The 143,715-nt window shown below is 37.7% G+C and overlaps 11 protein-coding genes and 1 long non-coding RNA gene across 23 annotated transcripts; 8 read left to right on the top strand and 4 right to left on the bottom strand.

Moving 5' to 3' along the window:
• The first annotated feature begins 1,262 nt into the window (after positions 1–1,262).
• ahdc1 (AT hook, DNA binding motif, containing 1) lies at positions 1,263–7,852 on the top strand. The gene is given in 6 exon segments (XM_077744026.1): positions 1,263–1,387; positions 2,259–2,405; positions 2,407–3,175; positions 3,280–4,907; positions 4,985–6,485; positions 7,093–7,852. Coding segments are annotated over 5 exon segments (4,164 nt in total). The 3' UTR covers positions 6,480–6,485; positions 7,093–7,852.
• A 1,922-nt stretch (positions 7,853–9,774) lies between these two features.
• On the top strand, positions 9,775–14,968 carry LOC144214990 (putative methyltransferase-like protein 24). Its single transcript, XM_077743747.1, has 5 exons — positions 9,775–10,108; positions 12,099–12,197; positions 12,897–13,033; positions 13,527–13,791; positions 14,631–14,968. The coding sequence occupies exons 1-5, from the start codon at positions 9,839–9,841 to the stop codon at positions 14,934–14,936; spliced, it is 1,077 nt and encodes a 358-aa protein (XP_077599873.1). The 5' UTR covers positions 9,775–9,838; the 3' UTR covers positions 14,937–14,968.
• A 435-nt stretch (positions 14,969–15,403) lies between these two features.
• On the top strand, positions 15,404–23,586 carry wasf2 (WASP family member 2). Its single transcript, XM_077743988.1, has 10 exons — positions 15,404–16,287; positions 16,942–17,129; positions 18,566–18,721; positions 18,793–18,927; positions 19,744–19,897; positions 20,579–20,696; positions 20,812–20,933; positions 21,395–21,532; positions 22,018–22,475; positions 22,987–23,586. Exons 3-10 carry the CDS (start codon positions 18,589–18,591, stop codon positions 23,142–23,144), a joined length of 1,416 nt encoding a protein of 471 aa, XP_077600114.1. The 5' UTR covers positions 15,404–16,287; positions 16,942–17,129; positions 18,566–18,588; the 3' UTR covers positions 23,145–23,586.
• An 865-nt stretch (positions 23,587–24,451) lies between these two features.
• On the bottom strand, positions 24,452–28,731 carry gpr3 (G protein-coupled receptor 3). Its single transcript, XM_077743917.1, has 2 exons — positions 28,489–28,731; positions 24,452–27,288 (listed from the first exon to the last, which is right to left on the bottom strand). The coding sequence occupies exon 2, from the start codon at positions 27,274–27,276 to the stop codon at positions 26,299–26,301; it is 978 nt and encodes a 325-aa protein (XP_077600043.1). The 5' UTR covers positions 27,277–27,288; positions 28,489–28,731; the 3' UTR covers positions 24,452–26,298.
• On the top strand, positions 26,222–35,006 carry cd164l2 (CD164 sialomucin-like 2). 4 transcript variants are annotated; one of them, XM_077743919.1, is made up of 10 exons: positions 26,222–27,332; positions 27,558–27,592; positions 29,696–29,838; positions 29,939–30,020; positions 31,168–31,437; positions 31,538–31,624; positions 31,940–32,032; positions 33,187–33,222; positions 33,310–33,463; positions 34,265–35,006. In XM_077743919.1, exons 5-10 carry the CDS (start codon positions 31,359–31,361, stop codon positions 34,278–34,280), a joined length of 465 nt encoding a protein of 154 aa, XP_077600045.1. In that variant the 5' UTR covers positions 26,222–27,332; positions 27,558–27,592; positions 29,696–29,838; positions 29,939–30,020; positions 31,168–31,358; the 3' UTR covers positions 34,281–35,006. The 4 variants fall into 4 exon arrangements, with proteins under 4 accessions (XP_077600045.1, XP_077600046.1, XP_077600044.1 ...); XM_077743920.1 differs by lacking the exons at positions 26,222–27,332; positions 27,558–27,592 and adding an exon at positions 28,995–29,004; XM_077743918.1 differs by lacking the exons at positions 26,222–27,332; positions 27,558–27,592 and having other exon boundaries at positions 29,560–29,838.
• A 535-nt stretch (positions 35,007–35,541) lies between these two features.
• Positions 35,542–42,593, top strand: sytl1 (synaptotagmin-like 1). Of its 2 annotated transcripts, none has more exons than XM_077742950.1 (13): positions 35,542–35,709; positions 36,409–36,548; positions 37,166–37,317; positions 37,829–37,949; positions 38,077–38,128; positions 38,908–39,015; positions 39,102–39,271; positions 39,987–40,089; positions 40,283–40,444; positions 40,996–41,074; positions 41,162–41,258; positions 42,014–42,219; positions 42,284–42,593. In XM_077742950.1, the coding sequence occupies exons 2-13, from the start codon at positions 36,412–36,414 to the stop codon at positions 42,427–42,429; spliced, it is 1,533 nt and encodes a 510-aa protein (XP_077599076.1). In that variant the 5' UTR covers positions 35,542–35,709; positions 36,409–36,411; the 3' UTR covers positions 42,430–42,593. The 2 variants fall into 2 exon arrangements, with proteins under 2 accessions (XP_077599076.1, XP_077599075.1); XM_077742949.1 differs by having other exon boundaries at positions 37,826–37,949.
• LOC144214514 (calaxin-like) lies at positions 42,328–45,007 on the top strand. Of its 2 annotated transcripts, XM_077742953.1 has the most exons (8): positions 42,328–42,432; positions 42,997–43,025; positions 43,807–43,926; positions 44,025–44,177; positions 44,239–44,343; positions 44,421–44,569; positions 44,632–44,736; positions 44,814–45,007. In XM_077742953.1, the coding sequence occupies exons 3-8, from the start codon at positions 43,869–43,871 to the stop codon at positions 44,865–44,867; spliced, it is 624 nt and encodes a 207-aa protein (XP_077599079.1). In that variant the 5' UTR covers positions 42,328–42,432; positions 42,997–43,025; positions 43,807–43,868; the 3' UTR covers positions 44,868–45,007. The 2 variants fall into 2 exon arrangements, with proteins under 2 accessions (XP_077599079.1, XP_077599078.1); XM_077742952.1 differs by lacking the exons at positions 42,328–42,432; positions 42,997–43,025 and adding an exon at positions 43,455–43,724.
• Positions 45,008–45,466: 459 nt separating this feature from the next.
• pex1 (peroxisomal biogenesis factor 1) lies at positions 45,467–57,753 on the top strand. The gene is made up of 26 exons (XM_077742954.1): positions 45,467–45,671; positions 47,117–47,266; positions 47,328–47,411; positions 47,486–47,600; positions 48,421–49,019; positions 49,100–49,219; positions 49,311–49,434; positions 49,513–49,619; positions 49,681–49,760; positions 49,843–49,978; positions 50,293–50,389; positions 50,463–50,633; positions 50,710–50,864; positions 51,482–51,671; positions 51,767–51,933; positions 52,341–52,475; positions 53,258–53,322; positions 53,527–53,669; positions 53,728–53,831; positions 53,956–54,117; positions 54,528–54,743; positions 55,569–55,721; positions 55,796–55,926; positions 56,000–56,089; positions 57,221–57,272; positions 57,485–57,753. Exons 1-24 carry the CDS (start codon positions 45,570–45,572, stop codon positions 56,070–56,072), a joined length of 3,579 nt encoding a protein of 1,192 aa, XP_077599080.1. The 5' UTR covers positions 45,467–45,569; the 3' UTR covers positions 56,073–56,089; positions 57,221–57,272; positions 57,485–57,753.
• Positions 56,824–116,604, bottom strand: elmo1 (engulfment and cell motility 1 (ced-12 homolog, C. elegans)). Of its 7 annotated transcripts, XM_077742942.1 has the most exons (24): positions 116,449–116,604; positions 113,810–113,894; positions 87,766–87,902; positions 86,019–86,059; positions 85,779–85,848; positions 85,637–85,687; positions 84,223–84,392; positions 82,391–82,426; positions 80,632–80,731; positions 80,404–80,555; positions 78,766–78,844; positions 78,376–78,417; positions 77,737–77,787; positions 77,505–77,627; positions 76,690–76,818; positions 76,520–76,624; positions 75,419–75,527; positions 71,663–71,799; positions 67,360–67,523; positions 59,803–59,915; positions 59,379–59,486; positions 59,222–59,304; positions 59,073–59,150; positions 56,824–57,601 (listed from the first exon to the last, which is right to left on the bottom strand). In XM_077742942.1, the coding sequence occupies exons 3-24, from the start codon at positions 87,841–87,843 to the stop codon at positions 57,401–57,403; spliced, it is 2,220 nt and encodes a 739-aa protein (XP_077599068.1). In that variant the 5' UTR covers positions 87,844–87,902; positions 113,810–113,894; positions 116,449–116,604; the 3' UTR covers positions 56,824–57,400. The 7 variants fall into 7 exon arrangements, with proteins under 7 accessions (XP_077599068.1, XP_077599072.1, XP_077599071.1 ...); XM_077742946.1 differs by lacking the exon at positions 78,376–78,417; XM_077742945.1 differs by lacking the exon at positions 82,391–82,426.
• Positions 69,693–70,512, top strand: LOC144214516 (uncharacterized). Its single transcript, XR_013330242.1, has 2 exons — positions 69,693–69,855; positions 69,974–70,512. It is a non-coding gene; the product is annotated as an uncharacterized LOC144214516 (long non-coding RNA).
• Positions 116,605–120,057: 3,453 nt separating the features above from the next.
• On the bottom strand, positions 120,058–125,330 carry rp9 (RP9 pre-mRNA splicing factor). The gene is made up of 6 exons (XM_077743565.1): positions 125,011–125,330; positions 124,193–124,223; positions 123,981–124,110; positions 121,734–121,825; positions 121,384–121,445; positions 120,058–120,601 (listed from the first exon to the last, which is right to left on the bottom strand). The coding sequence occupies exons 1-6, from the start codon at positions 125,157–125,159 to the stop codon at positions 120,430–120,432; spliced, it is 636 nt and encodes a 211-aa protein (XP_077599691.1). The 5' UTR covers positions 125,160–125,330; the 3' UTR covers positions 120,058–120,429.
• Positions 125,331–126,015: 685 nt separating this feature from the next.
• On the bottom strand, positions 126,016–137,127 carry rmp24 (ribonuclease MRP subunit p24). Its single transcript, XM_077744054.1, has 5 exons — positions 136,893–137,127; positions 134,423–134,445; positions 133,406–133,623; positions 127,297–127,484; positions 126,016–126,570 (listed from the first exon to the last, which is right to left on the bottom strand). Exons 1-5 carry the CDS (start codon positions 136,976–136,978, stop codon positions 126,408–126,410), a joined length of 678 nt encoding a protein of 225 aa, XP_077600180.1. The 5' UTR covers positions 136,979–137,127; the 3' UTR covers positions 126,016–126,407.
• Between the last annotated feature and the right edge of the window lie 6,588 nt (positions 137,128–143,715).

Here is a 143,715-nt window from a genome sequence, read left to right as displayed (position 1 = left end):
GGGAAGGATGGGAGAAAGCCTGGTGTGATTGGTGGAGTTAAGCTGGAAGCCAGTAGCGACTTACAAAGTCTGTTTGTTTAACGTACCTTCTCTCATTCGCTTTCTTCCATCTGTCACTTCACCCACATTTCGCCTCTCGCTTTCTTAAACGCACTCACACAGGCAACTCACTCCACCCCGTCTCCCCCCGTCCCCCCCTCTCACGCTGCTTCCTCGCTAATCGCAACCATATGTTGGCGAGGGGAGACGCAGAGGTGTTGTGGGCGCCAAAGCGGCCATTGTTGTTTCAAGGTGTGCACATTTGAAAACACACACATGGATAGTTTTTGATTTTGTTTTATTGTTTTTTTTTTGCTGTCACCTTGATGTCTTCACCCCTTTTGCTCCTCAAGCATCATTACCCCTTTGCTTCCCCCTGGCGGTTGCTATTCAATGCGCATGACAATGAAAAGTTTTTTTGGGGGGGGGGTTGTACAAGGGAATTCTTGTTTTTTAAATGACTAAGGGTTTGAGCTAGAAAGGAAATAATATATTAGTGGTACAAACTTAAAATCAATGCTCTTGAAGGTCCAAAAATACTGTTTAAAAAAGAACGTGAAAATAGTAAGTGTATTTTAATTTTTATTCATTTTAATTTCACTAAATGAGTTTTTATTAACATTATATCACTTTATAAATATATTTCCATTAACAAAAAAAATCAAAAAATGTATCTACAATAAAAAGTGTAATGTAAATGTAAAAAGTATCTACAATATACAATAATAATTGCTTATATATATTTTTTTTAATGACCACAAATACTGACTTTCTCTATAATATATTAAAATGCCAACTATTGCATACCTGTCCACTGTAGTACCACTAAAACCTAAAATAAAATATTTCCAATAAAAAAATAAATACATTTCCATTGCAGTTTCTAAATGTACGTATTCCTAAAAAACTTTAAAAATATTGTACTCAAAAATCATTTCCTTCCTTATTGAAGCCCGCGTCAACAGAAAACTTAAATAAACGGAACATTCCAACCACTTTATGATGGCCTAATATCAAATTTGAAATCATTTCCAAGGAAAATGTCCACTTTTCATTTCTACACGGGCACAGCAGGTCACACTCTATAATAATCGACATTTCACGGTGTGCTCATCACTTATTCCTCTTTTTTTCTACACTGCCCTTCTTCACCTTCACCCCCCGTGTCCCCCCGACACAGCACCCTCACCCCCCCATTTTTTTTCCACTGGCTCTCAGCTACCATGCTCAACGCAAAGAGCAGACGGGATGCGGCCGGATTGAGGCAAAGTGCGCGAGTTGCTGCTGCCCGCTGCAGTATTGATGACCCAATGATCCCCTGCAGAAATCCGCCGGCCCGGCTGACAGAGTGAGGTGAGCCTCGGAATCCGAATCAGCCGGCGAGCCGACAGTGTTGACTGGACAAGTGGGACGTGAATGGTAAGTGCAGAACTAATTGCTGAACTGCTGTGTGGGTGGGACACTTCATAATAAAAAAAATATATATATCTTATGTGGAACAAAATGTGTACAATGCCGCGCTAAGAATGAAGTGTACCAGTAAATAACAAAAGCTGTATTACATAAACATACAATGTCAACCTATACGTTTTTCCTATACAGTGGTACCTTGAGATACGAGCTTAATGCTTAATGACTGAGCTTGTATGTCCATTTACTCGTATCTCAAATGAACCTTTCTCATAGAAATCAACTAAAAACAAATTCATTTGTTCCAACCATCTGGAAAAACATCCAAAACTGGATATTGGATTGGAAAAACATTTGTAGTTCTTCTAATTCGCCATCTATTAACCTAGTAACAAATAACTACTGGTTTAATAGTACTAAAATGTGTTTAATAGTAGTAAAATTAGACGGATGTTGAGGTATTACTGTATAAATGTAGCGTGTCAGACTTTTACGTGCGCCCTGTGTGAGTATTTTTTTAAATTGCTTAAAAAGGGGAATTGCCATCATTATTAAGGGAAGCAATTGGCTTGACTTGAGGTTATCAACATAGATGAGCAAAGCATTATGGACAGACCAAATGCTAAACAAAGCACATCTAGTTGTTGACATGCATTGGTTAGCTATCTTAAATTGGGTTATTGGTTAATAATATCTATTTTTTTCCTCATTTTCAGAATTTTGATCTTCTTGACAAACTATTGGGGCTATCAAAACAGAGGCGCACTCCAGCATGTCCACTGAATGAGTGGTGTGCCAAGACTTTAGTAAACTGCTCTTCTGTTGAGTGGCGTTTGGGAAGGGCCCAAGCTCTGGACCGCCGAGCTTCTGGCTCAAGATGACCTCCCGCCGGTGACCGACGACCTTTCCTCCGTAGTCCCCACGCTGGCCAACGGCGTCTCCCCCCAGCGCAGGGGTAAGAAAGCGGGAGTCAACTGGCTCAGAGCTGCCTGGAAGCATGCAAACGCACATAGACGCTCAGTCGCTTTCTCCCCCCAATTTGGATTCTTGTGGCATTGTGGGGGCCCAACCGTCGCCAAATCCACTCACCACGTCACCTCGGCCCTTGTCTTTAGTACTTGGCAATCATCCGACCCTCGGTGCAGACATGGAGATCCCCGCCAATGCGGGTCCCTCGCCTCTAATCGTTGAAGCCGAGAGGAAGTATGCGTTGCGAAGTTCCGGGCGTTCCCGCTTTCCTTGTCACGTGCGCAAATCGTCTCGCCTCCGCCGCACCCCGGACGAAGATGATAGGAGAGGAGAGAAGGATAGACCAAATGAGGAGGTGGTGGAAGCCTTTGAGGAGAAGATCTTAAGGGTAAAAGAGGAGCAGGTGGAAGAAGATGTCCAGGAAAAGGAGCAACCGTCCTTGGCGTCTATAATGCCTTCGGTAGCCCGCCCCGCAGATGTCCCTCTGGCGTTAACCGTACCCAAGCTGGTCCCCAAAGCCACACCGAAACCTGGGCCTAGACTCGGACCCAAGCCTGGACCTAAATCTCGATCGAGGCCCGCTCCCAAGTCGGTCCAGAGACCCGGTCCAAAGAGTGTCATGAGGCAACGTCTGGCGGCACAAGCGGCCTTGCAAGCTGGCGCGGCTCATTTTCCACCGCCCGTCATAGCGCCGCTTTTGAAAAAGGAGTTGCAAATTTTCTCTCCCAATGGCCGGAGGTGTGGACGCTTTGTGGGAGTGAGTTATGTTACATTATGGTGCTAAATTGAAGCATTTTGCATGTCCGAAACTAGTAGCAAGACATTTTTTTCAAAATACTTTTTTTTTTCTTTACTCTACAGGTACGGAGGATCGTAGTCAAGGTGGCCCGCATTCCCGTCAGCCTCGGCCGGCGACAGAAAAGCTACAAGATCTCCAATTTGGAGACCTTTGCCACGCCCGAGAAGGGCGGGACTCTAGAAGGCCCAGAAGTGGCGAAGGAGCCAACGCCACTCCTCCGCATGAAGAACAACGGCAAGAGCGTCATGGTCATGTTCCCTCCCGGAGAATTGCCTCTGATTGTTAAACGAAGGCGAGGACGACCACCCAAACAGCCAATCCCATTGGTATCGGGGGAAGTCCCGCCTCCTTGTGCCGACGGGGACCATCTTAAAAAACCCCGGAGAAGGCGACGGACTAAGCTCCCTTGTCCCTATCCGTCCTATGTCGGGGACACTAATGATATCAAAACCGAGTATGGGGACGTTCTATCGAAACTGGCTTTTTTGAATCGGCAGCCCCCCACCACTGGCCGATGCTCCCCACCTCGCTGCTGGACACCCAGCGAGCCGGAGAGCTTCCACACCCCCTCGGAAAACCCGGGATTGTCCACTCTACTGCACCGGCTCACCGGGTTTAGGCGACCCCGGGGCAGTAGAGGAGGGGGTGCTGGAAGGGGTGGGGGTCCCGCAGGGAGTGCTAGGACCAGTGAGCTGAATAAAAGCACCTTCTGTGACTTTTTCGAGTCCATTGGGAAGAAGCGGAAACTCAATGCTGTTTCCGAGCACGGATTGCCCAGGAAGAGAGGGAAGGGGGTGGGCGGAGTCGGTAGAGGAGGGGGTCTGGTTGGAACTGAGCCTGGGGGGGAGAAAACAGTCAGGAAGAGACGTGTGAGGAAAAATGGCACGTTAAAAGGGGAGGTGGATTGCAAGGGACAGGACTGGCCCAATGGTGCAGGGGTCTGGGGGGCCGATGACACTGAAAAACGCTACCAGCTCTGCAGATCTACCAGAGGGGGCTTTTCCTCTTGCGAAGTCGGCAGGCGAGGGGCCTACAGCCGTGGGGGTAGGGGGGTCCGCCAAGCCGGCGAGGACTCGCAAAGTCTTTTTGCGGGGTATTTCCGATCCCTGCTGGACTCGGACGATTCGTCCGAACTTCTGGACATCTCGCAATCGAACGCACGCAAGGCTTCATCTGGTCACAGTTACGAAGCATCCAGCCCAGCTGCTGGTCACCAGTGGTCCCCGGCCCTCCCAAAATGGGGGGCCAACGGGGCGAGTTGTGCATCCGATGTTCCGGTACAAGCTCACGGCTCCTCTGCTGGGCCTCCTTATAGATATCCCAACCAGAATCAAACGTCCCCTACTCCTTCTGCGTACCTTAAAGCCATACCTCCGTCACTCTCGCATTCTCCCAGCTCCCCGCACCCTGCTAGTTTCTATTCTCCCGCCTATGCCGCATCTTCTTGTGCGGGTCCCCAGAGATCCTCAGACTGCAGTTATTCCTATAACAGCAATGGCAAGACTGTAGTCCACGACCGTGGTCAGATGGGCTACTCGGGCTACCAATCGGCGGCCAGAAAAGGCTACGGTGGAAGTCCCGCCATATCACCAAGTGGAGGGTACATGTCTGTGACCAAAGGTGGGCCCTTTAATTCCTCACCCTTGCCCGAGTGTTACAAACAGTACAACAGCAACCAGTGGAGTCTAAGGTACATCTCTATCTGAGAAACCACACATTTATAAAATGCACTTTCTCTAATTTCTTGCCTTGTGTTCTATTTTGTAGGCAATCTTATGGTGGCTGGTCAGCAGATAATTTTGGACCTCACGCTTACGCTGAATATGGCTCCAATGAATCAAAGGACATCTTAGACATCTCCAACTACACCCCTCAAAAGTCCAAGAGACCGCCTTTCCCAGAGAGTCTATCAGAGTCCTCCTCCGACTCCTCGCATCCTGGCTCGGGGGCTCCTGGGAGTAGAACTCCCTCTGTAGGGGGAGTCTTCAAGCAAAGTGAAGCAGTCAGTGGGGAAGGGGCTCCGTCCAGTCTTTCTAGCTTGGAAAAGTTGATGATCGACTGGCACGAGAGCGCCTCAGCGCCGTCCTACAACTGGAGCCAGAACGTCCTCTTCCAGGGCGGCGGGACCAACAAACCTGGCCGAGGGCGTAGGAAACGGATCGAGCAGACGGAAAAAGATGGCGGCTCGGTTTTACACTCCGATTCCCCATCCAGTCCCTCTCCAACGCTCACTCCCAAGCGGGGAGGGGCCCGAGGACGAGGGTCCAGAGGAGGCAGGGGAGGAATGTCCGGGTGTCCGAGGGAGCGACTTCCAGGATCCAAAGGCAGGGGGAAGGGAACCTCTGCCTCTTCGGGCCTGGAAACATCTGGCTTATTCCAGGAGGGCCTGGATTATTACAGCGGAGACAGTAGCAGCCTCTCTCCCTTGGCTACATCCAATTCAGCCCCTCCTTCCACCTACCTCCAAGACCCCTGTGAGTACCCCTCCCCTTATTCCGCCCACCCTTCCACGCCATCTTCTGAGGAGCGATATCCAGCGTTGTACCCTGGAGAGTCCTCTTCCTCCTTATCGCCCGGTGTGTCGTCGCCCCCTTACCCAGCAAAACCACAGTCTTATCACCTTGCCCCCTCCAGAACCTTCTCCCCGTCCTGCTCCCCCCTACCGCGGGTTAACCCTCATTGCAGCTCTGCAATGAGCCCCTCATACCGACCCCCTCCTAAAGAAGCGGCGTTCTCTCAATACGACTCCCCCAGTTACTGCGGTTCGCCCTACTGGTACGGACAAACGTCGCACAGCAGCACCCCCAGCCCCAGTACCCACCCGCATACCAGCCCTCACGCCAACACTCACGGGAACCTTCTGGCCAGCCCCAACGCTCACATGAACCCACCATCTCACGATCACCTGAGCTCCCACGCCAAATCTTACCCGGCGGCAAACTCCCTAACTCACATGCATAGCAACAATCAGCCCCACCTTGCCGCACAGGCCGCCGCCCACTCGGCTCCCTCGCTCTACGACGAGTGCGCTAGCGCCCCCTCCCAGAAGCAGGAGCTGATGCCACGGCAAAGCCTCCTGACATCACCCCCGTACACAAAAAGCAATGTAGAGGAGGACTCCGGCACTTATTCGCTATCCCATGTTTCCTGCCAAGCCATGGGGCATCGTTACCCTTCACAAGCATCACAGCAGGGAAGCGGGGTGCTTTGCCAGCTTTTGGACCAGGCCCACGAGGATGGCTTTAGCGTGACCAGCCTGTAACAGCAGGTGAGTAAATTATTCATTTGATTGACTACATGTCAGGGCAAAAATATTGAGAATGCTATCCAAGGTCTTAAAGTCCAAGTTGGTTTTTGGCAAATGTGTCTTGAGTGAAGCTGTTTACATTTTGGTCATAGTATCTTTTTGGTAGACATCATGTATACATTTTGGTGTATATGGGCTTGTTTATGTTATGTTGTTTATGTAGAAAATGTGGCTGGGTTGGATGATTCTTAAGGGGAGACAGAAACATAAATAAGTGATTTAATATGCTACCTAGTTATAAGTAGCATTGCATTTATTTCTGAAAACTCATTCAGCACTAAAATGCACATTGATTTGTTCATTTTCTAACATGCTTATTCCCGCAAAGCCCATCCCAGCCAACTACTGTCACAATATATAAAAGGATATATGGCACACTAGGCTCCAGCACCCTCACAACACAAGGATAAGCAGCATGGAAAATGAATGAATGAAAGAATTGATTGGCTTTGGCACATTCACTGCTGCCTTTTGCCAATAAAAATGAACGATCTCGACCTCTGAACTTTACTCGCCACTAATAATGTCCTTCTTTATTTCTCTCTTTTTTTTGTCTTTCTGCTTCCAGGTGTGTTAAATCTGCGCTTTTTGAAGCATTTGTTTTTTTTCTTCTCCCCTGGCTTTTGTATGCTTGAACTTCTTTGTGGAAGGCTGAAAGGGTGAGAATTTTGAGCTGCCATCTTTTTTGGGAACAGTAAAGCTTTAATTCTCAGGCATTGACAATCAAGATCAACCTGCGAACGCGCGCACACACAAAAAAAAAACAAAAAAAACATGCAAGTCGGACTCCAAACAACCGCTTTTTTCCCCCCCAACCCAACCCGAACCTCGCTTTCTTTCCTTCTCGTCCTCCCTCGACGTTACCGCCTCTTGCCGCTGTGCACGCTTTTGAAACGCCCGCCGTTCCCTCCTTACGTGGAACCCCCCCCCCCCACTCCTGCTCTTCTGAGACACCAGCATCTGTACATATTCTCCCACATGCTCTCCTTTGCCTGTCTTTTACTGTCTTAACTCCCCCCCAAAAGGACCCCAAAGAGCCATAAGCGTACGCTAGCGTGACTGCAGTCATGCATGTGCGTCCATGTGCCCTGTGGGGTCCTAATGAATGGGCTTTCTTTCACTTTCCCCTTCTTCTTTCTGTTCCGTGGTCTCGTTGTTGTCGTTTGGTGGGTTCTTTGTGACGCGAAATCCCCTCCCTCAACCCCCCAAAAAAAGACAAGTTGTATATCTGTCCGTTACATATGTATGTATGTACGTACGTATGTATGTATGTATGTACCCGAGGTGCAAAAATATTTAAATACACATTCTGTTCTTGCCATTGGTAATGCTGTGTTTGGTAGTGAATTTAATGCCGGCTGTCTGCGAGCCAGAGTTCAGGCGAGGACACAATTTGGGACGCGTGAGAGGAATGGAGGACTGTTTAGGAGACGGAGGGGAGAGGAAATCAGAGATGTTTAGGATTCAGCGCTTCGGTGGGTCGACAGACGGGGAGTTGATTGGCTGCATGTTGTGTATACACTTTATAAACAGGATGATTAAGTAGAGCTGGTGGAAATACCGATGCATAGCGGTAGTCGAGGGGTTAAAAAGAGAGAAACTTTATTTTTTGGAAGGGGGAGAAAAATACAGAGTGACCTAAAGTAACCTTTACTCTTGTGTAGATTTAAAGGAACTGATAGAAGCCATGTTTGGCAGTGAGAGGATCTATTTCTTAGCGAGAGGACCATGTGACTTTAGCCCACCAATCAAATCAAATGTAAACACATTGATCATTTTATTTTTTATTTATTTATTATTATTTATAATTTTCACTAAAAATTGCGGGAAGAAACAAGCTAAATTTTAGTATGGTAGAAAATGGTTTCAATTATAATCATTCTACATATTTTTAAAACAGTTATCATGTTTTTTATGAATACATATAAAAAAAGGTTAAAAAGTGAATTAGGAAAATTAGAATGAGTTTTTTTTCTTTTTATAATGAGTATTTTTTCTTTTATTTCACAGTATTCACAATTATTATACCTATTTTTAAAATAGTTATGTTTTTATGAATACATAGTATATAAAATGTTAAAAACTAAATTAGGAAAATTCATAATGAGTAATTTTTTTTTCTTTTATTTCACAGTATTTATCTCACTGGTTGCCATTGACGACACAACACAGATGATTGGTCATATTTCAACGCCATTGACTAGGCGTCCAATCCATTTGGACTCACTTTACGCTTCTCCCAATCAAAATGGATTGGACGCCAATGGTTGCCAGTGAGTTAAATAAATGCCCTTGTAAAGGATTAATGTTTAAAAAGAAATTGCGCTGTTGCTTAGGTGATTGCATCTACATTCTGCACGGTATTAATTTTTAATCTTAACTCGTGGCGGCTTTTTCTAATATTTACCACATAGAAAGAAAGTGTAACTAAAACAAATATTAATGCAGAAGCAGGCCTGGCTTCATTTAAAAAAATATTTATGTCTGTCTGCGATTTCTGAGTTGCTAAGAAACTATACAACTTAGAAATATTCTCTATTTAGCATTGCATTATTAATGTATCAGATTTGACACGACCTATTCAAAATATTTCAAAACACCTCAAAATTCGTCTGTTTTGGGGGTGTACAATTCAATGAAATAGCATAGAAATAATTTTACGTCAAAATAAGAAATAATTTAATGTTCAAATTTTAGAAATAATTTAATGTCCAAATATTAGAAATACTTTTATGTCCAAATATTAGAAATACTTTTATGTCCAAATATTAGAAATACTTTTATGTCAAAATATTAGAAATAATTTTATGTCAAAATAATAGAATCATTTTTTGTCAAAATAATAGAATCATTTTTGTCAAAATAATACAAATAATTTGATGTCTAAATATTAGAAATAATTTTATGTCAGAATAACAGAAATAATTTAATGTCAAAATAATGGAAGTACTTTTAAGTCAAAATAATAGAAGTAATTTTACGTCAAAATAATAGAAATAATTTGATGTCTAAATAATAGAAACAATTTTATGTCAAAATAAGATAAATAATTTTGCGTGAAAATAATAGAAATCATTTTATGTCAAACTAATGGAAATCATTTTACGTCAAAATAATGGGGTTAGTGGATCATAGGAATATGATGTCACTGAAAATCGGTGCCTTAGGAATGTGCCTCGTCATCACAGTTTTTTCTCCTCGGGGGGGCTGGGGGAGGGGAAGACCTGAGAGTGTGGGGGAGGTCCCAGATGGGTCTCCCCTCTAGCCACCCTTTGCTTCAAAGCACGAGCGGCGGGGATGCCAGCACGAGAGTCATGTGGCGGCGGTGCCAGGAAGTAACGCTCCTTCTCCTCCCGCCGTTGATTCTGCTGGTGGCGTTTGCGCGGAGGCCGCTTGATCCCACAAGAACCAGCGAGCGGGAGCCCGAGGCCGCCGTGGCCATGTCCGTCATGAGTATTGAACCGGAGAGGAGATCCGTCAGGGAGCGCCTCGGAGGAGACGCAAGCTTGACGCCGGTTCCGCCGCTTCAGGAGGTGGAAGGAAACGGCGTATATGAAGACGAGAATGAGCTCAACTGGTCTGAGGTATGTAACGTCGTTTGAGAAAATGTGTTCATCTGATATTTACTGGGATTACACACAAATATTTATGAAAGAAAACGACGGGAAAAGTTACTTCTCTAACAGAAATGTGACCCTTTGATTGCAAACATACAAAAATGGGTGTTTTTATGACTTTTCCCCCCAAGTGAATAATTAGCCATAGTTTCAGCAAAGTTCTAGAAACTAAAGATAACAAATGATTGACATATCTTTGCTCTCTGCGTCTGATTGGTTCTTTTTCCTCAGGTCAGTTGAGATGGAAAATTCTGAAGAAAGACAATTTTTTTTTCCCTTTAAAAGATAAACTTTGGAACAGCAGCTAGCATTTTTTTCTATTACAGAAAATATACACAAAATTGATACTTTGACTTAATTTTTTACTCATAACAAACCTTTACATTTCTGTACTACGGACCCCCTGGAATCTGATATTTACTTTTGAGATGCTGAAATTCTGTTCCCAAAATACTTGTCAATTAATCAATCTGATTTACCCTGCTAAGGTCATACTGACATTTTTTGACTCTTGTTGACAGTGAGTAAATTCACAACAGAAAAATGAAAAGAGCCACACGATTGGTCATCTGTCATTGTCACTAAAACAGAGTTTACAAATATTTTCACAGGGTCGAGACATGTCACTGCTTTTGATCTATGTTCACAATCCAGACATGACAGAACAGGTGAATTAGATGAGCCAAAGGGCAGCTGTTCTTCTTGTGTGTCTCTTCACCAATTGGCCTTCACAACCCCAGTCAAGGCATCCAATCAAATTCCTCAATAGTCCTAACCTCCTTTTTTTCCACTTTTTCTGCTCAAGGCTAAACTCTGACTCATTCCAGTAATTCATCACCCCCCCCCCCTCCGCAATTCATCACTGTTGCCATGGTAACTGAAGCCATCATTTTCTGTTTGTTTGTTTTTTTTCTGTTTTTTTATGCTTATGTATATTAATGTTTCGGCTCAAAGCTATGGCGTCCTGTCTCTTTAATTGGCAGGTGTCAAAAAAATCTTTTTTTTTGTTGCGGGACGCATCATAATTGCGCTTTTATGTCGTTATGTTGTCCAAATAAGATGCAAAAATGAATCAATCAAAGAATATTATTATTATTGGACATTCAAATGTATATAAATCGTATGAGGCTCTTAATAACAATTATTCTCTTCTAATGCAATTGTTTTAATTAGAAATTATTTATGTTTTAACCTCTTGTTTGTTTATTTAAGAAGGTAAAAGAGTCATTGTTGCATTTTTTTTACATTTTTACTATTGAGTATGCTCAAAACTAAACTGGAAAACCTAAAATATTTATATTTATATTTTTTAAAAATGCCTTTTGAACTAAAACTGCACAAACAGACAAAAAATACAATTTCGGATGTAAAAAATTGCAATTATTAATTTAAAATGGGGAAAAACATGAAATATTCCCAGTTCATCATCCATTTTCATTTAAATTTGATCATAAATCAACTTTCTAGGGCCGCACAAAATGATGTTCCGGGCCAGATTTGACCCCCGCGCTGCCACTTTGACACCTGTGTTTTAATACAACAGGTCACTTACTGGTAAATACACATGATCATGAACATTCTTTTTAACAAGCAGGTGCTATCTGAGGGTAATCTTTTACTTTCAACAACTTTAAAGGCTTGTTTTTCTATTTATTCATTTTTTAATGGCTTGCATGGGCTTCTTTTTGACGGCTTTATTGCTTCGTTTGCGAGCCTGTCTCGGCTTATTACACTGAACGGGTGACTGGCAATAAACCTTAAGTAGGACTGATGATATTGCCTCTTAACTACGGCTTTTTCTGTCTTGTTATATTGCCGCAAGAAGCCCACCAAAGATATTTTTACTCAAGTTGACTATCTTCTAAACAGACCTTTTGCCTGAGATAGATTCTTCAAATCTTTAAAATATAACTTTCTGGAATGTACATAGATAGTCAATGTGTTTCTGTCTCACCAGGTTGGACCGAGACCTTTGGAGCTGCAGCCTTGGGCCAAAGACCAGCCATCTTTTTCTGCAGAACTCGACCGTATTGTCCTGTATGTCAACACGCCTCAGGTAAGTTGTAAAAAACTTTTAATATATCTTTAGTATGTCGGAAAAAATGGGAAAAAAGCAAGTCAAAATATTTCACTGGTCACTAGGGAAGAGTGTCTACCATAAAAGTCTGAATAATATTACATTACTATCCCTACATCATGATAATTAACCTACTGTGGCAGGTCTGGGGACCTAGAAATCACGATAAATGAGATATTACTGTATTGTCGTAAACAGTACTACTTTATTGAGAAGGGAACAAATGCTAAAGTTTGGTGTTTTCTCACACTTTGAATGTGAATTTAGTACTTTGTACAACCAATAGCGGGACATTGAAAAAAAAGTGCCAATGGCAAACAAGATGACATTTTTTAAAATAAATTTTTTAGCTAGGTCTACATTGTCTTGTGTGTCTGTATTGCTACTGCAACCAAAGAAATTTCCCCAATACGGGATGAAATAACGTTCTAATCTAATATAACAGCCTTCAAAACTGCCATTTGAATATACAAATTTACGTTGTCATACACTACTGGTGATCGGCCATTTCGGTTGGATGTGGTTGTTTGTCTTTCGTTAAGATTCGGGGTATTCCTTTCTGTCAAAAATGTGTTATATTATACAAGAAATCACATATACCGACCGCCTAAACAATATGTTTTCCAATGGTAAGCAATTAACAGTGTGTACCATGCTTTTTTTTTTCTCCTCACCAAGATAAACTGCTCAAGGGTTGTGTGTTCGGGTGAAGTTGAAGCGAGTCGGCGCCCTGTGAACTCTCCAAGTTGGTTGCTGTGTGCAGAAGAGTGGCTGCTTCCACTCACAAACACAATTTGTGTTGCCTACTCCTTCAGGTGGGTATCAGTGTGTATGAAGTGTGTCAAAATAGTGTGTGTTTGTTTGTGTAGAGAAAGCAAATGAGCATTTAAGATTCTGGAGCAGACTGAGTAGTGTGAATAAGTGAGAGAGTAAAGTGTTTACTTTCAGTGCATGTGTTGAGTGTTTTTGTGGTTGTGTGTTAGTCCAAAAATGTAGTTTTTTTTGTTTGAAACTGAATACAAAAGTACTGTATTTGGTCTTTTTTGGGGTGACTGTGGTAGAATGAGTTTGTTTGTGTGAATGATGGATTAAAACATGCGACAATAATCCCTCGAATATCGAATGATACCAAATCTGGCAACCCACATCATTTTGTGTGGCCCGGGAAAGTACATCATGAGTGCCGACTTATTAGGATCAAATTAAAATGAAGAGTATTGATGTATATTACATTTCCTGATTTCCCCCCTTTTAAATCAATAATTGTATTTTTTTAATCCATTTACACTGTCCTCCTCTTCTATCCAGTATGGACAGCAGAGATGCAGACTTCCTCAGGACCACGTCATCTTTTGGCTGCGACGTCCACCGTTTTGATCCCACTGGCGGCGGTGCGTCCAGCGGTCGCCGTGGCAACACTAAGGCCGGTCGTCTCCTGGACGACACAGGTGCCGTCAGCCAGCACAGGACGTGGCTGGAGTTGCAGGCGCCGGCCAGGAAGACGCGGAACAGGCGCCGGGCCAGCGGGCCGAGGACGCTGGCTGACATCATGGCCGAGCTGGGACACGCCACGGTAATGCACGCACATTTTTGATTTCTGCAAAAAAAGGGGGTGCCAAGCAACTATCCCTTGGAGCCCATCATAAACACAAAGATCTTTTACTTAGGTTCCTATAGCAACAGAGCTCTGCGCCATCCATGGCTGCCATGGCAACTATTCCTCCAGGCGTAATTCTACCTTCTAGCCACAAGAGGGTACTATAATGCATATTCTATGATAAGGATGTGGCAAGTTTTACTGAATGGACTTGTCCATATTATCATTACTGTTTAGAAGATGTTTTGCTTCTTTTTTTGTTGTTGTTTATATTAAAAGTAATCTTAAAAGTACGATTTTAAGTATTCATTGCTAATGACAGTGATTGATGCCCAATCCATTTTAAATGACAACGACTGGTCAGCGAATGAAATCTAATGAAGTAAATAAATCACCCTCATAAAAATCCTTATTTTTATTTGTGAAACTTTTTTAGTAGTAACAGATATTTTTTTACAACCATAAATAGTGGAAGGAAATAAGGCCAATATAAGGAACTACATAGGAAAAAATTGTTACATAATTATGACACATTATTGGTAATACTGTATTTTTTATTTGAATTAAATTAATTATGAGGGTGTGGATTTTCTCTGGGTACTCCCACATGCCTGGTACCCTGGTAGAACATTCTGAGTTGTGAAGGTAAATGGTTGTCTGTCTTCTTGTGCCCTGCAATTGTTGGCTGGGATAGGCTCCAGCACCCCCGACGGCCCAAAAAAAAGGAATGAATGATTAGCTATATATTTATCCTATGATACTTAACTATTAAAGTTGAGTTCAGTGTGTCATTTCCTTTGTATTTCTCTTTGCAGGTTCACTTTCTGTACGCCGATCTGCTCAGCGCCGAGTGGCGTGTCTTTCAAAACTGGATCGAGGCGGGTACGCTGCAGCACGTGCATCACATGGTGGCCCGGGTGCACCTGGAGTGGGCCGGCTTCCAGGTTGGTGGGGCCGAGGAGCAGGTGCTGCGATATTGGTTCACCGTGCTGCGAGGTTTGGGGGACGCCGGGCTCAAGCTGGTACACAGCAGCGGCGGTGATGGACAACGTGTCTTAAAACATTACGTGGGGAATGCGCGAAGCTCTTACACGCTCAGCTGGGTCAATACTAGACGATGACAACACGCCATACACTCGCCGGACTTGTATATGTATATGTAGATGTAGATGTATATGTATATGAATATGTATATGTATATGTATATGTATATGTATATGTATATGTATATGTATATGTATATGTATATGTATATGTATATGTATATGTATATGTATATGTATATGTATATGTATATGTATATGTATATGTATATGTATATGTATATGTATATGTATATGTATATGTATATATATCTATATATATGTTATATTGTAGATATATAATAATATCTAAGTAGCAATAACATGTAAAGATGTTTACGTTTATTAACCTCCATGAGTTTGGAACAAGTATGTTTTAAAATGTATAATTTTATTTTTTTAAATGAAAGAAAATCACTTATTTTACCAAACTTTTAAATTAAATCATAAACATTTCTTTTTTTATCATACAAAAAATGTAGCAAGGATCCATGTTTAATTCTTAATATTTTTAAGCATTCTGGACAAATACAGTACATAGAAAAATAATTTAAGAAATAATTAAAACATTTTGTATTTATTGAATAGTGTTATGTATATGTAACATAAATATGGCAAAAATATTGTTACTCTTGGTGGTCAAATAAATATTTTAATGATATATTAATATTTAAAATGGGAAAACTTCTACAATTTTAGGCGTCAAAATAAACAACCCGTCGTTATAAAAAAAAATATTTATCCACAACGATGTGTTATTTTAGGAAGCAGTATTTGTCCAGTATGGTGTGTGCGTTTCGCCCTCTAGTGGACAAATTTAGATGTCATTGGGTTTGTAAAGGGGTGCAGTTATCTTGCAGGAGAGGAGCAATAAATTATAACCCAATAAAACAAATTGATACCGCATCATATACAAAGTTTAAGGCATTGTGAACGATATCATAATATAGTGTCCCCATTAGAACCAATATTATAATAGTTTTTCTATCTTTTCTATTTTGTTTTTATATCTTTTATCATTTTACAGACTTTTCTCATCTTTGTTCATCCATGTTCCAAAGTTTTTAGTCACATTAAATTTAATCGCTACACACACGCTGACAAAAAGACAGCTCAGAACATTTTGTTTTGTGTGTCTTTCCGTGTCAAGCTGACATGGACTGCACTCATAGTGTCTTTATATGGCTATTTTTTTTTTACGGTACATGCACATGGGAAGCCTCCAAAGAATGGAACAGTGTCACATTGTGGGAGTTATGGCAGATTGTTTTTTTCTTCCAGCAATGGGGGTACATTGACTTCTTTAATTTACTGTCCCAGCAGATGGGCTGACAGTTTGTTTCGCCAAATAGAAAACATTTAAACTGTGACTCTTGGCCAAGATTGTAAGGTAAGCCATTAAATATGACTCAAGATTTAAAATATTTGAATGTAACCACTGGAATTTAGATTTTTCCATTCCAGAGTTCTGTTTAACAAAATGTGAATTTTCAGGGGAAAACATTATATATATTTTTTAATTTATAGTTAAAACGTAATATTATTACACTTATATAAGGCATTCATTTATTGATTGATTTATTCATTTTTTTGTATATTAGGCAGCACTTTTTTTGGTATTCTGTGGTCACTTTTTGCACATTTTGGTTCATTTCCAGTTGTTTTTAAGGCATTTCTGGTTCACTTTCTGCAAATTAATAGGATATTCAGGTCACTTTCTGTTGTTGTCATATTTCTCCCATTGGAAAAGAAAGGCAGCAATGAAAATAAATGGGGATGTTTTGACAAACTTTGCGTTTCATTAATATAACTGCAAGTTCACTAAAAGATGATGATGGAACTTTTCCCCACAACTCCAATTTGAGTAAATTATTGAGACTAATGCCTGTCATTTTTCCAACGCGTTTCAACGCGCCGGAGCGCGCATTGGAATGCGCGCCCCTGCCCTTCATTATTTACGTAAATACCATCAAGAGTTGCCACTAATTCGCTGCGTAGTTACACCATCGTACGCTTTTTACGTAACTTTTTCCCATCATGACAGTTACCCCAGCCAATTAGGATCAACAGAGCTCGCCATCTGAGCCAATCAGAGACTGACAAACTCGGAACCTTACCCTCGACGGCTGGTCCCGTTTGCGTTGGCTTGAGTGTGTACGCTCGCCACATTTTCGAGTAAAAAACTTCACGTCGGATAAAAGGGACAACTAAAGAGAGAACTTCGTTGTGACGGTAAGTGAATAATAAGACAATTTCTTGGTGTTTTTGCTTGAAAGTAAACGACTGGTGGCCGGTGTTGTTCGAAACAATAGTTCGTGTTCATGTACAAGTTACTTCCTGATCTTGGCAAGGCCAAAAAGCCAAGTTCCATTTGCTCTAGTTTGAACCTAGCTTCGTGTTACTTTGTACTCGACGTGAGATTTAAGTCCTAAACTTATATTTTAAGCCGTTTTCTGAAATGGTAGACGTTTTACTAAAGCAAAATGCAATTAACTTGTCATTTCCACCGCGGAGAGCAAGTGGGGCGCGGCCAGACCCTTGACTGCCCCTTGGGAAACAACACAGTCAATTTCCATTTCTGTCAAGCTAAGTTAATATTGTTCCTACATTTCTACTTGATTTCCCATATTTTGCTTTAAAGGCAATTTCCTACAGATATATAGTGGAATAAACATAGTGGAAAGAATGTTTTAAATGATGACTTCACCGTCCACTGTGGGGCCCCTTCGTGAAAAGCTTGTAATTAGGCAACCAAAATAAAGAAAAGGAAGTTATACTTTAAAGTCACTCGACCGATTTTTCGGTCATTTTTTTTGCAATTTTGCGGAAGAAATAGTGTGTATGTTAGTGGTAACGTTTTGGTGTATAACTATAATTTCCAGGACTGGACAAAATGGCCTCAAAGGGGACCCATCTGTATCGGATTATCCAGCTAATTAATATCAGTGGGCGGTTTAGTTGGTCAGTTTGGTCTCATCGACAAACAACAGAATTATCTTTAATAAAGAATTAAAAGTACACATGAACTTTTATCTTGGTATGACATGTTTACAATTTAACAACTGTTTTTCATAGCTTGTTGACTGACTGACTGACTGTCAGAGGACCAAAAAATGTATACATAGTATTCATTACAAAGTAAATCTTCACTGGACAAGACGAGGCTAAAACTGACCACATTAACTTATTTTTCAGTCCTCACTAGTTGGGTTTGTAAATTTGTGCCACATTATAATTCAGTCACAGAAACTGGTGACAAGTGACTTTTGCTTCCGCTTTAGCCTGTCTGGCAGCAGGTTTATTTATACATCCCCAAATCACCCTCAAATTTCATTAAACTGCCACTTCAACGCACACACACACAAACACACAGTAGGAATACAATTGTACAAATCCTGAGATAACTAATTTAGCCAGAGCTAAACTAGACCTTTCCCCCCATTCTGATATTATATTACCTATACTACAAATCAAAACAGAGCGGATAGTGGCTTTCATGGAATTCCCTTTCTGGACATCTCCAGCAAATGTGATTCCTATCTTCATTCTTCAGTTATCTTGAACACAAGCATTGAAACAATATACTTGCAGAACCAAATACCTAACATGTTTTCACCTGCTGATTTTTGTAAAAATCACTAACTTGTTGACCTCATTCTTCATTTTAGGGCTTAGGCGCCCCCTCGCCGCCATGCCTCTGGTCATAAGAAACATCGAGCCACGCTACGTGTGCCGGCAGCCCATTCCGAGCAGCATCCACAACGAGTTAGAATGTGTTTCTAACAACAGCTTGGCCTCCGTCATCCGCCATCTCGGGTGTCTCAGTAAGTGTTCACGCTAGCGCGCCCACGATATACGACCACGTCTTTATGAATTTGTTTATTCATCCATTTAGGCAAGCAAGCCGGAAATGTGTTCCAGGGGCTTTTCAAGGAGGCTGAACTTTTCTCCAGACGAATTGAGTCGCTTGGGGACCGAGTCGACAGCCTGCAGTTGAAAGTTACCCAGTTGGACCCTAAAGAAGAAGAAGGTAAGGGAAAATAAATCTACAAACATTTCCAAATTGTGCAGTTTTGGCGATATTTGTTATACTTGCAAATGCAGCTACAAATGAATGGACTTGGTATTCAGAAATACAGTTACCTTATTTTTTGGAGTATAAATTTCATCAATCACAGGATACAAAGGGGAAAACAATATTTCACACTGGTGTATGTTGCATTTTTGGGGGAACAATTTTCTATTTTTATCAAAAGTTAAAAACAAGAATATGTTCAGGTAACAATAGTAAAATGGAGACCGGAAGCCCAAAATATATTTTTAGTTGCGCCTTATAGTGCGGAAAATACAGTAGTTTAGAACTTAGTAGTATACTTCATAAAATGAGTTGGGCTGACTCAAAATATAAAGTAACAAGTTAAAAACTGGGCTTTTGCACTAAAGTCACTTTACCTTTTTTAAATGAATATAGTTTTTGCAATGAGTTAAAATCAGTGTTAGTTTTTGTGTCGGCTGTTCAAATATACTGAAAGTTTGCACAATCCTCTATGCATAGGAGACCTGTATTGATCTTTTACCCACCATTTATGTGAACCTGTTAAACATAACTCATTGGTGACAATAGACCCCCCATTCCATTTGAACAAGGAGGGCCAGCATATGGAATAAATGTCTACTCTGGAACAAAGTAATTTCACATGGGACAAACATGAAAAGTCATTTTATTAAATGTCCATCATCAATTGCACTGAAAGTTGAGTTATTAAACAATTTAAAAAAAAAACAGTAAAGAAGCTTTAATTAAACCAAGTGTAACTAACAACTGCAATTTTTGCATTTGCTACAGTGTCCTTACAGTCCATCAACACTCGCAAGGCATTCCGCAGCAGCTTGACACAGGACCAGCAGATGTTCACTAGGCCGTCCCTGCCCATGCCCGTGCAGGAAACGTACATCACGTGCGACCCACCGCCTCCACTTGACTATCTCACCCCTTACCGGTACGTTGTCGGATAAAAAGCATACTAAGCACTTGTTCTCGCTATAATAAATTATTCATATACATATCTTTTTATATATATATATATTCCAAGGGCTTTCATGTAGCTCAAAATTAAAATTGGAATGCATTGAGCATATCTTATCATAGGAGTTATTTAAAAAAATAAAACATTCATTCAGAGTATTACATTTTTTTCCCCACCCTAAAAGATGTTACAAAAAATACTATTTCATAGAGGAATGTTGTAATCCTTTCATAGAGCGAATAACTATTTTGGGTCATTTAAAAAGACTTAAATTTATTACCATTATAATATTTTTCATTTATCGATTTTTTCAAAAATCATGTATTTTAGAGTTTAGTTACAATTATTGTATTTAATTTATATTAAATATCATTGATAAATACTTCAACCAAATTCCTGTGTGCCACAAAAAAAGTGTTAAATAAATAATGAAACTTATATTTAAGAAATATAATAATTATGTTACAATATTTTAAAGGTGGAAATGAATCATAGTAATGAGCACATTTCAAGTAATCCAGTTCCCTCCAATACACTTTATTCCCCTCTACAAGTTTGACATTTCCTGGGGAAAACTGCACATGTTCTAATGTCAAGTATTGTCTTCCAAGCTCTATTATATATATTTTTGCTTTGGTTTTCATTGGTGCACAGAGATGATGGAAGAGAGGCCCTCAAGTTTTACACGGATCCTTCCTACTTCTTTGACCTGTGGAGGGAGAAGATGCTGCAGGACACCAAGGACATCATGAAGGAGAAACGAAAGCACAGAGTGAGTCGCTCATTAAATACCATGGTGTCCAAAAACAGCCATAATGTCCTCACAGTGTCCAATACTGTTGAGCACTTATCTACTGTTCCGAGCCTAACGCGTTTCTCTGGAGTAGAAGGAGAAGAAAGACCACCTGAACCAACGGACCCTCAACCCACGTAAGATCAAGACTAGAAAAGAGGAATGGGAACGTCGCAAAATGGGCGAAGAGTTTGTGGTGCCCAAGAATGGCTTGATGTAAGTGGATGTGACATTCATCTCTAGATTGGTCCTATCAGACTATCTATATACAAACATAGATACAGCGGAATTGCAGATATGCCCCTTTTAATTGTTCATTTCCTTACTCGTGAGCGCCACAGTCACAAGAAACAATTAGAGGCGACTTCACGTGTACAGTTTTCTAGGTCATTTTCTTGTTGGGGTAGCCATTTTAAACAGGCATATCATTTCATTTAATTGGAAGGCCTTTATCCAATTATGCTCAACTATGATTTGTGCCATAAAAAGACTAAAACAACTTGTTCTTTGGAGCTGTTGGAGGATGGAGCAGCAGAAAAAGAATGGTTTCTAATTATTTTTCATTATTTTTAATATGTATTAGCCATAATGGGCGAAAAAATATGTATTTTACTTTTTTTGGTACATCCTTCATAGCTACACCACTACATTTTCTTACTTCCTGTGTTGACTTTAAGGAGCTCCCTGGAGGGTTTGAACGGAAGCCTGGGATCAGGCGATGAGGGCCTAGACATGAGCACGGGCTCCTACGTGTATGACCCGATGCCACCACCCGGGGCTGACGACTTCTTGCCTCCGCCACCCCCCGACATGTCGTAAGTAGCGCACACAGATTTTCTATTGCTCATTTACATACTGTACAATTAAAGTTCATGCATACAAAATTAAGAAAACATGCAATTGACCCCTGGTTTACGTTTTATGTTCATGTTACAAAATGGATTTCTCAACTATTTCATATTCTACACAAGGCTATCTTGCAAATTAAAAACCCAGATATCTCGATGAACCATAAAATGAGGTGGAGTCCTAAAAGCAAGAGCTTCCATTTATTGTTAGACCACCCAGCCCATTTTGTCCAATGATTGATGACGTTTGCACATGCGTAGGTTTGTTGTCAAATCCTGGGTCGCTTGCAAAAATTGCAATGTGAGAAGGAACCGCAGCAAAAAAAAAAAGTCAAGACCAAAAGTATTTTGATCCCACCTATGTACTTTCCCTTAAATTATGTTCTTTTGTTTGTATCACAAAAATCTGGCATGTGGTTTGTAAACTTTTCCTCTGTGGTTGTCATCTTCAGGTACGGCGACGGCAATTACAACGGTGCCAACCACAAGCGCATCAGCATTTTAAGCCCTAGCCACCCACCCCCAGCTCCTCCCATTGCCTCTCCTCTGCCCAACTCCCGCCCCCACCTCTCCCCACCCCCTGCCCCGCCTCCCCCACCTCCGCTCTCTGGTTTCGGGGTACCCCCGCCTCCCTCCGCCTTCGACAACCCCCCTCCCCCTCCACCGCTTTCCCCACCTGGTACCTTCCCCACACCCCCCGCCCCACCTTTGCCACCGGCTATGTCCGGCATGGGCCCTCCCCCTCCGCCGCCCATGCCCGCAGGCGGCGGTCCACCTCCGCCCCCGCCCCCACCGTCCTTTGGAAACCCCGCTCCCCCTCCTCCTGCCATGCCCGCGGCGGCGACGCCCAAACAGCAACCCGCCCCCGAGGACGACGCCCGTAGCGGCCTGCTACAAGCCATCCGACAAGGTAAGGTCTTAGCTTACTCACTCTTATTAGTCAAATACAGGTGTATAGCAAACTAGATTTTTATTATTATTATTTATTTATTTATTTTTAATCTGAACGAAATTTGTTTTTCCAGCTGAAATTATTTGTTTTATCATAGGAAAATTATTTGGTTTTATTACAATAATACGTTTTTGTAAATATATATTGGATATATATTTACATATACTGGTGGTCCAAGACTGAAGGACTCACCTATTGGTTTTTATTGCCCAATATTTATTAAAAAATAAAAATAAATAATCTATCATCTTTTTTGGTTTTGGAAACCAAACCACAGAAAATGCTATTTGGGTTTTTTTCAGAATTTTACCAATTTTTACATAAGGATAAAAACAAATATTGTGGAACTCAGTTAGTGGTATATTTTCACTATTGACATTAATCTCTTGATGGCGTCATATGCAGGGAACGAAGACTTGAAACTTCATTTTAGCAAGGCAAATGTTGACCCCTAATATGAATTTGGCAGGTTTCAACCTCCGCAAGGTGGAGGCGCAACGAGAACAGGAGAAACAGAACCACTTTGGCAATGACGTGGCTGCCATTCTGTCACGTCGCATTGCCGTCGAATGCAGCGATAGCGAGGACGATTCGTCCGAGTTCGATGACGACGAGTGGTCCGAATGAGGTCTGCACTGCTCTTCTTGTCCTCAAATTCAGGTTAGCACAAAGGAAAAGTCTCACGTAGTCACAATCACATTCCTTCACTTTTTTTGTGTATTCGTAGCACGCCCTTTGTTTTTCAACATGTTATCTTTAAGGAGTACATTATTCTTTTTCTCTGTCAGCATGGGAACAATTTATAACCTTTTTTTAATATTACACTGTTATATTCAGTGTCAACCAAAGGGGAAGTAAAAAAGCAGAAGCAAAACTTTTTGAATTGCAAGTCAAGTGACAAAATAGCAGGAACCACCTTATTCTAAGTGCCTTTTAAGAATATATAATTGCATTGCATTCACATGCAAAGTGATGTTAATTATTCTTTTTTTTTTCATGATCCCCAAAACTGTCTAAATGATTATATTTTATCAGGGTAAACAAGTATTAATAAATTTTGCAGAATTCATTTCCCTGTCTTTTTGTTTTTGTCGTTATATCTTGCATGTCGAATAGATTTCTTTTTTTTTTTTCTATGTGAATTATGGGAATTATATATTAAAAGGTACCAAATGAACAATGTAGTCAGATGTTAGTAGTCACAAGGTTGGAATCCTGTAAAAATAGACAATCTTTCTAATCAATTTTTTTTTTTTTTAGAATGCCCGGAGGATGTTCACAAGTTTTTGCTCACTATATTCTTGTTTTTCTTCTTCTCGGTAAATAATCACTCTAAAATTGCTTCTCCATTTTTATTTAGGAAAGGATCAGATTCTGCAAATGTGTAGGGATGGTCCATGAGCTTGATTTAAAAAATATAAATATATATATATTTATTGATTGATTTTTGCTCCCAGGTCAGATTATTTACTTTATAAATTCCGGATTTATTGTTGTTTTAAGGTTTTGAGCTAGCCAATACAGGGTGTACCTGCACTTCTATTGTGCTTAAAAGAAAGTCTTGAACCTGATGAGATATTTAGGGATATTTAAAAAAAATATTTTGTAAATTCTCAAATGAAATACCTTAAAAGTAACATTTAAATGTATGCTACATTTATTTAAAAATGAAATGAAGACACTTTTTTAGATATGCGGTACTGTTATCTTTATAGAAACATACTGTATGATTCAATTCAGACTTGACTGTTTGCATTCCATTTCTCTCAAACAAACATACTGTGTTTCATGTGGGATATGTTATTAAACACATTAGCAAATATCAACCTTTCCACAAAATAAAAACCCAATCTTGGATAATCAGCAATCTTTACGTCGTAAATGTAAACTCCAATGAGAATCTGAAGGCTGCTAAAAGCCTTGACTAGCCCCGAAGAAAGAATGCTGACATCATTCAGTATGAAAAAAAGAACATTTTTTATTATTCATCAGTATAAAATATTCATCCATTTACAAAAAAAGATTGTGCAACATAGTCCCAATGACTGAAAAGTGCCTTGAAAGAGTGCAAAATAGATTCTTAGCTCTCCATTGGAACATCGTGTAGTAATCACACAATTCAAGTACATCACGTTGATATTATTAAGCCTTTGGACCCAATTAACTCGACAACACGACAGATTTTTTTTTCCTCTTCATAACAAGACAAATGTCATTAAAATCCGCCGTTATTTACGAGCAGTGGGCGGCTGACTTTTTTTTTTCACTCAGCAGAGTCCCGTGCAGCTACAAGTGGGCTGATTGTTGGCAGGGAGGCACAAACATGTCTGGTAATAGTGGGAGTTCCTCCAAAATGGCCGCTGGCCAGGACAGTTCAGAACGTTCTGATGGGGGACGGACGATAAGGGAGGACCTAACGTCCTGGTAAAATAAAAGTGCTGCTTTCAATGTGGGAGTGTGAAAGATTTCACGCTCCAAGCGCTACTTTGTGTTTAGCACACGTTCTGGCATAGATTGTTTTATGGCAACGGTAATGTTTTCTTAAAAGATCATGCCTCCCTTTTGTGGAGAAAATACATTTCATTCTGACTTAGATGTGACTTTGGATGTGTTGTTTTAGAAGATATGACTCACACTTTGATTAAGGAACATTGAAAAAATATATTTCATCTATCAAATAACTGTTTTACACAGTTTTCACAACAAATTGGCTTTGTCAGATAGAATTTGCATGTTCATCTTTCACTGACTTTGACAGGGATAGACGTCCAATTCATTTTGATTGACAGAATGGAATGGACATCTATGCTCCTCAATAGCAGGAATTAAGTCAATTTATAAAAAAAATATATTAAAGCTGTTGGAACATTAGCAAGATTGTTGATGTTTCTTTAGTTTGAGTTAGGACTGGGCGATATGGAAAACAAGCACATGAAATGCAAGAGTTTGTTTTAAATACAATGTATTTTTCTCCCCATTTGTGCTGTCAGCCCCCCCATGTTAAAATAATAACTATATACAAGTAAACATTTATTAAATAATCAATTAAATAACTAGTTGGTAGCGAAAAAAAGAACCCACATTATATCAAATTTGATTTATCGCCCAGGCCTAATTAGGGTCTTGTAATTGGTCTAAAAGGGGGGCATTCACCTTTTTTACAGTAGAATCACACGAATGATACCAAACATGGCAAAAGTCAAATAACAAACAATTCTTATTTAGGGGGTCCCCAACCCCTGCATAGGTTTGATTTTGGTCTCAACCTTTTAAAACTCAGTGTCCATAAACATTTTGGATCACATTTGGTGGCCAATGTGAACATCACATTTAGGCCAGGTTTTGTGGATGCCATTTTTTTTGGGCTGGTTCTAAACCTGTTTTTTTTTTTTTTTTTGACAAATGATGGCTTTTCACTAACAAATTTTCTGTTTCGTAGGAAGAAGTCAATCAAAGTTGCAAAGTTGCAACCATACTGCTAACCAACTCAACAATCCAGATTTATTGCCGCATTAGAAAAAAAACGAAATTCCAGACATGAGTAACTCCCCGTATTGCACAAAAAGAACAGGCAACTGTGGCATGAAAGTTCATGTTTTTTTCCCCGAAACAACATGGCAGGTACGTGTCAGGTTTGGGATTTTTTTCTCCATTCCCAAATGTAGATTTTTTTCAAGATCCAGTCGTCCACCTGTCAAGTTATGTTTTTTTTTCCTAGATCCTGAATATCCTGTCTCCAGACTTATAAGTTTCTGTACAAAAAAAAAAAGGTCATGAATGCCTACACATCCACTGGGCAGTGCAGTTGGGCGGCATGCCTGCGGGGGCAGCAGGCGTGCAGCAAAACTTTACGTATGTCTTTGTTTCTCAAGCTGTAGAGCAATGGGTTTAGCAACGAGCTAAAGGCAGCTGGCGCCAGGGTGGCATATGTGAACAATGGCGGACTGGACGCGTCGCCCATCAGCCCCCACAGCGAGAAAGGCATCCAGCAACCCACGAAGACTCCCAAAACGAGCACCAATCGTGAGAACCCTCGGCCTCCGCCGTTCTTGCCGGGGTACGACTGGCTGGATGGCAAGAAGTGCCTCTGAATAGCGATGGCGTGGGCGTGGCGCCTCGCCACCCGACAGATGCCCACGTACAATTGCAAAGTGACGAGCACTACCACCAGGTAGCCGCTGCAAAGTAGCGATAGGTATGTCCGAGTAAGGGGCGGAGCCACTGAGCAAGAAGTGGCGTTGCCCAAGCAGTTCCAACCCATGGCGGGGGAAGCGCCCATGATGCAGGCACCCGCCCACACCAAGAGGAGTAAAAGTGTGGCGCGCCGACGAGATTGCCCTGAGCCGTATGTGAGGGCGTGGCTTAGAGAGAGGTAGCGGTCCAAGGCGACGCCCATTAAGCTGCACAGAGAGGCGGTTAACGAAGTCACCAGGAGACCCGATGTCACCAACTCGGACCAGTCGCTGGGCGTCAGGCAGAACAGGAATAGGAAGCGGGTCACTAGGGCCACGCCCGCCAAAAAGTCGGCCAGGCCGAGGCTCGCCAGTAGTAGGAAGACGGGGGCGCGCAGAGATGGGGACGCCAAGATGGTGGTGACTACCACCGCGTTCTCGGCGGCAATGACTGAGCCGGATATGCAGAGGGCCACGCCCCAAACCGTCAGTTGAAAAGGTGGGTTGTCCCCGTGGAGGTCCGATGTTGGTATGGCGTCCACGCCTGAAGACTCCTCCCAAAACAGCTCGGTCACATTTGGGGTCATGGCTGCGACACCCTGAGGAAAAAATGGAAAAAAAGCAAACACATATTTACTTAAAGGTACAGACATTTATTTATTTAATTTATAACTACATTTGTAATTCATTCCATTCTTTTTTTTCTATAGCAATACGCCAATAAGAATTCCCAAGTTTAGAAGACAATCTTGTTTTGCAATGTTAATTTTCAATATTTTTTCATATACAATAGCCTTCATTGAAAGCCTCATATAATCTGTTATGCATCTGATAACAAGATAATCATTTTTAAATTCTCTTTGGACAGGACACTAACAAAACTGCTGCACCCCCATTATTCTGGTAAGTATATGCATCAATTCTTGGAAGCCTTTTTCTGTTAGAATAGATCTTTATGTTCTGACTTATTGTTGCCTGTTGGTTGTAGGTTAACCAATAGAGGGCGTGTGTTTAATAAGGAGCCAAGCAGTTGGACTTAATAATCAAATGACTTGTTAACTTCAGTTAGTTTGTTCTTTTTGGTACCAGTAGTAGCTTGTACTGCATAAAAAAAGCTAACCATACATATTTGCAATCTCTTTTTATATTGTAATTGTATTGAATGGTTATATTGTCATTATACAAGTATAACGAGTTTTTAAGTATCGCCACAATGTGCAAAAAAATAACAAACAGACAAATACGTAAGTTGTAAAAATAACATAAGTAGTTGTAAAAAATCAAATAATGCCAAACATTGTTTTGCATCTGATCTGATCACATGATACATTATTGGTGACTATATATAGGGATAAATCTGAAAAGTGAAGACTTATTTTTGGCCAAATGTCCTCCAAAATATTCAGGACGAGTCATTTTTATCCTGCTGTAATGCTTCTCATAGTAGCACAGCATGGATAGATGTTAGAATGTTCTATTTGGAAACTGCTCGTTTGATTAACTGTTAGGGAGTGTTGTCCTCCTAGAAATGTCCAGACACGATGTTCGTCCCACGGACACTTGGACATACCAGCGAGTCTCTCTAGTGCCAATTAGGTCTCTCTTGCAACGTCCCAGCGTGTACATTAGTCATTGATATCAAAGAGAATCAAAGAGGGTAATGCACGGGGGTTAGAGTGCGCCCCTAGTTGTGTAACCATTGCGCCATTGAGAATTCGTGAGTATCCCTCCCCACCCCCTTTTTAAAATAAATACATACATTTAAAAAAAAAACGGACACCCTAAAAATAGGATTTTACCTTGTGTAGAAAAGAACTCCTTTTCTTGCCTTCCTCCAAAATGTTGCAATCGGGTGGGCAGGTCTCTGTTTCTCTCGCCGTCCTTCATGCACCTTAATCGGGGAGATGTGCTCGGTGGTCCCTCTCCGGATCACCGGAGCAGCAGCAGCAACAACCAAAAAAAAATTAATCTCCTCCCGGTCGTTCCAAAGCAAAGACTGGATGCTCGAGCCTCAGCGAGTCGTTGACTTGAGACATCTCGTGACGTCACGATCCAGTGGCCTCGGCCAATCAGGAGCCGGGGAGGAAAAAGATGGGAGGGGGTGGATTTGGAGTAATTTCATTCAGAAAAATGCGGCATAGAGACGGAGACACGCCCACTGCGGTGCATCGCCATTGTTGCCTGAGGTTTTTTTTTAGGACACGTCCTTTCTAATCGCCTTTTTTTTTGTTTTGGGTTTTTTTTAACCACTGTGCTGTCCGTGGTGCTGAAACGCAGCATTGACTCATGGGGACAGTCGAAGGTCATTTCATTAAGTACGTCTTCCAGTGATATTAGCTCGTATTGGGAACAGCTCTCAGTGTGATGCAGCAAGTATAGCTCAGATTTAGATGTTATTTTTTGCCTTTAACAATGATAGACGCCACGCTTAGTTGGAATTATTGCTTTGAATGAAGGGGTTGGTATAGGATATACATTTTAAAATACTAAGTGTGTTAATCTTTAGGGAGAGGAGGCTTGATTTAAATATATATTTATTTAGATTTCATTTTTAGATTTTTTTCAAATTGAGGGTCCTATTTTCCAATATTATATTGTATATATTTCTTTTTTGCTTGCTTTTACTAATTCATTAATCTGATAGTTTTATTTGTATTTTTTGGTGGTACCATGATTGAAACTTTATTTTTCAATTGTGACACTTATTTTATTTTTCTTTCAATTATATTTTTATTCTAAAGCATCAGCTGAATGTCCTCAAAATCTAGTATTCCTAATAAAGTAGTGTATATTATCAGTCGACAGCACCCACACATTTTTTGGCTGGTTACAACTGCATTCGATCATTCTATTTTAGGAGTTATGCAACACTTCCCCTACTATCTTAGAACATTTACTTTTTGCTGCACCCTTGTGGACTAACACGTCACAAGCAAATTACCCCAAAACGTCAAGTGTATTCATCATGATAATCCTTGTTTAATCTATCATTTTATTACCTTGCAGAAAAAAAGAAGGCCAGTGAGGCTTCCCCGGTTTGATGGCGAGCGTGGGTGCAGCATCACAAGTAGGCGGCATACAGCTTGCAGGGGTGCCACGACCAAATAAGGACATTTCCTCCCTCGGAGGTGACGTCTCGTCGGGGAATCGTGAGACACTTGTTTTTATTCCTAAATCACCTTCACTCACTCAATTAGATGTGTTATGAAATCATCGTAATCATACTGTAATGTTGGTTCATCATTCTAGGATTTACAGTGAATCGGGTAGCGGGGGCAGACTAGGAAATGTGTCGTGACGCTGGAAATGAACAACTGCTTTTGATTTCTCGGTGAGTCAGAATAGTGGCACGGTTTTATCATCTGCACACCCGCTGTATGGTGACACCAAACTAACCTGCTGTGCTTCATGTTAAAAAAAAGTACACGCCCATCTTCAAATCCAATGTGTAGAGAATATAGTTGAAAAATAGTAGAGGGTTTTAAAAGTCCAAATAATATTAAATGGACACCATAAAAACACTATTGTGGCAGGTCGTGGAACCTATTAACCGCAATATACGAGGTATTACTGTATAACTATGTTTAAAATATGACAAAATTACTGTAGCAGGAGAGCAAATCCGTACTAATGCTATCCTATTTGCAAGAGTACAATGCAATGTTTTAGCCAGCTTTTGTTCTTGATTAAGAAGGCAAACTTATTAAAAGTACAAGATGCCATTTTTGGAGTAATTGGATGGGGATGCATTCCCATAGGTCTATTCTCATTAATTTTGTGGGCATTTTAGCTGATTTTGAAACTGCTGCTTTCCCCTTCAAATTCAATGCTTTGAATCCCTATTGCATCAGTGGGATGGAATGAGTTAAATACTATCAAATCATACCAAAATCAATTTTAAGGATTTATTTGGGGCTATATATATTATAGATCTAAATATATTTGAATTCCATATAATTCTTTTAACATTGCATTAATATATAGGTACATGTTTTATATTCTGAAAATATGATATAGAAATGATTTTCAAAATCAATATAATCATGGTTATTCATTTGAAATAATTGTATATATATTTGCTAATATTTACATTTTTGTAATGACCAACACTAGGCCTAAAAAAGTATACATACAGGTGTTAAGTGTCAACATGTTTACAAAAACAGTGTCATTGAAGCTCATTATCACCCAAGGGATCCTCATTGATTCTCCAAACCTGAAGTGTTGTTGTCATTGATTTTACCGTCACCATCATCTTTTTCATATTGACCACAGCTGTTTTCATTCACAGTCAATGTCTTCACATCCGTTTATGTTGAGTCCATTTTCAGCACCATCCAAATTCAACTCGACTGATTTAATTTTAACCTTGAGAATCCGACCAAAAGTCTGTGTTTTGAAAAGAGTCCACATGTACTTACAATATAATATTTCACAAACTCTTACATAGTATATACATGTGTTTTGATGTGTTTCAGGTGATCTGAGGTGGGTCTTAATGGTTGCCTGGTGACCAAGTTTGGATCACATTACACACACACACACACCATCTCTCATCTTGCATTCATTGTCTCACCTCTCTTCACCATTCAGCCTCCTGGAGTATTTTTTGACATCTTATCATTATAACATTTTATCTATTATTCTTATCAACAAAATTTCATCGGGGATGCAGACTGTCTCAGTGAAGATCTTCGTCTGCACGGCGCTACTGCTGGCGTCAGCGTCCTATGTACATTCGCAAGCAGGTAACAGTTGCTATTGGGATACTATATGCTTTATTATATTTAAGGTCTGTCAATCAAACAGTATTACTTACTTAATGTACGTTTATGCTTTTTTTCCCAGATTGCACTCAAGCTCAGTCATGTGACTTGTGCGTTGGCGAATCCATGCTCAACTTGACCGGCTGTGTCTGGAGGCTGTGTCCTGATGGTAAAGTCGCCAAAACAATATTACAAATACACGCAAACAAAAATAATACAGTCAGATACACACATTTTCACACTAACGTAATGCAGAAAGAGTGGCATTAAAACAATTGTCATACATCACACATCTTTGTAATGTGGGAGTTTTCCAAAAGGTGCGAAAAAGGCTACGAAAACACACATTTGCAGTAATTCTAGCAATGCGAGATGCTGAAATATGAGCTACTGTTTGTCATGTGTGAATTATTCAACATTCCACAACACACACAAACAAACAAGCGCACACACACATGCATAGAAGTCATTGTTTGGTTCTCAGGTAACGACACGGGCATGTGCGTGACGGACGAGGGCAATGTTGCCGACAGTTCCCGGAACTGCAGCTGGACCCGAGTGTCGGAGCTATGCACAGGTATGGCGCCACCGATAGGTGGAGCTCCTTTTTATGCCTAATGTTTTTTATTATAATGGTGAAAAGATTATATATAAAACAACCCATATCTAGTGGATGTATAACACAAGACTCCCTTTACTACTATTAAAGATACTTCTAGTGTATGTATTATTACTACTAAAGCTGCATTTAGTGCATATATAACACTACTACTGCTTCTACATCTTCTACTTCTTCTACTTCTACATCTACTACTACTACTACTCCTATTTCTACTCCTCCTACTACTACTACTCCTACGTCTACTTCTACTCCTACTACTACTCCTACTACTACTACTACTACTACTCCTATTTCTACTCCTCCTACTACTACTACTCCTACGTCTACTTCTACTCCTACTACTACTCCTACTACTACTACTACTACTACTCCTACTACTACTACTACTACTACTACTACTACTACTACTACTACTACTACTACTACTACTACTACTATTACTACTACTACTAGTCGATGTATAACAATCCCTTGCTATTACCACCATCACCACCACTACTAACTAGTGCGTCTTATAATCCAGTGCACTTTATATATGAAATATGGTACTTAAAAACTGATTGCTGTCTGTAGTAAAGAAGAGAATTAGCATGATAGTGGTTACAGAATATCAGACATTAACCTTAGCTTTTTCTTTTATTGTCTAATCACCACTGCTAACTCATTGGCCGCCATTGACAATGACAGACATCTAATCCGATTTCACTTGGGGTCTGGCAGCCATCAAATGATGGTAGCAGCAGAATTAGCTGCAAAATAGCGGACTACTAATGAGTCATTCTTCTTGAGGTTTTTCTTTCTGTTGTCTTATTATACCACTGTTGGTAACCCATTAACCGCCACTGACGTCCAATCTATAAAAGTCCGGGAAACCTTATCGTTCCAGTTCAAATAGATTCATCTATCACTTTCATCGTCAATGGCGGTGAAAGATTTAACACAGCTATTGTACTCATTCAAATAGAGAATTTAACCACGTCTGCATTGTGCTTAGCACACACACACACACACACACACACACACACACACACACACACACACACACACACACACACACACACATGCATACAGTCTCGCTAACCCTTTGTGTGTCTTGTGTGTGCGCACAGTGGTGGAGACTGTTGCCGAAGGAGGCAGTGACTCAGGTAAATGAAGCCGGCAAGCGTCATTCCCTCCGCTTGCGTCAAGACCCCTCTCATTTGCATAACTGCTGACCGTCTACTGTATCACAGGTGAGGGCGGCAAAGCACGACCACAGCTGGCTCCGGCCAGGTTCAACTTATCCAGCTTCATCGGTGGCGTGCTGCTGGTGGTTTGCCTCCAAGCGGTCGGAGTCCTGGCCATGCGCTTCCTCAAGTCCAATGAGCAGAGCACCTACGATCCCATGTAAGATATCACACATCCACAACATGCATAGCTTCAAATGAGTGAGAAGATTAATCAATCAGTCCTTCGAGTGACTATGCGTTGGGTATATGTAAACGTACGTAGGTATATTGGTCTGTGTTAGATAACTCAAGAACGAGTAAAGGGATTATTGTCAATTTTGTAGGGTATTCAATTTCTGGGTTAGATGTGTCAGAAAGGGAATTTGGTCCTAATTTAATAACAGACAAAAGTTCCTGGATAGGCTAGGATAAGAAGTCAAAGGTCATAGAGGTCAAAAATGGTTGATGCTTTGAATGGAATTGAAAGTACTCTATTGTTGAGACTGTATTGTTTGAAGTTAGTAACTTTGTCTAATATGACGGTTAAGTTAAATTTAAATATAAAATATAAATGACTGTCAGAAATGAATTGACAAAAATTAGACATTTTTTTATTTACAGTTTTTATTCATTTTACAATCATGTATTAATTACAAATGTAAATTGTCATAAATTTGTAGAATATTTAAAAATATGACTCCAGTATGCAAATGAGCCTTCAGAATAATGGACAGCTTATATTTTTCTTCACATTTCTATGAAAAGTAATTTTTTTAGGGGACCTAAATGCGGCATTAAAATATTCCGCAACACTAACCATAGAGCAGGAAATATTCGATTAGCACCTGCCAACTTTTTTCAAAAAACTTGGTCATTTATTTTGCCAGACAAAATAATTATGTGGGTGTCCACACATTGAATCTTGCCCCAGAAATGATGCCTTCCGTGTGTGTGTGTGTGTGTGTGTGTGTGTGTGCAGAGAGCAGCCTCAGTGACGTGAACGGCAAAGGACAAGGAAAGGAGGAATGACTCATGTGTGACGACAAGACGTTGCGCTTTTACGATTGGTCGCTGTGATCCCCTGTCCCTCATTCTAGTAACACCAAAACAAAACACTTGTGTGTATTTGTGTGTTGAATTTGTGTTCAGAGTGTATTTTCATATCCATTGACTCAGCATAGTCTTCTACATGTGCTAACATGCTAATGCTATATAGTGGATTATTTCTTGTTTATTTTGGCAATGTAGGAACATACATGTATTTTTCATCACAAGACAGTTTATCTATAATATGACATCATTGAGGCCTATGCTTTACAAAGCAGTTTTCTTTGGAGAAGACATCTTATTCGTCGACATTATTTTTATTTAGCCTAGGAATTTCCCAAATTCTGTTTCGCAATAGCCTTGAATTTGATAGCATAATTTTCATCAACCTAAATAAATGCTAATTACAAATGTAAAAATGTACACAGTTAGACAAACAACATGTAAGAGGTACATACAAAAAAATTGCATATCTTTATAAAGCATGACACTGATGTGACGGGATAGTTTTTATATATACATATATATTATAAAAACTGTCTATACAATGTTTTAAAAAAAATATTAATCTTATCTTTATTTTTCCAGATGGAGTAACTTGTACCTTTTGTGGTGGAAAGGAAGTTTTATTCTGATACAAAATAAACCTTCCTGTTTCTTTTTAAAATAAAGTGCTGTCAACAAACAGCAAAGTCTTACTTGTTTAATGGCAAAACAAATTTTGCAATTATCCATCATTTATTCACAAGTGCTGTACATACCACATGCATGTATCTGTGAAAGTTTCAATTTCTCCCCCAATTCAGTGTCCCCTGCCTCCTTCCTGAAGTCAGCTGGGATACACTCAGGCACCCCCCGCAACCCTTGTGAGGATAAGCAGTTGCAAAAAGGAACAAATTAATGATTGCCACATACATCCATACCCCAAAAGACACAGGTAAATTGAACTAAGATGTTATTCGTGATGCATAATTCACCATTCTTACAGGTTAAATTTCAGTTTACTGTTTTATTTCTGAATTTCTTTCGCAGGTCTGAAAAAAAAACCCTAATGAGGCCTCTACTGCCTCGCTGCCTGGACCAATCCCAAAAAGGGTTGAATGGGCCTACACAGAACCACAGTGATGCTGGATCCTGTCCAAATTTGTTGACAAAGGAAGAGCAACAATGTTGTTGTTGTTCGTATGGACACTTTTATTCATGGGTTTGAGTTCACACGCACACACACAGAGGAACGCCCCGCCTACAGAGTATAGGGCGTGGTCACCAAGACCACAACGTGCACACACATAATACAGAAAGAGTCCACGACAAGCTGAGCACAAGTTTGCTACCAACTTTTCACACATGGACTACACTGAGACTGTCCGTTAAAAGGTAAAGTAACGCCATTTTTTCGCGTTTTGTTATTCTACTTTGCCAACGCGTTTTCTTTCACAGCAACAGGTGTTTTGTCTCCCGCGTGGGCTGATTATCAAGATGGTAAACACGACAACAATTTTGTGCATGTAAAGACGAACAACGAAATTAACATGTTGATAAAAGAGACGTAAACAAGGTGAAAAATGCCCAAGAAAGGCCGTTTTTTAAAATGTTTTATTGTGCGTCGCCTCAGGTCGATTTAAGTTCCGGTTAGACCAACTGCGCCGCCTTCACTGCGCATGCGCTAATTACATCCTCAGCAGCCTGCAGGCAACTCACACACTAATGCCATACGTGCAGTTTTAAAAGAGTAGCAGGAAGTACACAACAACTACTTTTAAAAGCATGTGGATGAAGCAATGAGGAAATAATGGGAATATTTGCTTTGTCACAGTTGTCAATGAATAATGAATGAACTCATGGTTGTGGTCATTTAAGTCTTAGGGCATCACCACCATGTTACTTTTATGCTTGGAAATTACTAGCAGAGTAAACCAAGGAGGAAAACTTAGTTGATTTATTAACATGGATTTGCACTTTATGGAATTCACTTCTGACTCACAAAAGCAGAGTATTGAGCCTTCAGGGCCATCCATTCTACTTTATGCCCAAAATAGAATTTCTGCAATTTATGATATTTTTTTCTTGATACAGGCAATGGCGGTAGATGTGGACGCCAAGGGTGCCGCGGGGTCGCTTGACCTCAGCTACCTGACGGAAGAGGAGCAGGAGAACATCTTGCAGGTGCTGCTGCGAGACATGGAACTGCGACGACATGACGAAGGACGCGTAAGGTCAGAGGTGGTCCACAACATTGTTACATACACACAAGCATATTCATTTCCTGATGATATTGACCCTAATAATGTACTTTTGATTCATGCAGTATCTCAGAAATAGCATGCGCAATATTTTTTCTTAAGATTTTCTCTTCAAAATAACACATTTGTAGTCCCTATTCATAAATTACATCTGCATATTGATGGTTTAAATAAGGGCCGGCCCCTTATAGGTGAGAAATTGTAAAATTCAATAATTTTAAGGGTATGGCTTATACATGGATGTGGCTTATATGCGAGTAAATCTGGTAGATGAATGAGACCTTTCACAAGCTTTAAGGTCTAGCATTTTGCTTATTTAATTTCAAGAAGTTATTTTCCTCTCTGAGATATTCTGGAAATTGTAAAAGACCTTTTTCCACTACCTCTAAACACAATATTAAATTCTCATCCTGAAATCGTTCTACATTTGAGTCTTGTTAAAGCCAGGTAAACGATGAAAAAACAGGACACACCTAAATGCTTTGGCTTTTTAATGACGTGCACAATGTCATTTAAATAATTGCCTGATTACCTTCAAGGATAACCAAACAAGAAGTTTGCCGTCATGTGTGTGTTTGCTGTGTCAACAGGATGCTGGCAGAGTCCAGAGTCGACCCGGCACAGCTGCACTCACAGTCTGGGGCGTGGTTCTGCGAGGCGTCCAGCAGGCGGCACCGAAACAGAATATCCGGCACCGAGCTGGTGCGCGCCACTATACGCAGGCGCCCACAGAAGTCCAACGGTCAGTTTATGCTATGCCCATACAGTGGTACCTCTACTTACAAAATGAATTGTCTCCAAAACTTCTTTTGTAAATTGGATTTTTCGTAAGTGGTGCAGCATTTTACATCGAATTAACATAGTACATGCCATCATTTTAAATACTAGCCAGTATTAACCATTGAAAAATACTAAAAGTAGTATATGCAAAATGTATTTTTTCATGCAAAAACAGACATAGGCCTAACATTAGGCCATTAAAATGACGGTACAATACCGAACTAAGCAGTAGCACACAAAAAAAAGTGGCTCGATTCAAATGTGATATTACTAAAGGGGTTCTTCTAGCTCAAATCTCTCTCTTACTCACTCACTCACTTGTCACTCCCGTTGGTGGTGAAGTTGGCTAAGAGGGTGTTGCTGGCACCACTAGCTTTTGAGCATGTTGGCTACCGAAAGTAATGTATTCTGTTTTTAACAAAAACTGAGGATATTTAACAATTGTGATGCTTTTTTTTGCGTCTCCATAGTAGCAGTGGCATCAGTGGTCAAGATGCACAACGGCGAAAGCGCGGAGGAGGAAACATCAAGCAGCTCTTCTTTGCAAGTGGCGGAGGAGATGCCATTGATTGAGTCACCAGAGGACAGCCCAGAGTTAGTACCAAAGCAATTAAGAAAGTTATAATTAGCGTTTTTATGATACGACTCTTACCAGGAAGAAAAGTTGAGTTCCATGTTAAAGTTTCATGAGATTTTTGTAAACTTTTTGGATGATTTTCAGTCATCCATCCAGTTCTGGTTCCACATCCAGTAGGAGAAGAAGTGCAACATTGGTATGTAATGGAAACCTGGCTTTGAAATTTATCATAATTTTTGTACTATAAGCCGTTACTTTTTCTTCCCTGCACATATGTACATGTATGTATGTGCACATATGTACATGTGTGTATGTGCACATATGTACACGTGTGTATGTGCACATATGTACACGTGTGTATGTGCACATATGTACACGTTTGTATGTGCACATATGTACATGTGTGTATGTGCACATATGTACATGTGTGTATGTGCACATATGTACATGTGTGTATGTGCACATATGTACATGTGTGTATGTGCACATATGTACATGTGTGTATGTGCACATATGTACATGTGTGTATGTGCACATATGTACATGTGTGTATGTGCACATATGTACATGTGTGTATGTGCACATATGTACATGTGTGTATGTGCACATATGTACATGTGTGTATGTGCACATATGTACATGGGTGTATGTGCACATATGTACATGGGTGTATGTGCACATATGTACATGGGTGTATGTGCACATATGTATAAGTATGTATATACATAAGCAACATGTTTATTTATTAATTTATTTATTACCTATTTGCTTATGTCTAAAATGTCTTTTCCTCTGTCTGTATTCTGACCCTCTTTCTACTGTGACAATGAAATTTCACATATACGGGATGAATACAGTTATCTAATCTAAAAAAAATGGTAGCATTATTTCCATTTTTAAAATGATGACATCTTGAAATAATTTCCTTTGCGAGCCACAAAATTATGACTCAATCTTTGTTTTTATGTCATTTAGGAAGCCCAGCCACATCACAAGAGGGATTCTGTATCTCTTGGCAGTATTCTAGCAGAGCAGGAATCCTCGTCTTTGAAAAAAAACTCCAATTCCTACTCCAGCTATTCGGTATACTATACGCACACTCTTAATCAATTTATCAATGAGTCAGCACAGAGTGACGCAACTTTCTCCATCGTGTGTGCTGTGCGTAGCTAAGCGGCGGCATGATGAGTCTGTTCAACTCGGGAGTTTTTGGCGTGGTGGAGGTGCGTGGCCGCGTGCAGTTTTCCCTGACCTATGACAGCCACAAGGGAGAGCTATGCGTCAAAGTGCACCGCTGTGAGGATATCTCGGCGGCGACTGACGAGAACCGTTCTGACCCGTGAGTGTCGGCCTGCAGGCCAAGCTTTGTTTTTATTCATTTGCTTCTCGTCCAATCAGAATCCAAACTCTGTCTATATGTCAGGTGTGTCAAAAACAGTTTAATTCGCATGCCTACTACTAAATTTTATGTATTTTTTTGGCCATAAAAAGGTAACTGAGTGGCCGCCATTGATGGCGCTAGACGTCTTTGAATGAACGTTTGTACTACATTCGTCTCTGGTAGTCAAAATTGATTGGACACCTAGTGCCGTCAATGTCACCAAAAGATGACCATCTACAGCCAGTTTAAGTTTTAAGTTAAGTTAATTGGACCTTGATCGTTGGCAATGACAGGCATTGAATACATTTGGCAATTTTTGTACTTTCTGTACATTTTAAATTGTTTCCTTTTGATTTGGGTGGAATTTTTGGACTGCTTACTTTGTATTAGTTTCTTTTTATGGAGTTTTGGCCATCTAGAGGGGATTTTCCTTAAAGGTTCTCTGTTAACTCATTGGCTGCCATTGACTGCAGGGGTCAGAAGAACAAATTCACCAAAGCGCAATAGCGTTTTTTTTGTTGTTGTGTTTTTCTGTGTTTTTTTTTTTAAAGTTGATTAATTAAGATGGTTTTTGCTGGGAAGTTCAAGACAAAGTTGTTGCCTTCCACTGAGGCCATGTTGTTATCTCCAAATCGTTCACTATCAAGCTAAGGCTCACGTTACTGTTTTTCAGATACGTGAAATGTTACCTGCTCCCCGATATGACCAGTCGTAGTAAAAGGAAAACGGCAGTGAAGAAGCGGACGCAGAACCCTGTTTACGACCAAACACTGAAAGTAAGATATTAGCATTTGGTACATTTACAAGCTAAAATATATAGTTGCGCACAATAATTCCAAAAGCTTGATTGCATTCATAAAAAAAAAAAAAAAGTTTTGATTGTGAATGAAGCGTACCTAATATTATGGCCGTTATGTGTCCGTGCAGTACTATTTGCTAATAGTATCAATGTTTTCTGTCACTGGCCAGTACAAGGTGCGGAAAAACGAGTTAAAAAGTCGGACCCTGAACCTGTCTGTGTGGCACGCCGAGCCCCTGGCCAGGAACGTGTTTTTGGGCGAGGTGGAGGTCCCGCTGGGCCTCTGGGACTGGAATTGCATAGAGCCGTGCTGGCAAGACCTCCAGCCACGGGTGGGTGACACACAAACACACACTGGATGATGCTTGATTAGAACTGTTAATACTTATTGGACTCTTTTATTGGAGAATCTTCAAATTTTACTCCCTTAACAAGCACCGGTAAAATTTCCAATATGTTCCCCAAAAGTTTGCAACATTGCTGATACTATTAGCATCTTGACGTCCACTTTCTGGTTCAGATAGTTGCTGAAATTATTTAATCATGCAAATTATATCAGGCCACTGAAGGAAAATAAAAAAAAGTGGTCAGAATTCTGACTATAAATCTATCAAAAAGAATAGATAGGCTTTGTGAAGGAAAAAAAGTGGTCACTATTCTTTGTTTTTAATCCTTTTCTGTAACTATTGCTTCAAAAGTGCCTGAAAATATTACAAACCAATCTGATTTTATGTAATTATCTGCATGGAGTCCTAATAAAGTGTCCTATTACATCATTTTTTTCTGCCTCACTAGAGAAGACATATCTCCGCCCTCCGTTTGAAATGATGGAGACACACTTTGAATTTAAACTAAGCTTCTTTATGTAATCTTTCCGCGGCAGTTCTTCTTGAAAGCAGACAGCGCCAGCACTCGGGGGACTCTCTCATTCTCCATCAAATTCATCCCAGAAGGATTTGAGGGTCAGCAAAGCCAGTATAAGTTTTTTTTATATCTGAATACAAACCCATAATGATGAATAATATTCCATTTTATATGTGCTTCTCAAGGTGGTCTACCACTCACGGGGGAGCTTCACATTTGGCTTCAGGAGGCTCAGGGCCTGATGTCGAAAAAAGGGGGTGCCATTGACTCGTTTGTCAAAAGGTTTGTCTTCATTTCCATTGGGTCATTTTTTTCCTGTTTGTCATAAGAAATGGTCAATTGGTTTTAGAATTGGAGGGAATTTTATATGTAACCGTCCAATATTACACTTAGTATATTTTTACATTTATTTCAGAAAATCTAAGAAGTATGCTTGAACTTTTTATATCATGTTAGATGAAAGTAGCGAATCACTTAAGCTTGAATTGACATCCTTTTTGCAAAAGAATGGGTCATACAGACTAAACTTATTCATCTGAAGGGTTTATGCTATATTTCATTTTTTTTAAGTTAGACTTTATGCGTCATGCAACCGTCTTTTGCATATGATCAAAATAAGACATATTTATACATTTGATCCAAAATTATTGCGGAAAAGATTATGAAATCAAAGTTACCCAAATCTAATATTCAGGTTTTAGTCCAATCCAGTCCACACGTTGGAAACAATTTTATACCGTTTCAAATTGTACAAAAATTCACACATGAATTTGAATGTTTTTAGTTTTTATTTCATTTTTTTAAATGAATACAAATGGGTTACGTATGCACTCCTATCATTTTTGTCCCATAGACATAAGTTACACATAAAAAAATATACATTGACAGTTTATCTTTTGCGCATTAATGTTGACTATGCAGCATCAAACCTGATCGCCAAAATTTCCCAGAATTTTGAACCCAGAATGTCCTCCAATTCCGAAAAGAGCCTTACCTGTGATCAAAATTCACTCTCTTTTCATCCCTTCTACCAAAAGTTACATCCTACCAGATGCCGGCTGCCAAAGCGGGCAGAAGACGCAGGTGGTAAAGCGCTCCGTCAGCCCGTCGTACAACCACACCATGGTCTACGATGGTTTCCAGAGCAGCGACCTGGCGGAGGCCTGCGCCGAGATGAGCGTGTGGCATCGCGAAGGCCTCAAGACGCATATGATCGGTGGAATTCGCCTCAGCTGCGGGACGGGTAAGACAAACTATCCGGAAAGTAGGCCAAAACCTAAAAATATAACTGTCCCGTCCCCGAGTAGGTCACAGTTATGGTGAAGCCGTCAGGTGGATGGATTCCACGGATGAAGAAATTTCCGTGTGGACTTCTATGATAAGTAACCCGAACCATTGGATAGAAGCCAGCTTGCCCATCAGGACAAACCTGACTCATCGCTCCTCCAATTGACGTGTATGTGGACTGAAAATACTTTTTATCTTTTTAATAATTCCATCCAGAGTAGGTATTGTATATGAATGAGGCGGTTTAGACTTTGCCTGCATTTACGTGTCGTTTTTATTTAGTAGCTGTGACCATGTGATCTTCTTATGTGATTAAATGTTGAACCTGTTTTTCCTGCTTGCTTATTAAAGGTTGCTCTTTAAAATGCAAATCATAAGCAAGTCAGATTTAAAATGCAACATTTTTTCAGGTACTGACAAATTTGAGAAATAGTGAACAATTCTATTATGATTTACTTTGGCTAATTGCTAATTGAAATGTGTCAACATGGATGTAAAATAGAGGATGAGACCTGGTTTAAAATGGCCTAGCTTTGCCAAAAGGTCCATTCAACTCAATGCAGGCAAACAATGCAAAATGCAATAAGAAGGTTGACAGATACTGAGATCACAAGACTAATTTTGGGCATATTCTTTATCTTCTGTGAAGAAAAGATAAACTTATTTTGTGACTGTGTTTTATTGCCCTCAAGTGGCAATACAAAACATTCTACTGACATATTCTTTTTTTTAGACTGACAAGATAGCTGCTAAAAAAAACAAGTGAGTGAAATTGTTTAATACTTTACAAGGCACTTTAAAAAATCTACTTTTTTTTAAGGCCATAGGCAAATGTTTTTTTTTTAAACATTTTAGTTGTTTTTATTCTTTAAAAACGACGTGGATGTCTACTGTTGTTAATTGTTTTCAATATGAATATTTTACTTAAAACATACTTTGACCTGTGACAAGCGAGGCTGATCTATTTATGACAAAATATTAAATCAAAATATAATTCACATTTTAAAATTACCTTTACAGCTTTATATATATATATAATTCCAAAACAATCAAGAATTGTGAACATATAAACTTAATTTAAAAAAAAGTTTTAAATCTCGCAAAATTAGCAGCAACGCATCACACGTGTGTTCTGACGTCATCAAAGCCCTGGACTAGAGGACGAGGGCGGAACGCCACGACTTTTCAGTAAAACTTTACATTGTAATTCACGGAGGGCCCCCCTCAAATTGCCGTTGTTAAATAAAACACACATTTTAAACAAACTATTCATTTCATACTCTCCCCAACCACTGAAAAGAGAGAAAAGAGTTGAAGCGTGTGCTCGTTGGGGAGCATCCCCCAACTCTCCCCTCCCTCCCCGGCCTCCCCCCCTCATTACCCCGGCAACGAAGCCTCTGGTTGCCCATTGGATAGTTAGATATGCCACCACGGTAGTAAGATATGACGTTGTCCAGCCAGGTGAACTAAGAAATTCCATCCAAGAACTATAATAAAATTTGTTTGTATGGCCATGTTTATTTCCATTGTATCTCCCCGCTAGGTACTTTCTAAAGTGACTCCAAGTCAACTTCCGATTCCAAGTCGTCCTTTTTGAGGTCCAACATGTCCAAGAGGCTTATCCAAAACCTCGCCAAAATCATCACAAAACAAGTGGACCACTGTGAGTAGAAGCTGTGCTAAAATGCTAATGTGGCCAACCTTGCTCGGGAGGAACAAAAGTGCACATATTGTAGAAATTTCCCTCTTTTGTCTTTCCAGTCAGTCAAACAGAGATTGAATGCCTTCTTCGTGAATTTTACTCTATAATCGGACAGACGACGAATACTGGGAAGAACACTTTGGATGAGCGGAAGTTCCGAGGCATATTGACAAACGAGTTTGGACTCACCAACAACACCATAATGGAAAGAGGTAAATCACCTTTGACAGATGGAGGCCACCCTCAAAGTGTGACGCATGATCTCATTTGCAGTCTTCAAGACGTTCGACAAGGACAACGATGGCTTCGTCAACCCTAAAGAGTGGGTGGAGGGCCTCTGCGTGTTTCTCCGCGGGACTTTGGATGAAAGAATCAAATGTAAAAAAACAAAAAAATGATAAAAACGTAATGGGATGTTCCACTTTTCTTGCTAAACCGTCTTCTCCACCTCCTAGATTGCTTTCGTGTATACGACCTTGGCGGGGATGACTACATCTCGAGGGAGGAGATGCTACTCATGGTGAGGAACTGCCTAAGGCTTCACGGTGAGGAGGATCCTTACGATGGCATCAAAGACCTGGTGGAGATCACGCTCAAGAGGATGGTAAGATGTTTGGCACACAGTCTCTTTATTAATCCTGTAAACAACACTGTTCCTGTTTACAGGACCACGACAATGATGACAAACTGTCTTTTGATGACTATGCAAAGTCAGTGAAAGAGCTCGACATAGTCCTTGAGGCTTTTGGGACATGTCTACCTAATGCCACAGTAAGAAGCAAACAATTAAATGTATGGACAACATACTAGGTGAAATGGTTATTGATTTTAGACCTGTTTTTTTGCAGAAGATTGAGATGTTCGAGCAGCGTGTGTTCAATGAAAAAAAGGAGCGGAGATGAAGTCTACAAGTAACAACTTAAAGAAAAGCCAAAAGAAACATTCAAATTAATGTTTTTTTTTGTAAGTGAGAGGCCATTAATATTTTATTTATTTTCAGAAATATTTTTTTTTTTACATTTTTAATAAATGCCCAAGCTTGCTTTTGGCTGCAGTGAATTAAACTTCATTGAGTTTCTCTATTGGGAAAACGACATGAGGATTCTTTTCTTAATTTTAAAATATTTTTTAAAAAACATTTCAACACTTCAAAATAAAAGCTCGCCAATGTTTGTAGCACTAGTGTTTGTTATTCTTGCGCGAGTTAACCTAATGTCTTATTCTGTAAATACTATTGGATGAGGAAATTAAATAATGTAAATATCAAAATTGGCCTTAAAACTATTTTTCTATTTAAGAAATAAATGACTTTAATCACAAAGGTTTTACTTTTGAAAACGCCTTGACGAATGTTTTGATGACTTCTTCCTGCTATTTTGGCGGAAATAACCTTTCCTTTCACTACACTTCAAAATAATGTAGCTCTTGCTCAGTTTCTGAAGCGGCTTTGAAGTGGGCGTCTAAACGAATGAGGTTTGTTTTGAAAACTCCAACTGAGCTTCCTCCTTCTAAGCCAATCGCAGCCAGAGCGCACGAATGGAGTGGTTTTACTCATCAGCCAAAGTAACTTCGCCTGTGTAACATTTATCCATGCGGAAGACAAAATGTTTAGCGGAATTCAACCCGTAACGGTTGTATTTAACAACGCTAAAAACTGTTTCCTCCATGTTCCTGCAAAGTTAATATCTCATCTGTCTCTGATCGAGGTAAGCTAACTACAGATCGCCTAGGATTTCCGCATTAGTTTACTATTTGAGACGCGCCTGACATTAGTAATCTGAATGCGTTGACCTCCGATACAGTCCAAAAGTGAGTGGCTGAAAGTCATCCAGTCTCAATGTAAAAAAATTGGACGTCTATTGTTGTCAATTGTAGGAGTTACCCGACTGGCATTTCGATTTTAATCATTTAAACGTTAATATGTAATTCTATTAACATTCCATGATTACATTCATTATTCATGATAATAATTCGCCAAAACTGTCATCACATAGACGTGGATCTAAGGTTATGGATGTTTCTTATTATTTAATGAAAAGCGATTGCTCAATAAAGTTTTAAATGACACCACATTAACAGGGACAGTTCCATATTTCCATCAATCCCGTTCAAAACAATCCCAAAAATTCTTGCACGTCACATGTTAATCTTTACTGCAATGGATCATTCATCAGCAATTTCATTGTTTTAACACCCACTTGTTAAAAAAATCACTTGTCTTCCATCTTCACTGCAATTGGATAACCCTTTTGCTCATGATCTACCAGGAGGTTTAAATGAATCAAGGCAAAAGTACTACAAGATGAAATAGTCCCTTTTGTGAGCATGGAGGGGAAATTTGCAACCATTGTCATTATAGTGTAGTTTATTTTAAAGTGTGTAAGTTATGATTACCACAATAATTGTTATAAAAATTGAACTCATCACTTTTATGTATGTACAATACAACAGTGTTCCCTTGTCATTTTGCAGTTCAATGTTTGCGTCCTAACCCTACAATAATTGTGTGGGAAGATTATTTTTAAAAATCGAAATGTTATGTATGCTCTATACCAGTGGTGTCAAACATACGGCCCGCGGGCCAGATCCGGACCGTCTGGTGGTTTGGTACGGCCCGAGGAAGAAAGCTGCATTGTATGAAAAAAATATGAATTTTCTTTAAAATGTGTAGTTCTTGTATTCTCCACTTGGGGCGCAGTGTTTTGGTACGTGCAGACAACATGATTTGACATTTATTTATGTTGTTATGTTATTCTCTTGGTCATAATATATTGTTCATAATGTAAAAGGAAAATTCTGTTCATAAACATTTTGATAATTTACTCATTATTTGCACTAATTATTAGTATTAGTGACGGATACCAAGGAAAAAAGTGGACTTATTGTTAGTTCTATGTAATTTTGCAATGAGTTTATTGGTCCGGCCCGCTTGATCTCAAATTAAGCTGTATTCGGCCCGCAGACCAAAAGGAGTTTGACAACCCTGCTCTATACTATAGTGTGTATATGTATAAATTTCCTATTTCATGGAAACTGACTTGATACGCATGGTTATGGTACGGATTAACCGTGAAAATTGAGGGAATACTGTATTTATGTTATTCCTGTTTCATTTAGACTTGTGTAGTAACTTCAGCGTTTTGTTTCATAGAACCAGGCTTTGGAGTTGTCCTGGAGTCATGATGGACCTCCTGTTTTCCTCAGCTGGACTCTTAACCGCAACTCCTCCAACTTTGACAGCCACCAGGTGGAGCTATGCAGGCATCTCGCAGAGAAGTTGGGCCTGCTGGAAGGAGAAGAGGTAAATAAATCAGCTTTTTTTTATGCAACCACACAAGGTTGATGGCGGTGTTGTTTCTCAGGGTTTTGTGAGGGTGTGTCCGCAAGTATCATCGGTGCATCAAGTGTTTGTGGAACCACTTTCGGCTGATGACTGGGAGATTTTGGTATGTTCTACGGTGGCTTTTTGAAGCAAAAATTTTGCGTCATGATTGATATTTGTGTGTACTGACTTTTTCAGGAGCTCCATAGTGGTGTGCTTGAGGAGCATTTTCTGGATCAGATTAGAGTGGTATACCCGGATGCTGTCTTGCCTGTGTGGGTGGACAGCTATACAGTTATATACATCCAGATAGGTAACAAAAACAAACAAACAAAAACATACAATAAACAGACTTCCCTCAATTATTGCGACTTCACTTATCGCCAATTCACTTCATTGCGATTTTTATTCTGCTATTATTATTATTTTTTTTTCTAAGTTCATAAAAAATGTAAAAATCCAGGCTGAAACTCACAAGCGAAAGCCACTGCCTTCAGCTTGCTACAAGGACTCGGCACTTAAGAAAAATAAATTAAAAACATTTTTAGAAAAATAGGTAGTTATAATAGGGGTGGCCCTAATTTGCGATTTTTGGATTATCGCGGCCATGTCTGGTCTAGATTGACCGCAATATTTGAGGGATTACCGTTTGGACTTTTTGTTTAACAACAAAGAAAAGAAAGTCTTAACTTTACAACAATTAAGTAATTATTTTTTACCGTAAAGTGCAACTCGATTATCCAGAATTAGATTCTGATTTTATTAAGTGGGGAAAATAATTTTCAGTGATTTTCTCTTGTAATATACTGGTACTTAATAGTCAGACCATTTTTTTGTAAGAATGAAGTATTGTGTCAATGTGCTCAATATTCAAGGAATAGTAGTTTTTCATGAATAAAAAAACCAACAATGTTAAGAAAACCTAATAACATTATCAATATATGATAAATCTTCAAGTTCTACAAGTTCATTGAACTGATTTTAGTTCAGTTGCTAAATCAGAAAAGCCAAACCTACATGATATCAAAATATATAACATATATATATATATTTTATCAATGATTGCAACATACTACTGCCAAAAACTCCTTCAATCCCCAACTAAACCACAATCTTGTCCTCCTTTCCCGCAGCTTCCTTGTTACCTTCAGTGCCTTATGGTCGCCTGGAGACCTTCACAGAGCTCATTGTGACCCCTAAGAAACATACCAGCCGCCCCGAGGCGCCTCATTACAGCAATTTGGATGCCCCTTCTACAGCTAAACCCCCTTTGCAAACCTTACCACCTCCAACTCAGGAGTGGGGTGGCATTAAAAGTCTGTTTACCTACTTGACGAAAGGCTCGAGCCACCCAGTTAGGGAAGTCCCGTCCGTACCGGAGGTCCCTATTCTGCTGCCGGACGCTCTCTACAGAGTATGCGGTTCATCTCCTCCTTGCCTAACCACCGCCAGTCACGTGGCGCCTGGCGTTCTTCATATCTTCCCGCGGAGTTCCACGTCGGATTTAGACGTGGCTGCAAGTAAGCCGGAACTGACGTACGGCCTTCTATCCAAAATACCCTCGCCGAAAGAGAAAGCCAAGGAAGAGAAAAAGAAAACAGCGGCAGATAGAGTAGAGGAGGTCAAAGATCAAGAGCTGAAACAGGAGGCCACAACGCTAGTACGCTTAGTTTGCCATGAGATTGACGAGCTAAGAAACACGGAAGCAACAATCCACTGCGGGTCAGTCTGGGTGAGACTGACAAATCCTACCGATACACTCTTATCGCTGCTTATTCTTTTGTTATATTTGGGCTTTTGATTGTACTACAGATTCCTCCCGTATTGGCTGCAAGACTCCAAATCCTCCCACATTCCATCGTAAGAATAAAGCCAGTGACGTCAATGGTTAAAATAGCGTCCGCTATTCAACTACAGCCTCAAAAAACACTAGTAGGTTTAAAGGATTTTTGCTCATGCTGTTTTTTAGATATATTTACAGAATTGGCGCTGCTAATGAATACCTTTTTTTTCCCGATTTTAGACTGAGGCGGAGGAAGACGACGATATACAGACAGCGTTCTTGAGCTGGCTCCACACTCAGACCCACCAACCTTTGGCGTGCTTGACACCACGAGTTGGCACCGTCCTCCTACACGCGACTGATGGTGATTTATATCTTCACGTTTAGATCAACATTATGTTATGATTATTGCAATGACATAACACCTTTTTTCCCCCCCTAGACAAGTTGGAGTTCACTGCCACAGTGCTCAAACCAGAACCTGAGAGTGAACCACTTGACCAGCTATTCTTCCTTTCACCTTCATATTTACAGAAGAAACATATACAGGTTGTCTGGATATGTTCTATTAATAAATAGCCATCATCATCTCATAAGTATTCGTGTTCAGGTAGTACGAGAACCAACTTCTGCATCACCAGTTGAAATTGAGCCACCAAAACAAGAGCTTTTGCCACTTTCTTCTCTCGGGTCAGTCTGGAATTCCAATTTATCATAGCGTGTTTTGGGTTATTGTTATTCATTCATATTTTTTTCCCCTATATTCTGTCAGGGGTGTGGACGAGCTGATCCGGAGCAGCTTTGAGTTCATCTCGTACAGTCTGCTGGCTTCTCCTTTGTCCAGAGACTTGCTTGGAGTCATTGGACGAGGACTCAAAGGGGGCGCGCTGCTTATAACTGGTGCTCAGGTTGGAATAAATTAGATTTACTTTCAGTTGCATTGAGATTGAACTACACAAACTGAAACTAATATGATCACATACAAAGTGGGTACATTGCTTGCTGACGCGCTATATCTATATAGTGAAAAGGCGGACATGTGAAAGGGGATCCGGATTAGAGTCAAAATGGGTAAAACAAGATTGTTTTTTAGAAAAACGTACTTAAAAAAGTTGTTATACGGTATACACAATTTGAAATGATCAAGAAACGAATAAAATACAGGTATGGTTTGAATTGGGTATCAAGTATGTCCCTAATAAAGTTCACATGTTTTCTTTAGGGTAGCGGCAAAAGCGCCTTGTCTCGCGCCCTCTGCAGGAAAGCAGCAGAAGACGTGGATGCACATGTGGAGGTTTTGGACTGTAAAATGCTACAAGGTGCTCTACTACTTTTACCACCCTTTCGTTAGACCTTTTTTTAATTTTCCTTCATACCATTTGGTTTCTCCAGGCAAAAGAGCAGAGACAATTCGCCGGACATTACGGGACATTTTCAACGAGGCGGAATGGAGACAGCCCTCTGTGGTTCTGTTAGATGATTTGGACCACGTGGCCAGAGCGCCCACCTCACCCGAGAATGAAGAAGGACCTGAGGAGCTGCTTCACCAACATGTTGCACAGAGTATGTAAAACCATACATTTTAAGTTACTGCTGTTTTCCTCATCTTTTGTGGGTAATCAAGCATTTTTCTTTGTAGGTTTAATGGACATAGTGGATGAGATGGTCGAATATGACGCCCAGATTTGTTTGATAGTGACCAGCGAGAATGAACGCTCCTTACACAGCACACTTACTCAAGTGCAAGGAAGGCATTTCTTTCAGGGTTTTACTCACATAAAGCCACCTGACCAGGTAGATCCTAGTTTCTGTCTGTCTGTGTGTTTTTGTTTTGTATTTTCTGTCTATCTGCAGTATTTGTCCATCTTGTGTAAACTTTTTAATTTGTGTCTACAGTATCTTTTCGGTGTCAATCTGTCAATTCAGGCATGTTTGTTTCTTTCTCGCTGTCCCACTTTTGAGTTGTTGGTTATCCATTGAAGAAACTTTTTCAATTTATTTCTGTTTTTCACTAGCGTCTCTGTTTTTTATGACTGGCATCTGTCTTACCCTGTTTTTGTCACTTTAGAAAAAAAAAATATATATACACACTCATACTGCTTAGTCCCAGTCCCTTAGGCTCAAAAGAATAATACACAATTCTTACACACCCGAAAAACTGTGTGAATTGTATAATATGACTGGCGTGCACATCTAAAAACTACAGATTTGTGACTCACTTATATCCTTCAAAATGATTGATCATGAGTATTAATTTGAGGTGATTTCGTAATTTTGTAATAGCCTAATCAAAAGTGTGACTGCATTTAATATTTTCCCAAATAAAATGTTGGTGAATTATGACGCTGAGATATAATGCGACTCACAAGTTAAACAATCTAATTTTTTTTCTGTCTGTTATGTTTGTGTAGGCCCAGAGAAGTGACATACTTTGTCGTGCCATTGAAACGAGATGTGGCTCGCGTCATTCCAATTCTGTCAACTTGGATCTGTCAAATGTTGCAAAGGAGACAGACGGATACTTGCCTCAAGATTTGCTGCTACTCTTGGAACGAGCCTTGCATTCTAATGCTGCTCGCCAACTACAAAATTACAATGCTGGTAAAGTACTGATATACTCTAATAAGTCCCTCATACAAGTTTGTTCATTTTCATTTTTTAAATCTCCACTTTTGGCACTCTTGTCTATTTTGCAGTTTCGTCTTTGTTGCAGCAGGACTTTAAAGAGGCTCTCAGGGATTTCACACCGCCGTCCCGATGGGGGGCGGACCTCCACAGTCCAAGCGGAGAGGGGCTGGAGTCTGTAGGGGGGCTTGCCGAGGTGCGGCAGCAGTTGATGGACACCATCTTGCTCCCTGCCAAGGTTAGCCGAAAGATGTTAAAACAAATCGAGTGGTACTTCTAATTACAAAATTAATTGGTTCCACAAGTTTATTTTGTTACCTGGATTTTTCGTAAGTAGATCAGTACTTTATATGTAAATTCCCTAATAGTCCTTTAAAAAAAATACCAACTAAATCCTTTAAAAATGATCAGTTTCCCAAAATTGTACAAGAAATGTGAGAAAACCTTCTGTTTTTTTTGATGAATAACAAGCCCTGCCTATTCATTTCATTGGCAACAATAATTTACGTTTTGGTGGATTTCGGAACTTTGATATTGGAACAGTCATTCGGATATCAAAATGTTTCATCGCTTGAAAATTTTGTAAGTAGAGGTAGCACTGTAGTTCACTTGCAAATGTGCTAACAATGAGCCTGGTGTTTTCAGTATCCTGTCCTGTTCTCCAAGCTCCCCATCCGACATCGGTCGGGAGTTCTGCTTTACGGAGCGCCGGGCACTGGGAAGACGTTACTGGCACGAGCCGTGGCCAAAGACAGTGGCATGAACTTCATTAGTATTAAGGTATGCATTTGTGCTAGTATCACCTAAAAAATACACTTTTAGATGAGATAAATCAACAGGGCAAAATTTATTGTAAAAAAATGTACTCTTCATAAAACTCAAATCAAACTTTTCAGTGACAGGATTAAATCATTTGAAGGCTTTTAATTTAGACAGACAACACACAAAGTTTTGAGAATTACAATGTGATATCTTGGATATAGTACCGCATTTTTCTCACTATAAGAAAACATTTCTTCGTTTTTTAACTTTGTAATTGTTTTATTTATGGGTTTGACGGATGTACTTTTTTAATGGCAAGTTATAAAGTTCCAAAAAATAGCCGCAAAGTCATGAATCAAAAACACATGAAACTTCTGGAATTTATACTTAAATTAAAAAAATCTGTTAAATATGGTCGATTAAATGTTATGATATGGGAATGACTGTATTACTCTACGTGTGTTTTAGTTTCTGAACTAGTGGATGCGTGTTTGACAGTTTATTCATGCATGTTATCAGGTGCTGCTATTAGGTTTGGTTAGAACTTTATTTCATCCCATATTCGGGAAATGTCTTGGTTGCAGTAGCAAGACAGACACAATACAAGACATTGTAGACCTAGTTAAAAAAACTTGAGCCACACACTTCTTTTTTTTTTAACTTTGTTTCTCTTAATGTGTTTTTGTGTTTGTGTATGTCCGCAACTGTTGGTGTTTGTTTGTTAGTGGCTTTCAAGCAATTGTTGTTTTGTTTGTTTTGTTAAATGATTTTCCTTATTTTCATGTGTTTGTGTGTTTCAGGGTCCAGAACTCCTCAGTAAATACATTGGTGCAAGCGAAAAAGCGGTTCGAGATGTCTTCCACAGGTGAGGAAGATAATTGCAGCACACTACTCCACCATTTCTCATAAGAGGACTTCATAGGCATCTCTGCCAAATGTAACCTTGATTAATAAAGTTACAAATCAATGAACAGCTCCACTAGATGGCACCAACACATAATCGTCCATCCATTTAATTTAGTATTGGCGTTTAGATGCATATTCAAATCAACTTTATCTTGATTAACAGGGCTCAGGCCGCCCAGCCTTGTGTGGTCTTCTTTGATGAGTTCGATTCCTTGGCGCCCAGGAGGGGTCACGACAGCACCGGTGTCACCGACCGTGTCGTCAACCAATTGCTAACTCAGTTGGACGGCGCAGAGGGACTCCAAGGTGCGTTTGCGTTCAAAAAAAAAATCAGGGGGCGTGCTACTAATGTCTTTCCCCTCAGGTGTTTACGTATTGGCCGCCACCAGTCGCCCGGATCTAATCGATCCAGCTCTGCTGCGTCCAGGACGTCTCGACAAGTCGATCTACTGCCCCCCACCTGGAAAGGTTTGATAATATGGCAGCAAGTTACTCCCTTTCCTTTGTAACTCTTTGGATACTATTGACTCTTACTGTTAAGTGGATTTTACCATATAAATACTCTGGATTTAACGTCCTCGTGCACATGTAGGAGGACCGCTTAGCCATCCTCAAGATTTTGAGCACCGGCATCTCTTTGGCACCTGACGTGGACCTGGGAAATGTGGCGGAGGAGACTGATGGATTCACTGGCGCCGATTTGAAAGCGCTCCTCTATAACGCCCAGCTGGAGACATTAAATAGCTGTCTAGATGTAAGTGACGATTTAAAAAAATTAACTTTTAACATTGTATGGATTTGTAATGATCCCCCTGCTTGTGATACACAAAATATCATTTCATTTTTAGAAGAAGCTAATATTTGAGGTTTGTTTCATGGCAAAAATAGTCACTCAACACACAAAGTGTTAATTATTGCTAATTTTTGGGTAACTGTCCACTGTAGAGACCATGAAGCTCCAAAATTAGAAAAAAAAATCCATCAAAAACTTCAGTTCCATTTACAAATGTTAAATAATATATAGAATACTTGATCAAGTAACCAAAGGAGGTCATTTAAAACTCATAAATATTCAAATAGTCACAGTTGGATTGCTTGCGGTTTAATATTTTGACTTTTTTAAAACTGTCCTGCTTCCATTTAACCACGTCCTCATGGTTTCAGGAGACGACATGTGACATGAGTCTGTCCTCCATGATGTTCCCAAACAACAGTAGCGGTTCCGAAGACCTCATGGATGAGGAGGACGAAGAAGGGGACGATGGCAAATGTCCCGAATCTGCCAACGTACTGCATTTGAATGGACAGCAAAAACAAGAAAATGCTGCTGACGCCTGGAGGATATACTTTGGAACCTCCTTGGAGTTGGAATCTGGTGAAGTGAGTGTTTATTAGATTTTTAGTCGTTACTAAAAAATTCAAAACCCCTAAAGTAATACTTAATCCTCAATAGAGTACTCGTTTAACGTATTAACTGTCATTGATGGCACTAAAAGTCCAATCCACTTTGACAAGGAAATATAGGCATTGATTGTATTAAAAGAAAAACTGAGAAAACTGGGATTATTCTCTTTAATTCATTTTAAAGTTTCATCTTAAAAAAAAAAAAATAGAAATATTTGCTTTGAAGATATACTTAAATAGATAAGTTAAATGAATTCAACATTATCAAGGGTGGGCATACATTTAATTGTGAAGTGTTTTTTGTTTTGTTTGTTTTTTTAATTTTTTGAAGGATTAACAAGATTTAATCTATAAAAAAACATAAAACTGGGATTATTATTTAGAATATTTATTCTATTTAAAACTGAAAATATTTGCTATGAAGATATAGTTGTATAGATAAGTTAAATGAAGGAAAATGGGTTTATTTACCTTAACCTTTTTAAGAAGCACTTAGAATTCCAAAATGGCAAAAAAGCATTGTTTAAAAAAAATTAAAAACATTTTTGTATCCAATTATTATTTTTTAATGACTCTTTGGCTGCCAGCTCTTCCCTGTCAAAATGTATCGGGTAACTATTGCTGTTAATGGGAGTTCATATATAATTTCTACATCTATTACTATCAATACGAATACAATAAATCCACATGGCACCAAAAGTGAATGAGATCATAATATTCATACATTTTCTGATCCGCTTCTCCTCACAATGGTGTCGTAAATATGACATTGACAACAAACACTCCCCTCTTTCCATACAGGACAGAGAAGTAGCCACCCCTGAATCCAGTTGGTCACATCCCCCCCTCGCCATGCCCTCTCTCAAGACTGGTTTCCAGTCTCTCAGTCATGAACAGCAACAACGCCTTCAGCATGAAGTGGCGTGCATCGAGCTAAACCACCGCAGAGCCAACGTATGCAAACTACCTTTTTTACATTTTCTCCACTGTGTTGCATTCGTGTACACACTGTGAATGTGTCCGCTCAGGGGGAACGAGTGCGTGTCCAGTCCAAAGCCAAACAGCCGGGTATCCTGCTGCGGCGTTGCCACGTGCTGGCCGCGTTGGACGCCACCGGGCCGTCGCTCGGAAAGGACGATTGGAACAGATACCAAATTCTGTGCGTGGCACAAAAACTGCTCATCTTGGAAATGCTAACCAAGTTAATGTGTGTATCATGTGTTTTTTTTCAGGTATGACGCTTTTTCGGGAGGCAGAACAAGCACACAAGTGTACCAACCAGGACAACGTGTGACGTTAGCGTGATTATCTCACCAAAAAAGGTCAGTTATTTATCCTTAATTGCTTTACATTATATATAGAGCCATTGCTAAGCACTGTTGGTAACGCATAATTCACTTTGGGGTTTTTTTACATTAGTTATATACAGTTAAATAATTGTTTACTGCAAATTAGTTGAATTAAAAAGTAATTAAAAGGCCTTAGTTTTCTATAACTGGGGAAATAATCACTTTTTAATGATAGCACAATTAGAACTTATTGTATTGATGCAATATCATTGTTTAAATTCATCACAAAATTCACTTTTAAAAGGATTTATTGGATCTAAAAGAGGTTTGTTTTTAAAACAGTTATATACTTGTTAAATAATTCCTTACTGCAAATTAGTTGAATTGAAATTAATTAAAAGGCCTTACTTTTCTCTTTTTAATGATTACAATTAGAACGTTTTGTTTTGATGCAATATAATTGTTTAAAGTCATCATATAATTGCTAAGTACCTTAAGCAGGCCTTTTATAGTGGCATATGACTTAACTGCTAATGATAATTCAACCCTATCAAAGCTTTATTTTTACCGTTTCTGCACACTATGTTTAATATGTCACTAAAAACAGAGAAATTCACTTCTTTCAACCTTTAATGTAAACAGCAGTTTTGTGGGACTTTGAAAAATCCTAAAGACAAAATGTGACTGGTTTTAAATAGGAAGGGAATAGGAACAATGTGTAGGTAGATGTAAATACTGTATAGTGTGTATATATATATATATATATATATATATATATATTTATATAAAAAAAATCATACTAGAAATCACAACCATGATCTTTTTAAATAAAATCAATACATTAACTTTCAATTTTTTTTTTAAGACATAAGCTTCCCTTTCCTCCCAAATATCTTCTTCATTGACAGCTTTTACAATTAGAAACACAAAATGATAAAGTAAATATTGCTCAGGAATGTGGCGTACAGCAGTCGTTTAAGGGAATTTTGTGACAACAAAAGTTGTAACAGTCTTGTTTGGACGAGAAGTGAGATTTTTGTGGGCTTCAGGGGGGAAGAAGAAGAAAAAAAAAACATTTAGCTGCCACGATTACGGTGGAACTCGTTTGTCATGTGAAAAGAAATGAATGGACTACATCTAACATGGCCGCTCTTCCCTGCACAGAAGCCCTGAGGACGAATCAGAAGGAAAAACAGCGGAATTTCTCAATTTTAAGGTAAGACTTCTTGGTTTCTTCTCATCCCCATGGCCAAAGATTAAAAAAAAAAAACTCACAGTTTGTGGAATCGTCCAGTTTTAAGGGGGTAAGGGGGTCCAGTGAGTACAGCAGGGCGAAAGCAAAAGCTAGTTACAATCGTAAACAAAGTCATAATTGCTGGGCTCTTTGGGAATAGGGGGTGGAGCTTCAGGAATCTGAATGTTTTCCAGGTCAAGTAAGCGTAGCTTCATCTCCATGGAGAGCAGCGTGTCCATGTCGGATTTGGTGTAGTCGCTGGTCATCTCTTTGCCCAGGAGTGCGTTCAAACCGTCAGTCCATACGCAGTACTGTAGGCAAAAGTACCAGTAAGATACGTCTTTTTTTTCTTTTCACTGTAATATGAATGCAAATAGAGTGATGTCCTGATGGAATCAATAAAACGATTTTTTGAGATGCTAATTTAAGTCATTAGTACCGTCATGTTTTTTGAGTAATACTAGGATTTCAAAGTTTCACAGTGTATGTAAAAACGTTGCAAGTTTTTGTGTATAATGTTTTGTATTTCTGTCTTTTTAGGTTTGGAAATGCAGTTCTAAGAAAAGGCATTTTGGGTGTTGAGTATGCTTGGACTCAGTCACAGAAGATAGTGCAACGTGCCTTCAAAAATGTGGACTTGGCAGCAAAAAAAGGTAAGAAAAGAACTGGAATGTGGGTTTGTTTTCACACTTGCTCTTCTGGGGACTATGCAGAAAGGTTTCAAGAACCAGCTCCACTGTTTCAAAATGATTGGCCTACCAAATGGGGTCAAACATTTTGGAACAAGCTGTATTTGGGGGCCAAACTCAATGAAGATTCTGCACTAAACAGGTAAAAGTTTGCTTTTTCTAAGATTTTATGTTCTACTGAAAATATCTAACCTCATGTTCTAGTTGGGCTCATAGCATACTACACTGAAACGTTGGTCTTAGAAGGTAAGTGGGGTCGAGCCTGGTTAGTACTTGGATAGGAATACCAGGTTCTGTAACCCCTTATGTTACCAAGAGGAATTAGTTCACTTGTTATTGAGTCAGCCTCACAGCTTTGGTGTCCTGGGTTCAAATCCCGGCCTGGGAATACCAGGTGCTGTAAACTCTTATGTTACAAAGGGGAAGTAGCTCAAGTGTCAAAGTGCTCGCTTAGCATGTGATAAGCAGAATGCTAAGCGAGCACTTTACCACTCGAGCTAATTTCGCTTCGTAACAGAAGAGTTTACAACAACTAGTATCCCCAGGCCGGGATTTGAACCCACGGCATCAAAGCTGCGAGGCACGAACAACTGAGCTAATTTCCCTTGGGAACATAAGAGGTTACAGCACCTGATATTGCCATCCAAGTACTAACCAGGCTCGACCCTGCTTACTTCCCGAGATCAAACGTTTTTAGGGTAGTATACCTAAGCCCAACTACAACATGAGGTCAGATATTTTGAGTAGAACCTAAAATCTTAGACAAAGCAAACTTTTACCTGTTAAGTGCAGATTTTCCATTGAGTTTGGCCCACAAATACAGAGTATTCCAAACTGTTTGATCCCATTTCATAGGCCAATCATTTTAAAACCGTGGAGCTGATTTGGAAAACCTTCCTGTGTAGTCCTCCCAAGGAAACAAACCCACATTCAGTCCTTTTTCTTGACATTTTTATGTACCAAGTCGTAATTTTTGGAGGCCCGCTGCATTGTTTTCGGCGACTGAGTCCTAGCATACTCTAACACACAAAATGCCTTTTCTTTGAATGGCATTTCTCAGTCTGTAAAGACACTATTGCAAATCACATCTCACCTCGTGCTTGTCCGGAGCGATAAAGTTTAAATACTCGTCTGACTCGTAAAGAATTGAGAAGGCCAACTCCAACACCTCCTGCAGTTAAAAAGAGTTATGATGATAGGTTAATCGATCTTCTCGGTCGTTGCTGATCTTTGTCAGCCTACCTTGTTCTGCTTGAGGGCACCCTTCTCTTTCATGTGAGGACAGTCTTTTCCCGTGATGACGGCTTTAATGTCTGCCACGGGCACTGGGGAGAAATGCCAATTGTGGTTAAACTCTACTGTCTCAATGTGTCACTTTAGGCAAAATGCTGGCGCTCACGTTTGTCCTGCAGAGAGTCGTGAGGTACCTCCCCCTGGGGACTTTCCTCCAGGTCCCCATAGTGGAGGACCTTGTGGTTGGGGGACAATCGGCAGTACCAGAATTTGTCTGAAAGTGGGACAGAGACCAGAAAAAAATAATCTTATGACTTTAAAAGAGGTAATCTATATGTCATTATTGATATTTTCAAGTGTTATGCTACACTAGCTTTCCGCTCTATCACTCTAATCTGCCAAAAAAGTAAAGTCAGGTGCACTGTTAAATTAACTGTTTGTGTAGGGATAAGCTAATGTGTCAGGACGAGTTTTCTTCCAGGTAACGCACACCTGCAAAGACGCCTTTGCTGGCGCTTATCCACAGGAGCAGACGGATTCGTGGGTGGTGTGGAGGACGCTGGTAAGTGAGTCTGAAGATGTGAGCTCACCTTGTCTCCTGCGACTGCTAATCTTCCTGAAGCACGTTCCTTCACACAGTCGATTAAGCCTCTGTTGTTTGATCAGCTCCATTATCTCTGGCTGGATCTTCTCCCTCAGCTCCCTGCGCCAAGTGCACAAATGTGCCAGAATAAAAAAGAAGTTGGTTGGTTGCCACAATTCCAGAGAAATCATCAACGATCAGTCATAGGCAGTGACACCCATTTCCATTGTGGTTGGGTGTTTTTGCCAAATTATCTAAATAAAGAGCATTTGATCTTGATACTTTTCATTTCCATTGAATCGCATTAAGTTCCACATTGTTGGCTCAACAAAACAGTACAATTTTAGGCAATTGTATGCATGCACATGTGTGTAGGAATGTACGTACGTACGCATACATGCATGTATGTATACACATACATGTATGCATCTCTGTATGTACATACATACATACATGTATGCATGTATGTATGTACATACATACATGTATGTATGTACATACATACATGTATGTATGTACAAACATACATGTATGTATGTACAAACATACATGTATGTATGTACAAACATACATGTATGTATGTACATACATACATGTATGTATGTACAAACATACATGTATGTATGTACAAACATATATGTATGTATTTACAAACATACATGTGTGTATGTACATACATACATGTGTGTATGTACAAACATACATGTATGTACAAACATACATGTATGTATGTACATACATGCATACATACATGTACGTATGTACATACATGCATACATACATGTATGTATGTACATACATGCATACATACATGTATGTATGTACATACATGCATACATACATGTATGTATGTACATACATGCATACATACATGTATGTATGTACATACATGCATACATGTATGTATGTTCATACATGCATACATGTATGTATGTACATACATGCATACATGTATGTATGTACATACATGCATACATGTATGTATGTATGTTCATACATGCATACATGTATGTATGTATGTTCATACATGCATACATGTATGTATGTACATACATGCATACATGTATGTATGTACATACATGCATACATGTATGTATGTATGTTCATACATGCATACATGTATGTATGTATGTATGTACATACATGCATACATGTATGTATGTATGTATGTACATACATGCATACATGTATGTATGTATGTATGTACATACATGCATACATGTATGTATGTATGTACATACATGCATACATGTATGTATGTATGTATGTTCATACATGCATACATGTATGTATGTTCATACATGCATACATGTATGTATGTTCATACATGCATACATGTATGTATGTTCATACATGCATACATGTATGTATGTTCATACATGCATACATGTATGTATGTTCATACATGCATACATGTATGTATGTTCATACATGCATACATGTATGTATGTTCATACATGCATACATGTATGTATGTTCATACATGCATACATGTATGTATGTTCATACATGCATACATGTATGTATGTTCATACATGCATACATGTATGTATGTTCATACATGCATACATGTATGTATGTTCATACATGCATACATGTATGTATGTTCATACATGCATGTATGTATGTACATACATACATGTATGTATGTACATACATGCATACATGTATGTATGTACATACATGCATACATACATGTATGTATGTACATACATGCATACATACATGTATGTATGTACATACATGCATACATACATGTATGTATGTATGTACATACATGCATACATACATGTATGTATGTATGTACATACATGCATACATGTATGTATGTATGTACATACATGCATACATGTATGTATGTACATACATGCATACATACATGTATGTGTGTATATACATGCATACTTGTATGTATGTGTGTATATACATGCATACTTGTATGTACGTGTGTACATACATGCATACTTGTATGTACGTGTGTACATACATGCATACATGTATGTACATGTGTACACACATGCATACATGTATGTACGTGTGTACATACATGCATACATGTATGTACGTATGTACGTACATGCATACATAAGTATGTACATACATTCATAAGTATGTACATGCATACATAAGTATGTACATGCATACATAAGTATGTACATGCATACATAAGTATGTACATACATACATATGTACATACATACATAAGTATGTACATACATACATAAGTATGTACATACATACATAAGTATGTACATACATACATAAGTATGTACATACATACATAAGTATGTACATACATAAGTATACATACATACATAAGTATGTACATACATACATAAGTATGTACATACATACATAAGTATGTACATACATACATAAGTATGTACATACATACATAAGTATGTACATACATACATATGTACATACATACATAAGTATGTACATACATACATAAGTATGTACATACATACATAAGTATGTACATACATACATAAGTGCGTACATACATATATACATACATATATAAGTATGTACATACATACATAAGTATGTACATACATACATAAGTATGTAAATACATTCATAAGTATGTACATACATACATAAGTATGTACATACATACATAAGTATGTACATACATACATAAGTATGTACATACATACATAAGTATGTACATACATACATAAGTATGTACATACATACATAAGTATGTACATACAAAAGTATGTACATACATATGTATGTGCATACATACATATGTATATATGTACGTATATATATGTATGTACATACATACATAAGTATGTACATACATACATAAGTATGTACATACATACATAAGTATGTACATACATACATAAGTATGTTCATACATATATAAGTATGTACATACATAAGTATGTACATACATACATAAGTATGTACATACATACATATGTACATACATACAGATGTATGTACATACATACAGATGTAAGTACATACATACATATGTACATACATACATATGTACATACATACATACATATGTACATACATACATATGTACATACATACATATGTACATACATACATATGTATGTACCTACATATATATGTATGTACATACATATCTATGTACATACATAGTATAGTAAGGCATTTTTCTTAAAAAAAACGACATAGTATAGTAAGGCATTTTTCTTCAAAAACGACATAGTATAGTAAGGCATTTTTCTTCAAAAACGACATAGTATAGTAAGGCTTTTTTCTTAAAAAACGACATAGTATAGTAAGGCATTTTTCTTCAAAAACGACATAGTATAGTAAGGCTTTTTTCTTAAAAAACGACATAGTATAGTAAGGCATTTTTCTTCAAAAACGACATAGTATAGTAAGGCTTTTTTCTTAAAAAACGACATAGTATAGTAAGGCTTTTTTCTTCAAAAAACAACAGTATAGTAAGGCATTTTTCTTCAAAAAAACGACATAGTATAGTAAGGCTTTTTTCTTCAAAAAACGACATAGTATAGTAAGGCTTTTTTCTTTAAAAAAAACGACATAGCATAATAAGACTTTTTTCTTTAAAAAACGACATAGTATAGTAAGGCTTTTTTCTTCAAAAAACGACATAGTATAGTAAGGCTTTTTTCTTAAAAAAACGACATAGTATAGTAAGGCTTTTTTTCTTCAAAAAACGACATAGTATAGTAAGGCTTTTTTCTTCAAAAAACGACAGTATAGTAAGGCTTTTTTTCTTCAAAAAACGACATAGTATAGTAAGGCTTTTTTCTTCAAAAAACGACATAGTATAGTAAGGCTTTTTTCTTCAAAAAAAACGACATAGTATAGTAAGGCTTTTTTCTTCAAAAAAAACGACATAGTATAGTAAGGCTTTTTTCTTCAAAAAACGACATAGTATAGTAAGGCTTATTTCTTCAAAAAACGACATAGTATAGTAAGGCTTTTTTCTTAAAAAAACGACATAGTATAGTAAGGCATTTTTCTGAAAAAAAAACGACATAGTATAGTAAGGCTTTTTTCTTAAAAAAACGACATAGTATAGTAAGGCTTTTTTTCTTCAAAAAACGACATAGTATAGTAAGGCTTTTTTCTTCAAAAAACGACATAGTATAGTAAGGCTTTTTTCTTTAAAAAAAACGACATAGTATAGTAAGGCTTTTTTCTTAAAAAAAAACGACATAGTATAGTAAGGCTTTTTTCTTCAAAAAACGACATAGTATAGTAAGGCTTATTTCTTCAAAAAACGACATAGTATAGTAAGGCTTTTTTCTTAAAAAAACGACATAGTATAGTAAGGCTTTTTTCTTAAAAAAAACGACATAGTATTGTAAGGCTTTTTTCTTCAAAAAAACGACATAGTATATATAGTAAGGTTTTTTTCTTCAAAAAAACGACATAGTATAGTAAGGCTTTTTTCTTCAAAAAAACGACATAGTATAGTAAGGCTTATTTCTTCAAAAAACGACATAGTATAGTAAGGCTTTTTTCTTTAAAAAAAACAACATAGTATAATAAGGCTTTTTTCTTTAAAAAACGACATAGTATAGTAAGGCTTTTTTCTTAAAAAAAAACGACATAGTATAGTAAGGCTTTTTTCTTCAAAAAAAACGACATAGTATAGGAAGGCTTTTTTCTTAAAAAAACGACATAGTATAGTAAGGCTTTTTTCTTAAAAAAAACGACATAGTATTGTAAGGCTTTTTTCTTCAAAAAAACGACATAGTATATATAGTAAGGTTTTTTTCTTCAAAAAAACGACATAGTATAGTAAGGCTTTTTTCTTCAAAAAACGACATAGTATAGTAAGGCTTTTTTCTTCAAAAAAAACGACATAGTATAGTAAGGCTTTTTTCTTAAAAAAACGACATAGTATAGTAAGGCTTTTTTCTTCAAAAAAACGACATAGTATAGTAAGGCTTATTTCTTCAAAAAACGACATAGTATAGTAAGGCTTTTTTCTTAAAAAAACGACATAGTATAGTAAGGCTTTTTTCTTCAAAAAACGACATAGTATAGGAAGGCATTTTTCTTAAAAAAACGACATAGTATAGTAAGGCTTTTTTCTTCAAAAAAACGACATAGTATAGTAAGGCTTTTTTCTTCAAAAAAACGACATAGTATAGTAAGGCTTTTTTCTTCAAAAAAACGACATAGTATAGTAAGGCTTTTTTCTTAAAAAAACGACATAGTATAGTAAGGCTTTTTTCTTAAAAAAACGACATAGTATAGTAAGGCTTTTTTCTTCAAAAAAACGACATAGTATAGTAAGGCTTTTTTCTTAAAAAAACGACATAGTATAGTAAGGCTTTTTTCTTAAAAAAATGACATAGTATAGTAAGGCTTTTTTCTTAAAAAAACGACATAGTATAGTAAGGCTTTTTTTCTTCAAAAAACGACATAGTATAGTAAGGCTTTTTTCTTCAAAAAACGACATAGTATAGTAAGGCTTTTTTCTTCAAAAAAAACGACATAGTATAGTAAGGCTTTTTTCTTCAAAAAAACGACATAGTATAGTAAGGCTTTTTTCTTCAAAAAAACGACATAGTATAGTAAGGCTTATTTCTTCAAAAAAAACGACATAGTATAGTAAGGCTTTTTTCTTCAAAAAAACGACATAGTATAGTAAGGCTTATTTCTTCAAAAAACGACATAGTATAGTAAGGCTTTTTTCTTAAAAAAACGACATAGTATAGTAAGGCTTTTTTCTTAAAAAAAAACGACATAGTATAGTAAGGCTTTTTTTCTTCAAAAAACGACATAGTATAGTAAGGCTTTTTTCTTAAAAAAAAACGACATAGTATAGTAAGGCTTTTTTCTTCAAAAAAAACGACATAGTATAGGAAGGCTTTTTTCTTAAAAAAACGACATAGTATAGTAAGGCTTTTTTCTTAAAAAAAACGACATAGTATTGTAAGGCTTTTTTCTTCAAAAAAACGACATAGTATATATAGTAAGGTTTTTTTCTTCAAAAAAACGACATAGTATAGTAAGGCTTTTTTCTTCAAAAAAACGACATAGTATAGTAAGGCTTTTTCTCTTCAAAAAACGACATAGTATAGTAAGGCTTTTTTCTTAAAAAAAAACAACAGTATATATAGTAAGGCTTTTTTCTTCAAAAAAAACGACATAGTATAGTAAGGCTTTTTTCTTCAAAAAAAACGACATAGTATAGTAAGGCTTTTTTCTTCAAAAAAACGACATAGTATAGTAAGGCTTATTTCTTCAAAAAACGACATAGTATAGTAAGGCTTTTTTCTTTAAAAAAAACAACATAGTATAATAAGGCTTTTTTCTTTAAAAAACGACATAGTATAGTAAGGCTTTTTTCTTCAAAAAACGACATAGTATAGTAAGGCATTTTTCTTAAAAAAAAACGACATAGTATAGTAAGGCTTTTTTCTTCAAAAAAACGACCTAGTAGAGTAAGGCTTTTTTCTTCAAAAAACGACATAGTATAGTAAGGCTTTTTTCTTCAAAAAAACGACATAGTATAGTAAGGCTTTTTCTCTTCAAAAAACGACATAGTATAGTAAGGCTTTTTTCTTAAAAAAAACAACAGTATATATAGTAAGGCTTTTTTCTTCAAAAAAAACAACATAGTATAGTAAGGCTTTTTTCTTTAAAAAAACGACATACATTCATATGTACGTACATATATACATAAGTATGTACATACATACATAAGTATGTACATACATACATAAGTATGTACATACATACATACATAAGTATGTACATACATACATATGTACATACATACATACATAAGTATGTACATACATACATAAGTATGTACATACGTACACAAGTATGTACATACGTACATATGTGTGTACATACATACATATGTATGTGTGTACATACATACATATGTATGTGTGTACATACATACATATGTATGTGTGTACATACATACATATGTATGTGTGTACATACATATGTATGTGTGTACATTCATACATATGTATGTGTGTACATACATACATATGTATGTGTGTACATACATATGTATGTGTGTACATACATACATATGTATGTGTGTACATACATACATATGTATGTGTGTGCATACATACATACATACATACATACATACATACATACATACATACATACATACAAACATACATACATACATATGTATGTACATACATACATATGCACAATCATACATACATATGTACAAACATATACGTACATACATATACATACATACATATATACACACACACACAAACACACATACATACATGTATGCCTGTATGCACATGCGTACATGTATGCATGTATGTACATCAATACATGTATGCATGCATGTACATCAATACATGTATGCATGTATGTACATACATGCACATGCATGTACATAGACATGTACATACATGCACATGCATGTATGTACATAGACATGTGCATACACGCATGTATATGTATGAATGTGTTTCAATCCCGCTCTTACACGACACTGCCTTCCTGTGGTTGAGTTGTAGCAAGTGTGACAACCAACCCCATTCTACTACATACAAATTGCACTTTTTTGTCGTGTGTTCGGCATACTCACAGGATGGGGCGGGACTGGAAGTCCTCCTGATTCATCCTCTCCGACTGTCGTATTTTGAGTATCTCGGCGTAACTCAGGTTCTGTAGGCGACTCTTGAACTGGTCCAGTGAGTTAGGCTTCAGTGTCAGCGCTCGCATGATCTGCTCCCGCACCACCTGCATGACCTACAACCACAGGAAGAAGCGGGATGAGTGACAGGAAGTCAAACTGCAGAGTCGAGCATCGTAACGGTGTCGGAGAGCCTCCCTCCACAGACTACCCTCCCTGAAACTAATCGCAAATAAGTGGGAGAATGCACAAGGGTGGCGTGAATAATCCTTTCAAATCGTTTGCTAAATTTTCACCTTTAAAATGTCATTGGCTCAGCTGTGAACAGATTACAAAAAACATGTAAGTAAACATACAGCTCTCTTTCAATTTCCATTCCTTTAAATTACTTGTAAATAGCCACATGTACTGTATATGCATAAATACCCATAAATTTTACATTAAAAATCGAGGCTCAAAATGTGTTCTCATGTCATTATTAGAATTTTCTGCTACACATTTCCTGTTGTCACATGGTATTAAAACACCAATCAAAACAGCTCATGTTATGTCCCACCCAAGCTACCACGAGTGTGTCACATTGGATCTCCACTACACAACTGAAGGAGCATCATTAAAATGAATGATGAGACTAAGCTATATTCCAGCATGCAAAGAAACATACAATAAAGAGCATTGATGCATGCAAACAGAATAAAGAGGAAAATGCTGATGATGATCTCGGGCTAGTCTGGCGTGTTAAAATATTAGTATACGCCAGGGGTGTCAAACATACGGCCCCCGGGCCGGATCCGGCCCGTCTGGTGGTTTGGTACGGCCCGGGGAAGAAAGCTGCATTGTATTAAAAAATATGAATTTTCTTTAAAATTTGTAGCTCTTGTGGTATTCGCTAGGGGGACCAGTGTTTTAGTAGGTGCAGACAACATGAATTGACATTTATTTATGTTCTTATGTTATTCTCTTGTTCATAATATATTGTTCATAATGTAGAAGGAAAATTCTGTTAATAAACATTTTGATAATTTACTCATTTTTTGCACCAAATATTAGTATTAGTGACTAATACAAAGGAAAAAAGTGGGCTTATTGTTAGTTGCACATAGTGAACGCACTAGGGTTTCAAATCATTAAAAAATTTGTTAAAAAAGAACCCAAGGCGCAGAAGTTGAATGAAAAGACCGAAAAAAAAACGAGCAGCAAGAGAGAAGCTCACAGAGGGAGTGGGAGGTGAAGCAGGGTGATAAAAATAGCCCGTCTGAATGCAACAAAGGAGGGAGAGGTGGGCTGGGCAGGCAGGAAGGAAGGAAGAGTTAGAAGAAGCAAAAGATGCTGCAAAACCATCACAGTGCAGAAAAAGAGAAAAGGGGATCACAGTGGTGGGAGTTTTGCTACTACACTGTGGAAAAGGGGGAAAAATGAAAGTTTTTTTTTGTTAACGGGCTCTGTTGAGGAATAATACGTAAAAAAATTGAGAAAAGCAAAGTATTTAGGGTGTATGGAGCAACAAATAGTACCAGATTGAATTTTTTTGAAGGTTAATCAGCTCAAAAGTATCATATTGAACTATGTGTGTAGTCAGATATATTTGAGAATATTTATGTGGTACTTGGTCGTTGTTTATGAATAAAAAGACTTATTATACATGGTCGCAATTTAAAAAAAAATAGCCTTACTATATTACTTACCTTCTATTGTTTTACAGCTTTTCTATATCTATTTTTTTAATATTTCTTAATACTTTCCTTTGTATTTTCCTTTGTACTTGAATGGATTTCCAACTTTCTTTGTTCTATTAGCTAAGTTTCTTTCTGCTAATTCTTTTTTTAAACCATTAACCCCAAATCAAGCAAAAATGGACTCATGAACACCAAATTCCCCGAATGAATAAAGTTATCTCATCTAATCTAATCAAACCAGCATGAAAATAGAAAGTAGAGAGTCGGCGCAGTGGGCTCACTCACTCACGCTAATCCCTTGTTGACCCCTTCCCTCTCTCTCTCCCTCTGGATAAAAACATCCATGAATAGATAAAACGTGGACCAACACCACCACAAAATTCCTGAGGTAACAAACGCGCCCCCGTGCGTGTGTGTGGGTTTTTAGTAATCCCAATCATGACAAAATCCCCCCCCCCCCCCTCCCCACACAGCGCGCTAATCCATCAGATTATATTACAATTTGGGTCGATAGCGATAACCATCCTCCATCTTCCTCCAGGTAAGACAACCCCCCCCCCCCCCCACCCTATCAGGCGCGGTCGATTTGCCCCCCCCCCCCCCCCCCTCCCCCGCTTCCTTCACCTCATGCATGCTTTTTTTTTTTACTCACATGTCGGCTCCATGGTTGCGAGCGTGCGACCAAATCCGGACTATTCCGGCGGCTCTGTGGACGAAGGGGATGGCGAGGAGGCAGATGGCCGTCTAGCGGATGGCGGCGGAGGCGGTTCGGGTATTGTTTTTATATTTTTTGCCTCTTGATTGTATTCCCTCGGAAGTCGGAAAATGTCCAATGCTCTACCTGCCTTGTTTCCTTTCCCTCTCTCTCTCTTTCTCTCTCTCTTTCTCAGCGAAAGCATCAGCCTTATGTTGATCTCTGGGCTTAAGATCCCTGATTGGACGCACGCCACCGCCACACACGCCAATTGTGATGCAGCCAGAGGATCACATGATCTACATGTGTGAGGGTGGGGGGCAGGGGGGGGGTTTGCTCTACCTCTTAGAGGAGATGGAGAGAGGGAAGGATGGAGATGCTCGCGCAAACATGGTAACAATACAATACAGCGTGCGGCCCGGATGGCGTCTAACATCGCCGTCGTAATTGGAGGAGGGTCGCTATGGCGACGGAGCAGCTGCCTGCCAGTCGGTGCTATTAGCGTCGGCCGTTAAAAGCAAGCACCGCAGTCGACGCGCCGACAATGAGATGGATTATATTGCACTTTTGCATTATGAATGAAACACATGTCTATTTGCTAATACAGTAAGACAAGGTGGCTATTAGAAGCTTTTAAATGGCCGCTTTGAACCAAAATGGCTTCTAGTGGCTTTTTGGGGCATTTCTTTTGAGTTTTGTGGGCGTAATTTATGATTAAAAAGAACTGAAAATCTCTTCATGACTGTTTTTGTTAGGTTTTCTTATAATTGATACGCCTTTCAGCTAAATTCAACTGGATTTTCAGGACTGATGAGCTGTATGTCTCTAATAGGCTTGTCAAAACTATGGAAAATATCAGTATCCATAAGTATTCATACTGAACTTCAACTGTATATGTAAACGTGTATGTGTATGTATATGTATATGTGTACGTGTATATGTATGTATATATGTATGTGTTTATGTATCTATATGTATATGTATGTATATATGTATGTGTTTATGTATGTATATGTATGTATATGTATGTATATGTATGTATAAGTATGTATATGTATGTATATGTATGTATATGTATATGTATGTGTATCTATATGTATGTATATGTATGTATATGTATGTATATGTATGTATATGTATGTATATGTATGTATATGTATGTATATGTATATGTATGTATATGTATGTATATGTATACATGTATATGTGTATATGTATGTGTATATATGTATATATGTGTATATGTATGTGTATATATGTATATATGTGTATATGTATGTGTATATATGTATATATGTGTATATGTATGTATATGTGTAAATGTGTATATGTATGTGTATATGTATGTATATAAGTATGTGTTTATGTATGTGTATGTATATGTATGTATATGTATGTATATGTATATGTATGTATATGTATCTATATGTATATGTATGTATATATGTGTATGTGTATATATATGTACATATGTGTATAGGTGTATATGTATGTATATAAGTATATGTGAATATGTATATGTATATGTGTAACTGTATATGTGTGTATATGTATATGTGTATATGTATATGTGTATATGTGTATATGTATATGTGTATATGTGTATATGTATATGTGTATGTTAATCTAATATTCAATTGGAAAAATATAGTCACTCGACGACTGAACGACTCTTTATGATTGGATGTCCATCATTGTCAATGACAGTTAAAGACTAAAACAAACTATTAAAAAACTTCTTTTTTTTAAGGTACGCAACATCGATATGGTATTTGGTATTTCTTTGATATTTTTTCGATGTAAACCGAGCTTCCCTTAGAAGACCTTTTACATTTTGTAATCGAAATCACTGCCTCTATTAGCTTGGTGCGTGAGTGACACACACCTTATTGAAGTCCTCACTGGTGGCCCTCATCTCCTTCCAAGTCTTATTGAGCAGCTGGATGCAGATGCAGAAGAACTCTTCGAAGGAGCGGTCGTGTGTAAAGAACATCGGATGGAAGTCGTGGCAGTTCTCGCCCGCTGCATTAAAAAAAGGATAGAAAATCATATTCACTTGACAACTCATGACAACACATTTAATGCGAAGGTTAGACGGACAAAAAGTCCATCAAAAATATGTTCTCCATTCCATCGATGGAGTGTGAAAGGTAGCAACACCAACTAACATTTACTATTCTGTGGCGAGGATAAAGAATATACATACGCTTGAGTACTATTACAATGTAGATGTGTTAGCACGCCCTGTTTGTGTTCAAATAATTGCTGTACACAGAGTACTGTATTTGGGAGTTATGCTAGTAAATGGTTAGTATTTTGATTCATCGTTTGGGTGGCAATACATTTTGATCAAATTATTAATGATCTAGCAATGGCCACCATAGAATGTGCATTTTTAAAAATTATTTTGGGAAAAACTCTTTACTCGTTAATTGACATTGAGGGTCTTGCAGCAAATTCTTTGTTATTTGAATATAAATTTGCTGTGAGGTTGCTCACTTCAAATGGATAAAAAATGTATAACTGATAACTAGTTTAAAATTGACATCTTTTTGGCATAAATAGGAAAAAGCATAATTAAAAAAATACAATTATACAAACTTATACAAACAAAATAATACAAACTAATAAAAATATAGCAGTGCTAAAATCCGCAGACATGAAGTGTTCTTCATGGGACGTGCATGCCTTGCCTTATGCCAGCGGACCCCCGCTGTCTTTCGAGTGGTGTTCTATTTTTGTGCCTCAATCCTTGCCTGTGACAGTCTGCATGTGTGTGTATGGCCAACCATATGTATACATGTGCATCTATGTGGATGCATATATGTATATTTATATATATATATATATATATACGTATGTGTATGTATGTATATGTATATTTATATATTTGTATGTGTATGTATGTGGATATATATATGTATATTTATATATATGTATGTGGATGTATATATGTATATGTATATTTATATATTTGTATGTGTATGTATGTGGATGTATATATGTATATTTATATATTTGTATGTGTATGTATGCGGATGTATATATGTATATTTATATATTTGTATGTGTATGTATGTGGATGTATATATGTATATTTATATATTTGTATGTGTATGTATGCGGATGTATATATGTATATTTATATATTTGTATGTGTATGTATGTGGATGTATATATGTATATTTATATATTTGTATGTGTATGTATGCGGATGTATATATGTATATTTATATATTTGTATGTGTATGTATGTGGATGTATATATGTATATTTATATATTTGTATGTGTATGTATATATGTATATTTATATATTTGTATGTGTATGTATATATGTATATTTATATATATGTATGTGTATGTATGTGTATATTTATATATTTGTATGTGTATGTATGTGGATATAAACACTTATTCATGTATTTTTTTTATGTGTTTGTTAACTTATTTATTACCTATTTATTTACATCTAAAATGTATTTTCCTGTGTCTCTATTCTCACCCTCTTACTACTGTGACAGTAAAAATGTACCGAATACGGGACGAATAAAGTCATCTAATCTAATCTAATATGGTGCATAAACCCGTGTCGTCATCTCGTTAACGGGCTGGCCAACATGCAAATGAGGCCTGAAGGGCCAAGGGGAGGAAGGGGGGGTCGACTTTAACGGGCACGGCGCCACCCCTGACATCTGCCAACGTCTACTGTGTGTGTGTGTAAAGAGAGTCACCTTGTAGCCAAGCCACATGATGAATGCGCAGTGAAAGATGTCATCCTTGCTCTAATTGCCATGCTCATGCCCCACTGTGACAAGGAGAAAGTGTGTTTGTGTGTGTGTGTGTGTGTGTGTGTGTGTGTGTGTGTGTGTGTGTGTGTGTGTGTGTGTGTGTCCAGCACACAACGTCAGCACTATTTTACAGTCCAGTCGGCATGTATGTGTGGTAACCAGGCTACAGCAAACACCGCAGAGGCATCACTGGGAAAAAGTGTCATTTTGTGGTGAATCTCAGCTAAGTGGCTTGAGGACAAATACAGTAGAGCAAGGAAAGAAAATAAATGAATTCCTAGAAGGGAAAATAATGACAAATTAAAGTGAAAATGTGCTCAATTATTTCAGTTGAGCATTAATGCTTTATAAATCATTGACAGCACTTGATTTTTTTAAGAGACCAGTCGCCATGATGCTTTGTTTAGTCTTATTTTGCTTAATTGTAATTTGTCAAGTTTTTTTTATGTTAAGTTATAATTCTATTCATATAAATTTTATAAATCATGTATCAACTTTTTAATGTAAATAGACATCATAAAGACACTTTTTACTCATTTTCTAATCACTAATTTACTGTTCTGCTTACACTCACGAGGGTGCTGGAGTCAATCCCAGCTAAAAATAGGCAGTAGCCATAGTACTTTCTAAATTATTTACCAGCCAATCACATGTTAGAAAAGAAATGAATAAACTCATACCCAGTAAAATTTAAACCAGGTGTTTTTTCCAAGAGTTGAAACTAATTAATTAGTCTTTAGTTCATTTCTATGGGAAACGTTCGTTTGAATTACGAGAAAATCGACATATGAGCTCCGTCCCAGAACGCAATAAGCTCTTATCTCGAGGTATCACTGTATGTGCGACTTTACTATATATTCCCATTGAATATACTACTTGCTCTTTTCTGAATAAATCAACTTGGAAGCAAAATCAAAAACGTACACGTGCGCTCATGTTGCCGAGCAGCGTTTAAGCACTGTGGGAACATCTGCCCTAATCGTCTTTAACGAGCTTACGGGCTAATTGCGTACCATCCTTGCCCAATCAGGGTTCTTCATTATTTCTTGCTGGGAGAGTTTGACACTTCTCCATCAGATCAAGTGAAGAACATAGGCGATTATTATACTATACAAATACTATTCTATCTGTTAAACTTTATGAATTCTGGACAGTTTGGCCATTAAAACATGACTAAAATCCAAACAATGACTACAAATGAAGAGCGCTTGAGATTGTTAAATGTTACAGCAGATGGTGAGCCGGAAGCGGCCCGGCAGATGGAGAAAGGATGGAGAAATAAATAATGATATCAATAAATAATAAAGGCACGTCAGAGGAATAGACACACTATCCTGCCAGGAAAAATAAAAGTATACAAAAAAAAAACATCTGCTGTGAAGAGAATCCAAAGTGAGCTTATTAACAATAATGAAACATTTTAAATGCCCAATTGAACAAAAAAAAGGTAAATAAAGACAAAATACTATTTAGAACTAAAAATAAATACAAGAAAATAAAATCCGAATTTTATAATGTTTTAAAATAATTATCCAAAATGCAATTCAAATGTAAATATCAAAAAGTCAAACTAAATCAGAAATAAGTTTAGTGCAAGGTTAGATAAAACTTATTTTTGAGTCTATCTGCATTGTAATCTAAGTTCATTTTAATTAGTTTATGTTATGTTACGAGCGCGTTGCCGTGCAAAAAGTATATAATATAGTATGACATCATAGATACTTTAAATACAGAGTTATTGTAAAGCATTATTTTTAAAATAGTAAAGAGTAATAAGCCACCCCCGATTTTACATGCATGTATTTGGAGGTTTTTTTTGTGTGTGTGTGTACTGTGTTTGCACACTACTTACGCAGTTCTCCCACTTTAAGGATCTCGCAAAGCATCTTTGTAAGTTCAATACTGCTGCGACCAAACGGACACTCGTGCTTGTCTTCCCGGCTGCTGTTCTCCAGAACAATCTACAACAAAACAAGGAAAGGGGCATTGAACAATAGGAATGGCATAAGAGAAGCAATAGACAATTTCATAGTTGTGTTTGAGAACACTAAATAATGTAACTATTCATTTAAAAATGTTAGAAATGAGAATTAACAAGTAAACTATCGTCATTAGTTAAGGACACTTTTGAAATATTGGATGTTTTTGGAAAAAAAAAATATATATATATACTTTTTCCTACAATCATATAGAAGAGGTATCTCAAGCAGTCGCAATTCCCTTGTGTAATGTCTCTACGAGCACTGGGCGGAGCATTGTATTTTTTCAGTGTTTTTTTCCCTGTTAGTCAGTGCGAATGGCGGAGGAGCTTGCTCGATAATTTGAGTAGTATACTACTTCTTCTCGTTGGCAAGTGGTCGTGAGTTTTTCTATTGTGAGGACATTTTTTAGCATAATTTTGGGAGTATTTTGAAGGGAAGACAAAAGTAAACAACCCTCAACAGGTTACATCTGAAAGTCAGGGTGGAGGCGGGGTAAAAAGAGCCAAGAAAGGTATCAAAATTTAAAACAATATTAGAATTAAGTTTAGTGTAAGGTTAGATTACATTTATTTTTAAGTAGGTCGTCTGCGTTGCAATCCAGCTTCGTTTAAATTTGTTTGTTATGTTACCAGCGCGTTGCCATGCAAGTTCTCTCTCTTGCCCCCCTCCGCGAAATGCGTCTAATTTTAAAATACTATTAAACACATTTTTACTACTATAAAACCACTAGTTATTTATTACTTTGTTAATAGATGGCAAATTACAACAAATAAAAAATGTTTTTCCAATCCAATATCCTGTTTTTTGTGTTTTTTCAGAGGCTTGGAACTAATTCATTTATTTTTAGTTCATTTCTATGGGAAACATTTGTTTGAGTTACGAGTAAATCAACATACGAGCTCAGTCCCGGAACACTTTAAGCTCGTATCTCGAGGTACCACTGTATGTACTTGTTTAATGTATGCACTGACCCTGATGTAGGCGTCCTGGTGGTGCCTGGCAAAGTAGAGCATGTTATCCAGCGCCAGCATCCCAGGAGGAATCTGGGTGAAATCCACTGCTGGGTTTACGTGGTTCTGAGAAAGCAAACGCCCGTAAGAAGAGGGAGGTTCAGCACCAGAGGAAATTTGTGAAGCCTTACCATGAAGCCCAGCTTCTTGTAGTCTCGTGTGTACATGGATTTGCGCTTCTCCATGCTGCCGCCGTTGTTGGCTTCGGACTCCATATCGAAGGCGATCCGGCGCAGTTCGAAAATGACGTCACGCTGAGCCTGAAAAACACCATCAGAAAATGAATATTTGTGGATAAAGAACTCTTCTTTTCATTTATAATGTTGAAAAACATAATGTAACGAAATTCCATCTGATGCATATTTGCGTCTTATAAAATTCTGATTAAACAATTGTTATTTTAATCAAACCCCCAAAAAACTAGGTGTTGTTTTTTTAGGTGAGTTTTATTCCAATTGCTTATCTGGTCCAATTAAATGTTCAAATATGGACAGTTTCACTCAATTTAAACACATTTTTTTGAGCACAAAAATGTCTTCCTCATGAGTTCTTTATACTCAGTCTTGATAATAAAATTTCGTCCTCGGAAAACTATGATTTAAAAAAATGTAATCACATATTTCTACCAAAAATATTCTATTTTTTTACAAAAATAATAATAATCATAAGGCTGATTTATTTCTCATTATGAAGATTTTCCCCTTAAATTTCAATTCATTTTGTTTCCCCCAAATCTGAATTTTATTCCAGTTGCACACCTGGCCCAATTAAATTTTGAAATTTGGACTAAAAATCTAATCACATATTTCTACCAAAAAATGTCTTTTACCCCAAAATTCATTTTTAAATCCTAAGACTGATTTATTTCTCATTATATGGATGTTTTCTCCTTAAATTTGGATTAATTTTGTTTTTTTCCAATCACAATTTTATTCCAGTTTCTCACCTGGTCCTGGGGGTCCATCTTGGTCATCATACGGTCCTCCAGCAGATTGAATGTCAGAACCTGCAGAACATACAACTGATGCGCCATCTCGTCATTGATGGGCGTCGGTCCGCGGATGACGCTCTGCAAACAGGGACGAGAAAAATAAGATGTCATCATCTTCTTGGTGGCAGCAAAAAAACTACAAAAAACAACAAAAAAATCAATGGACTGAGTGTTTTTGTGGGCCTACGCTGAGGATGATGGAGCGCAGTTGCTTCTGGGCCAAAATGTGAGCCATCTCCTGCAAAGAAAGAGACAAAAATCAATCAAGAAAAAAAAAGAAAATCTCTTCAAAAAGTACAATTTTCAAATGAGAAAATAACAATAAATGGGATTAAAGACACTGATAAAATGGAGGGTTTAGAGTCAAAACTGAAATATAAGGGCCATACCGAAAAGAATAAATATATTTCAATTAGTTGATTATTTTTTTTTGCCATTGACAATGATGCCCTAAAAAAGTTTACTAATTAAATTGTTCTATTGTCTTGAATGTTTTATGGTTATAAAAAAACTAGAATAAAGTTTAGCTTAAAAATAAAATTACCACATTGAGGCAAACCAACTAAATTGACAAAGCATTTTCTATTTATTATTTTATTTTAATTTATTTTCCCAGTTAACCTTTCAATTGTAAATAAAACTAAATAAATAAACATAAACACAATTTTCCTTTACAGTTTGGCCCTGTTGTGATTAAAATTAAAAAAAAAAAGTCAAACTTAAACTTAAAAAGTCCACCATGTGTCTTTAGGTGTGTGCTTTGGGTGGGGGGACGACTTTTTTGGGGGGTACCATAACAACTATTGTAATGGATTGGTGCACTTACTGTCAAGGGACAATTTAGGATGTCCACAATGTGCTCATCAAACTAGCGTGTTGTCGTGCGCCGTGAGGAAACAAAGTCAGAAAAAAAACACACCACAAGGTGAGCAAAAGTGACGACGGCGGTCAGGAAAAGAAGGGGAAGTTTTGGGAAGAGGGAAAGTAGTCAGAAAAGGAGGGATTTTTTTTATTTTTAGAGTGCGATTTCATTCCATTGCGGCATTCCGGCAAAGCGGAGGAAGGAAGGGAGTTCATTCATTATTAAAGAGCACAGCTGGATGGACAGTGCTGTGATACGAGAAGGAGGGGGAGGACTGACGCTGTTTTTGGGATCTGCGGGGCGGATGGGGGAAGGAAGGAAGAATAAAATAAAAAGTGAGAGCAGTCAACTTACTTGTCTTCTTTCCTCAGGAGCTTTGAGGAAGAGAGCGTTGATGACGGCGATGGTGTATGTCTGGATGTCCTGGTCGGTCCTGTAACAGAATGAGACATACCAACCCTTCAGCGTTTCTTCCTCATAGCTCCTGATTAGAGTTTACTTTCAATGCTTTTAAAAGCCAGCTCTTGACCAATTTCTATTAGGTTCGAACTTTATTTTGCACGGCAACGCGCTCGTAACATAACATAAACACATTGAAATGAACTTGGATTATGACGCAGATAGACATAAAATAAGTTGAATTAACCTAACATTAAACTTAATTCTAATATTTTGACATTTTGATACCTTTCTTCTCCTGGGTTGGCTCTATTTGCCCCGCCTCCACCCTGACTTTCAGATTCAACCTATCAAGGGTTGTTTACTTTGGTCTTCCCTTCAAAATATTCCGAAAATGATGCACAAAAAAGTCCTCACAATAGGATAACGGACAACAACTTGACAACGAGAAGTAGTATATACTCCTCTCGTATTATCGAGCAAGTGCCGCCATTCTGCACTGACTAAAGGGGGAAAATAAACACTGGAAAAATGCAACGCTCCGCCCAGTGCTCTTAGAGACATTACACAAGGGAGTTGCGACAAGAAAGACAGTGGCCACGATGATCTTATGAGGAGCCTCTCGCATCCACTGTCTGCTCGTATATCAAAATCTGTCTTATATCTCAAGATAAATATTAGCTCTAAATTTTACACTTATCTCAAATTGCTTGTATGTCGGGGTACTCGTATGTCGAGGTATTACTGTAGTAGTAGTAGTAGTAGTAGTAGTAGTAGTAGTAGTAGTAGTAGTAGTAATAGCAGTAGTAGTGGTAGTAGTACTAGGAGTAGTAGTAGTGGTAGTACTAGCAGTAGTAGTAGTACTGGCAGTAGTAGTAGTAGTACTGGCAGTAGTAGTAGTAGTACTAGCAGTAGTAGTAGTACTGGCAGTAGTAGTAGTAGTACTGGCAGTAGTAGTAGTAGTACTAGCAGTAGTAGTAGTAGTAATGGGGATGTTATACATCACTAGATGGGGCTGTAGTTGTAATAGTATTAGTAGTATTGGGGATGTTATACATCACTAGATGGGCCTGTAGTTGTAATAGTAGTAGTAGTAGTAGTAGTAATGGGGATGTTATACAACACTAGATGGGCCTGTAGTTGTAATAGTAGTAGTAGTAATGGGGATGTTATACATCACTAGATGTGGCTGTAGTTGTAATAGTAGTAGTAGTAATGGGGATGTTATACACCACTAGATGGGCCTGTAGTTGTAATAGTAGCAGTAGGGGTTGTGTTATCTATCAACTCGATGGACTGTCTGAGCTAGAGGGAATATGGTAATGTGGCTCATCATGTGATTGTTATTTTAAAAAAATTGGACCTGGAGAAAAATGCCAGTGTAAATATTTTATTATAATAGATTTTTTTGTTTTAATATGCTTTCTGTAAGGCATGCTACATTTGCAGCTGAATACCCAGTTGGGAAAAAGTGAGGAAAGAGTGTAATTGCATGACTTTTTATAGGAATTATAGGAGCACATTGACAAATTTAAGAAGAGGATTACATCGCCAAAAATTTAACTACTGCTGGAATCTCAGAAATTGACTCACCCCTGCAGGTGTGGTATGAGCTGCCCGATGGTGATCTCCTGGGCTACTTTGTGGTAGAGTTCCTGGCTGTTGAGTACCATGGACTCCAGGATGGCCAGCGAACGCTGCAGTACGGCCGTGTCCATGGCCGACTTGTTGACGTAACTGGCGATCTGGAATGTGAATGCCATGGCGTTTAAACTCGGCGCTCATGGCGATGTTCAGCCCCATTTTTGGCCTGGGACTGACCTTCTTGATGAAGGCCACGGAAAAAGTATCCCAGGAGACGATGCCGTGGTCCATCAGCTCCACGAAGGCGGTGAGCGTGAATGACAGCAGATCGCCAAAACTATAATAAACAAGTGGAAATTGAGAAAGTTCACGTTTAAGAGGCGGCAAGTTTAGCCGCTTTTTGGAAAATGAGGAAAAGAAGCGAGCAAGAGCAGATAGAAGAAAAAAAAGCTCCGAGCTTGTCCGGACATGGAAAGCAGCAGCGGGGAAAATAATTTTTCAAAAGTTTCAAATGTGATCTCATGCAGAAGGAGGAAACAAACAATACTGGGCAAATCATACAAATATTAGCAAAAGGAATGTATTTCCTTTGTTTTGTCAGGTTTGGTTTGAATTGTATTCAGGCAATTTGCGAGACGCCTCCAAAAAAAGCAAAGCCTTCTTTAACTGAACTTCTATCTACTGAAGTTGTAATATTTGGGTTTACTTTTGGAGGAGAAAATTATCAATGCAAGAACGACCTCTAGAGTTGAAATGAAAATCTGCAGAGAATTTAATTTGAAATTTACTATGGAATGAAGTCTTTGTGACAACCCTAATGAAGTCAAGAGTAATTATTGTCACTATTGAATACAAACAAGTGTATAAGTGTATGTATATATGTATATATGTGTATATGTGTATATATGTATACATGTATAGATAGATGTACACATATATACATATATACATGTACACATGTATATATGTATACATGTATATATGTATACATGTATACATGTATACATGAATACATGTATACATGTATACATGTATACATGTATACATGTATACATGTATACAGGTATACATGTATATATGTATATATGTACACATGTACACATGTACATATGTGTACATGTGTACGTGTACATGTGTGTACATATGTGTACATGTGTACGTGTACATGTGTACATATGTGTACATGTGTACGTGTACATGTGTATACGTGTACATGTGTACATGTACATGCGTATATGTGTACATGTGTGTATATGTAATATACATTTTTGAATCATCATTGAGGGGACACTCAAATTATATATTTTGTAATTACTGGTGTATTCTAAGGTACTTCATTTGTTTTCACGTAGATTTTACAAAATGTATTTAATCGAATGAGATGTATTCATTTTAAAATCCCATTGGACGATAATAAGCATTTAATGGGCTTGAGGATGTTTTTAGGAAGAAAAAATAAATGAAAAAATGTAAAACGATGATACATGCACTTGACATATTTTCAAAGGGTTTTGTCGTTAACAACTTGTTAACTCGTTAAAAAATTAGCATGGTTAGTTTAAAATAGCTTATTTTAAAAACATAATTGTCAACAAATAGTTAGTGAAAGATGTTTCCTCGGTAACAGAAATAAGCAAAATATGATGGAATCACCAAGAAAGCGCCCACTCCAAATAGCCAATGACAGGACCACCAAGATTTAACTCATTAACCAATCAATTCATTAGAAAATGTAAGGACTAAGAATAGAAAAAAGAAAATCTTGGTCGTCCGTCGGATAAAGAGTTAAAGAATGACCTGAAAAAAAAAAGAACATGCAACATAAAAAACAAAAGAAAACGCCTTGAATGTTTTTTTCCCAGAAGGCATTGTGGCGGCCGGTCTTAATCATGCAGATTCGGTCAGCCGGCGCATTAGGCAGAAAAAGCGCAAAGATTCACGTTGAGCACGTAAGGAGAGGATGCGGACCCCGCCTGGGGTCTTCTGGGAGTCTTACCAAGGTTTCATAATCTTCTGGAGTTTCTGATAGCGCCTGCAAACATTTGAAAAACTTGGCCGTCAAAAAAGCGTCCTTACTAAAGAAAAACTCGCAAACAAAATGTCATGTTTCAAATAAATGAAAAATTGTGTATGAATGCTTTGGTAAAATAAGTTAAAGAAATATAGTAAATGAAATTGACTTAAGAAAAAAAATCACTGAGATGAAATAAGCAATTTAATGAACACAAAAGTTTAGAAATAAAGTAAATTAAATATATGTCAATTAAAATAAAGAATAACCCTAATTTATTCATCTTCCGAACCACTTAGCCCACAGGTGTCTAAATGGCGGCCCGGGGGCCAAATCTGGCCCACCGCATCTTTTTGTGCGGCCCGAGAAAGTAAATCATGAGTGCTGACTTTCTGTTTTAGGATCAAATTCAAATGATAGATATATATGTATATTATATTTCCTTATTTTGCCCCTTCAATTTCAGTTTATTATAAATAAAAGCTAAAACTAAACAAAAAATGTAATAGCATATTAAAAAAACGATGTAAAATAGTTTCCACCGCTTTAAATGTCGATTTTAAACAAAACAAAAAATGAGTTATGCCTACTTAATGTTCTTATAATTTTCTAAATACATTGAAATCTCAAATAAAACATGTTTGCCCTCATTTTGTACACATAAAGTACAAAATACCTTTCCCTGAAAGTGAAACATATTCACAGAATTTTTGGCATCTATAAGTCCAGCATGACATTTTCCCACACATTTAAGTCCCACTTCAAATGCTACTACCACATACTTGTACCAGTAGAGGGTACTATCTACCTTTAACTACAATACCATAAAAAACACAAACTCTCATTAGCATAAGAGTCGACTTAATGAAGTGTCAACATAAGAGCATCTGTGCTGGCTACACACAGATTGGTTTATTTGAGCAAGCTTTTTAAAACACAGCAAAATCCCATTGCCAGTATAGCTATATGTGTGTTTGTGTATTATTATTATTAATTATTATCATCTGCAATTACATAAACCGAGTAAAAGAATGTAAAGAGTCTACAAGGGGAAAAACAATGTGTGAATATTGCGAAAATTTGTGACCTTATAAATTGCGAATTGTCGGTCTTTAGGGTACATTGAAATTAAGATGCACTAACTGTTTTATTTGTTTGCAGTGTAATTATGTTTTTATTGCGCGTTTATTAAAGTAATGTACGGGAGAATCCAATTTTCTTGTTAAAAACAATATAAAAATTTGGTTGGAATGGAATATAACACAATGGCTTATGGTCACACTGATTTATCTATTAATGGAATTTAAGAAAATGGAATAATTAAAAATATGTTGTTTATTTTGTTCATATTTGAGTTTTTTTAAATGCTTATTGACCATGTTTGTTAAAGAATCGGAGTGATTTTTTGGTCAAATATTTTCACATTTTTTAAGATTTTTTTTTTTTTTTAAATAAAGATAATGTTCGTTTATATTTATTAATATTTGTCTCTATTTAAAGCAAGTGCTGTTCACAACCAATTTTGGAGTTAAAATATTTTTGGTCAATTATTTACTAATTAGAAATGGCATTTTAATTGATTTCATTACAACAATCGTAGTAAAAATCTTTAGTTTGTACTTTTATCTTGAAAACACTGCCAATTTAATTTGTATTTAATTTTGGTTGGAATATTTTTAGGGTTGATTATTGACAAATTTCCATATTATTTGATTATAATATAATGATTCCCAAGTGTAGGATTTTGCTCTCGTCTCCATACTTTTAAACTTCCCGCAGTCCCATAAAGAGCATTTTCGGACTCCACGAGTACTTACTCGGTGCCGCTCTCGACCATCTGCGTCAGCAATGAGATGCCATCCATGCTGATGAACTCCAAGGCAAAGGTGATGTCCCGAGACGCGCTCGCCAGATCCTTCAGCGCCTCCAGCTTGGCGTCCATACTGGACGACTGAATGCGCTCGTGGAGCTGCGTCGCCGTCTGGTGCTGCGGACCGCCACACACATTTAACACTGCCATTTTTCTCCAGGTCCATATTTGCAAAATAACAATCACATGATGAGCCACATTACCTACCATATTCCCTCTAGCACAGGTCCATCAAGTTGATAGATAACACAACCCCTACTACTCCTACTACAGCCCCATCTAGAGTATGTATAACACCCCCATTACTATTACTATTACAGTAATACCTCGACATACGATCAATTTGAGATACGAGTGCAATTTCCAGCTAATATTTATCTTGAGATACGAGACAAATTTTGATGTACGAGAATAAAGTGGACACGAGAGGCTCCTCATAAGAAAATAAAGGGCACTGTCTCTCTCCCTGTAACTCTTATGTTATGTCTCTACGAGCACTGGGCGGAGCTTTGCATTTTTTGTGTTTTTTCCCCCTTTAGTCAGTGCGAATAGCCGATCTTGCTCGGTAATACGACAGGCGTACTACTTCCTGGGCAAGTTGGCAAGTGGTCGTGTGTTATCCTATTGTGAGGACATTTTTGTGCATCATTTTAAGAATATTTTGAAGGGAATACAAAAGCAAACAACCCTTGATAGGTTGCATGTAAAAGTCAGGGTGGAGGCGGGGCAAATAGACCTACCCGGGAGAAGAAAGGTATACAAATGTAAAACAAAATTAGGATTAAGTTTAGTGTAAGGTTAGATTTAACTTCATTTTGAATGTCTGCATCATAAGCCAAGTTCATTTAAATTTGTTTATGTTACAAGCACGTTGCCATGCAAAAAAAAGTATTTTCCCCCTTTCTCCCCTCCACGAAATTCGTCTAATTTTAGTACTGTCAAACACATTGTAGTACTATTAAACCCCTGGTTATTTGTTACTCTGTTAATAGATGGCAAATTAGAACAACAAAAATGTTTTTACAATCCAATATCCTGTTTTTGGTGTTTTTTTCAGAGGGTCGGAACTAATTAATTTGTTTTAGTTCATTTCAATGAGAAACATTCATTTGAGTTACGAGTAAATTGACATACGAGCTCAGTCCCGGAACGCATTGAGCTCGTATCTCGGACTACCACTGTATTAGAGCTCAATCTAGTGAATGAACGATACCCCAATTACTACTATTACTACAGCTCCAGCTAGTGGATGTATAACACAACCCCGAACTCCTACTATTAGCACCAATTAGCAGTCAAAATGGATTGTAATACCTCGCAACGTCAATGGTCGTGAATACGTATTAGTTGGGTTTACTTACAGGTGATGTGGTCAAGCGCAGGATGGAGCCATTTTTGATCTCATTGCGATTCTGAGATGAACAACAAAGGTTAATCATAAACATGACTTTTTCAAGACATCACATGTCGTGTTTTGGAAGACTTCAATTCAACAAAACCAACCTTTTCTGTGATGTAGAAATTGGTGTCTGCAATTTGGAGTGCAAAATTTTCATGGTTGCCCAGAGACCAACTGCAACAAAAACATTGATGAGCTTGTACAGTTTCCACCAAGCAGGTAATTGTCAAAGTGTAACACGCCCAGCTATGCTTTAAATGGTAGGTACAATTTTTTAACAAGTAAATAATAACTAAGGCAAGACCACATTGTTTGCCACCACCCAAACTGAGAAACTGACTTACCCCTCGCACACTTCTTTGATAATGGCAGAGAGAGGCTTTTTCTGCAAAAACAATAACAAATATAATTTTTAAATCTTAGGGTGGTACCCCAAAATGAAGAGTCATAATTTCAGCATATAATAATACTGTTGTTGTATAATGGCCAGTTTAAAAGCACCAGAAATACTTCAGAAAATACCTCCTAGTATTTTGGTTTATTGTGTCAAATTCAATTCAAATAACAGTGTAATTAGGCTGTTTTATTGTTTAGTGAATATATTGCATAAGGCATAAAGTGTACATTTATTATGCTCATGTTTAAGTGGCATTGGCGGTGCTGAATGTCCAAATGCATTGGACGTCTACCAAAATCAGCCAATGAGTGAAAAGATAGTGTCCTGAAAGTGCCCCAACATTGATAGAAAGTGCCTGAAAATCAATATCTCCATAAATGTAATCTTTTAGCCTTATTTATCCAATAATTATTAGTTCTTCTCATTTTTTTTGGTTCAGTTAAGATGAATATTGAACAAAAGCACCAAAAATCGAAAAAAAGTACAAAGCAGTTACAAGTATAACTGACCCAACTACAGGCTATACCAGCCAATGGGGTAGTCAGTAAATTTGTAGTTAATACTTCGCGAAAGCGTTCACTACCCTCACTTTTCAACCCATAAGTAAAGGCAGATGCTTCTATACTTAGCTCACTGAAATACACTAATACATCGACATAATGCAATTTGAAATACGAGTAAAATTTTGAGCAAATATTTATCTTGAGAAATTTTGCTATACAGCGGCGAGAGGCTGCTCATAGAATTAAATTTAGTGCAAGGTTAGATTCAATTTAGTTTTGAGTGTGTCTGCATCATAGAGAAATTTGTCTAATTTTAGTACTATTAAACACATTTTAGTACTATTAAACACACTTTAGTACTATTAAACACATTTTAGTACTATTAAACCTATTTCAGTACTATTAAACACATTTTAGTACTATTAAAAACACTTTAGTACTATTAAACCACTTGTTATTTGTTACTTTGTTAATAATGGCAAATTAGAACAAATACAAATATTTTTCCAGTCAAAAACCTGTTTTGGTGTTTTTTTAGAGGGTTGGAACGAATTAATTAGTTTTTAGTTCATTTCTATGGCAAACGTTCATTTGAGCTACGAGTAAATCGACATACGAGCTCAGTCCGGGAACAAATTAAACCCATATCTCGAGGTACCACTGCAGTTTAATTTTTCAAAATTGTAATATGTATCACTTTTGAATTTTTGTTACACCTAGAAACAGGCGTTGTCACACCCGCACTTTCTGTGAATTGGTTTAACATCCTCACTTTCCCTCCTGATAACCTGACTCGCACTTTTGTAGGTGTGTGAGGAGAAAGTCGCTTGTGTACGTGTGTGTGTTCACAACAACAAAAGAGGAAGAGGAGGAGCATCTGCTTGAGGATGAGTTGGAAGAAGAGGAAGAGCACGTGTTATCATCCGCATCCCGGCGCCCGCGAGGCACGAGGATGCAAACATCCGCAGAGGTTGTCGCGCCGAGGCCGAGCGTGGCGCCCGTTGCCACGGTGACACCCAGCCAGCGGTACACGGGTGAGTCACGCAGTAAATTTCTAATTAGCTTTATATTTCTAACTTACATTTTCATACAGTACAAATGGATTCAGATTTATCCAATAAAATATAGCTTTCTGTTTTTAAAATTCTTATGTTTTAATTGTATTATTTAAAGAGGTAAAAGTTCTATTACCTGGTCAATCTCCATGAGTTTAGGGAAAGCTCCTGGCCATTCAATGGCCACCTTCACGGTGTCTGGTGGCGGCGGCATGGCGGCGTGGGTGCTCTTTTACGCGTCTTCGTCTACTGCCGAATTCAACTCATTCGCAACTGCCAAGAGAGGAAAGAGAAAATGTTAAAATTCATCTTTAATAAACATAGAAGCACCATCATACTTCTCAACATGCAGCCTGCAGCTCCAATTTGCATGTGCCTTGACCTTAACCCTTGATGCTAATTCCACCCAACCAACACCACCAACAAATGATTCCCAAGCTAGACAAAAGTCAGAATCAATACAAAGACTGACTTAAAACATGCCAAGTTTTCATACTGCATATCTTCTTATAAATACACTAGATGCAAATCAATTTAATTCTCTAAATATTCCCACTCAAAACTGCACTTCTACCATGAATAATGTTTAGTTATTGGAAAGCAAAAACAATAAAAGCAGGAAGAGCATTAAAATAATAATAATGGGATCCCTGATTTTAAAATCGCTAAATTCTTACATCGCAACAAACCAAACTTGAAAAGTTTTATTCGTGTGACATTATGAGCGTGAATGGCGCGGTGTTGAGTGAGTCAGCCCGTAATAATCGTTTTCTGGGCGAGTGGTCGCCATGGTAGCGGCAACATCTTTCTTTAGCTTTTTTTGTGTAGCTCACTGGTCACAACTCCACCAAATAAAATGAGTCACAGGCCAGCAGTCACTGGCCCCTCCCCTCGCCTCTCCTTAACCATTCAAACACTGTCATTTAATAAAGAACACCAGCTAACTCAAGGGTGGGTAAATTTTTGGGCCCGGGGGCCACTTTGACTTTAAAATTTGACAGATGGCCAGCACAAGATACGATACATATAAAAAAGTGCATCCGTTAACAGTACATATGAAACATAGACAGAAAAAAAAGGAATAAAGTAATAACATACTCATCACTCATCATTAAAGTAAAAAGTATAAAGTACAAAGTTAAGTAAAAAATGAATGTATTAAGAAATACACTAACATTTTTAAACTGACAGGATCCCAGCGACCAATTCATTTGGTCTGATCTTTCAGAGTACTCCTCTAGTTTAATCATATTTTGAAACCTTAATTTGAAAACCAAACTTCTGTTGTCTATGTCAACAAACGCCTGAATCTAACCACTTACATATTTTTCTCAATAACAAAGAATAGGTGATTATTAATTTTAAAATGAGTAACAATCTTTGGTCCAAAAAACCTTAATAATCAATATTTAACTCAGTCAGAAAAGACATAATTTTCTCAGAAGCTGAAATTAATTTCATTGAATTAACCATATTAAAAAATATTTACCATATTTTTTGGACTTGAGATCACAAATGAGTATAAGATGCTATTAAAAAGATTCATAGGCCAAAATTACGTGAACTTTTGTAAATAATTAACTAGAAAACAATTCTATTAGTAGCTAGTAGGTTCCTCTTTACTTAGAAGAGTATTTCTCATCAAATGATAAACATTTCTCCCAAAATTTCTCCTCAACTAATGACTTTTCCCATAGTGCCTTTTCCATGCCTGACAAAAATCAACACAACACATTTGTCATGGCTGCCCTTGACCAACTTCAATTTTTTACAATACCACTCAAACGAGTCATGTTTCAGTCAATTCTAATTGATCGTGCTGAGCTATGCCTCCAAAACACAAACATGTGTCGCAAGCCTGAAACCACACTCCCAACATCAAAGCCAATTTTTGTGACAAAAGAGCAAGATAAATATGGTTCAGCCTTGATAAAAGTTCCAACAAAATCCAAGAGTCTTTTAACTTTAAAGCTGGGAGCGTTTCATAAAAACAGAAAAGAAAGAGGTTGCCACTCATCAAGCGTGGTCTCTCAAAATCCTCCGCGAAGGGGCGTTTACTCACATGGGAGATCAACATGTCTTTGAAAAGTGAGCTTGGACAAAAGAGGACAAAGTTGCCTCTCCGTTTTGGTACTTTGGCCACAAGACAGCTCGTATTTCCCCCTTCAGCAAAGGCGCGTACATTAAAGACAGGCAAAACCCAGCTCCCAAAAGAGTGCTGGACTAACCAATAATGGGTTCGTGTCCATCCTCTACTTTGGCCTGGAGGAAAAGCAGCCCAAAACAAAAGGCTGTCAAGTGGATAGAAAGACAAATGACGAATGGTGAGGGGAGGAAGCACTGTCATTTAAACAATGCAAGCAAAAGACAAAGGACTAAACTTTTGTTTCAATAGGGATTGGACGCCGACTCATGTTTGCATTAAAAACGTACATATTTACCAGAAGTGTCCATCAATTTTAACAATAGAATTATTTTCTTGTAAGATTCTACCTTTGGTGGTGTTCTTAATTCATTCATGTTCTGCACCGCTTATCTACATATGAGTCGCAAGGGGTGCTGGAGCCTATCCCAGCTAACTATGTACTGTAGGTAAGGCACAGTTGGCTGCCAGCAAATCGCAGACATTGTAACTTAGGTACAGTCGGACAAATAAGTATTTAGTCAGCCAACATTTGTGCAAGTTCTCCTACTTTAAAAGATTAGAGAGGCCTGTAATTGTCAAGATGGGTAAACCTCAAGACAGAATATGGAAAAACAAAACAGAAGATCACATTGTTTGAATGAAGAATTAATTTGCAAATTATGGTGGAAAATAAGTATTTGGTCGTTATTGTTCATCTCAATACTTTGTTATGTACCCTTTATTGGCAATAATGGAGGCCAAATGTTTTCTGTAACTTTTAACAAGCTTTTAAAAAATGCCGTTGGTATTTTGAGCCATTCCCCCATGCAGATCTCCTCAAGGCCACTGATGTTTTGGGTTTGTTGTTGGGCAATACATATTTTCAACTCCCTCCACAGATTTTCTATGGGGTTTAGATCTGGAGACTGGCTAGGCCACTCCAGGACCTTGAAATGATTCTTAGGAAGCCACTCCTTTGTTGCCCTGGCTGTGTGTTTGGGATCATTGTCATGCTGAAAGACCCATCCATGTCTCATCTTCAATGTCCTTGCTGATGGAAGGAGATTTTCACTCAGTTACTATTAATATAGGTAACGAGTGGAGACCTTGTTAGAAGTAAGACCTCTTCGACAGCCAGATATACTTCTTTTTTGTAGGTGTATGGTTGAGGTTTACCCATGTTGACAATTACAGGCATCTCAAAGCTTTTCAAATAGGAGAACTTGCACAATTGGTGGTTGACTAAATACTTATTAATCCCTTTTGTATATAGAAAGAGAATCTACAGGTTACGGTGTCTCCGACCTACAACATTTCGACTTTATGAATACATAATCCGTACCCCGTGTCAGAGTTTCTGTTTAGATAGTGTATGGTACTCGTCTGTGTACCGGGAGTATCTTTGTCCTTTTCACTCTCCATTTTTCGCCCAAAAAAGAAAGCTAGGTCTTCTAGATTCAGCTCATAGAATATGTATTACCATGGAAACAAAGCCTAACATCACATAAAGAACAGAAAAAGGAGAGCAATACCGACATCCATCGTAACAATAGGCTGCAATGAGACAATATACCCTAAAAAATGCCTTGCTCATCGCCAAATGCAGTTTTGTGGTCACTTAGGTCTTACGTCGCCGACACCAAAAGTCAAACAACTTCTGGTTCAGGTAAACTAAAAAAAAAAATAATATAACGTATGCTTCAGGTTGCAGTGTTAATCTGTTGATTGCCGTTTTTTGGTCAAAATGTGGTACTTGCTAAAAGGCATTGATAAACTGTGAATGAATATGTCTAAGGAAAAAATGTGAACGATTTTCTAGTGCCAAGTGCAGCCTTAAGATTCCAGGCACTTTGTCGCGGCTGCCAATACTCAAATTTTTTTGGTTCCACCAGATGAATGATTAGGGTGATCGTGCAGAAACATAAGTTTGGCTTTTTAACCCAAAATATGGCACTCTGTGGTGAATTGACTGGCAGTGAAATGCATGAACTGTAAAAGTTTAATCTCATTTTTACATTTCATTTTTTGGGATAAATAATATCCAACTTAGTTAGCTCTCTTCTAGTCTTACATTGTAATCGTGTATTCTAACACAGGCACGGCTTGGCCCTGAACTACCGTTTTAAAAAGGTAACGAGTGTCACAAGAACCTCGCAACAATGCTGTAAGCAGGATATCCTGTCAAGAAAAAGTACTCACACACAAACTCAAGCAAGAAACTCTTGCGAGACTCTCAAAACCGCAAACACGACCCGAGTGAGCGTTCCAGCTGGCCGGCGGGAACAATTGTCGGAACTAGAAGCCAGAGTATTTACAAGACTTGGCCTAGTCAGTTCGTTTACCACAAGGAAACTTTCCACTTTTGACTTTATTGCAAGCTGACGGCGCATTTCTAGAACGTGCATCAAAATTTGATGCGTGTTCTAGAACATGTCTTAAGTGGAAGATGGTGTTAATATTGGGAGGTTTAATCTTTTTGTTCTTGTGAAATAAACAGGTTTAAAGGTGTTAACTATTTTTACTAAATTCTTTCAGGGATTTATGATTCCCATTAAAAATGTGATCTTATATTACCATGAAACTGATTGGCTGCCAGTTGTTGCACATTATAATGATCGCTGCCAACCCACCCAGTCGAAATGGTTAGGACTTCTAGTGCCATCAACAAGCAATTATTTATTTAAAAGAAAAAAACCTTAGAGCAAATTTATGGTAATTCTATTAATTTCATTGAGGGAAAATGATTTGAGATAAAAGTGTTCTGAGTTATGACTGTGGGAAAATTTATTTTCATTTTATTTAGCTTTTTCACCCAATTTTTTTTTTTTTTTTGTAAAAATACTGGTAAAATTAAACCTTTTTTGGGCCCAATTTAATTTTAAAACAGTTCAAATGTTCCTGTTCATTAAATTTTGGCAGTTGTAACTTATTTGTTTTAATTTGTTTCAAAATGTTAACAATTTTCTTTGCATTTTTGCCCTAATTTAGTCCGAGTTTTTTTCTAATGTAATGTCAATAGTATGGCAAATGATTAGGACTTATTTTGATCATAAAATAAGTACTTTCCAAGGACTGAATTTGGTTTTGAAAGCCAAGACAGCAAATGGACTCACCACTATCAGATCCCGATCTATTCCAAACAGCTCAAGCAACCCAAAAACTTTTCTGGAGCACAAAACGTTAAGGAATCTAAATAGTTTGACATCACCATTTTGCCACGCTTGCGTCCGAGGGTCCACAGGAAGACAGACGGACGGAGCAAGAGAGAGGAAGTAGGCGTTTGCCAAGAAAAGAGGAAACGAATCAGCAAGGCATGCAAACCATGAGTGAGGTAGAGAAGGAAGTGCGACGACAGTCTAAAGACCGGAAAAAACTGTCAATTAACATCCTGTTCATTGAGCTCACGCTGCAAATATGTCGGCTGCCATGGAGCCCAAATGTTGACATGACATACAAAAAAATGAGATCCTCGTTGATTTTGAAACAAAGATACAGATGGAATGTATCTGAATTTGTTATTGACAGCGATAGAAATTTCCCAATTGAGAGAATACATTTTTTTGTATTAAATGAGGGGAAATAACCCTTGCTGTCTGCCAGTTAGCAGTTTCCTGTAGTTACTAGGTTGGACCATATCGTGAGTCATTTTAGTCTGCTCCTCTATGCAGAAAATCTTCACGTCATGATGGTTTTGACACTGGTTTTTGGAACTTCCCAGTTTCAGATCTCTCTATAGAAGTAGATAGAGATTGGAAGACTAGCTTATGAAGTCACTCCCTTTTCTTTGCATTTTTTTTGTGAGTGAAAACACCACTTAATTGTTATTACAATTAGGGCAATCTAATCACATAACCAGAAATCAGAATAAATGGTGGGAATGACCACAGAGTCGTCTACAGAGAAGAGGTTGTATGACTCAGCAAATGATGCACTCTCAACAACTTGGCGGTGAACGTTTCCAAAACCAGAGAACTCGTCCTGGAATTCCGACGGAGCGAGTGGAGACTTTAAAATTCCTGGGGGTCCATATCTCACTGACCTTACTTAGGTAGGAAACACCACAGCAATTGTCAAGAAGGCACAGCAGAGGCTACATTACTTGAAGGTACTAAACACCAACCCACTGAGGGTGATCAAAACAGCCCAAAATATTGTCAACTTGTCCACCAACTACAAATTCCAGTGCCTAGGAAAAGCAAAGGACATCATAAAAGACAATGAACATCCCGGCATACACCAATACAGGACCATCACAGCCAAAACAAACAGACTCAAGGACAGTTTCTTCCCAAGAGCCATCACCGTACTCAAGTCGAGTTCTGCACCTAAAAGGACATCATCAAAATTAATGTCTTATCTTGTACTTGCACTAAAACTCCGTAGGCTGCACACCACTTTAGTCACTTTTGTAATTGACTTAATTATGTGACCACCTATTCATGTTGACTACTTATCTATGTAATGACTACTTATCTATGTAATGACTACTTATCTATGTAATGACTACTTATTTATGTAATGACTACTTATTTATGTAATGACTATTTATTTACGTAATGACTACTTATTTATGTAATGACTACTTATTTATGTAATGACTACTTATCTATGTTCTGACTACTTATTGATTGATTATTTATCTGTGCACTTCAGGGTAAAGCTTTAATTCTCATTATAATTGTATAATGAGAATAAATCAATTCGATTCAGTTTTTAGAAGATTGGAATCAGGTGGAAGACGTGAGCTTAAGATTTTTTTTTTTAAATAAAGGGGCAAAATATACAACAAAGACTTCGTCAAAGGAAAAAAGCATGCTTCGTATTATGTAACATTTGGAGATAGAATTGATTGCAGGAAAAATAATCTCTGTTCATATTTGCTTAATAGCTGACAAACTCATTTGAATTCGATTCAAGACCCACATGATCGGGCATCTATCGCCATCGATTAAATATGTTAACTACAAATAAAAATTGCATAACTCGTGCAAACGTAAAGCAAAACTCATTCGCTTCGCTCCACTACTACGAGACGAATAATCAACTTTACTCGCGAATATGCAAAAGCAAGGCCAATAATTCCGCCATGAAAACGCAGCAAGTTAGAAAAAAACATTGTCCTCCATTGGCTTTCTAAAGAGCCAAGACCGTCAGTCTGCTTCGGTAAACACAAGCGATGAAGCTCAGGATGCGGCGCAAAACCAGAGCCTGCCTTGGATTAACGTGTCCTTGCATGTGCATTTTGCTCTGTGAAGCATCAACAGGAATCAATGCAAATGGAAGATTACATCATTCAATTCTGCAGCCAATATTTTGGATGTTTCAGTGATGTTAGAACCCAAAAGCAATGAATGTCAGTGGACAGATAATATTACTAATGATAATTGGAAAATAAGTTAATGTGCGGTTACTGAAGAAAGTCTTGACTCAGGAATAAAATGCCTGCTCCGTTTGCATACTCACACGGATGTTTAGTTCAGTCGAGACCTGGCAATCGGTCCCTCAAACTTTGACCACAGTAATGGCAGTGTTTGTTTTTTGCACGGCAACGCGCTCGTAACATAAACAACTTTAAATGAACTTGGATTACGATGCAGACAAACTCAGATATAAATTCAATCTAACCTTACACTAAACTGAATTTAAATTTTGTTTTGAATTTTGATGCCTTTCTTCTGTTTGCTTTTGTATTCCCTTCAAAATAGTCCCAAAATTAGTTGCAGGGAGAAAGACAGTTCCCATGATTATCTCATGAGCAGCTTCTCGCGTCCGCTGTCTGCTCGTATATCAAAATTTGTCTCGTATCTCAAGATAAATATCTGCTCAAATTTTTACTCGTATCTCAAATTGCTCGTATGTTGGGGCACTCGTATGTTGGTGCACTCGTATGTCGGCGCACTTGTCTGTTGAAGTACTACTGTAAATTACATCATGGAAATTATTTATTCATAATATAGACAATGCCAGGAATGAAATGGTGTCGGCTCTAAACCGCTCTAGATCTACAGGTGTAATTACATAAGATGATCATGACTCCTTTTTGTTTTTTCCCCATATGTTCGCGTTTAAAAATAACCATTATACAAGTGTGTATCAGTTGACATCAAGGTCAGTGCTAGGAAAAAAAAACAGGCAAACAATGCAACAATTAGGTGTTGACGCTGGAAGGCTTTCTCTGCTATTGTGTTTGGTGTTGGCCTGTAGGCCTCGTCAGCCTCTGATGTTGTGAGCGTCTCAGTCTTAGATTCACAACCCCTTACTGAGGCCATAATAAACTCCAAAGGTACCGAAAATGTTGTACAAGTTCTTACAAAAGCATTTTAATCCTACATTTACTTTCGCAGTTTGGAGTGGACAAATACTACATGCCATTATCTTAACTTTTCTTAACAATCTAATTAAAAATAGCAATATCCTAGGGGTTTAGACCCATGTATATTTGTAGTCATCTCCAAATGTTGAAAATGGAGGAATGGGATTTTTCTTTCTGTCATTATGCAGTCATACCTCAACATACGAGTGCCCCGACATACAAGCAATTTGAGATATGAATACAATTTTGGGAAATATTTATCTCAAGATATGAGACAAATTAGGCTTGTATTTCAAGGTATCACTGTACAAGTATAATGTGATTTAAAGCTTCACCCTGAAGTGAATACATTTTTATAAACAAATAAGTAATTAATAAGTAGTCAACATACTGTATAATTTAAATTACTGATTTAAAAAATGGATATTATCACTGGCTATATCAATAAATTATAAGAAACTGTTGGAAAAAATATCTTGAACTCAAGTGTTGAGATCAATGGTTGCAAAACAGAAATCTGATTTAAGTATTGACATATGCTTAGCTGAAGAATATTGCATAACTTCTCTTCTGAAGTTCTCAATAACGCTGTCGTTCAAATCAATAACCAGTTGCACATATGACCACTTGACTCCCATTACCAACTCTTAGCACATTTATCAGCTAAGCAAAGCGCCATAACGTCATTCAAATGTGTCCCCCTGCATCATATATTGATCCGGACCACCGTCAAGAGTCGGTGCTTTTTTACAAACATTAGCCTGCATTACCTCCGGCGCGACCTTTTCTGACCTTCAAACGAATAAAAAGAGGTCGATAGCTGTAACGGAACAAAAAGCCGGCCATTAAACGACCTGTGACAGAGCTGATTACATCCTTCCTGCCAGGGTTGCGACCCCATTAATTACTTAAAGACTCTTCTGTTAAGGTGCTCCCCTCGGGCCACCATAAATATTTGACATAAGAATTGGGGACAGTGAAAGGACAAAGAAGACCCATACAACTATGTAATACCGTTTTACTCCTGAAAAGGCATCTTTGAGCGAATATGGGGTTTGACAGTCTGTCATTTTTTTGTTTATTTGTTCCTGGGTGGAGTCATAAGTACTGGTAATGTGAGTGTATGTGTGTGTGTGTTGGAAGGGGGGGCTATTAGAAAATGTGGCTATATGGGGGTGTCAAGTGAAATCCCGCCAGTGCCGTCTGGCAGATGATGTGTCTTTTGGAGCAGCGGACTCAAAGCTTATGAATTATGAAATGTAGAGCCCTGTTGCCTTCCTGTTAAAGCAACAGAGGAAATAATTACCACCATCAATACATCTTGTAAAATACAGCATGTCATTGGACAAAATGACAGATTAAAGACAAAGCAGAATTTTGTTTGCTTGCATATACAAGAAAAGCAAAGTAATTGATTATTTCAATGTTTTCATAGCTAAATAAATATGGATATTATATTTGTTGGCTGCTTTTCTATTTGGGTTGGAAGCGACATCTAAAAGTTAAAATGAAATAGTCGTCTAGCACAGTTACTGGTTGCCAATGAGTTAATTAAAAATCTCGTAAGGGTTAAAAAAACGATGCGAAATTGCATTGTTTTCGAGAAAATGGAATAGACCCTGCTTAATTTTGTAGTACTTTGTTGTTTACATTTTGGACGCCTGTTACATCTGACATTCTAGCATCATAAAAACTTACATCTAGCCCAATCAATGGTACTTTTGAGTAGCATTCAGAGGCATTTTTGTCATTTTAAATGAATTACACGTCTATCATTATCAATGTACAACACTGAAATAAACAAAAACACTTTATTGAAGGGGCTTTTAAATATAAAATGACTTTTACTTACTACCACCAAAGATAACGTTCAAATACAGTGATTTAAATCTATTAATAAAAAGAATAACCATCAACCAACACACAAAATAATACTGAAAAAGCAGTGTTCGATAAATTATTTGGCATTTTGGCAGTGGTGAAGAAACTAATTATGGTATGCCCAGCAGGAACTCCCCTTGTAACCCACGCTCTCATTTACTCTATATAACCCCCCCGACTGCCAGCACTTCCACTCACTGATCATTGCAACAACAATGATGGAGGCCACGCTTCAAAGAATTCTCCACCCTGAAAAAGTTCACAGGCTCCCATGATGGTTTGTCAGAATGGGTGGAGTGGGATAGAGACCCCCAACCCCAAAAAAAATCCAACCAGATCACGTGACCAAGGCTGGGGGATGAATGGTTCTTTTTGGATGGGCGGAGAAGGAAGTCATGGAAACAGGTCTATAGTTCTATTGTCTGACTGTCTCTCGATGTGTGTGTTGCATTCTTCATTCACAAAAGAAGGGAAAACCGCCTCCATCATAAAGCAACATCCTCTCACACCCCCAGCATTAGCGTGAGTGGACGCAACATCTACGCGTTAGCTAAGTTTAACACACAAAAAACACTGCTTCGCAAACCAGGCCTGCATTTAGGAGGGGAGGAATTGAACGAAAAGGAAGCGGGTCATTATGACTCGCTCTAGTTTCCACATTGTGTAACCAGCCAAAGCATGCACAGGGTAAAAATCAATAAATGCTCATCTCCATCATAGCACCATCACTGAGAGGTGTCTTTGCAGTATTTGAAATATACTTTATGCACGGCAACACGCTGGTAACATAACAAACAAATTTAAATGAACTTGGATAACGATGCAGACACACTCAAAAATAAATGCAATCTGACTTTACACTAAACTTAATTCTAATTTGTTTTAAATTATGATACCTTTCTTCTCCCGGGTTGGCTATATTTTGCCCCGCCTCCACCCTGACTTTCAGATGCAACCTATCAAGGGTTTTTTGCTTTTGTATTCCCTTCAAAATATTCCAAAAATGATGCACACAAATGTCCTCACAATAACATAACGCACGGCCACTTGCCAATGAGAAGTAGTATATATTCCTCATATATTAGGGATCACTCCCCCATTCGCACTGACTAACGGGGAATAAAAAACTGCAACGCTCCGCCCAGTGCTCGTATAGACATTACATGAGGGAGTTGCAACCAGAAAGTCAGTGCCCATGTTCTTATGAGCAGCCTCTCACGTCCACTGTCTGCTCATATATCAAAATTTGTCTCGTATCTCAAGATAAATATTTGCCCAAAATTTTACTCGTATCTCAAATTGCTCACATGTCGAGGTACCATTGTACAATGAGACATCCAAGCCACTGAAACTTCCGAACCTAGCAGCCTGAAATTGTGTGACAAAACAAGAAGAAAAACGGAATCTTAGACAGCATCCTATCCTTTCTTCAATTCTTTAACCAGATAATCACATTCCCCACAATGTATTAAGACAGCAGGGTTTGAGCTTGATAATTAAGAGGCAGTTGATGACAAGTAAAGAAGAAGCGCCTCCATCTTCAGGATGAGGTGGCGTGTCTCCCGGAATAGAAACTACTGCCTTTATGCAAGAATAACACCATAGCTAAAGGCTAAGTTTGGCTAATTTCATAAACGTAATGTTTCTTGGCCCGCAGCAACATTTGCATGTACACGCACCTTGTTAAAAAGATCTTTCTGCTGAGGATGCACCACATTGTGCTATAACACTTTTTAATACAAATAACACTTTAATGCAAATACTATGGCTTTGGAACTCTAATTCAATATTTGTTTTAATGGAATAAATAGTCCCAATGTAGTATTACCCTACAAAATGTAGAATTTAGTCAAATAAAGCCTAGATTTTGAGTGTCACAACAAGAGCAATGTCATAATCGAAAACCAGTAACAGGATATTTGAAGAGAAAATATTCTGAATTAAGAAGCCAAACATGTTTAAATAATTGATTTTGTATGGAAGATAAAAAGTGAATTATTCATCTGATGTTTAAGCCACATTATGGAAAACTAAATCTCCAAAATTATTGTTATTTGCGACTCATCTGACTATAAAGCTTAGAGACAAACAATGCACCCATGGCTCGAAAGCTTATTTTTAATGTTTTGGTTTTTAAACATTAAGAGCTTAACTGCACACGCTTGTGGCAAACTGTCATACGTGCCTTGGCGTTAAATGGGACATGAACGACCGGTCATCCCAGGTCAGGAAATTTCTACTCCAAAAGTAGACAAGATAGGTCGCATAAGCTGCTGGTTTTCCCAGCAGTAAAGGATTTCTAGGACAAGGTCAACATTGGGGCATCCTTGAAATAAACAGGTGGCCAACTAAAAAGGGTTTTAGCTACAGCCTCAATGGTGGAAATGGCACGTATTACTAACTAGTCATTTTGCATCATAAATAAAATCAGTTAAAGCACACTGAAGATCTTTAGAGGAGGTCAAATGTTTAACATTTAGTGGATTTACTCTGTCAAGGTTTGGAGAAAGGCGTAAACATATTCAGAGATAAGTGCAACAGTTCGCGACTAATATTTGGTATTATAAAAAAATGGGTTGGAATGAAATTTGAATGACTGGAATGCAAAAAAATGACAATATTTCTTCTCAACCAAGTGATTCTACAAAGCCTTCCAACAGCAAGACTTAACTGGTTGATGCATAGCAATGCTTTTAAATGAAGTACGGCATTGAAATTACGTATCAAATGGATGTTTAAAGTGATGTAGTAACCGAATGAAGTGATGAAATTATGTTTTTTACAGTACTGACTTCACATGCAATGAGACTGCATGGTTTTTAAAATATGCAGCCCAATGGCGGCACAAAGAAACGACAAAATGGAGCTTTTCAGAGGAGAAATGTAATAAAGTGGCAAAACTGAGCAACAAGACAGAGATATAACAAAGTACCATGACGAACTAACATAAAAAAGCAATGCGATGAAGTGTAACAAAGTACCGTAAAGAATTGATAATGTCACAATGCAACATAACTGATTCTATGTTATAAAGCAATACATAGAAGCAACCTAACAAAAACCAATTTCAAGCTTCTATGAAGTACTACAAGTTAGTTTAAAATAATAGCAGCCCATATTTTAAACATACATCCATCTTATAGAGAGAAAAGGCTTAATAATGAAATTAGATCCTGATTAGCATTCCTTTTTCAGCTGCCTTGCCCCCCCCCCCCCCCCCCGATACTCAAACATCTCTAAACAGAAGATAATATCCAATTCATAATAGGCTCGATGCTGTGTGACCATTCTATCATTATGTCAAGAAGTACTAGCTAGCGCAGTACAAGAACGCTACACATGATCAATTCTGGTTGTGATGTCACAACCAGAATTGCTGAAAAAAACTATCAGTTCCCTGATAGATTGTTTTGGGTGGAATAACAATGAAATAAATGGTAGGAAGCTCCAGAATTGGGTGCCGAATTTGTTACCTACTTGGACATTGTCACCATTTCGTAGCATCTTTACCAGGCATGTCCAAAGTCCGGCCCGCGGGCCAAATAAGGCCCGAGGACAAATTTTGACCGGCCCACGGCCTCTATCATGAAATCAATAATACACGGCCCGCCAGCACTGTTGACCACAGTATAAAATAAATGTGTACAAAAAGCTATTTTTCACTTCACCAGAAGATGGCAGTAGCCCTGTGGCCGCACTCTGGCCGCCGTGACCCTTGCGTCATTGTTTCAGCCCAGCCCATTTCTAACATGTAAACAAAAAAAGGAAAGTTGACCGGGAGGGCCGCCGCATCCAGGAGAAGTGGAAATTTGAGTATTTTTTCACTGAAATACGAAACAACTGTGTCTGCCTAATTTGCCAAGAGACTGTGGCTGTTTTCAAGGAATTCAACATTAAGAGGCACTACCAGACGAAACATGCTAGCTACGACAAGCTAACTGGGAACGAACGCGGTGAAAAAGTGAAGCAACTGGAAGCTGTTTTAACGGCACAGCAAAGCTTTTTCACAAGAGCCCGTGAGTCAAATGAAAATGCCACAAAGGCAAGCTACGAAGTGGCAACGCTAATTGCAAAGCACTGCAAACCTTTCAGTGACGGTGAATTTATTAAAGACTGTGTAATGAAAATGGTTGAGAAAATTTGTCCCGCGAAGAAGCAAGAGTTTGCCAATATTTGCCTGGCTCGTAATACTGTGGCACGGAGAATTGAAGACGTTTCATTAGATATTAAGAGACAGTTAGAGGCAAAAGGAACTGAGTTTGACTTTTTCTCGTTAGCGTGCAAAGAAGACCTGGACTACATACTGCAGTAAAGATCCCAGTATCACCCTTCACATTAGTGCAGGCAAGATATTTGTTAAGTCCTCTGAGTTGAATAAATTCTTAAATCTCAGTTCATTATTTTTTTTGTGATGGTCAAAATCACAGTTTGAATATGCAGTGATCATTGTTTTGTTTTCAGCACTGTTCCTACAGTGAGCATATAATAGTGAATAATATGTGATGTTTCACATGAACTTAGATATCCTTGATAGTTTTCTTATTTTTTGTGGTTTGTGATTTCGGTAAAAACCTAAATGTAAAAAAAATGTAAAAGTATGCCATTTGTAATTAAAAAAAATCCCAAAAAGTTAATTTGCATTTAATGTTAATGGTTCAAAGAATGTCAGGCTAAAAGTCGGCCCGCACACATTTTCACCTTACCAAATCTGGCCCTCTTTGCAAAAAGTTTGGACACCCCTGATCTTTACCGAAGCGACGTAACAAAGAAATGCAACAAACTGAAACAACAAAGCAACATAAAGCGCCAAGATGGAGAGACGTTTATCCCATTTATGGGTAGCAAACTTGTCATTTTACACATTACCCTGATTGCAGGTATGATATCTCTATAAAAGTGCATGAAAATCTCTTATTGAAGCCTCTACTTTGCAAAATTCCACAGCTCAGAGGATTACTATACCCACTGAAGCATGTAATAACCCAAAGGTCATATCATCGTCATCATTGTCATCACCATAGCTTCCAAACTGTGTCGAGGCGTAGAAAAAAACGGGGCCACCAGTATGTTTTTCGAAATGAACCTTCCTGCCGAGTGCCAACCTGCCAGTCATCGCGGCCAAGCTTTCCTCTGCCACATCCCATCCATTACCCCCCCCCCCCCCCCCCCCCGCCAACTTTGTGCTCCAGCCTATACGGGGATGCAAAAGAGCAGGGAGGGAACATTTGGGATGGATTTGTGCCTATTTTTACTCGTCCTACTTGAACTAAAGGTTCCAGACAACACAAAAAACAAAGTTGGCTCTAGAAATACACCTAAAAATCTCAAAAAATAAGGCTAACATGTGCCAAGGCTTAACAAATGGGCTTAATATCCCCAATCAATAGTCCAGATCTTAACTATCCATTGCTACAAGGCACAAGTTTAAGCTTTTATCTCTCTATTCTATGTGAATACCACCCATTTTGTGGTAGGATGGTAAAGCGTTAAGTGAACAATAGGGTGAGCTATAAAAGCCCACGTGAGCCCACAAACACAAAAGGAGAAGGTTTAATAAAAGGTAAGCAGAAGCGTTCACTCTCCCAGCCAATTGTGATGAACTGGCTTTACTGCAGACTCTTGACCAGAGCGGACAATTACTCGACTTATTAAACTATAACTCAGGCGAACGGGCGGGCCCGCAAGCAGCCAAGTCATTAGCTAAGGCTTGTGACCTAGTTTATGGGGATTCATCAAGATTGGCCGCCATGATCCACCCACGCCCACTCGGATACGCAACTTTCTCGCAATTTCAAGTTGGATTTTCCTCTAGAAGATGTAGTTTAAATTTTGCAGTGAGAGAAAAGGAAAATTATGAACTCATCCTTATACAGACGTACCTCGAGATATGAACTTAATTAGTTCCAGGACTGAGCTCGTATGTCGATTTACTCGTAACTTAACTGAATGTTTCCCATAGAAATGAACTAAAATAAATTATTTAGTTCCAACCTTCTGAAAAAACACCAAAAACAGGATATAACATAACAGACAATTTTAATGAACTTGGATTATGATGCAGACACACTCATTGAGGGTTGTTTGCTATTGTATTCCCTTCAAAATATGCCAAAAGTGATACACACAAATGTCCTCACAATTGGATAACACTCAACCACTTGCCAACGAGAAGTAGTATATAAAGGAAAAAAAATATGCAAAAAAAAATGATATGCTCCGCCCAGTGCTCGTAGAAACATTACACAAGGGAGTTGCGACCATTAAGACAGTGCCCATGATGTTCTTATGAGCAGTCTCTCTCGTCTGCCGTATGCTCGTATATCAAAACTTGTCTCGTATCTCAAGATAAAATTTTACCCAAAATTTTACTCGTGTCTCAAATTGCTCGTATGTCGGGGCACTCCTATGTGGAGGTACCACTGTATACTGTATGTGTGGAAACGGCGAATTGTACTTCTTTGGACCAGGCTTGTTGAGAATATTTGTTTATTTTCCCTGCAGTCCATTTTATAGAGAAGGATGTACCACGCGACTGCTCTGTTGTAGAATGGGTTAACTTCATTATAATAGTAGTGAATCAGATTTTTGATGTCATTTTTATTTTGAGGATTCAACAAAACCACAAAAAATGGACCGTGCATAACGTACCCTTTTACCATTTGTGACCGGTTGTCCACACTCTTTTTGGGTTAAAACAATACGGTGAAAACTGTTGCTTGTAATCAAAACAATTACAATATACAAATACCAAGTTATTACATCAAACTGGTTAGTCTAGCTGATCTATTTGGGGGTAGAGGCGATACTAAAGGCCATCAAAGGATTGCTCTCCTGAGGGATGAGCTGACAACTATCATGACTGTCGCAAGTGAGCGGAAACAAAGGAGTCACTGTGACTGAAATGGACACACTACACACACTTGCTCAGCCAGCTGTCTGCCCCCATCTCCTCCCATAGACAAGTGCCAACCGGCCCTCCCTTTTCAGTTCCACTCACATCATTGCACATCTTTGGTAATTCCAGGAACTGAAAGAGCTGAACTTTCAAAGGCTGATATGCTAACAATTGAAATGGTAATATGTAACAAGTCTACAACTCGCTATACAGTAATACCTCGACATACAAGTGCCCCGACATACAAGCAATTTGAGAGGAGTAAAATTTTGAGCAAATATTTATCTTGAGATACGAGACAAATTTTGATATACGAGCAAACAGCGGATGCGAGAGGCTGCTCATAAGAACATAATTGGCATCATTTTTCTCCGTGCAACTCCCTCGTGTAATGTCCCTATGAGCACTGGGCGGAGCGTTACATTTTTTCAGGGTATTTGTGGTCGCTAATATGAGAGGATTATATATTACTTCTCGTTGGCAAGTGGTCGTGCGTTATCCTATTGTCAGGACATTTGTGTGCATCATTTTGGTAATATTATAAAGGGAAGACAAAATCAAACAACCCTCGATAGGTTGCATCTGAAAGTCAGAGTGGAGGCGGGGCAAATAGAGCTGACCTACGGGGAGAAGAAAGGTATCAAAATGGAAAACAACATTAGAATTAAGTTTAGTGCGCCTGCATCACAATCCAAGTTTATTTAAATTTGTTTATGTTATGTTACGAGCGCGTTGCCGTGCAAAAAGTTCACTATTAAACCACTAGTTATTTGTTACATTGTTAATAGATGGTGAATTAGAACAAATAAAAATATTTTTCCAATCCAATATCCTGTTTTTTGTGTTTTTTCCCACAAGATTGGAACTAATTAATTTGTTTTTAGTTCATTGCTATGGCAAACATTCATTTGAGATACGAGTAAATCGACATACGAGCTCAGTCCTGGAACGCATTAAGCTCGTATCTCGAGGTACCACTGTAATAGACAATGTACAACATACACTCCTGTGCTAGCTCACACACACACACTTTCTCTCTTGCAGACATAAACGCACACTCACTGCACACAATTGCCTTCCACACCCCTTTTGTGGGCTCAGTCACCCATCAATTATCTCTAGCCACAACCTTCCAACTTTAGACTACTAGTCGTTTATTCATTTATTGATCTATGCCCCCCCGCCACACGCGTTTGAACTTATACTGCACGCGCGTGGCGGCCGTGCCAGCTTTGCTTCCACGCCCTGGCACATCTAAAAAAAATGCTAAGTGGGTGTAGGCTGGTCTATTTACGGAGTGTGGGACTCCAAGGAGTTCATTTTAGTCTCTTTGTGGGTTGACTGGACACACACAGAAACAGACACACTATGGAAGAGAAAGAAACACGCATTCAAGAAAGGAAGCAATTCCTTTAGGGGGTCTTTGGTTACTGTATTTGTGATGTCAGGGCAATATGTCATCTATCCAAGCGTGCCATGTGCAGTATGTAGTGTATTGTATGGTTGTGAGTGTGAGACATTCATCCAATTTCTATAGTGTGTATTTGCACTTTGGAGACCTATCCTGTATAACAGACAACAATTCTTACTCGCAGTCCAAGATGGGTGGAAATACAGAGCAATCAAATTCACCCAAGCTAACAACAGGAAGTGGTTGGCTTTTGGGCAAAGGCTGTAATTTGTGGTGTTTTCAAATTACATTTCATGTTTTTCGTTCTTTATTTTTAGGGTGTAACATGACAACCGTGGTAACTTCAAAAAGCTTTTCACAATGACTGGTTGAGGGAAAATGTCTGCCTCCCTGCTTTTTTTATTTAAGCACAATTCTAATGAAGTGGCGCAGTGGATAAGTGGTTTGTATCTTGGCCTCGCAGTTCTGGGCTCCTGGGTTTGAATCCAGTTCAGCCCACCTGTGTGGAGTTTGCATGTTCTACTGAGTGGGTTTTCTCCGGGTACTCCGTTTTTCTCCCACATTCCAAAAACATGCATGGTAGGCCGATTGGACACACTAAATTGACCCCATGTATGAGAATAATTGTTTGTTTCCTTGTGCTCTATGATTGGCTGGCAATCAATTTAGGCTGTCCTCCTGCCTTGTGCTGGGATGGGCTCTAGCACCCCCCGCGACTCTTGTGAGGATAATGTGGTTCAGAAAATGAATGAATGAATGATGCTGAAATAAACAATGTAATTCATTTTGTAAAAAGGTTTTCATAATGTATACATTTACAGAAAGCAACATTTATGTTCTGTAAGTCTGGTTATGTGTGAAAATAAATAATAAAAGAATAAAGGGAACTTTTGACTAAAATTTTTAAACAATCTTGATGCATTGAAAAAATCTTTCCATTTCAACTCTGAAATAAATTAGTGTTAGAAAATGTTGTCTTAACTTTTAAACGTATTGTCTACATTGTGTTTCAGTTATATAGGTGAAAATGTTTTAACATTTGTCTTTTAAAACTGAACAGAAATTAGCAGTGTTTCAGAATAAACAAAAAGAAAATGGAAGCATAACCGACCTACATGTTTATCAAAACAAAACAAAAATCGTTATATGCCACTGATTAAGCAAACATAGATAGAAACCTTCACCCCATTTCACTTCCTGATAGCCTTTTCTCTGTTGTGATGTGAAACTGCCCCACTGCACTTCCTTGCACTTCTGGCATAAAAAGGACTAAATTTGGATGTGACTCAGATGGAAACATTCAAAACATACACGGGAATTTTTTTTGTGGCTTTCCCTGCAAATAACAAAACAGGCGCAACCCAAAGGTGACGCCTATTGGTAGACAAGATTTGCGGTTTCTTACACGGGGGAAGATCCAGGTGCTAAACAGACGCATTTGAGTCACAAATAGAAAACAGGATACGCTTTGTGTACAATGTGTGGAAACATTGAGGGGGGGGGGGGGGGGGGATGCACACCAACAACAGTAGACAAGTCAAGCATGTGATGTTCCCCATGAATGTTTTCACTTCACTTTTTCTATGAGACCATTGATGAACTATACTTAAAGGTGGTAGCATTAGGTAAACATATTGGCTAACTGGAATATTTGCTGGCAAGGTAAAGGACGTAAAAAATGTTTTGGTTAGACGATGAGTAAAGGTTTTCATATTATAATGGCAAAGAACTTGGGATATTTTGCTGAGTGTTGCTAGGAAATGTTAATTTTCAAAAATTTGTCAGCACTTAATAGTAGGTTTATGTAAAAAGTTGGGGGCATTTCAGTTGTATAGTCATACTTTGACATAGAAGTGTCACGACATACGAGCAATTTGAGATAGGAGTACAATTTTGGGCAAATATTTGTCTTGAGATATGAGACAAAGTTTGATATACGAGCATACAGCGGGTGCGAGAGGCTGCGCATCAGAACATCATGGGCAGTCTCTCTCCCCACAACTTGCGTAATGTCTCTACGAGCACTGGGCGGAGCAAAATGTGTCGTCCCCCCCCCCCCCCCCCCCCCGTTGGTCAGTGCAAATGGCAGAGTGGTCGCTAATAAGAGAGGATTATAGACTACTTCTCATTGTCAAGTGGTTGTGGGTTATTCTATTGTGAGAACCTTTGTGTGCATCATGTTCGGGAATATTTTGAAGGGAAGACAAAAGCAAACGTCCCTAGATAAGTTGAATCTGAGTGTCAGGTTGGAGGCGGGGATAATAGAGCCAACCCGGGAGAAGAAAGTTATAAAAATGTCAAACTAAATAAGAATTAAGTTTAGTGTAAGGTTAGATTGAACTTATTTTTGAGCGTCTGCATCATAACCCAAGTTAATTTAAATTTGTTTGTTATGTTATGAGCGCGTTACCGTGCAAAAAATACCCCCCCCTCGCCCCTCTGCAAAATCAGTCTAATTTTAATACTATTCAACACATTTTAGTACTATTAAACCACTAATTATTTGTTAATTTGTGAATAGATGCCAAATTGGAACAAATAAAAATGTTTTCCCAATCTAATATCATTTTTTTGTTTTTTTTCTGAGGGTTGGAACATTTGTTTTTAGTTCATTCCTATGGGAAACATTCATTTGACTTACGAGTAAACCGACATAAGAGCTCAGTCCCGGAACGAATTAAGCTCGTATCTCGAGGTACCACTGTATTATATTTAATACACTTGGATGTAATAACTGAGAATATTATTTTAAACATTTATTTACGTCTAATCTTTCTACACTGTTTTTCGAATGTTTAGCAGCGAAAAAACGCTCACATTAAGGGAGTACAACAACAGAGGCATTTCATTGTAAACTGGGAAAATGTAGCAGGTAGAAAAAGGAAAGAAATAAAACCCTGACATCTAATATTACGAAGACATCTTGGTGTGATTGATTCTGACGGTAAAAAGGCCAAGTTGTCATTAAGCCATTGAAGCCAAGGTTTTCCTGTCGACTCACTGGCGACCTTGTCAGTTCACCTTCATGCGTGGCCTCTACTCGGGTGAACGAAAATGCATCATCTCACGCAAATATGGTTTTGAAAAGAAAATCACTTTACAAGACAACATGTTGAAGGTTGATAAGTTTGTTTGGATGTTAGACGAAGTGTTAGAAAGGGGAGATGGCATATTTGTTTTGGAGGCAAGGTCGAAAAAGGATGCATTTAACACTGAGTCATAGATCTATGAAACATTAGTCAACACAATAAGAGAGCAACTAAGTGCGATGTTACTGTGATGAAGATAAGAAGTGATGACTGTAATTGTATACATGTAGTAAGCAAAAGGAACTTATAAATAATGGGAGAGTAAAGAGAAATGTGTCAGAGGATAATAAGAGCATAATTAATACAGGAAAACAGGCAAATAATAGAAATAGTTACCGTTAAAATGCTTAGTTTAGAGCACAGGTGTCAAAGTGGCGGCCCGGGGGCCAAATCTGGCTCGCCGCATTATTTTGTGTGGCCCGGGAGAGTAAATGATGAGTGCCAACTTTCTGTTTTAGGATCAAGTAAAAATGAAGTTTAGATGTATATTATATTTCCTGATTTTCCCCTTTTAAATCAATAATTGTATTTTTTTATCCATTTTTTCAGTGTTTATACTCCAAAAAGCATTTTGTAAAAAAGCCAAAATGTTGCGACAAAAATAAAATGATTAAAAAATACAAATATCCCTTTACAACTATGATGTATGTTTCCTAGCACTGCGTCTTTAGCATCTATCATTTTTAACTCAGTTGTTTCTTTCAATTTACTCTGTATACCACCCCAACGTATACGTTTTTAGCAGGGTGATGCCAAACATTACACAAGCGTGTGAAATGGTAGCGTAGAAAATAACAGACGCTTGTCACCCACCCCTTCCCTCCTTCCAAATTGCCCATTTCCAGCACTGCAGTGGCACAGCTGGAATTCAGCGAGACGTATCACTTTCCGAGGTCATTCCGGCCCCCCGGTGACGTCAGTGTGTGCGCTTACCCACGAGTGTATAAATGTTTCCCATGGCGAATCTGTTCCATTATCGCAAATCATCACCCTTGGTTCGCTTAATACATTTTGTTCCCAAAATTAAGGTCCTACTATCATGAGTATGTACACAATAATTAGCAATAATAGGAATACAAATATCAACACTCACATAAATCCATAACTATAGACCATGTGCAACAAAAATTATTTGGTTATCCTCTGCATAGTTGAAACCAATGATGTAGTCAAAGGGTATGAAGGTATGGATTCTGAGCACAGATACGAGTAGTCCATATTAAATTGTCTTTATCATCAGTCCAAATACAAGATGGAAAGTCAGGAAATTTTACCATAACATAAATATCTTTCCATTATTTATTCGACAAAAAAATAACCCCTTTTTGGCAACAAAAAACAAACAAACAATGAGACTTCTAGGAATAGAATAATAATAATGCTGGCCACCACAGCAGTGAAACCAAATGGAAGAAAAAAACCCAGCTGTTCAAACTAGAAATGGAATTAAAACTGTGTTTTCACTATTTTTAGACTCAGAATGTATCCTCACTAAAGTCCAATCTATCAAATACAGTAAAATATCCCCTGAGATGATAATAGGACATTAAACCTCTGAATTCAGCAGCAAAAACAAGCGCATCTTCTCATCACGACCTACCTAAAACCTCACCCATGCGCCCTTAATTTCATCACCCTTCTTTACTTCCACTGGGATCAATTAAGATGGACTATAAATGAAGGTAACCCCAAACTGCCAGCTCTATCAAAACTTGTTTTTTTGCATGTGTAGTCAGAAGTGGTTGGTTGAAAGTCACAGGGGGAGACGGAGGAGGGAGGGAAATGAGTTCATTAAGATGGACAGATAGCAGGCTAGGCTGACATCAAGGGGGAAAACAATTTACATAGCTGCCGCCGCTGGGAAGCAGAGTGGTCGACACGTTGGAGGAATGCGGTTTTGAATGCGTGGAAGAGGGTGGAGGGGGATTTGTCGGGCGTGAATGACAGTCAGAGTGGTAGCTAATGAGAAAAGATAACAAGCTGAGCAAGAGAAGTGTGGGGAACTCTTTTAGCCACTTACATGTTTTGAGGAACCATGTTTTTTGATAGTTTGTTGTTGCTGTTCAAAGATGCGAACATCAAATCGAAGATCTTAAAACTGAACTGCTCATTCATAGACACCATGTGTGGTTTTTAATACAGTAATCCCTCAAATATTGTGGTTCATGTCGACCAAACATGGCCGCGATAATTGAAAAACCCCATTAACTTTTTTTTTTTAGTGCTGAGTTCTAGCAGCAAAAGCGGCTTCCGCTAAAGAGTTACAGTGCGAATTTTCACATTTTTATGAACTTTAAAAAACAATTTAAAAAAAATAATTAATAGCGGGGAAAAAAAATTGCAAAGTAGTGAATTCGCGATTAGTGAAGATGCGATAATCGAGGGATTACTGTACCATTATTCCACACTATAAGGCGCATCAGAGTATAAGGCACTATAGTAGTGATGGTTGTAGTAGTATTAGGGGTGATTGTGTCATAAAATTATTAACAAATATTGATCCACATATAAGGCGCATCACTTCCAGCATCTGAGAAAATAGAAGTATTTCATCTGCACCTTATAGTGCTGAAAGTACATTAAATTGTCAACAGTAGTGTTTAACTGTACTTTTTCTTTTGATCGCCCTCCCTTTTTAACATATTTTTATACCATCTTGGAACAGATTAAGACCATTTAAATGATTCCTAATGGGAAAGATTTATGGTATTCGTACAGCCTTTTAGAAATAATTCTGCACAAGTATCAATATCAAGGTAGCACTTCATTTTCCCAAAGTGTCTTCCAATCACTTTACCTGGCATGACAATAATAAACTTCCTACAGTCATTTCAGTTTTTACAAGCTTCCAGCGTTGTAACCGTAGCTCCAATGTGTACTTCGGAGGGACGACAAATAAAATATTTAACTGGAGTGCAGCTAATAAATCTGCGTGCATTCCTTTTGACGTACAGTCCCCCTGAGCATAGTGGCGAGGATATTTCTTCTGGCACAGTGGCGCCCAAAGACTGAGATATTGGCTGAAACCACATACACATACACACAAATGTATGCACTAACTGAAGTGAAGCGCTTCGAATCAACGGACCATCGCGAGATGGATGTTTAAATCCGCGTTCACGGCCAAACGTAGCTCTGCAGGCTAAAGTCACGGCGAGCGCTGCTGCAAACCGTGTGCAAACAAGAGAGCCCCTCGGCTTCTGACGTCGCGAACATACGCCTCGGATTTAGCCGCTCCAAAATATAGAGGGAATGTGACACCGTTTGCATTTTGGCTCCCAAAAACCACAATAATGAACATAATAACAAGACAACTTGAATGAATGTTGTGATCCAACGCCAGATGCTGCTGTGGTTTTCTCAATAAAAAGTGCGAAGATTCCACAGAACATTCCGCTGCCGGCCCGATGGAATAGTTGCTTGAGTCATTTTTTTACGTTTTGGAAATGAGAGGGGGGAATGACTCTAATACCTCTACAGTGGTACCTTGAGATACAAGCTTAATGCGTTCGGGGACTGAGCTGGTATGTCGATTTACTCGTAACTCAAACGAACTTTTCCCATAGAAATGAATTAAAAACTAATTAATTCGTTCCAACCCTCTGAAAAAAACAACCAAAACAGGATATTGGATTGGAAAAACCTTTGTATCTGTTCTAAATTGCCATCTATTCACAAAGTAACAAAAAAATAGTGGTTTAATAGTACTAAAATGTGTTTCTTACTCGTATCTCAAATGAATCCTGTGTCGATGTACTACTGTATTTAAATGACTGAAAAATTATGCTGACAAGTTTTTTTTAAAAATCTGACACAACTTAAAGACAATTGACAAATCTGCTTATTTTCCATTTAAAGTATAGAGGCATAAAATGACAGAATTTTGTTCATTGGTTGGAAATTATGAATTATGTTACAACATATAGGAAATAATCCAGTTGCAATAAAGTATTTATCGCAAAAGGATATGTTCTAACATACATTTACTTTCCCTGCCATTTTTGTCTGTAGGCTAGACTCAGCATTTTTGTAATAACCTTTTTTTTAACTTTCAAGCTTGTCAATGTATTTTTATGTAAATAACTAAACACATTTTTCCTTGAGGCGCTTATTGACTACAGCACCCTAAACTTACGGTATACAAATGTATTTTACATCATTAAAATATTTTGCGAAATAGAGGTGAAAAAAATGAACTGTCTTTTGCAACATTTTTATAAACTGACTGTCTGGGTGCTTTTTATTAGCTATAAAAGATTTTATAACTGTGAGACCTGTTACTTTGAGATGCACTAGTGAGCAAATAAACGTGTTCAAATACTAATATGGACCCTGATTTGACCACAGAGTTCTAAAAAAAGTGACTTTTTTGAGCCTCCTGACTGGTAAAATCAACTTTAGATGGGTGGAGCGTGACAGGGATTTAAAATGTTACAAGTTTACTTGTGCTAGTAGAAAAATATTACCGTTTTACTCCTGTGGTGATGATGTCTCAGCAGAGAAATCCAGGCATCATTCCAACGATGACGAACTGCTATTACGTTGCACACACTGGAACACATCGATCGTCATATAATTTGTTTGAGAAGCCAAAAAGAAAAAATGCAAGAATCTGAATTTACTCAATCTATGATTATTATGACACAGCCCTGTACAGTGATAATTCAAACTTTTGAATATTTTGATGGTGCCACACAGCTTTACAGGCATCAGACGTAAAGGTGAGCAAATGAAATTGATGGGGTGGCACAATAATTAGCACTCTAGTTCTATATACTTAGACGACATATCTATAATTAGACTTCAATTTGACAATTTCAAAAGTCTGATATTATGAAATGTATATTAAACGTATTTCCATGCATTTAAATCAAATCAAAAGCCTTTGTTGTCATCATACACAGCTGCATATAATGAAATTGGTGAATTTAAGAGTTGATGTTGCTTGTATTTTTGTTATGGCCGCGGATCATGGAGTAATTGATCTAACATTGTTCTTTGACCTAATTATGGAAAATTTTATCCTTAAAAATCATGTTAACGTAATGCAAAGGGTACTGTATTTTCTGCATGATAAGGTGTAGCTAAAATAATTAAATTTTGTGACATATATATATATATATATATATATATATATATATATATATATATATATATATATATATATATATATATATATATATATATAGATAGATATATATGGACCAATATTTGATAATAATCAATGTATAACAAAACTAACAACTACTACTATTACTATAGCTTCATTTATTGGAGGTATAACAAAGTCCACTACTACAGCCACTACTACAACCACTACTACTACTGCCACTACTACAGCGACTACTACTACTGCCACTACTACAGCCACTACTATTACTGCCGCTACTACTACTGCCGCTACTACTACTGCCGCTACTACTACTGCCGCTACTACTACTGCCGCTACTACTACTGCCGCTACTACTACTGCCGCTACTACTACCGCCGCTACCACTACAACTACCACAACCACTACAACTACCACAACCACTACTGCTACTACCAATACTGCATCATACATATGAAATACATTTTAAAATAGATTATATAATAGATTATTAAAGGTGTGTTTTTTTAATCTGGTCCATTTTATAGAGCGGAAAATGTGGTGGTACTCCTTTCGATTTTTGATTGCCTCTATGGTAGCTTGACTCTAGGCGGTGTGCAAAACCTCCTACTTTGGCAGGCATATGAAAGCACAAGTCGTCAAAATGTGTTTTTCACGAATAGACGTCCAATATATTTTAACTGTGGTGTTGGCAGCAAGTAAACGATGTGAAATGAGTAAAACTAGTAAACGTCCAACCCGATTATGTTGCATATTTATCACCATCAGATGTCCAACCCATTGGGAGTGAGTGTCATCCCATTGCTGCCAACCCTTGAGCATCAAATGGATTACAATATATCCCAGCCAGAGTTAAAAAGGCCGCCATTGACGGGGACAGACGTCCAATCATGTGGTCATTTTAATACCTCCACTGTCAATTCAGCTGAATTTATCAGTAGTCGACGTCCAATCAATTTGAATTGGGAAGCTTGGCAGCTAATTAAATGTTCCTTCGCTGCCACCAACTCCAATTTAAATGAACTGGACGTATATCTGGCAGCCCGGCGACGCGAGTGCTTAGCGCATCGGCCTCAGAGTTCTGGGCTCCTGGGTTCAAATCCAGGTCGTTCCACCTGTGTGGAGTTTGCATGTTCTCCCCGAGCCTGCGTGGGTTTCCTCTAGGTACTCAGGTTTCCTCCCACATTTAACAAACATGCCTGTTAGGCTGATTGGAGACTCTAAATTGCCCCTAGGTATGGGTGTGAGTGTACATGGCTAATTCAGGGGGTCCCCCGCCTCTGGCTAAGAGTCAGCTGGGATCGGCTCCAGCACCCCGCGCGACCCTAATGATAAGGTGCTTCAGAAAATGGATGAAAAATATTTAAGGATGGGACGTATATCCCTCTCAATGGCAGTCAATACGTGAAATATATGCCCGATCGGAATAAATATGTTAAATTTATCACATGGTATATTCCGCTTCCTGTTAAAGTGACCGCGTTTGATTGACTCGTTCCGCAACACCTGAGTGTATTAAAGCATGGCCATTTCAAAGCGAATCTGACGCATTAAAAACTTTTCAACCGTTTTAAGTCACATCCACGAGTAATGTAATGAAACAAAATGTAGTTTGTTTTGTATAGACAAGACGCCGACTAAAACCCACGAACACACGGGGTTAGTGGAGGGGGTCCACGCACCATTACGCACCTCTCCTTCATTTGCGCAGAGGCAGGCGTCAACACGCGCACACGCAGACACGCGCCGCAGCAAAAAAGCGTAAATAAGCCAAACGCACAACTCGCACGGTGCCGATCTTTACGAATGCCACTTAAAACAAAGTCTCACATGCGCTCATACAACAACACGTAAGCGGGCGTCCATGAAAACGGTGGAAATCTGCAAAACACGTGCACGCGCAGACCTCGCCGCGGCGTAAGATCTGGCGACAAAGGGAGACGTTACTTTCCGGATAAAATGCTGTAAATAAAGGGGGTAGATTCGTGGACGTACCTGCTGCAGCGAGGACACTTCTCCAACTGGAGTTGCTGCGTGTGACTGTTGTTTTGTGTGTCACTCTCTCACTCCTCTCTCTCTTTCTTCCTGTGTTAGTGTGTGTGTTAGTGTGGGTACTTCCTCATCTGCTCTGCCCTCTACAGGCCGCCATCGTCATGACAACCACAAAGCACCAGCTCTGTCCAGTCAATCACATTCAGCAGCGTGTTTTTGTGTGTAAAAAAGCGACATTTCTATTGGATAACACTGCAGCATCGCTTTGAAGACTTGTTATTGAATGGAATGCTTTTATTGTCATTATACAAATATAATGAGATTTAAAGCGTTGACAGAAGTACACAAATAACAACAACGAAAGAGACAAATACATAATAAATAAAACAGTCATGAATAATAAATAAATAAGTAGTCAACAGCATAAGTAAGAAAGTGCATAAAATAAAAACAAATTAACAGATAAACAATCAATAATTGATAATAATAAATAGATCATCAATAAATAAGTAATAAATAAGGAGTCAACATAATAAATAAGTAGAAGACAACATTAATAAGTGGTCACATAATAGTAGGTATAAAGTGACTAATGTGGTTAGCAGTAACTCTTGATTATTATTTATAAATAACCATAATCATAATATTAATAACAATGGTAAGTATAATAATGATGATTCTGATGATGATAATAATAATGATAATCATAACAATAATGATAATAATAATCATCGTCATCATCATAATAACAACAATTATTACTATTATGATAATCCATATTACAATTTTTTATAAGGATACCGTGAGGATGAATCAAAATGTCAACATTTTTATTTAAATTACATTGATGATTCTCATCAAATAATAAAATAAAATAAATAATAAATAAATGAGAACAAACACCCTAATTGTAATTAGATTAGATAACTTTATTCATCCCGTATTTGGGAAATTTCATTGTCACAGTACAAAGAGGGTGAGAATACAGACACAGCAAAATACATTTTAGACCTAAATAGGTATAAATATATATAATACTGCAATATTCTCAATTGTCCAACAAAATTCAGCAGTTAGCGTCTTAAATTAGGAAAAAGTGTTTAGAGCTTAAAAATAGCACATCATTATTTGAAAATCTCCATAAAAACCCTTGCACATATACACTGAATATTATTTCTAAATAAAATGTTTAATATGCTTCGAGAAGCATCATAGCAATCAAAGCTAACCAAATCTACAGCATTTTAGATGTGTTTAGTAACATAAATGGAGCCTATGTTTTCGGACTGGAGGCGAGAGCTGGCAACAGTAATCCTTCTATCCGGGGCTGCATTTGAATTTAAAGCTGCACAATGGGGTGTCAAAGCCAGCGAATCACTTTGCCCAGTACAGCTGCATAGGAACAAGATGCCAGCTTTATTAGTTCTATTGCGTAGAAATCTTTCACTTGGATCAGGACACATTCTGCTGCCAAGGTGATGTCCATTGTTCCCCATGCTAAGAGTAAGAGCTCTACTCACATAGATTAAAGTCTACCCGCCATCTCTGGAGACAGGCCAGTTTTAGCAGTTAATCAGACTGAAGAAGATAAAAGCGTTAGGATGAAATGTCTCCACATCTACTGAACTTCACAGCGGTGTCGCTCTCAGGGCTGAATTCCATCTGTGATATTTTCAGTGCCGGGCAGGGAAATGACAACATTCGTCTATCTTTGAAATTAACGGACAGAAGTTAACGGCTATTGGGGTATCCTTTGCTCAGGTTGAGATTTGTTACAGTGAATTGACAAAAAACACATAGTTCTGTCCATTTGGAAAGAGAAAATGTCGTACTAATGCCGTAACCGAGAACTTTCTTGACCTTGGCTTTGGGTCAAAAAATGGCGGTGTGATACCACCAATAGAGAAGTTGAGTCCAAATTTGTTTTTTCTCATCCAGGGGTGCTCAAAGATCTATTTTTCAAGGAGCCAACGTTCCGCAATGTTTCCCAGCTCAAGTCCCATATAAAGTTTTATTGCAAATCCAATCCTTGGATTAAATGTTATTGTCATGCGGTCTACCAATAGCACCTAAGTGATCGATTGGTAGCTATAGGACCCCTGTTCTCATCTGTGGTTGTCTAAAAATTGCGAGAATTCCTTGCTGGTGGGGGTATTGGTCAAATTGTAGTAGTTCCGTCTCAGTCTACAATAAATGACCTGAAAGGCAGGAGAATTTTTGACACTGTTAGATGGGAAATCCACAGTTCTTGTCAAGGCTAAGGTAAAGGAAAACTTCCTTGAGATAAACATTGGATCTGTAAACAGAGAATTAACATTTATATAGTTATTTGGTTAAAATGTAACCATGCAAAATCAACTGTTGTCACTGAATGGAAATTTAGTATAATACTGATACTACATGCAACTGATTATTATCTGGAAAACACATTTAAGGGAGTTGTTGAAGATTTTATTTAATTTGACAAAAAGGGGGAAAGCCATTCTATCTCAATCTGGTAAGATCGTTAGAAAGAGTAAAAAATACAGTTTGTTTCATTGGTTTATGTGGAACCCAAGTTTCAATAAAAATTTAGCTTGAGGGTTTTATAGGAAACTTTCATGAGGTGAAAAACCACAAAATTGGAGAGAAACTTAATTGTAACCATTAGTCTATATATATATATATATATATATATATATATATATATATATATATATATATATATATATATATATATATATATATATATATATATATATATATATATATATATATATATATATATATATATATATATATATATATATATATATATATATATATATATATATATATATATATATATATATATATATATATATATATATATATATATATATATATATATATATATATATATATATATATATATATATATATATATATATATATATATATATATATATATATATATATATATATATATATATATATATATATATATATATATATATATATATATATATATATATATATATATATATATATATATATATATATATATATATATATATATATATATATATATATATATATATATATATATATATATATATATATATATATATATATATATATATATATATATATATATATATATATATATATATATATATATATATATATATATATATATATATATATATATATATATATATATATATATATATATATATATATATATATATATATATATATATATATATATATATATATATATATATATATATATATATATATATATATATATATATATATATATATATATATATATATATATATATATATATATATATATATATATATATATATATATATATATATATATATATATTGGATAAATGTTACCACACTAACATTTTATACATCAAATGTAGAAATGTTCGAGGTTTTTGGCTACAAAACCTTAAAAATCCTAAAAAATAATCATCAAGACCTTCACTCCTGAAATGACGCTAAAATAAGGGAAAGGAACCTCAGAGAAACCCAAGCAGTATATGACCATCTGCGTTAACGAATTAAAAGTGAGAGACGATAACGGCATAGGGATCATAAAACTCTATACAAATAAAGGCTCGTGCCACAGCAAACTCCTCATCACATCTTTATAAGTTTGGACTTGAAGCATGCTGGAAAAAAAAAAGTCTTTATTCTCAAGACACCATGAAACATTGGCGTACATTCCACTCCCGTGGAGTCAACTCTTTTCCAGAGCAAACAACCCCCAAACCTCAAACCATCCCAAATATGCTACTCAGTCACGTCCTGAGGGTTTACTCGAGAACGTGGCGGTGCGCGGTTTCCGTTGCGCACTCCAAAGAGTGTTTTCGCAGAAACCAAAAATGGTGAGGTTAAGAAAACGACTTTCGAGTTCTGAAAAATGGTCACATCATATCCACTGTGCATAGTCGGTGTCACCTGGCAGGAAGGGGTCTTTCCTCGATATTCTTTCGTTCTCGCTCCTCAGTCAGACTCTGAGGACGATTCACGCTTGTGCTTCTTCTTCCGCTTCTTCTTCTTCTTGTCTTTTTTCTTCTTGTCCTTCTTTTTTTTCTTCTTCTTACGACTACTATCAGAGTCGGAAGAGGAGGAAGATGATGTTGTGTCTTGGAGAAGTTGTTGTAGCTGCCTGATTCTGGAGAAGAATGGATAAGTTAGCGAGAACATCAACAACGATTGCTTTATTTGAGCTGTATCAGTTTTGGCCTGAAGATGTGTTGATGATTTATGAGCATGAGCTTCATTCTAACCACCAACTCAGACATTAGCACAAATCAAAATGGAATCTCTTGCGTTTTATTGGCTGTCGTGTGGCTAAAATGCAAGTGTCAACAACCCAACCTCACCATTGCTTAACTTTCAAAACAAGCATTGGGGGAAAAGATGAAACACTACATAAAAAAAACAGGTGTTGGGGTTATTGTGTTGAACAAATTATGCTTTATGCCAGGGGTGTCAAACATACGGCCCGCGGGCCGGATCCGGCCCGTCTGGTGGTTTGGTACGGCCCGGGGAAGAAAGCTGCATTGTATAAAAAAATCCGAATTTTCTTTAAAATTTGTAGTTCTTGTATTATCTGCAAGGGGGCGCAGTGTTTTAGTACGTGCAGACAACATGAATTGACATTTATTTATGTTCTTATGTTATTCTCTTGTTCATAATATATTGTTCATAATGTAAAAGGAAAATTCTGTTAATAAACATTTTGATAATTTACTCATTATTTGCACTAATTATTAGTATTAGTGACTAATACAAAGGAAAAAAGTGTGCTTATTGTTAGTTTAATGTAGGATAACTTGCACAATTGGTGGTTGACTAAATACTTATTTGCCCCACTGTATATGTAAATTTACAGTAGTGTGCTTCTGCTGATCACACAAACACAAAATAATATTTAGATCACTATACACATACCTGCTTTCCTTCTCATTCCTTTCATTTTCCCGCATCAGGTCGAACATTGGGTCCTCGTGCGCCTGCCCAAAAAAAAAAAAAAACGAACATGTCAAAATGGACAGCTAAAATTCGAGATATCTGTCAGGAAATGGCTTCTTAAGGCACCGTATTTAGCTTTTGCTGCTTTGTTTGCCATGACTCAGCATTTTTGCAGCAGGAGGAGGAAAATGACACAGTTGCATTTATGGTAATCACTGCAGGGTCTGAGTGCTCCATTGTCCCATTAGGCTACATTAGATGAACCAGCCAGCATCCGTTTTATGTGGTTTATTTTTTTATATATATTTTTTACATACAGTGTCACTCACCACCCGGAATTGCTCCAGTTTCTGGTTGCCTTTGATGAAAAACGGACACTCGCGATCTCCCGTGCGATGGCCGTAGCGTTTGCACCTCCAGCCTGCCGTAAAAAAAAGGGGAACAAAAATGATGACTAAGTAGTAATTGAATCATTTGATTAATTAATCATGTCTTTATTTCCCCTTTCATGTCTGTGTCCAGTTGCCATGGTAACCAAAGAATGACACAAGAGCCTAGCACATTTAGAAAAATGACTAAACAAACCTGGCTATTAATTGGTTGACATTAGAAACTGGATTTCAGAACATAAGTGCTAATTAATCAATAAATTAATTAATTATTCTGAAATTGTCCTCATAAAGCAGCAATGCCATTTAGATAAATGCTATAATACGTATGCTTTGCTCATAATGACACTGTGTAAAAGTTATGAATATAATTTTTTTTAAGTACCAAGTGCAATCTCGTTAAAAATAATACACCTTTAATTGCAGTGTTTTTGAAATAAAAGCTGTTACTTGGACATTTTTGTTGTCTTGTCCTTTGAGCAACAATTTGACATTTGATGGCAAAGTCCTCATTAAAAATCTAAATAAACAAATATATTTAAGTATAAAAAAACATTTTAGGAATGGGGTGTGAATTGGAATTTAAATATAGTTGTTTTATTACCAGATATGGTCCTAAAACAAATTGAACTTGCATCTCAAGGAACCATTTTACAACACATTAAGACAGTTATTGGAAATAAAAATCTGTTTAAAAATGTGATCACTTTTAGGACCGACAAAATTTACCCCTGGTACATACCTTATCTTATTTTAAATTTTTGGTTATTTTTAAGTATGTATGTATATTTCTCTGTCAATAGCAGCCAACGAGTTTAATATGAAACTATCCTTTATTTAATTCTTCTTAGTTTAGTAACATTTTTCTCACAATCCATGGGATGTAATGTCTAAGCACACCTCCCTCCAACAGAGTAAAAATACCGAATTTCTGAGGCTTTCCGACAAGCCTGAAAGGGAGAATATGAGTCATAGTAGACATTGGTTGCACTTTGGTGTGACAGTTGGAGGAACAATGAAGATCCCAGCTGTACGTACATTTGTTTTGTTTTGCCAGGCAGCCGCCATGTCGCAGCCGGCCAAACTTGCTGTTACCTCGCTTTCAATGCAACCTCAACTTGTACAATGTAACTCAAGAAACAACACAAAAACTAGATAAAGATCCAGCTTTCAAATAAGTGGATATTAAATTTAGGGTCATTTTTGCCACAATATTAACATTTGGTGTGGCTTAAATGACATGTTCCTGTATGTGGACAGCAGGTTTTAACAATAAATGCACTTAATTTTTCTAAATATTAACCTTTTTTTTTAAAAAAAAAAAAACATTATTGTCGCATTACATTAAAAATGTGGATAAAACAGCGTGCATAAAAAAATGCAATGCTCCGCCCAGTGCTCATAGAGGCATTACACAAGGGAGTTGCGGGGAGAAAGACAATGCGCATGATGTTCTTATGAGCAGCCACTCGCGCTCGCTGTATACTCATATATCAAAATTTGGCTCATATCTCAAAATAAATATTTCCTCTAAATTTTACTCGTATCTCAAATGTCTGCTATGTCGGGGCACTCGTATGTTGAGGTATTACTGTAGTAGCCGTAGTAGTAATGGGGATGTTATACATACACTAGATGGGCCTGTAGTTGTAATAATTGCAGTAGGGGTTGTGTTATCTATCAACTCGATGACACCTGTGTTAGAGGGAATATGGTAATGTGGCTCATCATGTGATTGTTATTTTAAAAAAATATGGACCTGGAGAAAAATGCCAGCATAAATATTTTATTATAATATATTTTGTTGTTTTAATATGCTTTCTGCAAGGCATGCTACATTTGCAGCTGAAAAAGTCTGATTACATTACTTTTTATAGGAATTATAGGAGTACATAGACAAATTTAAGTATTAATGTAGTAATACTAATAGTATTTTGTAATATTTGTAAACCAGTGCATTTTTTCAGGAGGCACCAGTAGCATTTTTATTGGTCTAAAAATACAAATGTTGCATTGGAATAGTATGGGCAAAACATCCCTAATTATGGTCCCCAATTACAATGTAAAGTCAATTTGCTTATTTATATTCCATAGGATTTGAGTGCCCTATAAACAGTTAAGAGAAAATTGGTTTTCAATTAGATCACTTAAGGGAATAATTGCATGGTTTGTGTGTACTGCACTTACACTGCATCACCTTCACCTCCTTGCCCAGCGGCATCCATAGGCCCCTCGTGGGTGCATTAGCGAGGAAGCTACGTGCACCCTCATTTCCAGGTTCGGCAGGAATGCAGTCCTCGGGCTTCTCCTCATGCTCCTGTCAATCAAAGTTGGACGGGAGAAGAAGTCACTTTAATGACTGTCAAGACTTGGTTGATTGTATCAAATTATGACATTACCTTAATGTATCCAGGGGGAGGTTTTTCATAGCTAGAAAAAAAAAGATGTGTTAATTGCACAATTACTTTGCAAGTTGAGTACCAACATTGTAGGTTTCTGGATGATTAAATGTTTTTTTTTAATTCTTTATAGTCATTGTTCAAGACATTTTTTTTCCTCTTGAGCATTCATTTAGGTGACAGTAAAGTAATTAAGAAACATTGAACTTTTGCCTAGTACCAAAAAAGGGCAACCATGACAAAGTACACATAAAGCAACTTTAATTTCAAATTTCTGCAAAATAAATCTGTCAAATTGCGTAATTTTAAATAGGTGAGTAGTGAGAGAGTTCTATCAGGCAAAAATCTACAGTACCACAAAAATGGGAAGTGCAACCATGACAAAGCATGTAGCAACTTTAATTTCAATTTTCTCCAAATGTAATCTGGGAAATTGCATAATTTTAAGTATTTGTACTGATAGGATTGACACACCTTGTCTTGAAATTATGAAAAAATGTTTTTTTTTTTACACTTAAAGTATCACAAAAAAAGCATTCAGGGGGATTCACGTAATATTGTACGTGTGGAGTAAAGTGTGTTTTTAATCGAGATACTTTATTTTATTTTTAAATTATGAGCTATACGTATAGTGCTTTGTTTTGAATGGGATTACCGTAATGCTTGGACTAAACGGGCAGACTATTTTGATTGTAAACACGAACATCCGATGGCTTCATCGCAGTACGAAGTGGGCGGGGCATGCATTGAATAATGGTCAAATTTAATATTTTTTTCTCTCCTAGTTTATCACTATTAAAAAAAACTGCATTACTCACAATGTCTCGATGTGTTTTAGGTTTTGTACTTGTTGGTTGAGCCTCTTCATTTGACTTTTTATCTTCTCGTCGTCTTCCTTGGACGTTGACTTATGTTTCTTATGCTCGCGTTTGTCGTCGCGCTCCCTCGATCTCTTCCTGGACGACATTTTGTAGCTGTCGCTAAACACACAATATTATTATAAATGATTTCCAAATACGCGCAATGCACCTTAGCATGGCGTTATGGCTAGTAGAACAGCGGTTACGCTAATGTGATGCTAACATTGCAGTGAAACTGTGGTTTTCCGGTATGGGCGAGTAGAGCTGCTTCGTGTAAGTCTAGCGCCCTCAGCAGGAAGTTAGCGACACTGCCCCTGGCAATATTGTGTAGTACAGTAGTAGTATATCCTAAAGTTGATTAGGATATACTACTGTACTACACAATATTGCCAGTTATGATTAGTAATAGTAGTATATGATTAGTTTATGACCTAAACTAATCATACCAAATCTCAAGTATAGAAATTAAAGACGAATAGGCAACACTCATTTTAGTTTCTATAAAGGTTTTTATTCAACATTTAAGTGATGTAGAAATACACATTTGAGGTATTAAAAATGATGCATTACTCAATGGAATGGCCAAAGAAAGCAATTGCAGAAAGTTAAAGTTGGTTGATATCTGAGAAAAAAATTGATATTTCAGCCCAAAAATAATATATTCAGCCAAATAAATGCTGGACTGTAAAATAAACAGAGCTTACAATGCTTCAAATTCTCACATTAACACACATGTGTAGGGTAAACCATACCGACCCAATTAAAGAAAAAAAATACTTTTTATATCTATTGTGTCCAAATTCCATCTAAAGATGACAGCATTTTATTGGCAGCAAGTAAAAAAATGTAAATCAAAATATTAAACAAAACAAAAACGTGATACATAACAAATTAAATCATTTCTAATGTAGCATTAAGCAAAACAAAATGTGTATGTTGCCATTACATTATGCAGCAGCCCCATACAACCCCATAAAAAAAAAACATCAACAATTTTTGCATTGCTTAAAAAATAAACTGAACATTGTGAAGCAACAACAAATAACACAATGTAAGCTTATAAACAACATTTTTTTTGGTAAAGTGAATAAAGCAAAGATGGTAATACCGCTTGCATATTTTTTTACAAAAGTTTGGATATCACAATCAACAAATCCATCTCCATGAGGGGTGATCAAAATTGATTAATCCCTCAAATATAACACACGTGGCAGTGTAGGAAAATGCTTAAGGAATTTTCATACCAAAAACCTCCAGACAAAATCCTCTAAGCACTGTTGCGACATCCCAGTCGTTGAGGGTGCTGTAGCATTTCGGGAACCAAAAGGAGATTCCCTTCCTTTTGCGTAAACGACTTAGTGACCCAGTGCTGTAAGGAAGTCCTTCAAGGAGCCCTTCTCGGTATCTGGTTTGTCCTCACGCATCAAAATCTTGGTGAGACGCTTGGCCACCCAGTGCTGGGCCTTGACGGGGGTCTGGTTGAAAGAGGAGATTGAACCAGGAGTACTGGGGGTCGACCTGGTAAATGGGAAAAGAAATGTTAATACAGTGGTGCCTCAAGATACAACTTTATTGCGTTCCAGGGCCGAGCTCGTATGTTGATTTTCTCGTAACTCAAACGAATGTTTCCCATAGAAATGAACTAAAAACAAATTAATTTGTTCCAATCCTCTGAAAAAACACCAACAACAGTATATTGGATTGGAAAAACATTTTTAATTGTTCTAATTGGCCATGTAATAACAAAGTAACAAATAAAGAGTGGTTTAATACTCCTAAAATGTGTTTAATCCTATTAAAATGAGATGGGGGACTGCACGGCAACATGCTTGTAACATAACAAACTAATTTAAATGAACTTTGATTACGATGCACACAAAATATTCCGAAAATGATGCATACAAATGTCTTCACCATAGGATAACACACAACCACTTGCCAAGGAGAAGTAGTATATACGCCATTCGCACTGATTAACAGGGAAAAAAACACTGAAAAAATGCAATGCTCCGCCCAGTGCTCGTAGATACATTACACTAATGAGTTGCGGGGAGACAGTGGCCATGATGTAATTATGAGCAGCATCTCACGTCCGCTGCCTATTTGTACATCAAAATTTGTCTTGTATCTCTAGATAAATATCTGCTCAAAACTTTACTCGTATCTCAACTTGCTTGTATGTCGAGGTACAACTGTATATCGCCTTTGTTTAGTCAAGGTTGCACTTCAGTTGGACTAGCTTACCTTGGGGTGCGTTGGGGGGTCTTGTTCTTGTTTGGGGTCTTTCCAGGTGTGCCAACAGACCAGGTCTTGTTAGTTGACAATGGTTTCTTTAGCTTGCTACTGCTACCCGGAGTAGAGAAGGTGGAAAAAGCATCCCTATTCATTCCTATGTGTCTGCTTGTCTTGTTGCAGGTGTGGCAGGTTGCCATCTACATATGGAAACAGAAATGAAAATACAATTGTATATCTGTCCTTGGACACGAGTTCCGCCAAATAGAAAACAGAATGGACAAAACCTAATTGGCTATTTTCAGTTGAAGCAGCCATTGAAGTTGAAGTGGAAACTGAACCCCTCAAATTTTGTGTTTGGGGTCACGTTCTCGGAATAAAAGTAAACTATAATTATTAATTACTTTTCACCACCACCAGTTTGTTTGGCCTTCAACCAATTATAACATGACAATTGTAGGGGACTCGCTATGTACTGTAGCAATAACTAGCATTAAATATTAGTTGATGACAATAATGCGAATGAAAAAAATTGTACCACAAATTCAATTAATTTTTTTTGTCCCAAAATATTTATCTAGCAGATACCTCGATCTAAAAGTTGTTAGTAAGAACATACCAGAAAGGCAGCCCTAAAACAAATGTAAATGTCTTTTGATTTTGTTGTGACTCATTTTAGACCCATGGGACTCAACAAACCTAATACAGGGGGCTTTAATGAGCCTGGTGTGACGCATTGTAAGACCCCAAACATCCGAGCTGCTTAGGAATCCTCCACAAATGAGCTGGGAAGTGATTCATTTAACAGCTGATAGCTCATAGCTTTTCGTACAGTTGTGAAAAGATTAAAAGCGAAGGAAATGCTGTATGGGAATTCAAGCCAATGGGAGAACAAGGAAAGACTGTTGCCATGTGGTGGTGTCTATTCACGGGTATGGATCCTATAACAGAAGCATGGAGGGCAACTTTTACCGAGTCACATAACAGTAATCTGCATAAAAGTGATTTTAAAGACTATAAACATTTACATTGTGTTGAAAGTACAACCAAAAATTGGTTTTGCATAATCCAAATTAATCTAATTTGCATTAGATTCCCCCTTTTTAGTCACCTGCAATGAATAAATGCTCAACAACATATTGAGAAAATGATTCATGAAAAAAAGTATAATCTTCATCAGGAGACTACCTTGTAGGTGAGGTTAAAAACGTGCAAAAACAGAACAATCTAAGGTTTAAAACCATAAACGACTTCCAGTGTAAGAAGGGGTCACAAATAGACCACCTGCTAAACATAACGAGCTAAAAACAAAGGGAAAAACTCACCGTAATAAAAGTAGCCATTTTGCGACAGGTGAAGAAGGGATGGATTATTCTGTAGTAGGAATTACTATACCAGCAAGTGCACGTCTGGCTTTATAGCCGATCGGCCCACCCATTTAGCCACTATGGGCGGGGGTGTGTGGGCCAGTGCGCTGTCACAGGGTTGGATTTATTGGTGGCCTTCCCAGCACTGAGCAAAATGCTGCTCGCTGGGGAAACTCACACAGTGACGTGAAAACACGTCTTTAAAAGGTACAGTATGTCCTTGTTAATGGCACTTTGAAGCAAGATAATGCACCAAAAAAAAAAAAACAACAACAAAAACTTCAGGACAGGAATTATGTAAAGTAGAGGAGGGCAAGATATGGCCTACCATAGCATTCAATCAGTTACCACCAATGTTCCCTCTAATTTTTTGTTGGTTTGGGCAGAAATACAACCTCCCTGAGCGCACTGAGTACCAGTGAGAGCGACATCATCATTGCTCGCTATGGGCACACCAGTATGACATGTCAATGTTCCCTCTAATTTTGCATGTAAAACATGCTGTAAAACACGAAAAACATAAGAGTGGACAGAGCTTCTGCCACTGGATGCCGCGTAAACGGCGCCATCATGGGAAAGGGGTAAAAATAATAATAATAATTAAAAAAAAATATATATATATATTTTATTTACTGTGCGCCATATGATAGCTGCTGCGCAGAGAAGACGAGAGTAGTGCGCAATTGCACTAGTGTGCATCTAAGAGGGAACATTGGTTACCACCACATCTTATTACCATGTAATGGGCACCTGAGAATCCTTTGGGTGCAGGACCTTCTTCACACATGAGATCTGACCTTGGACAGTGGAGTTAATAAAGGTTTGGGTTTAATGGCGAGTCAATAAAGGTCATTATCCAGTCTGTGCAACACAAATGATGAAAACGATAAAGTCTAGATTCTATATAGATTGGCTTTGTTCACAACCTGGTAGGTATTCTCAAGCATTACTAATCAACCTGACTCATTTCAGCACTTGCAGAAATGTCTATGGCGTGGTGCATTAAATCGTATGCTTGATGCAGAAGTTGATTTTTTTTTTCGGGACAGTGTGGCCTGACTTTATGACTGGGCAGCTGGTCTCTGATTGCAATCACTTTGCAAAAAAAAAAAATAATAAATACGATGAGGAGTCCAAATGGCACAACAGCTGTTGAAATCAATAAAGCTGGAAGAGTTTTTCAATATAGTGACAACAGCAATCTGGCTGTAGATTACACTGCTATTTTTACTCATTGTCCATGAGCTTGTATTTAACCACAACCATGTAAGTGTTAGATTATTTATTAATCAATTGACTATGTGCAACTACTGGATCAGCATTTGAATTTACATCTTCAGTATTTATCACCAGGAAATAAACAAATACATACACTATTATAGACAATGTGACCCACTTTATCCAGATTATACCTTAACTGTACATATGGTAGCCACTTATCACGTGTGTGATTTTAATTTTCCTCTAAATCCCTTAACATGGACCATACACGCACGTGAGACTTTGATTGGCCCGTGTTTGTCTAAGGATTTTGCCCTTAGACTCACTACACGTTAAGCTCTAAGGTTAGCCAAACATTTCAAGTTGCCATATGTCACTAATGTGAATGACAAATCAAAGTATAACGACAAAATTGTGTCCCATATTCTTCTCAACTCAAAAGATAAAGTTAGAAACAGAAACTGTCTGCCTCTGGGCGTTATCTGCTACACTATTCGTTAGACAATCAGACCGAGGGGGTTGTAAGATAAACTACCACCAGTTGGATAATTCACGCTCCTGTTTTTCTAAGAAAAAGTATCCCAGCACATGCTTGTAGCCTAACACGTTCACATTTTTCCGATAATTCTTAAGAAACTGCCTGTCTAAAATGAAAGAGACACACAAATCCAACCTCATAAATCAATTTCACGCCATCCAGACTGAATCGAGGGTACGGCTTATATGCGCATAAAAACACAACATGCATGAAACTGCAAGTTGACGGCGCCGTGACACCATTACGCAAGGAAATGTGGCCGATACGGTAATTTATTTCAAAATAGAGAAAATATATACAGATAAAAACAAAATTTATTTTGACATCTTTGAATGAAATTCAAGAAAAAAATGTACGTATCATTTTCACCAAATTCTGCAATATTTTAACCTACTTTTTTCTATGTTTGGATCTGGCCAGGAGTTCTAGTGATGATTTACTGACACGTGCGTGCTCTCAAAGTAGTATAGTAATTCCATTAATGCACCTCATGTTTTCAGGCTCAGTTACAGTAGGAGGGGGTGCCATAAATTGCCCCTCCATTCTAACCCCACTGTCGGTGCCAACCGTTAATCTACTGTTGAGGAACGCCAAGTCCCTCGGCTGACTTTTATTAGAAGCATAGGAAGCGTAGCTTTAGCTTGATCCAGAAAGTGACGACAAGGTTGTTTTTGTGCACAGAATGGTGTTCAATGGTGACTAACCCAGCTGGCACCCACTTGACGGGAATAATTGTTCAAACACAAATACACACGTGAGGACAGTTGGGAGTATTCTAAAAAAAAAAAAGACAAAAGCCCACCACTGTTGTGCCGCATTCCATTGTAATGGATCTGTGATTCTACCCTTGTTCCAACAGTGCTGGGATGAAGTAACCGTAGAATAGCTTATTCCTCATTCCTAGAACACCCCCAAAGTATTATCACAGAGTCGTAAAGACCACACAATTTAGATGGATCCTGGCAGCAAAAGAGGCGGATGTGCTGCTGTGTATTGTTACGGAATATGAGAGAAATGAGAAAATGACGGTACTTAAGTGGCATAAATTGCTGCATGTGGTTGACCTCACCTCATGAAGGAAATAACCCTTTTAAAGCATTTTTCATCTACTCGACTGTGTTTTTTCACTGTAATGTTCAGGGAAAATACATTTTCTTTTTCCATTTATGGCTTTGGTCTCTTGCTCTTTCTCTCCAATTCAACTAACGAGCTATTGTGAGATAATCTGACCAGCAACCTTGCAGAGGAAGGAACAATTGCATCACAAAGACTGATATGAATCCTGACAGTCCCATAACACCCATGGGAGAGACATTCACACCTCATGTCCTATGTACGTGCTGGTCCACAACAATCTGCAGCTATTAGAATCTCTTGCTTTCTTGGTATGAATTCACCGTATTTTCTTGCATATAAGCCATATTTGTCGCTCAAAAAATGATGACTGAATCCAGGGTACGGCATATATGCGCATAAATGAGACTTGAGATGCACAAAACTGCAGGGTGACAAAGACGATAAGGCCAATACGGTCATTTATTTCAAAATAGAGCAAAGATTCCTTGTTCAGGTCGCCGCCATCTTACCTAGTTAACTGTGCTCTGACTGGCCAGACACAAGTAGACTTGATTCATGAGTTCGTAGTGTTTACCATGCCACCACAACCCAATAGTTACTAAGTCTGATGGAATGTCTTGGGATCGATCCTTAAAATTTCAGTAAATATCGATTTACAGAGATTTTGAATCAATGCAATGTAATATCGTGACATATTGCAGTTTTTTTTTTCAACACTTTACTTTTAATATTATGTAGTTCTAAATTGTTGCTAACTGTTGCTAGGTGATTCTTCTACCACCATCTTTAACAAAATAAATTGCTGAATTTTAAGACCAACTATATGTATACATGTACATCTATGTTATATATTTATTTATAGGCTTATAACCTATTTAACAAAGTCTAAAAAGTATTTTCCTGTGTCTGTATTCTCACCATCTTGCTACTGTGACAATGAAATTTCCCGAATACGGGATGAATAAAGTTATCTAATCTAATACTACTTTAGATATATTAATGACAGTTTGCATTGCAAAACGCTATGTTTAGCTAAGGTTTTTGCCGGAGCAGTTTGCAAGTTGTAATACCACAACAGTATGGCTCACACTAAGCTATTTGAGGCGGTACACCTCCCGTTTTTAAAGAGTAGAAGAGTGGGCACCAATCACAATCTCTGTATTATCTGGTGTTGACGTGGTCGATAGGAAGCCTTGCGCATTCCATCTCTTATCATTCTAGTGGGCGACAGAGTGGACGAGGTCTGAATTGTTGGCCTCGAAACATGTGCTACATAACTGACAATCCAAAGAAGATAAAAATATCTTCTAAGAGAGTGGCATTTAGTTTAGGAGGAAGTCACGTGACAAAAACACTCGACATCATTGAGAAGTGTGATTGTTATGGAGTGACAGGTTTAAGAGACAATCTCCACAACAACAATGTAAGTATTACAAACTTTTTATAAATGGATTTAAAGAACTAGATTAAAAGCCCTGAATATAATTTTTTATAGATATAAAACAATGTTGATTTTAGCTTTTTTTATATTTTACAAAATCATTTTTGAACTAAAAACACAGAAAAAAATGGATTAGAAAAATTACAATTATTGATTTAAAAGGGGGAAAATCAGGAAATGTAATATACATCTATACTCTTCATTTTAATTTGATCCTAAAACAGAAAGTCTGCACTGATGATTTACTTTCCCGGACCACACAAAGTGATGTGGCGGTCCAGATTTGGCCCCCGGGCCGCCACTTTGACACACTTGATGCAATGTTTTTAAACAAAGCAATTCTTGGGGAGGTGCCGGCAGGGCATCCTTTATTTTATAAAATATGATTTTTCACTATTTTACCTGGTCTAAAAAAAATACAGGTATTGAATCAGTAAAACACACCTTGAAAAAAAAAATGGTGTCATGTCTACTCACCACTATTGAGGGTGACATCATGAAGCGACGCACCCTAGCATTCTGCGCCGGGCCGAGCACTCTCCTGAGGGTTATCCGCCGCTTGAGCCTTTGCACCCTGACGGATGGACGACATTTTGGTCGCAGTCGTACACGGTAGTTGTCAGGCTGCCGCCACTGGCTGCAGTATTTGCAAACTGCCATGGTAAGTCCTTCAGCGTATTCTGTCTTTTCGCAGTCTGTAAAATGAAGGCATTAAAAAGAAGAAGCAAGTCATAGACTCATTCCAAAATAAAAAACGATTTCATTATATCATGTTTACAATTAACAGCACAGTATATACGGCAAACCTCTTGTTCAGTTGACTTTCATGAAATCACTTGGCATTTGAGTGTCATATGGCATTGATTTTCTGAGTGTGTGTTTGCTGCCAAGGCAGCTGGTGGGTTTACTGAGGGTTATCAACAATGACAAGGTACCATTTGCTAGCACAATCTGTTCTTTGAAGCTGCAGGGCATCAAATGTTAAAACAAATACTGTATTTTCTCAAATATCTTCCTGAATACCAGTATAGTTCAAATGTATCCTCTGTAGAGGACATTTTTAAACATAAATATCTCTCACCCAGTGCATCAAATGGCATTAACCAGCTTTCCAATTATATCAAATTTCTTTTGCAGTATTCCAATTACTTTACATAATTTGGGAATTTCAAAATAAATTTGATTGAACAAGATTTTTTTCTGGTAATCAGGAGGATATTAGTTGCCTTCGTGTATAAGCCATACCCTTAAAATTGCCTTAAAATGGTTAAATCATACAATTTCTCTCAGATAAGATGCCCACTGATTCACAGTTTTCACCTCCTTATTCATGGTATTAATAGGGAGAACAAATGTGCAGTTTGGTCTATGTCAAGTCTAATTTGTGCGCATATAAGCCGTAGCCTCGATTCAGTCATAATTTTTTTTTGAGCAACAAATATGGCGTATACGCGAAAAAATAATACAAATAAAACACATGATCGGGTGACTTACTGGTGCCCTGTAGATACTCCTGACTGTGAAGAAAGACAAAATGGGCAAATTAGACAAATTACCAAAACACTATAAACTTAATGAACATTTTACATAGAGTAAAGATAGAATTGACAAAACTCTGACACATAATAAATTGGGTTCAGTTAATGAAAATAAAAAAATAAAAAGATTAACACATCTTTGGTGAATATAAAACTAATTGTGGTGTAGAATTTATAAATTCATTTATTACCTATTTATTAATGTCTAAAATGTGTTTTTCTGTGTCTGTATTCTCACCCTCTTGCCACTGTGACAATGAAATTCCCCAAATACAAGATGAATAAAGTTATTTAATCTAATCTAAAATACAAAATGATTTTTGAACTAAAAATACAGAAAAAAAGATAAAAAATTACAATTATTGACTTAAAAGGGGGAAAAATCAGGAAATTTAATATACGTCTATACTCTTCATTTTAATATGATCCTAAAACAGAAAGTGTATATATTTTAATAAATGATTTTTAAATTAAAAACAAAAAATGTATTAAAAATGATTTACTTTCATGGGTCGCACAAAATGATGCGGCGGGCCAGATTTGGCCCCCGGGCCGCCACTTTGACACCTGTGGCCTAGCACAATAAAGTAAAAAATAGTAAAATGGAGAGCAACAGGCAAAATAGCCATATGTTAGCATAACAGTGCATGATGATCTGCATTAATTTGAAAACATTACACAAATTGTTGTTTTATTTAAATTGCTAACAATAACAGACTTTAAAAATAAAAATAAATACATCTAAGTAGATCGAGTGAAAATTAGCATATTAGGTAGAAGTTACTACTTTTATCCTGTCTACTTGGATACATATATCTAAAATGAGTGGGTGCTAACATAAATTCTGCCAAACAATACATGGCAACCCACCAAAATATATCACAAGCCTCAACAATCCCTCTATAGGAGCCTCTACTTTTGGAGCACCACTGATGTCATATTTGCACTTACATTGTAGTAGGCCACCTAAAATTAGCTAAGAAGGGATTTTGTGATATTTTTTTTAAATTGGGTTGCACGTGCCATCGTAAAGTCTGGATGTTGTTGTTTGGGGTCGGATTTAATCTAGCTGCAGCAGTGGTGTCTGTTGATGCTGTCCAGCCTGAAGGTGAGATGGACCATGTGAGGACAGAGTAAGATTGGCAACTAAACACTCGTCCCCGAATCGGACACACTTAGCCTTTGATCCGGTCCAAATTCAATAAACCGTACTTGGATTAGACAAACTGTTTACAATTCTGAAATGAAAACGTGAGCATGAAAAGTTTAGTGAGAGATTTTGTGTATGTCAATGACATTGGAGTACAATTCCATTGTAAATGCAATTTGCATCATTTTTATGTTCCATTATGATAAACTTTAGTCTTTTGTCCGGGGAAACTGCTAAATATTAAAACTAAATTTCCCTGGTGGAGGTAACATATTTGAAAGTACTGCTGTTTCCAGCATAGGAAGAATCAACCCCAAACAATCTCTCTTGAGAGCCTACCAGTCATAAACAAGCTCTTCCTTATTTACATTTTTGTTATGCATCTCCTTTTAAGTGCAACGTTTCTTCACGGTGAAAAGCGGGAAAGATGCTATCAGCACAATCCTGGATGACGTTGCTTTTACCGAAATGTCACCCCTCAACGCAGCCACCTCCTACATTTCTTGAATTGGAAATATCACAGCACATTTCACATCAACATACTTTACCCCTTAAACAATGTCTTCATAGGACAGCCCATTTCAATGGAAATGGTCCATGCCTCCTAAAATAAATTATATCCTATTGGGAAAAATATAGTCAAGCACTGCATTTATTATATTATAATTGTATAAAGTTAAAGGAATGTGTATAAGAGATTAGACCAGGGGTAGGGAACCTATGGCTCGGGAGCCATATGTGGCTGTTATGATGGGTCTATATGGCTCTCCGCCTTTTTAAATCATAATTTTTTCTTCATTAGACTCTTCTGCAGGCATTCTCTCATTGATAGTGACTGTAATAATCAGTGAAATAATGTTCTCAAGAGAATTCAGACTTTTTTTTTTACTTTCAAAGTGGTGAAATTAATAATAAATGCTCACATTTTCATATATTTTTACTTTAAATTCTGAGTATGGCTCTTAAGGAATAATATTTGAAAATAGGAATTGTTTATGGTTCTCTTCGCGAAAAAGGTTCCCGACCCCTGAATTAGACCAATGTGTATAGTACATAGTTTTCTGAAAACAATAATATATTTGGCGCTATACAAACATGAGCCACAAGAGGGCGCCAGAAAAACCATGAACGACTATAAATAACTGGTCACTTGCTGGTTTTGCAATTACACAAATTCATTAATAGTGGTTTTCTGCTATAATAATATGTATATCCACCGAATACTCTAATAATCAAACATGAGTTGTTAAATAATGAGAAATTGTATTTTTCTTACACCAGAAATCGAGATTCCTCCGGACAGCTTACTTGAAAGAGCTGTGCTGCCTGTAGTCGAAACATGTCTGTCAATTTTTTGTCCATTTTTTTCAATAAGTAGAATGTTATTTTGTTTTCAAACTTCACAAAAACGAGGAAACTACAACGATCACTAAGTTATCAAGCCTATGATTTGCCAATGTGGAAATAGCAGGCAATCGTCAACAGCAGACACGTTCTGTCGCGGAGCGATGACGCGTAATAGCGCTTGGAACTATGGGAAACTGAGTTCGGAGCAGTTAACTCTAGGCTTTGCATTCCAAAATTTAAAACACAATGAATCACTTTACTCGATCTTCAAAAAAAATACAGTTACATTTGAATACAAATGTTTAATTTACTCTGGGCTGTAACTGTGGTAAAAAACTCAATGTGACGCTCTAACACGCACAAACCCCTAGCGGACACTCGGTGAAACACTGCGGGGAGGAGAAATGTGTCATCGGCTATTTGGAGATGGCACTCTGGAGGAGAAAGAAGGTGAACCCCACTAACAAAATCAACCCGATCTGGATGCTGAGCTCAACTGAGGGTGAAGAGAAATAATTGCAAAAGAATAAACAATAAAAAAAATGAATCCAAAATAGCAGTATAACTCTTTTGGAAAAAGGAGTTTTTATCCAGGGCTGTGACAATACATCAGTCTGGCTTCTTAAGGACTTCCAAAACATCCACAAACAAAAGGTACGTTGTTTGAAAGATGAATTAAATAAAAAAAAGTATACAAACTAATTGTATATCTACTGTTGGTTATTATGGTGTCATAATAACATATAGAACTGGGCGTATTTGGAACAGCCATTCAGCAATTGCTAGATCATAAATTATAATGATGACACTTTGGCACTCCCAGAGAGGTAATTATTTTTACATTCATTCTTATAATGTGATGTGCAAGAAGTTTTTTTTCCTGATATTTTGTTTCATGTAAGGTGAACTATTTCATGGTGGGTAAATCATTGCAAAGGCAAATTAAAATATGTTGGACTTCATTGAATGAATGTTTGTCACTAATTTTAACAGATCTATTTAAATTAGTTTTGTTAAAATAAATGAAGACAGGAGTCCAGCATTGTTATTGTTTATTGGAGAGTAAATCTTAAAAAATATCAGTTGCTGTCAGACCTCTTTGGAGTGTGCGCATGTGTGTGTGTGTGTGTGTGTGTGTGTGTGTGTGCGTGTGTGTGTGTGTGTGTGTGTGTATGTGTGTGTGTGTGTGTGTGTGTGTTGTGTACCCATGTGTGTACGTATATCCATTAAGATATCTCTTATGACGTGACACATCATATCTAACGATGGCAGACATCTTTCGCTTCATCCGTCTAATTAGCATCACCACTGCTAAGATTGGCTATGATTTTCTCAAGAGCATTTTTAAAATAATTCTGATTCTAATCATCTATTTAAATAAGAGATTGATAGTTAGAATTGGGTACGTGTGTTTATCATAAAGGTGCCCTCAACAAAATCTAAGAAACTATGAGCCATTTTACATCATTTTGTCCATTTCTTGTTCACAAATTGAATATTTTTATATTTAGTACCTTCGTTCTTCTGTCTAATCCACAGGTGTCAAAGTGGCGGCTCGCGGGCCAAATTTGGCCCGCCACATCATTTTGTGTGGCCCGGGAAAGTAAATGATGAGTGCCGACTTTCTGTGTTTAGGATCAAATTAAAATGAAGAGTATAGTTGTATATTAAATTTCCTGATTTCCCCCTTTTAAATCAATAATTGTAATTTTTTAATCAATTTTTTTCCTGTTTTTAGTTTAAAAATAATTTTGTAAAATCTAAATATATAAAAAAAAGCCAAAATTAAACATTGTTTTAGATCTATAAAAACTGAATATTCAGAGTTTTTAATCCAGTTCTTTTTATCCATTTATATAAAAAAATCTAAATATTATATCTAAAATGGTCCGACCCACATGAAATCGAGTTGACGTTAACGTGGCCCGCGAACCAACCTGAGTTTTTTTTAGATGTGGGAGGAAATCGGAGTACCCGGGAAAAATCCACACAAGCCCAGGGATAACATGCAAACTGTGAGAACCCACCTGCAATGAAATTTAAGGCCGACTTAAGCCAATTCTAAGGCCACAATTATCACCACATTATTTTCCCAACAGACTGAACACACTTTAATTTTTTCTTTCAAATTCAAGCTTGTATTATGATGGCACATAAAACTTCCAAGCTTATTCCGTTGATAGAGTGGCTCTAAATAGTCAAATAAAGCTTTGCGGACTTTGTGTTTACTTCAAGACGACATCAGCATCTAGAAAACTGTAAAACAAAGAGGCGTATTGTACTGGACTTACACAGACTCTTCTGTCACTAAGGGAATCATATTAAGCAAGTTGTAGAAAAACAGAGTATATGAATATCAAAATATATATATTTTAATTAAAAAAACAAGAATGTGATCCATTTCACTAACCTCTTAGGTGTCAAAATTCAACCTGGGAATAATTCATCTTCTGGTTGCAAATGTCCTTAACCTCCTTTGAAGTCTTCAGGGTTGTTCTCAATTTAGGTTGGACCTATTTTAGAACCTGCACCAGAACAGCATACTGAGGGACACACAATGGAGTCCATGAAAGAAATGACAAAAATGCTGTTTTTTTTGTAATTGAGGACTCACTACAGTGAATTTTGAGTCCTTATGTATGACTCTGTTTCTGTGTTTACATTTTTAATGTTAACATTAACCTTTTTTTAAGCATTTTGGGTCAGAGTAGTATTTTTTTGTTGTTGTTTTTGTACAGGGTTTTTTCTTAAAAGAGGATTTGCCTTTGCTGTAATGATGAATGAGACGTCAACACCCTTTAATGCACCCCATTAAACCCATTAGTTGAGTTTCACTGGGGAAATGTATCAGCATTTCAGTCGTTAATCTTCGTCAATGTTGACAATTTTTTGGGGGGTGGTATGCAAGCTAGTGTATGTCCTATAATTTTAAAGATTTATGACTTACATTTACTTGAGGGAAGCATTTTTTACAGTCAATAAAACATGAAAGCCCATGAAAGCTAGTTTGAGTTACAAACATTTGTGAGTCAAGTTTACTATGAGTAAAATAATTTTAAAAAAATCACTAATTTGATTCAAATTGAAGCGATTTTGGTGGTCTGTCTTGGTGAAATAGCAATTTTTTTGCTTTTTATTTCAAAACATGAAAGTCCTCCAAAATCTAAAGGGCTGATATAAAAACAGAAAGTGTATCTACTATCTTGGTTTGAAACAGTCATTTATTGGCTCTATTAGCCCCGCCTCCACCCTGACTTTCAGATGCAACCTATCGAGAGTTCTTTGCTTTTGTATTTCCTTAAAAATATTCCCAAAATGATGCACACAAATGTCTTCACAATATGATAACGCATGACCACTTTCCAACGAGAAGTAGTATATACACCATTTGCACTGACTAACGGGAAAAAACACTGAAAAAATGCAATGCTCCGCCCAGTGCTCGTGTAAATACATTATATGAGGGAGTTGTGACCTGTAAGACAGTGCCCATTATATTCTTATGAGCACCCTCTCGCGTCCACTGTATGCTCATATATCAAAATTTGTCTCGTATCTCAAGATAAACATTTGCCCGAAATTCTACTCGTATCTCAAATTGCTCGTATGTCGGGGCACTCGTATATCGAGGTACCACTGTACATTGCCACAACCTAAAGATTAGCAATAATTGACATGATATGTTTTTTTTCTTTTTTCGCAGGCTCTCAATTGTCACCATTTGGAGATGAAGGTCACCCATTGGTCAGTCCGAAGGCTGCAACACAGGACATGGGTTGTGCCTCTATCTCCCACTCGTGTCTTGTGTTGCAGCCAGCGGATCGGTCATTTTTTATCGGGTCTACGTGCCTCTTTTAACATCGGTATTTTAATTAAACCTATATAGATACTGTTTTTAGTGCACTATATCATTCTATAAATATTCCATCAATCTGACTGGATTTAAACATTTTACATCCTGTGGGCGGACCATTTTAGATATAATATTTAGATTTATTTTTTAATCGGATTAAAAGAAGTGGATCGAATGCCCAAAAATTAGATATTTTGTTAAAAAAAAGTCAGGAATTCTCCAAAAATGAACTCCAATCAGACAGCGAGACTTTATTGCAAAAATGTGTCGATTATTTTTGGGATTTTTCTAAAAGGTTAAAAGAATAATAATAATAAAATAAGCTTCCATTTTTCAAACCATTTAGAATCCTATTTACACAAATTTTGTGGACACATTAATGAAAAAATAATGTTAAAAAAAGGCCCTTGCTTCAAATGTAATACTATAGGGTGAATCATTCTTAATGGGTGTAACCCATAGCATTTTCAGCCTATTTTTGGACTACTTTGTGACTACTAAACTACAAGTAGTCCTCTTTCACCAACATGGTGAGTTGTTCCAGTCATGCAAAGACATGAAACATTTAAGCAGTCAGCTCTGGGAGTTCTTGCAGGTGTTGTGTCACTTCGCCTTATCATCTTTTCAGGTTTTTTTTTAGTAGAGCGGGCAACTAGTGAACTGACTGGCTCTTGAAACCTGTCAAGTTACTGATTTCAGCATGTCAGTGACATGCAGCAGCGAGCATGGAATAAAGAGAGATTATTTTGGGTCAAAGTAAATTTAAAGTTAAAATGAATCTATTTTTCATGTACAGACATGGACTTCACTTATTGAGAATTCACTCCTTTGTTATTTTTTCTGCTATTAATTACTTAATTCTTTATCTTTAAAGTTCATAAAAATGTGAAAATCCACGCTAAAACTCGTAAGCAGAAGCCACTCCTTCTAGGACTCAGTACTAAATTATTAATAAAATTAAATTATAATAGGAGTGACCCTACTTCGTGATATTCCGATTATCTGTTCTACATTAACCGCAATATTTGAGGGATTGCCATTGGCATATACATTGTCATTCAATAATTTTCTTAATCACTTTATCATCATTGGGGGGTGCCGGAGCCTATCCCAGATGACTACGGGCACCAAGCGGGGGAAATCCTGAATTGGTGGCCAGCCAATCACAGGGCACAAGGAGACAAACAACCGTTCACACTCACACTCGTACCTAGGGGCAATTTAGATTGTCCAATCAGCCTACTATGCATGTCTTTGGAATGTGAGAGGAAAACGGAGTACCCAGAGAAAACCCACACTGGACCAGGGAGAGCATGCAAACTCCACACAGTTAGGACTGGGATTGAACCATCAACCCCAGAACTATGAGGCCAATGCACTAACCACTCCTCCACCTAATTGTACATCAATAAAAAAAAATATATCTTGTTCCTGTCAATGTTTTTTCATTGTTTTGCCCAAAAAAATAGTGTTACATTCACTGGCAATGGCCATTTCTTTTTTATTTTTGGTTAAATCAAGCCATGATTACAAGAAAATAGAAAGCAGTAGAAACAAACTTTTTATTTACATAGTTTTACTGTTTATATGTTTTCGTAATACTAACACATTTGAATGAACTGGGAGCAATGAACTGAACTCAGCTGTAAATATTTTAGGACGGCCACACATCATGGGATGTAAACATGGCGAACAAGACACCTGGAGCAAAAACTTTGAGTCAACTCTTGCTACTGGAACAGTGAAATTTCCCGAATACGGGATGAATAAATTTGTCTAATCTAATCTAATTACCTATTTATTTGTCTAAAATGTTTTCCTGTGTCTGTATTCTCACCCTCTTGCTACTGTGAATGAGAAATTTGGGATGAATAAAGTTATCTAATCTAATCTAAATTCGTTGAAACTCGCAAGTGGAAGCCACTCCCCTGTCTTCTGCTTCCAATAGTACTCAGAATTGAATAAGTCTTTAATAGGGGTGACCCTAGTTTGCGATTTTTTGATTACCGCGGCAGTTTTAGTTCTACATTAACCATAATCATTGAGGGATTACTGTGATTTATTATTGTTATTAAAGGACACTGATGAATTTGAGTGTTTTAAGAGAATAAAAATAAGAGAAGCATGAAATGAGGCAATAGCCTTAGTCTATAAAAAATACCATAAGAACCATTCATTTTGGCTGGGAGCCTCATGCGGTCCTAGAGCCGAGTATTCGCCAACCCTGATAGTGACTATTGTAAGCTACATATTAGATATGTTTGTAAATAAAGCCACTAGATGGAACTATTTGCCACATTCGCTCACAGGCTTTTCATCTGACTCATGGAGGGTACTTGAACCAAAACACTCCTCCCCCTTTGCATTACACAAAAGGACCGCCTGGGCAACAGCACAAAAAAAGTAAAAGTTTTGAACATTTGTAAAAAGAAGCCTTTAAGGCTTCATCTGGCAATTGCCGAATTGAGAAACGAGGTCAGTGAAAGGAAGAGGAAGAAAAAAGACGTTGGCGTGTGACCAAACAGTACAGGTGTCCGCCTAACAACAATAGGTCACGCCAGGAGGAACTCGGTTCGGTATTAGCAGGACTTAAACTCCCCGGGAAACAAAAACCAGTTTAAGATTGCAAACAAACACGATCACAAAAGGTAGTTGCTCGGACATGCCTAATATATTGTTTATTCGTGAACTAGACCAGACATGGGCAAACTACGGCCTGTGGGCCACATCCGGCCCGCTATGCATTTTAATCCGGCCCCCCGATGATGTCCAAATAATGTATTTTTTTAATTTATTTATTTTCCCCATGATGGCGCCTTCATGCGGAAGCTAGTGGCAGTAGTTCTGTCCATTCTTATTCGTTTTTTTGTGTTTTACAGCCCATCTATCTTTTTTTAAA

This window comes from Stigmatopora nigra, chromosome 21 (assembly GCF_051989575.1).
Source record: "Stigmatopora nigra isolate UIUO_SnigA chromosome 21, RoL_Snig_1.1, whole genome shotgun sequence".
NCBI classification, from domain to species: Eukaryota; Metazoa; Chordata; class Actinopteri; order Syngnathiformes; family Syngnathidae; genus Stigmatopora; species Stigmatopora nigra.
This window is presented reverse-complemented; position numbering and strand designations above follow the sequence as displayed.

Excerpts from the sequence above, each read along its gene's own strand:
- pex1 (XM_077742954.1), top strand. The coding sequence starts at position 45,570 with ATGTTTAGCGGAATTCAACCCGTAACGGTTGTATTTAACAACGCTAAA. Across the intron at positions 47,601-48,420 it reads AGTTATATACATCCAGATAG|CTTCCTTGTTACCTTCAGTG; the intron begins GTAACAAAAACA and ends CCTTTCCCGCAG. Across the intron at positions 49,761-49,842 it reads TTGCCACTTTCTTCTCTCGG|GGGTGTGGACGAGCTGATCC; the intron begins GTCAGTCTGGAA and ends ATATTCTGTCAG.
- rp9 (XM_077743565.1), bottom strand. The coding sequence starts at position 125,159 with ATGTCGTCCAGGAAGAGATCGAGGGAGCGCGACGACAAACGCGAGCAT. Across the intron at positions 124,111-124,192 it reads CTCCCCCTGGATACATTAAG|GAGCATGAGGAGAAGCCCGA; the intron begins GTAATGTCATAA and ends TTTGATTGACAG. Across the intron at positions 120,602-121,383 it reads AGGAATGAGAAGGAAAGCAG|AATCAGGCAGCTACAACAAC; the intron begins GTATGTGTATAG and ends ATTCTTCTCCAG.
- elmo1 (XM_077742942.1), bottom strand. The coding sequence starts at position 87,843 with ATGCCGCCGCCACCAGACACCGTGAAGGTGGCCATTGAATGGCCAGGA. Across the intron at positions 78,418-78,765 it reads CTCCTGAGGAAAGAAGACAA|TTTGATGAGCACATTGTGGA; the intron begins GTAAGTTGACTG and ends ACAACACGCTAG. Across the intron at positions 67,524-71,662 it reads CCAGTGAGGACTTCAATAAG|GTCATGCAGGTGGTGCGGGA; the intron begins GTGTGTGTCACT and ends CTGTGGTTGTAG.
- rmp24 (XM_077744054.1), bottom strand. The coding sequence starts at position 136,978 with ATGGACAAAAAATTGACAGACATGTTTCGACTACAGGCAGCACAGCTC. Across the intron at positions 134,446-136,892 it reads GAGGAATCTCGATTTCTGGT|TCAGGAGTATCTACAGGGCA; the intron begins GTAAGAAAAATA and ends CTTTCTTCACAG. Across the intron at positions 127,485-133,405 it reads TGATGTCACCCTCAATAGTG|ATGGCAACCTGCCACACCTG; the intron begins GTGAGTAGACAT and ends TTCCATATGTAG.
- sytl1 (XM_077742949.1), top strand. The coding sequence starts at position 36,412 with ATGGCGGTAGATGTGGACGCCAAGGGTGCCGCGGGGTCGCTTGACCTC. Across the intron at positions 39,016-39,101 it reads ATTCCTACTCCAGCTATTCG|CTAAGCGGCGGCATGATGAG; the intron begins GTATACTATACG and ends TGCTGTGCGTAG. Across the intron at positions 41,259-42,013 it reads ATTGACTCGTTTGTCAAAAG|TTACATCCTACCAGATGCCG; the intron begins GTTTGTCTTCAT and ends TTCTACCAAAAG.
- cd164l2 (XM_077743919.1), top strand. The coding sequence starts at position 31,359 with ATGCAGACTGTCTCAGTGAAGATCTTCGTCTGCACGGCGCTACTGCTG. Across the intron at positions 31,438-31,537 it reads CTATGTACATTCGCAAGCAG|ATTGCACTCAAGCTCAGTCA; the intron begins GTAACAGTTGCT and ends TTTTTTTCCCAG. Across the intron at positions 33,223-33,309 it reads CGAAGGAGGCAGTGACTCAG|GTGAGGGCGGCAAAGCACGA; the intron begins GTAAATGAAGCC and ends ACTGTATCACAG.
- wasf2 (XM_077743988.1), top strand. The coding sequence starts at position 18,589 with ATGCCTCTGGTCATAAGAAACATCGAGCCACGCTACGTGTGCCGGCAG. Across the intron at positions 18,722-18,792 it reads CCGCCATCTCGGGTGTCTCA|GCAAGCAAGCCGGAAATGTG; the intron begins GTAAGTGTTCAC and ends TCATCCATTTAG. Across the intron at positions 21,533-22,017 it reads CCGCCACCCCCCGACATGTC|GTACGGCGACGGCAATTACA; the intron begins GTAAGTAGCGCA and ends TGTCATCTTCAG.
- gpr3 (XM_077743917.1), bottom strand. The coding sequence starts at position 27,276 with ATGACCCCAAATGTGACCGAGCTGTTTTGGGAGGAGTCTTCAGGCGTG.
- LOC144214990 (XM_077743747.1), top strand. The coding sequence starts at position 9,839 with ATGTGGCGGCGGTGCCAGGAAGTAACGCTCCTTCTCCTCCCGCCGTTG. Across the intron at positions 12,198-12,896 it reads TGTATGTCAACACGCCTCAG|ATAAACTGCTCAAGGGTTGT; the intron begins GTAAGTTGTAAA and ends CTCCTCACCAAG. Across the intron at positions 13,034-13,526 it reads TGTGTTGCCTACTCCTTCAG|TATGGACAGCAGAGATGCAG; the intron begins GTGGGTATCAGT and ends TCTTCTATCCAG.
- LOC144214514 (XM_077742953.1), top strand. The coding sequence starts at position 43,869 with ATGTCCAAGAGGCTTATCCAAAACCTCGCCAAAATCATCACAAAACAA. Across the intron at positions 43,927-44,024 it reads CACAAAACAAGTGGACCACT|TCAGTCAAACAGAGATTGAA; the intron begins GTGAGTAGAAGC and ends TTGTCTTTCCAG. Across the intron at positions 44,178-44,238 it reads CAACACCATAATGGAAAGAG|TCTTCAAGACGTTCGACAAG; the intron begins GTAAATCACCTT and ends TCTCATTTGCAG.